Source organism: Rhipicephalus sanguineus, chromosome 10 (genome assembly GCF_013339695.2).
Source record: "Rhipicephalus sanguineus isolate Rsan-2018 chromosome 10, BIME_Rsan_1.4, whole genome shotgun sequence".
NCBI classification, from domain to species: domain Eukaryota; kingdom Metazoa; phylum Arthropoda; class Arachnida; order Ixodida; family Ixodidae; genus Rhipicephalus; species Rhipicephalus sanguineus.
Window position 1 is genome coordinate 71,536,403 of NC_051185.1, and position 130,534 is coordinate 71,666,936.

The 130,534-nt window shown below is 45.3% G+C and overlaps 4 protein-coding genes across 4 annotated transcripts in view; 3 read left to right on the forward strand and 1 right to left on the reverse strand.

Moving 5' to 3' along the window:
- Positions 1 to 253: 253 nt before the first annotated feature.
- Positions 254 to 19,031, forward strand: LOC119372119 (ankyrin repeat domain-containing protein 29). The gene is made up of 10 exons (XM_037642578.2): positions 254 to 711; positions 1,370 to 1,468; positions 3,603 to 3,701; positions 5,245 to 5,343; positions 7,561 to 7,659; positions 8,433 to 8,531; positions 10,044 to 10,139; positions 10,543 to 10,641; positions 12,342 to 15,685; positions 15,750 to 19,031. Exons 1-9 carry the CDS (start codon positions 544 to 546, stop codon positions 12,453 to 12,455), a joined length of 972 nt encoding a protein of 323 aa, XP_037498506.1. The 5' UTR covers positions 254 to 543; the 3' UTR covers positions 12,456 to 15,685; positions 15,750 to 19,031.
- Positions 19,032 to 22,351: 3,320 nt separating this feature from the next.
- Positions 22,352 to 30,997, reverse strand: LOC119372120 (non-structural maintenance of chromosomes element 1 homolog). The gene is made up of 5 exons (XM_037642583.2): positions 30,788 to 30,997; positions 29,421 to 29,632; positions 24,932 to 25,078; positions 23,943 to 24,059; positions 22,352 to 22,574 (listed from the first exon to the last, which is right to left on the reverse strand). The coding sequence occupies exons 1-5, from the start codon at positions 30,900 to 30,902 to the stop codon at positions 22,449 to 22,451; spliced, it is 717 nt and encodes a 238-aa protein (XP_037498511.1). The 5' UTR covers positions 30,903 to 30,997; the 3' UTR covers positions 22,352 to 22,448.
- A 318-nt stretch (positions 30,998 to 31,315) lies between these two features.
- On the forward strand, positions 31,316 to 75,022 carry LOC119372121 (probable lysosomal cobalamin transporter). The gene is made up of 13 exons (XM_037642584.2): positions 31,316 to 31,617; positions 36,418 to 36,658; positions 39,210 to 39,310; positions 41,641 to 41,708; positions 47,781 to 47,869; positions 50,504 to 50,577; positions 55,750 to 56,010; positions 56,468 to 56,532; positions 57,874 to 58,087; positions 63,511 to 63,654; positions 64,344 to 64,386; positions 70,666 to 70,769; positions 72,848 to 75,022. The coding sequence occupies exons 1-13, from the start codon at positions 31,558 to 31,560 to the stop codon at positions 72,959 to 72,961; spliced, it is 1,578 nt and encodes a 525-aa protein (XP_037498512.1). The 5' UTR covers positions 31,316 to 31,557; the 3' UTR covers positions 72,962 to 75,022.
- A 33,354-nt stretch (positions 75,023 to 108,376) lies between these two features.
- The window catches only part of LOC119372122 (cAMP-dependent protein kinase type II regulatory subunit), a 143,336-nt gene continuing 121,178 nt past the window's right edge, over positions 108,377 to 130,534 (forward strand). The window contains exon 1 of the mRNA XM_037642586.2: positions 108,377 to 108,855. Coding sequence (XP_037498514.1) covers positions 108,633 to 108,855 — 223 coding nt within the window. The 5' untranslated portion in view covers positions 108,377 to 108,632. The remainder of the gene's footprint in view (positions 108,856 to 130,534) is intronic.

The following is a 130,534-nucleotide window of genomic DNA, read 5'->3' on the forward strand; positions in this document are numbered from 1 at the left end:
CTCTTTGCCGTCAAGAACAGACTACCTGCTTCCTCTGAGCACGTACTGTTATTCCTAACCTCTACAGCTAGAAAAAACAAGAGCACGTCAATCATTTTGCTTCCGCAATTTGACTGGCGTCTCTCCCCACCGCGCCAACTCGCGTCCTTTCCCTCCGCTCCAAACAAAATGGCGGCGCCCTCGCTGTGACGTCACTTCTCTCGCGTCACTCTACGCAAAGCCACAGACGCCACTTCCGACGTGCTGGATTTCTTTCGCGCTTTGTGTCATCTACGCTGACGTTCGTCCCTGTATGTGGTCGCGCGAGCGAACGCAGGAAAGGACGGTGCTAAGTGACGGTCAATTGGAGATTGCAGTTCAAGCGTCACCGTGAAGTAGCCGTGGCCATGAGGTCGTGCCTGCGTGACGGCTGCACGTACTGCTATCACGACCGCACCACCACCACCACCGCGACATCACTCGTCGCGTCGTCACCGAACTGCCACCGCTAGATACCTGTGTTTTAACCCCTGCGAGGTGGACTCTCGCGAACGGCCATTTCCAATGAAGATGCCTTTCCAGGGCCTCGCGGGTACGAACTTCACGTACTTCTCTTTGCAGAAGGAGACGCCGTCGGCGCAACTGCTGCATTTGGCAGCCCTCCAGGGAAACTTGCCGCTCCTCGTGAGCGTGCTCGACAGCGGCAAAGTGTACGTGGACTGCAAGGATCAGGTGAGCTAATCCAATTCACGGCATCGTTAAACACCACTTCGAAAAAATTCTCACAAGCAGCGCACGCTCGCATAGCGAGCGTGTCAGTAGAGCCTGTTCAGTAGAGTTGCTTCGGTAGGCTGACGAATCGAGCGCCTGCCAGCTGTTGAAACTAAGGGGTTGGCAGCCCCGAGACAAGCTCAACGTGTACCTACTGACTCACGGCTAAAGCACTAGCTTCATCGCGACTATAACCAGAACGCGAAGCTCGTGACCTACGTCACTGAAAACCTAAACTTAGATGACCTTGTTGCACTGTACGCTCTGCTTTCGGAATTGGCAAACGGCACTGCAGACGTGTTCGCTGAATATTCTAACGTAGGAGGGGTGGACATCCAACGCGCGTTGACTTTCTTGTACCGCTGTGTAGCGCTCGTCCGGCGAGTTAACTTGTATCAACTGGCTCAGATGATGTTTTCACATCAGAAACTCCCATTTTTCAGCGTCGCAGCGTGCATTTTATTTAAGGCAGTCGTACTTTTGCCAATAATGGGTGCTACAGGCGTTGTCAGGCGGCGTTTACGCTGTCTGACACCGCGCTTGATCTCATGACACCCCAAGAGATCATGCGTTCATTTAGTTGCCGATTATTCAGTTCTGCCCTTTTCGTTCGTTACAGGAAGGAACGACAGCCTTGATTATAGCGTGCGCAAACAACAACTATGACTGTGCCAAAGAACTGCTCGAGCAAGGCGCGAATCCAGCAGCCAAGCGAGTTGTAAGTACATTATATCACACTATGACAATCTTTGAACTTAAGCAATTATGTAAGCTTCTGTTGTGCCTTGTCATGACCACCTCCATTGTCATCACTATGTGTCCCCCGAAACCTGCATCTCAACAAATGTTCGACCCATTGTAGCAGCTTAGTGACCCTAATGTAGTGCTGCTAAGCAATAGGGTGTGGGTTCGACTCCCGGCCACATTTCGTTAAGGACTTAACGCACTGCAAAAAAGACCCGTGTACTTCAGGTTTAGGTGCACGTTAAGAACCCCGGGTTGACAGAATTCCTCTGGAGCCCCTCGCTATGGCATCCCATGTGATTGTATTGCAATATTGGCGCATTAAACCCTGTATTATAATTTTTCAAAAGTAAAAGTCAGGTCTAGAGATCTCCAAGTGCCCTTTCCTTTGTGCCAGACTTCGTGATGTCACTGTTCAGCCGTCCATCTTTTTCTGAATGTAAGTGATAACCATCATTATTTATGTGAGGTGCTACTCTAATTGTCTTCCCGACAACCTTGCCAATGTTTGCGAACAGATTTAGAAACGTTCGGTATGCACAAGCTGGCTATATTGAGTGCACGGTCTGTTTTTGTTGGGAGCGTACAAGGAATTTAATACTTACAGGCCGACAGAGTTAGGCAGACTACAGCTGCTTGACAAGACAATCGAGATGCCACGAACAACTACAATGAATGCACGTCGCTTTTTTGTTTTACTTTTCTGCAAACAATGGCGAGACGGAACATCCTCCAATACGGTTTCGCCAGGTCGTGTTAGGCGGCTTTATTTATACCTCCCGTAAAAAGGCTCATTTGTGGCAGGAAACCTCGTAAGCCTTACTCCTGTGAAGAAAGCGAAATAACTTTGCTGTCATCTTTATCACTGCCTAGATAAGCTGCGGAGTGTCTCTTTACTGTTTTTCACATGATTTACTGTTATTTTAAGCCAACTCACTCCGGTAGCTTAGCAGGCAACGTGTCCCATTACTAACCTTGAGAGTGTGGGTTTGATTCCCAGTCATGGCGGCTGCATTTTGATGGGGGCGAAATGCAAGAACACGCATGTACTTAGATTTAGATGCACGTTAAAGAACTCCCGGTTGTCAAAATTGATCCAAAGTCCCCCTCTAGAACAACCTCATAAATATATCGTAGAACCTCGGAAATTATATATTAAACCATTCAAGCATGGATATTTTATGTTTGTGTAAAGGTATGACTCGGCACAATAAAAAGGTGGGAGAGTTTGTTTTGATTCATGACTTCAAAAGTCGCGATCAAAACGACATACTGAATAGAAGCACACAAAATGACGCGCTACTAGCAAATGACCTATTTATTCAAGAAAATAGTTCGGTACGATTCTTTCGTTGCTGCATACCTTTTGTGTTCTCGAGCAACTTAAGTGACTCGTTACCGCATTGGCTGCCACGGGACAACTGACATTTTTCGTGTACACAAATGAGAATTGGAGAAACATGCCAAATGAATTCTTTGAACCGAAGAGTTCTACTTGTGTTTGGCCATCCTTGCATGACCCATGCTGCATACTTGAGGCTTTTAAGCGAAGCATTTACGAGTTAGATTTAGGGTGGTGGCTTGGTTCACGAAAAACACCACGCTGGCCAGTGTGCAGTAATGCGGATATAAACAAATTTGGCCCTCGAAGGTGCACCAGTCGCATGCGTATTTGTATGCACCGTTTTCCAATATCTGGTGCCCTCTCGATCGTGGACTTGTTGGCGATCAGCCGTTTCTGGTGCAGCAATCTGATCTTTTATCCAGGTCACATGTCATTTCACGTTGCCACATTTCATTGTCAACTTTCACTGTTGCATTTCATTGTTTCACGCATGACTGTTGTAGCAATAGAAGTGCTGCACTGCTAAGCACGCTGGTATGGAGGAAGGAAGCAGTTAGGAGGGAGCATTGCGCAATGTGATAGAAAGAAAGAACCAAAGAAAGGAAAATAGTGGGTGAGGCACGCATACACCAAGCTTTGCTTGCTCCCATTTTCCAGGTAGGGGCAGGGCTCCTAATTTTTTTTATTGAAGTATCTATCCACTTGTTCCCTTGAGATGTCGTCTAGTTGACCCGCTTAAGAATTGCGCTACACATTCTTTCAGACTGGAACGACCGCTTTGTTCTTTGCGGCACAAGGGGGCTACTTGGACATTGCCAGGTTGCTCCTCGAACACAATGCCCCGGTAGATGCGGCTAGCGTGGTGAGTTTTGACACATCTGAACCGTTGCTCTCCTTGTCTACTCATCTGAGCAATGCACGTACTAGGCAATAAAATTCGAGTAGAACTTGTTCCTTGTTCGTTGGATGTATTTGGCCTTGTTCATTGGATGTATTTGGAATTATAGGTAGCACAAATAAGTTTAGGCACATTCACAAGGTACACAGGACAAGTGCCTGTCCTACGTACCAACTCTTGTAAAAGTGTCAATATATGTGCACTACTTATAGTACCAAGTACGACATTGAAAGGAGTTGTTTCCTTTTTTTTATATTTTGTTTCATTGATTCTTTCATACTTTCTTAAATGTGTATTCACAATTGGGGAGGGGTGCATCTGTGTCAGGTAAGGGAAGTCATTCCATGGAGCACACTCTTTGAGAGGGAAAAATGACAAAATCTGTTATGCTTTAGGATATCGCAAGTGCTGTTCAAGGGCTAGGCTATCGTAGAATAACAGGTAGCTGAGCTAATTGGTAGGTATTCATGGTAAAAAGACTGTACGTGGGTCACACGGGTCACTCTATTAACCAGTGAATAATGGGACATAAGGAGTCGCTGACTAGAGCCTCACAGTGTAATCTATCTTTACATTGTCGAGAGTGTGAATGCACGCTGAAATTCTCGATGAATGTGTGGTTTTATACTGGCACAGGAATGAAAAAAATGTGTATAATGGTGGTAGCGCATGCGTGAGCCAACTGTCGATTAACTTGCATAAAGAAAAAATCAAATTTCTGTGGAGTTATCTCTTGCACTGACCACCACACATGCTGTATTGATAGGTATTGCCTCTTGTGTGGGCTAAGCTTTTGTGTCTACCTTCTTTTCCACAGCTGTGTGCCTCTTCACTTGTTTGTTAGTAGTCGGTGTTTGTGGTGTCTTGACTTCTCTCTTGTGTTTGTGTTTGAACACCCAGTTTTTTTAACATGAGACTGTTGTCATATGCAAAAAACTAATCCAGAGTGTTAGTGATAGGTATTCAATGGCACTATTACATTGTAGACTGGCAATATTGGGCAGTAGTGCCTAGGGACAGTGAAGGAGGCTAGTGTTTTTATGTAGAATAACTGGTGGACGTCTCTAGTTGCCATACCAACATAGCTTGACACTTGCCATCTGCCAACTAACGCTCTTCACAGTTTCCTGCTGCAGTATGAAGAGTGTGTCGTAGCATGGAAGCACAAAGCACAGGATAGGGTTAATTGGAGAGACATGGGAGAGGCCTCAGCCCTGCAGTGGGTGTAGTCGGGCTGACGATTATGATGATACACTCAAACCTCATTATAACTAAGTTACATCTTACACGAAAATAACTGCGTTATATCCGAAAATTCGTTATAAACGTATATTCCTAACACTGTATGTATTGCAAGACTATTCTTCATTTACTTCGTTATAACCGATATTTCGTTATACCCGTGTTTGTTATATCGAGGTTTCAGTGTACTTCTTGGCTCTTGTGTGTGGGGGAGTTGCAAATTGAACTGTATCTTCACTGGACTTTTTTTTTTTTTTTTTTCAAGGATGGTGGCACGCCGCTGCTAGTTGCCTGTCAGTGCAACCACCTCGACGTCGTCGAAGAGCTAGTCAAAGCCGGAGCAAGTATACACACGCAAATGTCGGTACGTTCCCGCTCTGTCTGTCAGTCGTTCAACAATCGTACCACCTGCTTTAAAGGGACACCAAAGAGGAAAACGATTTTTTGTCGTATTAGTAAATTACAATTTCACGACATCGAAAGCAGCACTGTTACCGCAAGAAGATGCTTTTAAGCGAAAAAACACACAACAAGAAAATACAGGTGGCGACACCACCTTGAAGTTCCCACACCAGCTCCCTGTGACGTCATAGATTTTGACGACTGATTTTATCAGTAAGAACGGTTTAAATTGTGTTCTGAGGCACCCAGAGTGTGTTAACATATCAAGTTTCAGAGAATTTCATTGAACCAACGTGGCCAAAGTACTTGAAAAGAACTTGGAATTTGATATGTCGCAGGTGCTGAAGTTTCAGCTTGAAATTCAAAAATGAAACTCTGACCTTCATTTTCTCTTCGCCCAAAAAGGTGCGGCCTGTGGTCGTGCCATACGTGCATGACCTGTCCCACCACCTCGAAAAGGTGGCCAGGAAGTGCAGCCTTTCGGTTGTTTTTTTTGGCACCTGGCAAGCTTGCACGTATGTGCAGTCGTGTGAAAGGGGCTGCCAAGGCTAGCTGCACAATAAAGCACGCCACACTTTTCGTTGAATGCAAAGTAGGTGTGGTGTACAGGATCCCACTTACTTGTGGAATGTGCTACGTCAGTCAATTTGGCCGCTGCATTAATGAAAGGTTGAGAGAGCATTGCACTGCTGTCAATTCATTGGCTAAGAGGGGGGGGGGGGGGGGGGGGGGTCATTTGTCAGATCACTGCCACAGGTGTTTTTGCATGCCTGACTTTAAGGGTGACTGCACCCGTATCTTGCGCAGCTTTGCTGCTCGGCAAGCTCACGAAATCTATGAGGCTTACTGCATCAGTCTAGAAGCAGATAAATGGGTAAGCACACCTTCAAAAACATATTCAGCGCTAGCAGACAAGGACATAAGAGAGACGACACCACAGTGCGCTAAGTTCAACGACTTTATTTCCAGGAAACATCAACCTTATTCATCTATGCACAGTGGTGCCACATCAGTCCAATCATTTGCCAACCAGAAAGGCTGTCTCCTTATCTAACAGGTCAATGGATTGGGCACTAACACATGTGTCACTATTACGACAGATAGCTTCAGTAATCTCTTGCTCGTCTTTATCTCTGTGCTTCGCCAGAACAATGCGGGAATTGTACATTTGTGCGCAACCACATTCCTTACAATGGGCAGACAAGTGACCGTAATTATTGTTGTTTGTTACGTTTTAACCTGTGTTCTCGTAGGCACGCCTTCGCTGGCTTTTGCATGCCAAGGAAAAAGCCTATCTGAAGCGACACTGCAAGTATCTGTGTTAGCAACACCGTCTGAACCTCTTTGTGGGTTCTGCCCATGTTCGTACGTTTCCGTGGTTTTACATCAGTAAACTTTCAGTTGATGTCTAGTGCCCGTCCTGTTTATGTGCCTCTTCCTCCTGTGTTTGTTCCTTTGCGCTTGTTAAGATGCACAAGTTCTAAACTGAAGCTTTGATTTCCACTTTCACCTGTAATTATTAAACTGCTATTGTGAAATCACCTACAACAGAGTTCACAAACTTCATCAGTCCAAACTTATTTAAGGTTTTGCTTTAGTGTCCTGTTAAGGAAGGCGCTTCGGTGGAGATTTATTTATGCATTCTTCAAGAATGTGTAACTGCAACAAGATATAAGCAGGTGTGTTATCGGGCGATCCTGGATTTAGTGAATTGTTGCACGTAAACAAGCCAGTCTGAAACGTCTTTCACCAATGTCGGCTCGATACGAATACATGCTTGAAAGTGATACTGTGCTGGAATAGAGGTAGTTTTCTGTAGCATGCAACGTGGTCATAACTATATTTTGCCGTGATTACTGGTTCAGTGCATGATTATATTAGAATAATGATGAGGCTAATAATTACCTTCTTTATGGCACGTGCCACAGTCGTAGAATCAAAGCTAGTTGGTGCTCATGGCTTATCCTCATCAGTTTGTATTTCCTAATTGTGACTGTTACGATTTGAGAGTTGAATCAAATAGGGCAATGTACTTAATTCAGTTTTTAAAATAGTTTCAACAGTGTACTTAATTCAGTTTTTAAAATAGTTTTGAATATTTGAGCACCATCATTTTATCACTCGTCATTTGCTGCCTACCTGAAGCAAGAAAAATCACTGCAATGGCCTTTTCTTGCAGGACCGTGCCACGCCCCTTTTTGTTGCTGCTCAAAATGGACATTTGGATCTCGTTTCTCATCTCATCGCCCTCAACGCGGATATCAACATCAAGAGAACGGTACGTCCGACATTTTTCGTAATGGCCTTTAAGTTTGCATGTTTAATCTTTGGCAAGCGTTCTGTGGTCAGGGAAAATGCATTAAGGTGACTGTATGGAGTAAAAAGGAAATTCTCCTTTTGAATTATTGCGTGGTTGTGACCGATGCCTCTTGTTCCTTTGTGACACGGTGTCTTGATTTGGAGACTCTGCTTACTTTTGCCATTTCTGTGCACTGTTGGCAAGGAAGAGACCACAAACACTGAGCTAATGGTAAATTAAGCACTCTTGTTGCCCAGAGTTCATTTATATCACTTCTGGTTGAAATATTTTTATGCACACAATCGCTTTCGTGAAGGCAGTAGTGGGTTTAACGAGATGTTTTGACATTGGGTGTTTTGGCAAGAATTTCAAAATATTCTTTAACCTTTTTTAGGTATGCTCACTGCCAACAGGTAACTGTCACATGTAATTTGAGTGGGTAGTCGAATTCTGTGTGTGAAGAAACATAGCATGACTGGCTGTATAATAATTAGATAACTGCCTGCGAGGTAATTGCAACTAATTGCCATGAAATGCACCATAATCTATTCTAACACTCCCACTTGCTTTCAATTTGGTCTACAGATTCTTGGCATCAAATGATGTAAATTTTCACGCTTTTATAGACAGTCGATCATAAGGCATGTCGTGAAGGGAAAAGGGAGTATATATCTGCTTATTTGACAACCTTTGCCAGTAATACACCTAGCAGGTAATTTTTTTGTGAACGTTCAAACTTTCTTTTCCCTCAGGATGGTGCCACCGCGTTGTGGATCGCATCCCAAATGGGTCACACGGCAGTCGTTGCTGAACTGCTTGCGCATGGTGCTGAGGTCGACTCAACGCGGCATGTGAGTTGTGTCGATTTCATCGCTCTGATTCTGTACCGTTGTACAGGTTGCACAGTGGTGGTCTTTAACTGGCACTGAAGTGTTTGTTCATTTCCTTAGCATTGGGATGCCACTTGTTCAGAACACGATTTGGGGGGCCACGTACACTATTAGTATGGCCAACACAATCAGAGGCAAGAAATGACTTGCAGTGCAATTATACGGAGATTGGAGAGAAATGCAGTGTGAGCTGTGTTAGTAATGTACTGTTCTCTATAATACAAAAAAAAAAAAACTCTTGCTGTGAAAGGGTACTCAGTGAGCCAAAAAAGGCATGACACAGTCTTCTGCACCAGTCAAAGGAGTACTGACGCCTCTTTTCGAAGGCGAGTTTACTCTGCCATACAAATTTCCTGTATGCAGAGACGGCTCTGAGCAGGTGTGAAGCTCAGCAAATGCTGATAAGATATGTTATTTTGATATTAAAGTCAATTTTTCCATGGCGCACCTACCGACATCAATGCTAGCTTGACGTCAGGCTACAGTACAAATTCTGGTGACTTCACGCAGCAGTCTGGCTAGTTGTGATGACGTTAGCTACCAAGACTTCCAAGATGGCCGCTTGTGTGTCATCAAAACTTCCAAAATGGCCGCTTGTGCGACGCCAACGGAGCCACGGTGTGGAGCGGCCGTGGAAACGTCACTATATATTGTGCGAGCACGGGACGAGAAGCTCATACCGTGTTGTGACGTCAGGGTACAGTAAGAACCGAAACTAGCTTTTAAAAACATGCTGCAATTACTTTTTCATGGTGCACTCGCGCTTAGCGCTACCTTTTCTAGCCTCTTGAGGGCTTGACCTTTCATTTGACGCAAAAAAACGAAAACTGAACATATTCGTGTCAGTACTAGCGCATAAACCCAAAGCCATTGGCTTGTTTGAGCACTGTGAGCTGCATGGTGACCGCGGCCGCCACGGGATGGCGCCACGTGCCCATACGCTCGCTCAGGATTGCACTGAAAGTGAGCCACGCGTTCACACACACACAAAAAAAGAAAGTGTTCAAGTCCTTGACACGCGCTGACAAACAGATGTAGCTTCTTGCCCCTTTGTGATCTCCACCGCGCCACTTTGCGACGCGTACAAAAAGTAAGAAAAACGCAACACAGCGCTGTGTGTCATGTACACTGTTGTATTTCACACTTGAATAAATGTGTTACACTCAGGCTTATGTTTCACAGAGCAGTGCTTGAGATCTGCTCCGCCACGGTGGTCTAGTGGTTATGGCGCTCGACTGCTGACCCGAAGGTCGCGGGATCGAATCCCGGCCGCGGCGGCTGCATTTTCGATGGAGGCGAAAATGTTTGAGGCTCGTGTGCTTAGATTTAGGTGCGCATTAAAAGGACCCCAGGTGGTCGAAATTTCCGGAGCCCTCCACTACGGCGTCTCTCGTAATCATATTGTGGTTTTGGGACGTTAAACCCCAGATATTATTATTAGTGCTTGAGATCTTGCTCCTCTTTTCCTCGCAGGACGGCGCGACACCACTTTTCAAGGCTGCGCACAAAGGTTACGCGGGCCTCGTCGAGCTTCTCGTTAAGCGAGGTGCTTCGTTAGGCCTCCTGAGGGTATGTCGCACGTAAAACCTTGAGCTTCTGTGCCATCAGTTCGCATTTTTTTTTTACTTCTTCGTCTTCTTTGAATTTGTGATTCGTGAGTGAGTGACCAGGGAGAGGGGACTGTAATTGTCATTATAAAAATATAGAAGACTACATTGTTCAAGAGACATTAAAGTGAAACAATGAATCAGTTTGTATTGATAAATTCTTCTGGACTCCTCTTGCAACATGTTTTAATTGCTCTGCAAAAGCGCACTCACTTCTGCTTTCGTTGGCCAACAGGATGTGCTCTTACATCTACCAGAGCTCTGCAAAGCACAAAGACATCGTGTCTCTGCTGTGTCGAAATATGTTATTGCATACAGGCTGTAGCATCTTGGGGCAATTTTTTTTTGCTCTTTGTTTCTTTCAGAATGGTGAAAGTGCCCTTCACGCTGCAGCGTTATTTGACCACCTGAGTGTGATCAAACTGCTCTTAGCTGCGGGAGCGGACCCACAGTTGAGAAATCAGGCAAGTCTACTTCAAACGTTTAGCAGAACCGCAATCCACTGTGAAGCATCGTTTCACAATGCTTCACAGTGGATCGCGGCAGAAGCTATCATTCGTACATGGCATGGTGCAACGTATGCCCAGTAGGTTTAATATATATACCTCAAACAGTAGAGCAAAGGAAAATATACTCTGTAATGAAGTTATTTGGAAACGCACTTCACTGAAAGCTCGTTAATACAGGTGCCAGACTCGAGGGAAAACCTTGCCCTATGAAACCTCGTTAATAAGTACCTGCCACGAACGCGCCATAACTAGGCACTAAACGGTAATACACATTAACCACCTAGTAAAAATACCCATTTCCTGAAGTGCATCATCGCCACGAACAAAGAAATAAATACAGTGCCACAGCAAATATTGCCTAAAGTACCTACTACAAAGCCTTTTGTGTCTTGTTGCCAAAGTGCAGATAAGATTCTGGCACTCTCGCACAACTGTCCGATAGAGCGTGGTGGCGATGCCAAAGAGCATATCGAAACTATTACAGGGTCCGGAATACACAGCGACTGACATGGTGACAGAACAAACAGTGTCGGCTTTCTGCAATACATGTGTATGAATCTGTGCCACGCACTGGTACTAAGCGAAAAATGGCACAGTTTTATTGAAACATGGTACAGCTGCGTAGAGCCAATCATCTCCTGGCTAGTTGCGTGCAGCGCGTCGCCTACTCGGTTCACACCGTCAGTGCCGGGCCGCTTGCTGTACCATATGCACGCATTTATGACGCAGACCGCACATAGGTACGGCGAGTAGCTTGTTGGGTTAATGCAGCAATGACAAGCTTCCTGTAAGCACTGCACACTACACAATACTCTAGCAGTCCTGGCACCAGGCAGAGCGCCTTTTGGTTGTCGCCTAATGAAAGTGTGCTGTATGGTTACAACAGCACCACTCTTGCTGTATCGTACGCGTGTGTTTAGCGTGATAGCGCTAAGGTAGCATGGTTTCTAGCACCTACAGCCCATAACGCAAGCTGCTTTCGATTCTATGAAGCGGTGCACAAGTGGACACAGTCCCGTACAATGAGACAGCAGTGGTCGGTGACCAGCACGTTCAGGTTGTCGCCCATTAAAAGCATGCAGTAAGCTTTAAGTAGCACTATGCCGCGCACGTGTCTGAGCAGATAGCTGAAGACACATATTGTGATAAGGTTGTCGGTGATGAGTTACACCGGTGCATTCATCAGTGGCCGCCACCTCGCCTTTGTTCCTTCCCGATGATTACCCACAAAGGCATCATTGCAATCGTGTGGAAGTTGGAATTATTGATAAGCCGATCTCCACACTTCTCAAAGACTGAAATCTTTTTGCAGCTCATTGTGATGTCGGAAAGTTCAGCGGTGCTTGAAACTTTTACGACACAAAAAGTTACTGCGGTACACAAGGTGACCACTAATGGGTAGGCGTAGCACAAACCACTGCGGCTTAATTAAGGAGCCATCAAATGCATTAGGCTCTATGAGACTCGGTCGGAAATTCGTCGTGGCTACGTTTGAGCCATTAGTATGTTTAAAGCGGGTATGTATTAACAAGGTTTGACTGTACACCAAGAAACGCATCCTCACCTTTCTGTCAAGCAGTTCTAAATAAGTACACATTTCCAGAGCAACATGGTGGTTGCATCAGCGGTGTCAGCTAATTTCTTGCCGTTTGCAGGATGGAATGACCCCGCTCGACCTCGCTCTTGAGGCTTCCAACAGCCAGATCGTCGACTACCTGAGGCAGCACATTGCGACGCGGCGCCTTCCGGACTCGATGCGTGCCTCCTGACGAGGCGTTGCGCCCAGGCTGGAATGAAAGACCCTCGCGAACTGTGCCACAGGATTGTCTGTTTTGCCATCTTGCTCATCTTGCGTTGACCGTGGCAGCCCGCGAAAAGTGGGTTCCATCGATACGGTCACACTGCGTTACTTGTGCCATTGTCACAAACATACGTCTCCCCATGGGAAATCTTCAAGGCACTTCGAAGTCAGAGCTTTCCAGTGAAACCTGGTGCAGTCAGCTTGCTCCTGTTCGAGTGGGACATTACGAAGGAGCCTTGAAGCGAGGTTTATTGTTTGGCTGTACTTAAGGTTGCTTTTTCCACTAAACGGCAGACTGGATTGCAGGCCGATTGGTCACGTAATGCGAATGTGACACGCAGCCACCATTCGGCTGGCAAAAAAAATAGCGGAGAACAGTGTGCGTCTACAGAACTGTTCTTGTGTTGTGCATGTCAATAATTTGAACCCAGGTACCGAGCATGCAGTATTTTGCAGTTAGTAGTATTTCACGATCGAAGTTCTTGCCTACACTGGTCACTAAGCTACACTGAAATTATTCCCAGGGGCTCTTTTTATTGCTGGTTATGTATATTATGTACTGCTGTATTCGTTAACTCTAGGCTTGTGCGAATAGTAAATTTTAGGTTTGAAGCGAATACTAGTGATTTGGTTGAATAGTTTTGAATCACATTCGAGTAGTACATATCACATATTATAAAGAAAAATTAGCATATTTGTCATGACCCAACTAACCTGCACAATATTTTTCTAAAATTGAAACATGGCATGTGCAAATATAATTCTTTTTCGGTTCAAAGGGAAGTGGAGGCAACTTTGAATATAGTACCAGCATTTGACTTTCGTGTAGATTGCAAGTGATAACCTGTAAGATATGTTACATTTTAAAATTTAATTTACTTAGAGCATATAAGCCAATATAAGTAGCTCTTAAACTTTAAAAGTGATGAATCGATGTGAGAGTAATTTGTTCATTTAACTGCGAAGTGGGGCTTCGCGGCAGTGTGGATTTGCCCTGGAAAGGTGTATTCACGGTACAGCACCCCTGCACTGCAGTGAAACGACCTTTACAGGAGTTTGTATATGTCTATTTGTTCATTTCGAATACTTCGATATTTATAATAATGTAAATTCGTTTCGAAGCAAATTTGAATACTGTAATATTCGTTCGAATATTTGAACTGCTTGAATATTTGCACAAGCCTAGTTAACTCATATGGCAAGCAACTTTTACTGTTGCAACAAAAACAAACATGCAGCTGCCCCTGCTATCAGAAGCGTGATCGAGTAAAGGACAGCAAAATGAAATGTGCATTCGTGCTTGCACCAGTTTTGCAAAATTGGGGAGAAATTCACGAAATGTAGCAGGCTTTAAGTCGTCTTCAATCACTGTCATTGCTTTTATGAAGTTTTAGTGATGCAAATAATGGGCAAATGGCTTTTCCTGGTAAAATTCTATAAATGATGTCAGCTTATTTCAGTGGCACTGCCCCAAGAATTTATCCTATTGACAAAGTTGGCATGATGTATGTTAAAGGAAGCTGACACAAAAATTCTGAAGTTAAGATAACTTGAGTTAGATTCGGCCTGGACAAGCGCACGCCATCTACGATATATCAACAGCAAATATAGCCTAGAACATAATTAAAATCAACTTGAAAGTGTATGCTGCACAACTGAGCACATAACGGAGCATCTTGCGACATGGACGTCAACTTGAATTTAGCAATGTAATAAACAATGTTTGTCACTGTGCCCCTGCATGTTGCAGTTGTCAAAACTGCGCACGCATGGATGCATGGTTGCGTGTGGCGCACGCACCACTGTTTCATGTAAAGGGACCAGCTGTGTTTAGCAAAAAACCTCCATTGGCCCCGCATTTCTCGGTGCTCTCTGAAGTCGATACTTCGACTAGACACTACAGAAACTTATCCAAATACTAGTAGAACTCGCTGCTGGCATAGTGTGTTATGCAAGTAATCTATCATTTCAGGCTTGAGCAAATGAGGTTTTCAGCCTTGAGAAGTGGCTCAATAGCTACTTGATGCAACGGGAAAGATAGGATGCAAAATGTTTGTGTCAGTGCTCCTTTGAATACAGACACGAATGGTAATACCCAAAAGATACTAATAGCATAAAGAAAATTTTGAGCGAGTCATTATCATAATCACCCAATTAATTTTTGTTAAGCATATTCCAGTGCTGGTGTGTACATGATGTGGGCGAGACAGTCTCTTTGTTGAATAGCAACTGCATGTGATGGATTGTTTGGCACAGTACACTGAGCAGCATTGCAGAACTTTTTTTTGGTTAGAAACTATGTGCACTGTAAAAATAGTGTGCAAAGAGTTCACTGCAAGAGTGCTGATGTGTGTGTGTTTGTTCAACCAGTCAAATTGAAGCAAGGCTTTGTTCCTCGAACACGTGTCACCGTCTGAGGACAGTTTTGTTCAGCGAGCTGCTTGCCTCAAAACACAGTTTTGTTCGAAGGGCTGCTCACTTCTAATCGCTTGGCACGCTTTGTACATTGTGTGTAATCTTATGTCACTCACATTCTGTGGAATAACGTTTGCACGCTTATTTTATTTGACAAGGCTGTGAAACTATGCAGTTTTCTATTTTTAAACTATTGCTCTACAGCGAATATCTGGTTGACTCTCCTTGGAGCTCGCCGTGGCTGGCATTAGACTAGGCACGCGAGTGTTACGCACCGCAATGAAATGGAATCCACTGAAAAGAAAGAAACGGGGAAACTACTACAGGGGCACCTGAGCAGTTTTTGTGACCTGTAAATGCGTGAGCATTAATTGTCGCTCATTGTGGCACCTCAAGCATGTCGCACCCTCGATGATGAGTTGTGTTGAACCCGCACAGCGAGCTGTGGCAGCTGCAGCGCCATCTGGTGGATCTCCCACCAGGCAGAGCCCAACCATGTGCACAGCCATTCATTGCCGCCACCTGTTGTAACGGTTGCAAAGTGCAACAGTTGTGCCCGGTAACAGTTGCACAAGGTAACAGTTGCACAAGGTAACAGCTGCACAAGGTAACAGTTGCACGAGGTAACCATTACACAGTGCAACAGTAGCGCCATCTAGTGGATCTCCCGCCAGGCAGAGCCCAACCATGTGCACAGCCATTCATTGCTGCCACCTGTTGTAACGGTTGCAAAGTGCAACAGTTGTGCCCGGTAACAGTTGCACAAGGTAACAGCTGCACAAGGTAACAGCTGCACAAAATAACAGTTGCACAAAATAACAGTTGCACAACGTAACAGCTGCACAAGGTAACAGCTGCACAAGGTAACAGTTGCACGAGGTAACCATTACACAGTGCAACAGTGGCGTGGTGGTTAGTGCGCTTGCCTGCAAAGCTGCAACATTGCCAGTGGGGCGGAAGTTTGAATCCAATGTGGCCACTTATTTTTGTACTTGATATGAAGATGACACAACTTCTATGTTGATGACGTAAATTGCGCACCGTTTTTTTGCCACGGCTTTCTAATGACCATAGGTTGCACAATGAGCCAAGTAATGCTCTTGCATTAACGTAAAGGATTGAGTGACGGGCAAACTGAACAGCTATTGGATACTATGCATTGCTAGGTTCATCGGCGTATGGTGCTTATTGCAAAAGACGGTGCTCATATATTTCGTGGTTCCTTTTTCATCATGTTTTGTCCCACTTGCAAAAGAAATTCATGTGCAATTTTTGTCGATGTCCTGGAACAGCGCAACAGATGAAACAAGCAGCCGTCGCTTGTCCCAAATTTCGCGCTATTCCTTTTCCAAGTCATCACCATCCCAACTACTAGCTCTTATGCAGAATTTCACTTTTACTAGTGAACAGGTGCGAATTTGTACTGCTTTAGTAAAATACAAATATGTGTAGTTGCCAACGAATGTTGACCGGGCAAAGGTTCAACTAGTAAAACTGTACATTCTTCTCTGTTGAGCTGTGCCACTTCTAATTTTATGGATCACCTTGTCAGTATAACCTTGTCACTTTGGATCACCTTGTCAGAAGCGTAGGATTTTAGTTAAAGGGACACTAAATGCAAATATTAAGTCGACGTTGATTGTTGAAATAGCAATCCAGAAACCTCGTAGTGCTACTTTTGTGCCAAGGAAGTGGTTATTTTGAAATACAATCACGTTTTAGTAGTCCGCATCGCGTTAGCGCATTTCAAATCACCCGCCTGAAATCAGTCTTTCACACGTCACTGCTGCCATGCCCAACGTTGCCCGCCTTTACTGCGTGGCGGCGTGCACCATTCGGGCATCCGGCAACATCACATGCATGTGGCATTTTGTCGAACTTTCTGTCAGAGCGACTTTCACGAGTGTGCAAAACACATGCGGCAATACGTGATACCGAAACTACCACTGAGACGCGACCGCGTGAGCGAAGCAGGTCGCAGGGCGAAGCGCATTTCGGCGAAAACGGAACTTTTGAACCACGTGCGCCGTTCCACATGGCAACGCCAAAGGGGTTCTTTTTTCCATGAATCAAACAGAAACGAACAAGCAGCATTTTATTACGTCTCTTGATGCACGGAAGGTTATTTTTTTTATTGCAGCTAGTTTGATTATTCGTGATTAACTGTAGTCGGACTCTCTCACGTCATCGAGATCACTTCCAAAATGTCCCACTTGTGGCGCTCATCGTGTGATACATTTAGCTTAATTTCTCGGTAGGTAGGGCACTGCTGTTGAAAATATTGCCGTTTTAGACGTCATACATTGAGCTTTCACTCTGACATAAATTATTTGCCTTTAGTGTCCCTTTAAAGGCTGTATAGGCAGGCTCCCTGAGATTTGTTCTCTCTGCATATATTGTGTCTCGTAAGCTTTTGTAACTGACCATGCAGTCATAGACAATTTTAATGTGAACAGGTTAGGACTGACTAAAAACACGTTTGTTTTTGCCGGTAGGTTTAATGTTGGCATGATTACACCTTGCACACTCAGTGTGGTGCCCAAACCGTTGTCTGCAACTGCATGATTACCGATGTGCAATTGTGTTGTCGAGTTAACACTTGCGGAAGCTGTTTCACTTTGTCATTTCTTGTTCACGTTTCATTTTTTCATGACTGCACATATGAAAAACATGCTCGAGAGAGTTGTGGCCCATCTGTTAGGATACCCACGATTCTGTAGCTATGCTCGAACCTAATGGTTACACATACTGCAGAATGGTGGTGCAAAATAATACGCAAACATTGTACCAACCTTGTATGTTGCCCTTGAGCACAGATAAGGATTGAATTACATAAAAGTACTCCAGGCCTGGACGGAACACACAGCGCAGTCATTGTAAGCTGTAGGAGCGGCCTTCTAAGAGCTCGTCGTAAATGCTTTCAGGGTGGTTACTGCAAGTACTGATCGTAGAAAGATTTCTGAGGAACTCCATGTGGTCACATGCATCTGCACAAACATCGACAACGCCAAAGATGTGTTAAAGATGCCACAGGCGTTTCCTGTGGGCAACTTTCACATAGCGTTATTTTTTTTAAGCATAAACTTTCTTGTAATTTCACGTAAGTGGCATCGTATAGCATGCTGCTGCCAAATACACCGGCATTGCCTAAAGCAGTGCTGGTTGCATCCATAACATACGAAGCCCTGAATGTTCTTTCGTGCACCGAGGGCTGCGCGACATTTTCTCGTGTATTACACAGCTGTACGGCTGCATGTAATTAACTGTACATACGTCTCATGCACACCTACGGAAAAAATCTTGCCTTGCCACGCACTGTTCTCAGAGGGACTGTTGCATGCGACTCCCGCACGCGACTTATTTTTCTTGAACTGAGATCGAGCCTGGCATAGTTTCGTATGATTCTTTTCGTGCCTCACACTTAGAACTTCGAAGTGGTTTCATGCCGATTTTATCTAAAGTGGTAAAAGAAAAAATAGAGAAGTATTTGTTGAAGACTACAGTCATTATTTTGGCACATTGGATGGAACAGAACACCACCCCCCTGTTCTCTTCTAGTTTTGTACATTTCTCTATGACAAGTTTTCTCACTGTGTGCGAGTGTAAATGTGTATGTGTGTGTGTTCCATGTGCTTGTTTTAAGAAACGAGCCTTCCGCGAGGGGAACATGCCTCCCGATGAGGCAAATCGCAGTGCCACAATCCCCGCATGTTGTACAGATTGCAGCGTGCGTTATTTTTTAGAATGCCACCTGTGGAGATGTATCAAATTTGCAAATTTGTTTTATTGCTCTGTTGAGTGTGTTGTAAAATACCGTATACTAGTTGTACGTCACATGTTGTGTTAATTTAAGCCTGCCTATGTTTTTCTTGTTACGCGATGCTAGTTTCTATTTTGTTCACGAAGGAACTGGGTTGTGCTGTGAAGTTCTGGGAGCAAACATTGCGGCTTAAAGACTTGATACATGTATTGAGGTTGCTAAGCACCTGGAGCAGATGCGGCAGGCAATCCCGAATAATGACGGGCAATCTGCTGCTGTCACTAAAATGGAAAGTTTACAATCACTGCACACTGCGAGTTCTAACAAATGGGGTGAAACGTGGGGGATAACAAAGCAACTAGAGAAAAAGTTGAGGACCACGCAGCGTGCAAAGGAACGTAAAATGATAGGAGTAACATTAAGAAAAGGGTTGCAGATTACCTAGTTGACATCAAGCAAAAGAAACGGACCTGGGCTGGCCATGTAATGATGTAATGCGTAGAACAGATGACCAGTGGACAGTAACAGCAACAGTATGGTTACCAAGGGATGTGAAATGCAATAGAGGAGGCAGAGAGTTAGATGGAGTGATGCAGTTAGGGAATCCGCAGGCTTAAAATGGAATCCGCTTACACAAGATAGGGTAAATTGGAGATCTTTGGGAAAGGCCTTCATTCTGCAGTGGACAAAAAAATAGCCTGATAATGATGATGATGATGAAACACCTTCCGATAGTCCCATCTGAGTTGGCATGCCTGGTCACTTCATATAACTGTGGCATACCACACTGTGTTTTAATTAGATTTAGCTTGTCCAAAACTTTGACACTGCGTATGACCGGGTCACTGGAGTTAAGTGTGAGCAGTCTGGTTGATGGCGCCGCTCAACTAGACAGAGTAACTACTGCAGTAAGCAGCTGCATTCTGATTCGCTGCTTGCGTAAATTCTTTGCGGCAGTGTAGTAGCGGGCACATTGCTCTTGAATTCTTTTTTTCCAACGAGAACACTCAAGGGAATCAAGGACGTATCTGTAAGGCAGTGTGGTTAGAGAAAGTGTCAAAATACATCTCCACCAGTTCCCGGTAACCGGTATTCCACAAACACCATTTGCATATAGCGGACACGCTGAAAAGCTTATTGTCTGCATGTAGCTGAGGCAGCTGCAGAAGTATCGAGAGCATACTATAAAGATGGGGGAGGCAGATCTTGTCTTTGCTTATACCCTAATCCGAAGGACTTTTTAAGTAAAGCTGTGTATAAATCTTTCACGGAGTTTCCGTGCGATAGCGGCAACATTTTACGGGGTTGTCTTTATTGACAGTACAGAGCTGCGTTGTGTTAACCGTTGCCTAAGTTAGATGTGCCACGTATAAATAGCTTTCTGCTTAACCAATGGTACACTTGCACTCACATCTTGCGTTTTTGTTGCAAGTTTCGTTCAAACATTGTTTTCATGCATCATTTACATCAGTTGCAACATAGCAGACAGAGGAGATGGCACACAGGAACATGCATTAAGTGTAATGGCAAGTACAGGCATAGTGCTAATAGTGGATGTAAGTGGAACATTCAAGAAGGGATTGCACCAGATATGGCTAGGCATTTTCAAAGTCTTTATAAAGTCGGGTAGTAGCGAATGAAATCTTGAGGACTTCCAAAAGGTGTGAGCTCCACATTTAGTTATTTTTCTATGTGCAAACTGCTTGGATTTGAACACACTTTTAGAGGTTTATTGTCAACCGCGCCTTGAACACATGGTGTTGGCGAGTTCTTCGCCAAACAGCCTGAATTTAACGTTTGCCATTATCTAGCATGTACATAGTTGATGGAAATCTTTGCCATGCCATTTGGCATATTCATAGACGTACTTCCCCAGTTCTGTAGTTTCTTTACTAAAATACGTAGCAGTGATCTCGGAAGGCAGCTTTGAAACTTAACGTGTATGAAAATTTCAGGGGTGTGCGAATAGTGAAATTTAGAACCAAATTGAACACTATTTGAATATTTTGCAAATAGCAAGGCGGTCATTTTTTAAGCAGGCCTAGAATTCTACACTACAGTTCAAACAAACACTGATAAGCTTTAACAAAGTAACATTACCGTTTCATTTACACTCAAACCTCATTATAACAAAGTCGCATCTGACATGAAAATAAATTTTTTATATCCAAAAATTCATTATAAACGTATATTTGTAACGCTGTATCTATGACAAGACTATCCTTCGTTTGCTTCGTTATAACCAATAATTCGTTATATCCGTGTTTGTTATATAGAGGTTTAAGTGGTAATTGACAAAAGACACCACAATTATGTACACTATTGTAAGGTCGTATACAGTAGCGACAAGAGCCTTCGAGCTATTTTTTAACTGTAGGATGAATACAGCAGTTCAGTATTCGAGGTGGTACTTTTTCACTAGCTCTTAAATAACACTAAGACCTAGATGTTAAATAATGGTTCATGAGTGAACATCATGAATCTCACTATAATGATAGTGCATTGAGGACATTCATTTCGGCAACACTGGAGTTTAAAGCAAAAATTCCTTCATCTGGTGATGAGTAAAGCTTTGAAAGACCTGCAAATGTTTGAACTGCATGCATCTTAGCAATTCACTAATTAAAAAAAAAGAAAAATGATGCTTCACTTTTCCAACTTGTTGTTCACTTGGGGTTTTCTCGACAGTGCTGATTATCCTAAACGCATTAGAAAAACATTCAGTAATTCGAATCGAACACGTTATTCCATTCGTTATTCAAAATTTTCGAACATTCGCACACCCCTAGAAAATTGCAATGCTTAAATCAGACTCGGAGAAAAGAAACAAGATATAGCCAGCTGTCAAAAGAAAATTTTGATCTAAGGCCTCGCATATCTTACAAAGCCTTCCAAAAATTAACTATCATTTTTGTAAAATCAGCTACAATAAGCGTATTTTTTTAAACGCTCTGCCTTCATTAAGTCACGCTGTTTTAGTCAACCCTTAATGTTGATGTAAGGCCTCGCATATCTTACAAAGCCTACCAAAAATTAACTATCATTTTTGTAAAATCAGCTCCAATAAGCGTATTTTTTTAATCGCTCTGCCTTCATTAAGTCACGCTGTTTTAGTCAACCCTTAATGTTGATCTAAGGCCTCGCATATCGTACAAAGCCTACCAAAAATTAACTATCATTTTTGTAAAATCAGCTCCAATAAGCGTATTTTTTTAATCGCTCTGCCTTCATTAAGTCATGCTGTTTTAGTCAACCCTTACACTAAATTAACTAGCCTTCACGAATATGCTGTTGCCTTACTCAATGAGCAGCACGTGGCTGTGGTGTGTAAATATAACTACCCAGCATATTTTTGTCTCGCATGTCGATGCACTTAGTATTGCAACATAGACGTATTTCCAATGCATACTCTGACTGAATGTGCTACAGCACTGAAACTTATGGGCACTGCACTCTACTTTGGTCTTAGGACTAACGTTGATTGCAAGTTAACCAATCAACATCACTACGGGCCAGTGAATGCTTAGTGCACGAAATGATGTCAGAGCCTGATCACGAGTATATTTTTAATGATGTCGGCATTGCAAGAACCACAATGCCATGGGGCAGAATAAAACAGAAATTTCCATGCAGCCACTTTGAAAACAAAATGAGCACAGCCATTTCTTTCTTTGTCTCGTCATGTACAGTTTTACAGTTTACTGATGAAGGTTTATTAAATAAAAATGTACATCAATGTCAGGTCGTGTCTTTCGACTTCTTTCGGCATCATGACATTCGTCTCGTCTACCGTTCCCACGGTTCGTCGCAGCTTGGACAGCTTCCGGATGTCGTCGACCTCGACCGAAAGATCTGCGTCGCGCAGTGACTGTGCAGCTTGACAGGGCAGTTGGGATTTGGGCACAGCTGTCCCTGCAGAAAGAAGCGGAGATAATCCAGTGACACTTCTGAGAAGTTCCCCGAAGTGCGATAGTATTGCCTCGACAGTAGACGTAGCGCTGACTGAAAAATGCTTGTCTTGTTTTCGCAGCTATTTTGGACATGCATCAATCCAGTAATCGTAGTGGAGTCTAGTTAATACGTTTTGGAAAAAAGGCATACGACCCAAAGTACAGTAGACTCTTGTTAAACGGAACCTGAAGGGATAAGAAAAATGTGTCTCATTTAACGCGAGTTCCATTTACTGAGCAGTGACCACGGGCGCAGAACTGAAGTATGAAACCAATCGTGTTACAGCCAGTTGTTCCAATTAAGCAGCAATTCCGTTTACTGAGGGTCTACTTGTGTCGTGCAAGCCCGAACGTTATGCAAGCACACCAGTGTGGCAAAGTTCCCTGTACATGCCACTGGGTGGAGCTAGGCCTCCGCTATACCTGTTTCCTGCAACCAACCCGGCATGGCCATGCCAGTCATGTGACCCGTGCCTCACTGACCAATCACCCTTCTTCCCCCTCCATGAAACTGGCTGCAATAAACGCGGGAGAGCAGTTTCCCGTCAGCCTCATTGAAGCTCAGTCTACGAGTCGTCACTCTACGCGCCCTCCCGTCGCTCGGCCTCTTCGTCGGCCTGCCGCGGGGTTACGCCGCACTCCTGCCCTACACAACACATGGCGTCGATACAACACTACTGTTACTGAAAAACGTAGCAGTTACATTCGCAGGGCGAACCTTCATTAAAGATAGCAAAGTACTCTACTACGTAGCGCGCAAAGTAAAGCCCATGGTTTCATGGGTAGCAAAAATTGGAGTAAACAATTTGACTAACTAAAACATCACATGACGCCACCTAAAGACGTAAGAACGCAGTTCATTCAACGCTGATGATGACTAACTGCCACAACAGTTAGTGCAGTACTTGGCAAGAGGAACTGCAACAGCGCATTTTGAGTGCACATTCGCATTTTGGTCAGAAAAGTGGCTCAGTTGAATCACGAGCCAGCACTTGTAATTGCGTGCATAATGTGCGTACAATTCGTTGTTGCTTCCGCGCTGCATACAAGAACGACAAGCAACTGACGATTAATCAAAATTCGTGTGAGACCAGTTGCAAGAGCTGTGTACTACAGTCAAACCTCAATATAATAACTGGTTTTAACGAAGTAAACGAGGAAAGGCATTGCCACAAGAACAGTGTTACGAATCTATGTTTATAACGAAGCCAGTATTTCCATGTCAGATGGTTTCTGTTATAATAAGGTTCGGCTATACATCACACCACGTCTTGCGATGTGACCAATTACGGAAAATTCCAAGCGTGCGGAGAGAATGAGAGTAACTTGCCTTGATGCACATTTGCTTGCACACGTGGCATTGCGGAAGTGCATCACCAAGCTGCTCTCGAAGGTAGGGTTCCATTTCGAGGAGTGTCAATGGAGCCAAGGATACGTTGCCCTCCTCCTGACAAAACGAGACAACCCACGACATAACTTTCACGCAAGCATGTTTAGAAAACGCTTCAAAATTGAACGCAAGGCACTTGCGATCCTACCGCCATCCAACCAGGCTTTTACAGTCCCAACAAGCTTAGTTTTAAGAGAGATAGGTTGTTCATGCAACAGAAACTATATTCGGCTGCAACTTTCAAAGGCAGTGGCATTTTTAGATCAAAGGCGGATGCACACATGCCAGCACCAATGAGTGTCCGCTCTAAACATCACAAGCCAGATGTTCGGTGACCCCACCATCGAAGAACATGGTCTAGATTATCAGCGAGACTATTTTTTCAGTCGCAGAGGCAATCAGCGGTCGCTCTTCGGTCATCTGGGAGGGGGCCTCTCCTGTCTTTTCAGGTTATGTCTGACTACAGGTGGGACTATCAGTTGGATGGGCATAAGCGTGACAACCCAACGTATGTGCCAGTGGCGACGACAACGAAGCAGTGCGAGTGTTCTTTGTCCTCACGCTGGGCCAGGAACCCATGATCCCACGTCGTTACAATATAATACTGTTATTCAGCAGGCTGTTAGCCTTTCCAATTGCCTTGTTAATGTGAGATTGAATTTTTGTAATAGCCAGGCAAGAAGTCCGACTCAAAAGAATTTCTTTTTTCTACTTTTTAGCTCTGATGCACTGGAAGTAGCAGCCGAGTCATAACAAGGGTGAACCGTGAACTGTACAATGAAAGAATAAGTCGGTGATATAGCTGCACCTCTGGTAAGGCTTGCCTGTAACAGAAATTAGCTACGCCTGTTCTCATTCGCTATCATACAGAATGCGGTACCAGGTGTCAAAGTACTGTTGCCTTGAAAATAAAAAAAAAAAAGGCTTACTACAATCAGGCAGCCAAGCTTGACCATCCGATCAACAAGAGCTTCGGCTGTCCTTATCTGAAGGCCCGTGTCATTGTCTTCGTAGACAATGTTGAGCGCTGCTGTTGAGGTTACGCGCCCACAGTTGGACTCGGCAATCTTCAACACCTGCGAGAACAGGACGGGAGAGAGACAGCACTGTAGACAAATTCTGGAAAACCCAACTTACATGCATACAAAAAAATAAAGGCAGCTTTGCACTAGTGGTGCCAAGCCTGAAGGAAGTGAGGAGCTGGGCAGCCTTCTTTCTCTTTCTTTTTCTCTTTTTCAATTTTTTCTGTCTTTCCCTCTTTATTTCTATTTTTCTTCCTATTTTATCCCTTTCTTTCTCTCTCTTTCAGGATTCGTAGCGGTCCTTGAAACCCTGGAATTTTCAAATAGCATTTTCGAGGCCTTGAAAGCCCTTAAAACTATTTTGTAGGTCCTTAAATGTCCTTGAATTTTGTCCATACAGTTTTGTTGAGCCATTTTTTAGCAGTTGCATTTTGGATAGTTCCGTGCGAATAATCTAGCACACATTATAGTTGTCGAATTCGCTCTGACATTAATTTAAAATTCGAAAGTATTTTAAAAGAAACAATAGACATAGTCTACCGCATGTAACTGGACCGCAGTGCCGTGAAACCACCCTGTCAGGGAAAATCTGTACCAGCGTGAAGCCACACTTCTACACTTCAGTCACTTTTTTTATTAGCGTATTATATTGCCTAAGTATTAGAAATTTTAAAACTTATAAAGTACTTTTCCACACATAATTTGCATCCTGCTACTATTTGAATGCACTTAAAAAATTATTCGACACTAATTGCCATTCACTTTGAGCCTACAAAGTTGTATTCGCACGAGCCTACATTTTATTCGAGGGTTAATGACGATTTTATATTGTGGCAGTGGGGAACGAAGGGTGCCCGACCCCTTTGTAAATTTGTGAGTGTGTGCGCATATATACTCATCAGGTGAACGTCTTCATGGCCTAGTTGGTACATGCTATGTGACATAATTGCCCCTAAAATGACACAAAGTAAGTTGGAAGTGCTGCCCGTGTTTTCATGTTTGTGTTTCTTTCCTGCATTTTTGTGTTATATTAGTGGCAATTATGTCATCTATATATTCATATAAGTTAAAAATATTCTAAGGCTGGCGATGCACATTTTGTGTTTGTGGGTTAATGCCTGCTCATGCAACAGATCCATGTTGTGAGGTGAATGAACTTAAGCAAACTAGCAGAAGAATACTGAAACCTGTAGAAAACAGTGTAACACCATAAAACCTGCAATCAACAAAATATGAGCCAAGAAAGGAACTGTGAGAACTCCTTTAGTTAGCTATGAAGGGTGAAAAAGTGCCTGCTATGGCTTGTGTGCAATGAAAGGTTTGCTTCATGTTGTAAAAGATAGTGTTGTCTTTGTCTGTGATCTCGAGTGTTGTTTTAAGTCTTTGATAATTCTTCGTTAGGTGCTTGAAAGTCCTTAAAAACCTTAATATGTACTGATGGGCTAGTTGGTGAGCCATGATAATTAATGAAGCAGTGTACAAAAGGAAAAATTCACATACACATAAAATGACACAAACACAGCACTTGTGTTTGTGTCATTTTATGTGTGCGTGAATTTGTCCTTTTGTGTGCTGCTTCATCAAATACCTTAAAAACCCTTGAATATTTTCCCTCAAAGTTGCTATCAGCCCTGTCTTTCTATTTATCACTTGCTTCCTCTCTATTATGTTTTTGCCTGCGTTATGCCAAGCTACAAATAACACCCCCCATGCTTTCCTTGGCATTGCTGTCTGTTAGTTCTCATTAATATTGTGTCTAACAATGAAAAACAAGCCCTTAAAAGTCACCTTCTTTCCTTCATTCATAGCGAGGGTCTCATTCTGGTAGACTTGGTGCCTTCAGGTAGTATGCGAGGGATTATTGGTCAGCTGCCTGCTCGTAAATAGACCACGCGCTGCGTGACGCCAAAAAGGCAGAAAAAAAGTGTTCCACACTCGCCGTCATGGCTGCGATCGGCGCTGACTAACACTCCTAGGTTTAAATGTACATATATACCCCATAAAGTGGACGAGAGGATGACCGCCGCCATAGCTCAGTGGCAGAGCATCGGACGCGTTATTCGAAGGTCGCAGGTTCGGTCCCTGCCGGCGGCAAGTTATCTTTTCGTCCACTTTACTTTCTTCACATTTATATTTTAATTACTACAAATAACAGCCCCCATGCTTTCCTTGGCATTGCTGTCTGTTAGTTCTCATTAATATTGTGCCAAGCGACAGCAGCATACGACAGCCCGGGCCCCTAAAGTGCTCTGCACTTAAAAGGAAGGGGCGGCAGAAAGTTAGGTGGGCAGATGAGATTTTGCGGGGACAATGTGGCCGCAGCAAGCACACGATATATATATATATATATATATATATGTATCTCTCTCTCTCTCTCTCTCTATATATATATATATATATATGACGAAGGCCGGCCCACCAGCCAAAACGTTAATAAACCACATGTCCTACGTGAGCCCTTTTCACCCATCTATTGTACCAGACCCATCGATCTTCATACCCAAAGTATATATATATATATATATATATATATATATATCTAAAGCCCCTCGACTACCTCAGACAAATGAAAAACTTTCATGGTAATAAAACACTGAAGCTTGCATGAACGAAAACTGAAGGCTAGAGATAAGCGAATGAAGGTACCTTCATTCGAAACCCAATGAAACTCTATAAAAAAGATTTTAAAGAGCTTATGCTCCCATCATTAAAGCGCCACAGCCGAAGAGGACCAAGAGGAAAATAGAGGTAAGTGATGCACTGCGTAGCTAACCTCAGCTACACTTCAGAGATATTTTTATTGCGATAGCAACTATATGGACAGTCTCGGCTGGTTTTTGCCGCCGCTGTCATGCACCATATGTGCGTGTGTGTGTGTATATATATATATAATAACAGTCCCAAAGAAACATATTTCAGAAAAATGCTTCCGAAGCATGGAATCGCACCAGCGACTTCTCGCTCCGCAGCGTGTGGCACTAACCACTACGCCACAAAGCCCAGATCCTTCAGGTAGCTAATGGCGAGCGTTATATACACACCCTTTACTGCTGGCAGGACTCAGAGACGGCAGGCGCTTATAAGCGTTTCTTCATTACCAGCGAGATGGCGCGAGGAGCGCAACGGGCGCATTTAAAAGTTGTCGGCCAGCTCACTCGCTTCCTCTACTATTTGCGCAGGGAGAACCTTGCCCTTTCGCTGTCTGCTCGCGTGGTAGTTGCTGCCGGGGGCAGATGTTTCTGCAGCATAACAGCGCATTCATCACGGGCCGCTTTTCTTGCTATCGCATTCATTGCTTCGCCCTTGCGGCGAAACTGTGATTTTTTTTTAAATGTTCACATTGACAAAACACAACTGCTGAAATGTACGGGTGAGAAGATTAGAGAACTGAAATGTCCGCTTTTATTGCAATAGCAATTATATGGACACTCTCGGCGGGCTTTTTGCCATCGCCGTCATTTTCCGTATAAAGTCCAAATGGATAACATCGCCCCGCGCATTGTATGTTCTACGTGCGAGTAAGAGCGTGCAAGCGCTGGGGATCAACGCGGCTGAAGCAGAGATAAAACGTGCCAGCCATCTTCGTTGCACGAAGGGTGAATGCGATAATAACCCCCTCTCTGCAAGGCCTACCGTCGATGGCTCCTCAAACAGAGACGAAACGCCCTGCCTGTCTGTCGTCGGGCGAAGGAGCATGAAGGGAGCCGAGGGAGGGTCGAGGGTGTGGGGGGGACAATTCAGAGGAACCCAGGCATAACTGAGTTATGCCTGGGCTCATGGGGGTGCAGATTCATTTCAGTTACAGCATTTGCATTTCAATGGAGGCAAAAATATGAAAATGCCCGTGTAATGAGCGATAAATGCTTGCTAACTTCCAGGTGATAAAAATTAATCTGGAGTTGCCTACCGCAGCGAACCTCGTAATCACATCACAGTTTGGGCACGTATGCACCCCAGAATTTAACTCCATTTCACTCCAACTAAATTAGCTTAGCTCACAATAGCCATTAAGCAAGAGAATAAAGGGAACCGAGGGGCTCTATTTTTAAAACTACAACTGCATAAGCCGACAGCCAATGAAGCCAAGGAAAGTAGATGTTCAAGTTTATTGGAATGTACTTAATATGAGAACGTAACAGATCTACACCACCCTCAATTCACGTTCTTGCTTATTTTTGTACTGCATCGAACTACGGAAGTAACAGCCAACGCCTCTCTTTGCTCCGATGGTGGATATGGAAGATCGTTATGTTAACGGAGCAGGCCAACGGGCCACGTTTTTGTTTTTGCGCATTTACTTCTGCAATATGCCCAAATTGGAACGTAGCTGCAGCAGTCAGGAAGTGAACTCACAACATGATATGCAGAGCACCCAGGTGCCCCTTTTCGAACTCACCAATTTCTTGAAGAACTTCATCTCGTTTCCGGAGAACTTTGTGGCACACTTGGACAGGGCGTCGTCCCTGATGTTTACGAGAGCGTAGAAATGAGAGCCATCCTCTTCGCTCACGCCGCTTTTGATGCGCATGTGAAACGGGGACAGTCTGTTGTTGACGTCGGACACAAACTTGGCGAGCGCTTGCAGGTTTCCCGCTGGAATGCACGGAACTGAAAAGAAAAAGGAGAAAGGGCATCATTGTGACTGGAACAACAAAACTTTAGTCAAGGAAAAGAGTGCATTCGGTGCTTCACCGGGATGATTTGAAGAAAACTGGTATGTTTCCAGTGGTGCTGCATAGGACACACACACAGAGACACCGTCTGTCATTTGCATCTGTCCATAAGTTGTGCACAGTACAGCTGTACTAATGTTTTAGAGTTCTTGAAACCGACTAAACCAAATGGTATCACTAGCAACAATCTGAACCCATTCAGTGTTACACCTACATCCTGTTTCTTTCACAAAGTTAAGCGCTTATCTGTAATATTTGAGAGAGAATGTTAAATTATGATAGAGCAATAATATGGTAGGTAATGAAAATAATGGCGAGTACGTGCACATCTTGTGCCTGTTCACGCATCACTGTCAACACATGTGGCATCGCCCGTATACTGACCATTTCCAAAATTCAAAGCAACCTCAGCAATGGAATTGGGCACCTCACGTTTCACCAGATGGTTGGAACACAACGCACTAAGCAGCACCGACAACAGTTGCTGAATTTGTAGTGTAGTTTGCACGTGTTTGCTCAGCGCAGTTACATGACTTGTGCAACTGATGACTGTGAGAGGCTATCCCCATCTCGTTTTACTTTACACAGTGTCGATCTAGGGTAATAGTTTGTTTTTTTAATTTGGAAAATCTCGTTGCCCACTCAAGGCTGTTTTTCAATGAAAACCTAATGTTACTGACACTTAAATAAAATGGCAAACTGGGCGAGTTGATAACTGTTCATTCTAACATAAAGCATGAACGGAAAAAGACGGAGCAGGAATTGCGTATAAGCCGATTTTTTTTAATAAACCTTTCGGGGGTCAGTAAGCGCTCCTCCAGTTTGCTTGCTCCATGCTTGTCCGTACGCGCTTCACGTTAAAATGAACAGGCATCATCAAACATTTGGCAACATGGTGACGGCTCGGGCATCCATCGCAGTAAATGCCGAGCTGCAAGCCATCGCATCACGGAACGCATGGTGTGCTTTGAGAAAGGTGGATGCACGCCTCATGCGTCAACTGTTGGTTGAATAGGGTTCTCTGACAGCTCCACCGGTTGAGTTGAGCGGCAAACACCGTGCGCATCACAAGAGCGCGATCATTTCTTACCGTCGCATTTTGTTTGGCAATATCGGACCAATTCCTCGAATTCGGTCAGGGGCAATATCTTGCGTGACAGCACGATCTGGATAAAAGTACGGTGCAGGTCCCCGTGCACAGTCATAGCGACTTGTGGATGAAATGTGAAAGCTTGCTTCGAACGATCACGTTGACAGCAAATAACGCGCCATGCGCCCAAAAGCCCAAAAGCTGCTGTGAAAAGCGCTTGGATTGGCTAGTGGCTGTGGCTATCCTACGATGGGTTGCCAGCTTCGATAAGGTGATAGCGGCCATGATAGCAGCGTAGAAGGTTTCATAAATATAACATGACAGCCACACTCCTGGCTACCAACTACGCTACCAAATACGGCTTCCTGAACTTCACCATGGCCGTATCAAAGCTATTAAAAGCCTCCAAGACAGTTTCTGCTCATTACAAATCCCAAAAGTTTATCCTCCGAGATTGCCGCAACTTGCGGTTTATATCTCGAAGGCTATAAATAAAGGCCACGTGACATGTTGTGCCTCTGCGCCTCTGCGCCTTCTGTGTGATCGAAATCACGGTCAGAGGTTTCTGATAGCTGTTGTGGGCGAAACTTCGTGGTTCTCGTACTTATTCGCGTGGTCGCACACGCAGTAGCTTTGTTTACGAGGGGTGTCGCCCACCGGTGACTTAACCTGGCTTTCGCGAGAGCGTCCGAAGCTTTTGTGACTGTTGCTGAAGTGACTGTTCGTGGAGGGTCTGCTGCGCGTCCATCGGCGCTTTTGTGAAGACGCGCATGGCGATTCCCGATGATGTTCTATTGGCAGTGTGGGGACCATTCGGCGCTGCTTGCGTGGTGAGTGATTGACGTTTTGTCAACTGGTAAACAAACGACTCGTTGTCATTGAAGTGCACGACGCTTTGCAGTATGGCACTACGATTCCTCTTTGCGTCCCACTTATGGTTGTACACAACTGGGAGCGTGAACGTACCCAATATAGCTTCGTATTGTGCAGTTCATTGAAATATGTCTACCCATTATATGGACTGCTAGCTACATCGCATTTCACTGTCCACATTGCACCTATTTAAACACGAAAATAGGCAGCTGATACATGTAATGCCATTATCATTAGATGGACAGTGCGCGTACAGTTCAGGTGCGTATGGAGAGGAACACGATAACGAATCGATATTTTAAATGCCTATAATTTGTATACACGCCGAATTAGCTGCTAATCCAGCTATGTACGCCTTTAAATTAAATTCACGTAGTCTTTAATTAAAATAAATCTCATAGCCTGAAAAGCTAGACTAATTTATATGAATTGGCTTCAACAGTTAACTCTTGCGGCTCAGTGTCACATGCACCAACTATTTTAGATCCAAACTTCAGTTAACAGACTTGTCGATGGCTTCAATATACGCATTGTTCCTGATGACTTGCAGAATGTTTTATGCGATCGAAACCGGGGAGACATCGGGACACCGTCACAGCTTGTGTATTGCACCCCTCAGACCCCTACAATTAATGGTATAGATCTATAAGTGCACTTTTTGCCCACAGGTCATCAATGAGTGAAACAGGCTCTCCGTGTACTAGCCTCTTTCTTGAAAAATTTGAAGGACGCGGTGTTCCAGGACGTTGTATTAGTTTCCCGGTTTTCTGTGCCTTTGTGCAAAGTGATTTTACTTTTCCCGTGATTGTTTTAGTTCAAGTGTACATGCTATTCATGCCTTGTTTTCATAGGGATTGCTGTAGCATTTGTTGTTTCTTTCCACCCCTGTGAGAGCCCTAACTGAGCTGACAGTATGATAAAATAATAAAGGACTGCAGTGAATGTTCATCAGGCAATCTCTGAAGGCTGTGTGGCACTTGTTCCAGGACGCCATCCTTGAACAGTGGTACATTATCGAACCATGGCAAAACACTGCTAGGACACTTGGTGCAGCCGAGGTGCTTCTAACATTTTTTGGAACTGCAGGCCTTGAGACCTTATGAGAAGGCTTAGTGTGTGTCTGTGGACGTACAGTCATGGACAGTTTAAATAGGAACATATCAATGCCAACTAAAACAATCTTTCATTAGAAAATTTTAGTATCGCGGAAAGCAGCAAACTCGACAATTGAGCGTTAGCATTGCATGCTCCACGTAGCACATACGCAGAACATAAACTTTGCTGGAGCTCTTACATGCTTATGCTACTATCGGACTCTAGCATTCAATGCTAACAGGCACATCGGAAAACGTACGGTCGGTCAAAAAAGAATACGGATAGCGCGAGTGCGCGTCAAAATTACCGTCTAGTGGCGAGCCGTCTGCTGCCGAGAGCACAGCTGCGCCCAGCATTCACCAGAGCAGTGCTCTCGATAGCAGACGGCTAGTCACTAGACGGTCCAGACAGTAATTTTGGCACGCACTCGCGTGGTCAGTGTTCTTTTGTGGCCAACTGTACATAAAGTAACACGGTGGCACCTGTCGTAGTCGGAGCTGTCTACTTCGTATGTATCAAGTTGTCTGTCAGGACTGCTGAGCTCATCCAATGACTACCAATATGTGTATTTGCTTTGGAGTATGTGATGATGGTTAGTCAGCCACTTACTGGTGACAAAATAGCTCTTTTTTTAAGAAACATTCACGATTAGAGACTCGGAAGGCTTAACGAGAATCTCTGATCATGTTTGCCGTAGCCATTTCGAGATGGCACCACCGTCTGTATCTGGCTTTTTTGTTCATTCACTTCTTTCAAAGGGCACGGCCACAAGTTGGCCGAAATGTGTCATGATTTCCTCGACAAAATGGGAAATGTGATTGCATCGATTTGCTTTGTCAGTATTTAAGTGTTTTTAAAACACCAAGATGGTGCCATGTGCTTTTTGCATTATGATGAATGTTTCACTCACTTCTGCTATACCGAAAGACTACAGTTAGCGCCACGCAGTGCACTCTGTCCTAGGGTTAACATAAGCATATTTATGCTGTACTGAAACTCTCTATTTTTGTTTTTGCCAGTATGCTTTATGTTGGCATTATTTCACTTTGCACACTCGGTGGCAGGCTTGAACAATCTCTTGCACCTGCGTAATAGACCTCTCCCTGTTTGCAAACAGTGTGACGTCACTGGCAGTGTCCCGCCCCCAAGTCCCGCCTTCGGAGCAGGTGCTGGTTGGCAAGAAAGTTCCGCCGGCGGGATCTCTCTGCATAGCAGCGCTGCGTGTGTCTGCTTTACTTCGATAGAAGTTTTTGCAAATTGCTGTTTTCTGAACTCACAGCTGTTAGAAGGAAGAGTAACTGCCTGTAACGAACGATTCTGTTAGTTCAACATATGATTTGCTCGTCGGGGAAGACAGCCATAAAAAAATCTTATGCTCCTCGGAAGCGAATGTTGTACATTTTCACGGCGACTGGTGTTTGGAGAAATATTAGCATGGCATGGATTAGCATGGCATGAATTTCCGTCGCGAAATCTGCACTGCAGTTTTAGACGATGTACAGCATTGGCGGCTACTGTGCGCGAGGTCACGGATTCGATTCTCACTCACGGCGCAAAATTCTGATCAGAGATGAATCAAAGAAAAAAAAACGAAGGAAACACGCATTAGCCTGCGTTCGGTTAACAAATCCCCGTGAAAATTAAAGCGAAGTTATCCCCTACCGCGTTCCTCATAATCCACTGAGCAGTTTAGAGATGTTGAACACCAATAATTTAATTATAAATATTCTCTTGCGCGGTTACGTCGCTGTATCTGATGCCTACAACATGTTTCCATACTTGCTCCTCTCCTTTAGACTTGGTACACAAACTCGGAATGTCACTTCATAAATATCGAGCCGTAAAGATAAACTAACTAGAATATGACAAACAAGAATCTCCACTGCTTCCATTATGACGTATATCTCCAATAAAAGGCGATATGCGTATGGTTCTGGATATTCGCCGTGGTAAACCATACGTGCATGTTCCGCAATGCTAAAACACGCTGGTAGCTCATGCGTAGTCTCACCTTTCAGCACGGACACCATGCCCTTTCTTTTGTTTTTGTTTTTTTGTGTGTGCACGCAGCACAAACACTGAGATGTACGCACTCACAGATCATCGCGTCAAATAAAATGTCCAATCCCGATGTTCCGTCGACAACCGGTCACTGCAAATTGCCCTGTTAGAAACAACGCGTGCCGATGTTTTCGCAAACAAGATGCATCGTTATTCACACAACACACACCACACAATATTGTCAGTTTCAACGTCCGCAAATGTGATCCGATATCGTCGCTGCCTTTCAACGCACACTACACGCCACAGTAAACGTGGCACATTTTCGAAGACGATGCCGCTGTTCCTTGCACAAACCACCACAGTCCACGACACATTTATATGTTCTTTGACACATACCACAAATAATCTTGGAACCGAAAGATTCAGAAAAAGGTTCCAAAGAAAAAAAAAAAAACGTGCGCCAAACACCGTGCGACTGTACCACGCTGAGCCGGCAGCGGGAATGTTTTGCCAACCACCCGCGGTTGCACCTGCGCCGAGAGGTCACGTGACCTGACGCACGGGGAGTGAGTGACGTAGGCTGGTAGAGGTCTATTAGCGATGTGAGATTGTTCTGTGAAGTGTTTACTTGCGGAAGCCATTGAAATCTGTAATTTATTGTTCACATTTTATTCGTCTAGTTTCATTTGTCAACTGTAAATGCCATTACAATATTTTTCTCATCACACTATATGTCAAAACTTTTGAAGCATGAAAAGGGAATTTTTTTAAGAGCTCCTTTTTCTTTGTTAGACACAACCTTGATGAGAACCAACAGACAATCAAGCCAGGGAAAGTATAGGGGACATTATTTCTAGTGATGATGGTATAAATGTGAAGAAGTTAAAGTGTACGAAAAGACAACTTGCCGCCGGCGGGGACCGAACCTGCAACTTTCGAATAATGCGTCCGATGTTCTACCAATTGAGCAAAGACAGTGGTCATCCTCCCGTACACTTTGTCAGGTGTTTATGTGCATTTAAACCTAGGAGTTATCTTTTCATATAATTTGATGCCTTCACATTTACATCGCAATCGCTACAAATAACACCAGCTATACTTTCCTTGGCTTGATTGTCTGTTGGTTCTCATTAATGTTGTGTATAACAAAGAAAAACAAGCCCTTAAAATTCGCCTTCTTTCTATCATTCATGCGAGGGTCTTGTTCTGGCAGACTTCGTGCCTTCAGGTAGCATGCGAGGGATTATTGGTCAGCTGCCAGCTCGTAAAAAGATCACATGTTACATGATGCCAGCAGGCCGAAAAAAGTGTGTTCCACACTCGCCGTCATGGCTGCGAGTGGCGCTGATTAACACTACCAGGTTTAAATGCACAGATATACCCGATAATGTGAATGTGAAGCTGACCGCCACCGTAGCTCAATTGGTAGAGCATCGGGCGCGTTATCTGAAGGTTGCAGGTTCAGTCCTTGCCGGCGGAAAGTTGTCTTTTCGTTCACTTTAATTCCTTCACATTTATATCGTAATTGCTACAAGTAATGTCCCCTATGCTTTTCTTGGCTTGATTGTCGGTTGATTCTCATTAAACTTTCGAAGCATGCGATATGGACGGCTAGGTAAACACTGTTAGAAACGGCACCTGCCCCCTCCTGTGTGCAGCTGTGCCTCTGCGTGTCGTGGGTCTACCTGTGGCGGCTGAGCCTGCGGCGTGAGCGCGAACCTTTTGCCCTGGCATGTGGCGCCATCTCTGTAGCCGCCAGTTTGGCGGCAGCCGCGCTCGTGCCGGCAGACGTCTCCCTGGTGTCCGCCATGAAAGGGGACGATGGCACCTTCCAGCCATGGGCAGCCAACGAGTCCGACCGGAAGGTGTTGCAGTCCGAAGTCCAGCTCGCCTATTTCGGTTCGTGCAATGTTTTGGACCTTCTCTCCTTTCCAAGTCCAGGCTGCAGCTCAAACCTGCTTCCTGCTTTTGCATTGTCAATATTGGCTCTAGGCAGGCATACACAGGGACGGCATGAGGATTATTAAGGCGAGAGCCTTAGATGCCTCATCAAACGCATAAATTGACTGGCGTCGGCATCAGCCCAACACGAGTGATGTAAAAAATCATTATCATGTGATGATGCCACCATATCGACAAAATTTGCGACGTCATTGCAACATCACTATGACGTCACTTGATGACATCGTCACATGACATTGTCGCGTGGTTAGAGGTGTGTTGATCATGGAGACAGTGTAAAATTAGGTGATGTTCAGGAAGCTTGCAATGCCTCCGATTCTTGAGGCAACAAGAAAACCATGTTAAGTGCAGGAATATCTCGGAGAGGGCGGGGGAGGATCAGTACATTTATTGAGAAGGAAAAGAAGATGGCTTTCACCTTCCAGTCGTCTTAGGCAGATGCATAAGGTACCCTGGGAGTTTTTTTTTTGCTGGGGAGAACCTGCAACAAGCGAGTTCCTATGGAGGGGCAGGGAGGTGGGAAACTTATGCATTGTGTTTTGACTGTGTTTGTTCTTGGGGAGGGCAACTGGCACTGGCCTTGGGCATACATTTTTGTACACCACTCCAAATGCACAATTTAACATGCATCATGTTGCAACACACAATGCCCACACAACAAGGCGCACACAATGCATATAATCACAGAATCTTACAGGAGAAAGATGAAAGGTGGATGCATTAGTGATCTAACAGTCATCATCAGCCTATTTTTATGTCCCCTGCAGGACGAAGCGTTCAGGCGCTTTGCAAGTTTCACACAGCCGAGTTTACCTGAAAGGGAATGTGAATTAATCGCAGTGATGTCAGCTGTCTTAATATTATGAGCTGATGGAAATTTTCACGCGATTATGCATTAACTTATCAACGATGAGGCCTGTGTGCTGTTTGAGTGGTCGTCTAAGTGTGACCATGAACTGCGCGTTCTCTTACGAGAACGGATAACTGGGCTAGTTTGTGGGAACTCATGTTAAGGCAGGTAGCGCAAAGAGACACGGACACAAGTGAAGAATAGGTACACGGGACAAGCGCCAACTTCAAACTAAAGTTTATTTCCTGAATCCTCGCCTATTTATCATAGATCACAACACCACATTGTCACCATGGAAAGAACAACTGATACTGCTGCTTAACATGCGCATTCTCTGCTGTGTACCGTATCTAGTATCATACTATACATTGGAATTCTCTAATCATTCACACCCTCACACACCACTTCAGACTTCAGGTATGCTCTGCATGTCAGGCTGTAAAGATTGACTGAATGCTACCACTGAGTCACAAATTAAAACATTGCTTCTGTCTATCACCTATCACTTCTTAACTCAAACCTCGATATAACGAACACGGATATAACGAATTATCGGTTATAACGAAGCAAATAAAAAATAGCCTTTGCAACAGATACAGTGGTTCGAATATACACTAATAACGAATTTTCGGTTATAACGAAGTTATTTTCGTGTCGAATGCGACTGTTATAATGAGGTTTAAGTGTATATCTGTGTTAAGAGCAAGAGCCTCCTCAAGATGCAGTTTATCTGGCTTCACTTACAGTGCTTTTGGGCATCTACTTCACTTTCATCTTGCTGAGGAAATCCGCATAAAGCAAAAAAAAGTTCTGAGAAAGATGGAAGCCTGAAGTGATTAGAAGTCGTCAAAGGAGAAATGCTAATTGCTGTGAAGCACCAGGCGTGGTGACTTGGTGAGAACAGTGTTCTGCTAAGCATGAGGTCGTGGATACGATTACCGGCTGCCACAGCTGCACTGTAATGGAGGAAAAATGAAAAAACAAAATGTTCACATACTTATAGGTGCACATTGAACAACACCCGATGCGTTTCTAATGTATTGAAGCTGCAGAAATTAAAGGTAGAAAAGTGTGCAGTTTTACTGGGTTAATACTGGCGCCCAGTTGTCTGATGTGTCCACTTTTTCTGTCCTAATTTAGTTTCGGCAATACCGTTACATATAGAAGTGAACCCATACTAGCTGCTTTCAGAACTTGCATACTTGAAAAACCAGCGAAAAACGACTGAGAACACACAGAAGGACACAGGACAAGCTCTGTCTAACAACTGAAGTTTCGCGCTGGTTTTTCCAAGTATGTGTCGATTCCAACTTGCCCACCTTTCTACGTTACTGCAAATTTTTTCAGAACTTCTACGCCCTGTGTGATTGCAATTTTTTCATGAGGCCCCTCCACTCCCTTTCCAGTCTCTTGTAACGTGTTTCTTGCTTTGGTATGTTAATACAAAATCTTTGTCATTGTGTTTGTGAAAGTAGCATGTTATGTGGCTAGTTTCGTTATTAATTGTGTACGGGGCAGTGAGCAAGTCTGCACACTTTTCACTGCGGTGTCTAAAGCATGGGGACCTATGGGTAGTTTCACTTGGACTGATGTTATTGAATAGTTGCGTCTGGATGTTGTTCTGTACTGTGCTTGCAGTGCTGTACGGACTGCTGGTGTTGCTGGCGTTCGTGGTGCTGCCGTTTGCCTACTTCTTCTCTGAGGAGAAGGACGACACCCTCGACAGGACAGCCTGCTCGGTGGGTGTGAAAACGAGACAGTCACACTTGAAGCAGACTTACTCTTTGTGTTGTTCACCGCTGCATAGATAAAACACAGATGTAAACATGAACCACAGACATCAAAAGTTTTGTTCAGATAGGCACGTCATCTTATTGGCGATGACTGTGCATCTCATTAAAACGTAGTTGCAGTGAACCACTAGCCTCCATGGAGCCTGGTGTGTTCGCTGACTGTTCATGCCATTGCGGCTCTTTGTATGCATATCGGTTAGTACCCCACCATGGTTTCTTGGCACGTAAGGTGGCGCGCTGCTAAGCTCGAGGGCTTTGGTTTGATTCCTGGCCACGGTGGCTGCATTTCATTGGTGGCAATATGCAAAAAAACACCCGTGTGCTTAGGTTTAGGTGCATGAGAAAGAACACCAGATGGATGAAATTAATCTGAAGTCCCCCACTACAATGTGCCCTATAATTGTATGGTTTTGGCACATAAAATCCCAGAAGTTATTATTGTCAGTTAGTGCACCAGTACCCATCAAGTTGTGGTGTGGCCAATGCCAGGATGTGTTGTAGTGGGTACTTTAGGCAGCATTTCAAGTGGCATCGCATTTTTTTTTGGCTGGTAATGGCGGCACACGCTGGCAGTACTCAGCATTTACACTGAAACCTCAATATAACGAATTATCGGTTATAACGAAGTAAAATAAAAATATCCTTGGTAATAGATACAGTGGTTCGAATATACTCAAACCTCGATATAACGAACTCGGATATAACGAATTATCGGTTATAACGAAGTAAATAAAGAATAGCTTTGGTAATAGCTACAGTGGTTCGAATGTATGCTTATAACGAATTTTCGGATATAGCGAAGTTTTTTTCCTCTCACACACAACTGTTATAATGAGGTTTAAGTGTAGTTCACACATGTGTAATACTGGTCAACGCACAGTTATGCCGCATTCTCGTTAGTTACGTACTAACATGTTTTACTTTTGTGTGGTGAAGGGTACAGAGAACTAACTACCATGCAGTGAAGGATTTTACGTGTGGTGTTAGTTATGGAAAAGAGGACTGCCACGCTGTTTCGAGAACCGATAAGACCTCCCGGTCCAATATGCATGTTCCAGAAGGAGGGAAAAATCTATGATAGTTAAACTTTCACGCATTCTGTGTGCGTTTGGAGAAACAAATCAGTAAATTCCCACTCTTCACGTTCTCAGAAGACTTTACAAAATATGCTAAATTCTTAGATAAAACTCCAGGTAGGCACATTTTGTATATTAGCTCCAATATATTGAGCTAGTTTGTGATCCTTTTTGATTTCAGTGGAACTAGTTTTGGCTGTATCACTGTAACTTTGCCAGAGGAGGTGTACAAAGATGGGCAAGCTGGTCTCGATGTGCACATGTAAATGCTGGCATTTACTTGAAGTGGAACAAGCCATGCATTGAGACGTAGTAAAGACAAGAGACGCGGTGCTTTGTCAAGAGTCTTTGCTTCGTCATGTTACGCTGCTTGTTCTTCTTCATAATGCACCCGCCAGCCCATTTCGGTACCCTCCTGCTGACGTAATGCGTTGATAGAAAAAGAAAATAAGATGACTGCCAGCTTGGGCTCTCCATCCTTGCTACCTGTGTCCATGTTTGTGGACATGACTTTTTAAGGAAATTTCACTATGGCGAACTGCTCAGTGTCATTTAAAACTTGTGCCTCTGTTGCCCATAGTGTCCTTTATGCATACTCCACGAGTGAGGAGCTGTGGTCAACATTATTGGCTAGTGTGCAAGCAAAACAAACGGTGGTTAGCAGATCGCGGAGCACGCGGCTGCTTAGGCTTAACTGCTCAAAGTTTTGCAATGACTATTTTTTTGCATACAAAGTACTGTGAACAAGAGTTATGATAGTTGGTCAGGAATGATTTTAAGGATATCCGAAGCACTGCAAGTCAGAACTCGCATTTATCAGCGGTAGTTTTTGTCATATTTGCAGCTAAAATCCCCTTTTGTGGACACCCAATTTTTTTTTACCTTTTGAAAGTGAAATTTTCGTCGCACTGTTATTTTTTTCTTTTCCACTTGTGGAACCATGTGAAGTAAGGTTTTGCAAACTGCATCTCTTTTTCTTGCCTACATCTCTGTTCAGTAGTGAAGAGGTTAAACACATTGGTGGCATTACGTGCCAAAAACAGGTTCGGTTCCGGCTTGGTTTGGTTGAAGGGCGGACAAGCCGCATGAAAATGCTGTCGGATGTTATTACCATGGTCGGCTAAGAAATGCAGACACTCTACTGTCACATCGATGTTAATGTGGCTTGTGAAAGACCTGTCTGCACGTGTCTTCATGCAGCGGGCTATGTCAGCGTTGAAGTACACGGTCCTGTTCCTGTTGGTGGCTGGCGTGCTGCTCACTATTGGGTGAGTACCTTCTTCTTCAGTAGCTGTTGCCCTCACTGGACAGTTCGAAAGCTTTGCAATTAAAATGGGACAAATTTGTGGTTGTGTCATGAGGTTGCTCGCGTTACTTTGACAAGGGAAGTATTCACAGTACATTCAAGGACTCTCAGAATCGAGAGAAATTCTCTAGGCTTACACATCTGCCAGAAAGGCAGGACATGCTTCAGTGTGCCTTTGGTCAACCTGCTAAAAAAAGGATCTGGTTTTGTATGTAGATTCATGTGTTATTTCCAGCTGGAAATTATTTTTGCGAGAGGAGGTAGGAGGGGGTTTAACCAACCTTCATGCATGTTCATACGTTGTGTGTATGTGTGCATGTATATATACACATGCAAAATTGAAATATTTCAGGTTGTGGGGGGGTGGGGAGTTGACACCCCTAACCCCACGCCCCTGGCTACACCAATGATTTCTAAAGTACATCCCTTTGTTAGTACGAGTTCGTGCTTATCTGACTTGGTCTCATTTTAATCTCACAGTTTTGAAGAACTAAAGTATTATGCGCCAGCAAGCTCACCTCAGGTCCCTTCTTCCGCATATGTTCTTTTTAGCTGTTCACCTGTTCACAGATCATACCACAAAGCCTTTCTTGCAAATAAGCAAACACTCGCCAAAGTTGCAACAAAAAAAATACATTCGTTGCAACTTTGGCGAGTGGTTGTTTATTTGCAAGAAACGTGTGCCCCTCGCCAGACGGTGTTCCGTCAAACCCTGGACTGTACCACAAAGCCTACATTGTAGAGGCAAATATCTGCATAGAGGTCATCTAAAAGAGGTCATAGTAGTTGTGAAGTGCAGAGACCTATTGCAGTGTGCTTTAATCTAGTGTACTACTTTTTGTGTAATCTCGCCATTGTCACAATGTTGTGTGCAATATTGTAAGCACTGGTATAAATAAGAGCTCCCAAAGGGCAGGACAATGGGCAAATTCAAAGCAGTGGGTCTTGGGAGCTGTCACATGTTTTAACAAATTCAAACATACACTCAAACCTCGATATAACGAACTCGGATATAAGGAATTATCGGTTATAGCGAAGTAAATGAAGAATAGTCTTCTCACAGAAACAGTGTTACAAATAAACGTTTATAACGAATTTTCGGATATAACGAAGTTATTTTCGTGGCAGATGTGACTTTGTTATAGTGAGGTTCGAGTGTACAAGTGCATGTTGTAACTAGAGCTATTATTACGGAAAAGTTAAATTCAGACCAACTGTATCAGATACATACATTTAAAGCCAGTTTGTAAGGAAAATGGGAGAGCACTATACTGGCGTAGAGCACAACCCTGATGGCATTTTCCAATTTTTTTCTTCGGTATTTCTTACCATGGACGCCTTACATGAACATGATTCCCTGGTAGGGTGCCATATTCGTGTAAGGCACACAATTTCCTTACCAGGGAATTGTGTTTGTTTCATGGTAATCGGGGAGGAGCTAGCTACACCACACTGTGTAACTTTGAGTGACATTTTGTAAGGTACTAAATAGATGTCTGTGTAAGTTCAGTGGCTGTGTGCCTTACACGGGCTTACCAGGCATGTTGACTGCACTGCGAAGCTTAAAGGGGTCATGAACCAGCTCTTAGGCTCGGTGAGAAAACACATACTGCGGAAAGCAGACCCTGCTATGAACAGGAGTGTGTCCACCTAGTGGACTATCCATTTTGGCCGCCGCTGATTGGCTGGAGTTCGGCGAGCAGCGCGCCCCCTTTTTCAGATTCTTCTTCCGCAATGTCATTTTGACATCACGGAGCTTTCGCAACTCTTGACGCAAATGAGAGCGATGGTATGCACTTCAACGCAACGAATGCAGCCCCCAGAGATCCGCATTTGGCCGCACATCTCGGAGGCCATGCACAAACTCTGATCACGTTAGCCCTCAAATTTGGTTTAATGCGGCCACCCATCTGTGAAGGTTGGTACACCTTCCCTGTATCGTTCTCAAACATCTGGACACGTCCATATGCAAGTTCAAACTTGTCAAGTTTGTTTACATGTCGTGTCACTGTACATTTCATCCACTTTCTTTCTTCTTATACTGGGAATGTGCTGGTGGGTGACCACGTCAGCATGGTCAAGAGCACGGTGACGTCACGGCTCGCTGCTTTTTCGAGTAAGTGAATGCACTTCGCCGAAATGGACATGTCCACTGAGTGACCACATCAAGAATAGCTCCCCAGCTCAGCCAAATCTTGCAGTCGTGCACGGCAAGGAGAGTTTTGAAGTGGAGTACGAAGTTGCCATTTTCTCGAATGCCCTCTTTTCATACAGAGACATGGGTTCACTCTTATTCGGAGCTGGCAGCGCCTGCTGTTTGACATTGAACAACAGATAGCATGCTATTGGCCAATGGCCAACATAGATTAAGAGTAACGTATGAGTCAGGTGCGCATCTTGCCACAGTGTGCTGGCGCCGTGCTGCATGGTCTGCTAACATTACACTCAAACCTCATTATAACAGTCACATCTACCACGAAAATAGCTTCGTTATATCCGAAAATTTGTTATAAACGTTTATTTGTAACACTGTATCTATGACAAGACTATTCTTCATTTACTTCGTTATAATCGATAATTCGTTATACAGTCGACGTCCGATTTCCCGGACGGCCGAAATTCCGGACATGCCTGATTTCCCGGACTCATCTGTGGCACCGTCAAGTTCCCCATAGAGTCAATGTATTAAAAAGTCTGAAATTCCGGACGCTTATAGCCTTCGCCATCCGATTTCCCGGACTTTTTACTGTTAACCGCCGACCCAAAATCACCACCAACACCGCCATTTTGGTTGTTTTCATATCCTCGAACCCACCATACTCGCATCGCAGGTGTGGCCAGCAGCACCGCCGCACCGCGCCGCGGCTGCCGTAACCTCGAAACCGCACGTGTCAATCCGTTGCCAGCCGTAGCTTAGCCAAGCCAAACCTCACTGTGTTCGTTCACGTTTTGTTTTGTCAGCTCTGCCAGCTCTGCGGTCGTGTCTGCGGTTGATCGTTTGCTGCTGCGCGCTACCTTCAGTGATCACGTTTCCCGACCTTCAGCATCCACCGAGTTCCTAGCTGTTTCGTGCTGCGCTTTTCGTCGAGCGGATTCACCGTTTACAGCAATGGCACCGACTGCTCCTTCGTCTTCGTCCGCGCCTTCGAAGCGCACAAAGCCCCCTCGTGGGCTCACGATGGAGAAGAAAGCTGCCATCATTGAACAAGTCCAAAGCGGTCGGTTGCAGACAGAGGTGGGGAGGGAGTTCGGAATTTCGAAGCAAACTGTTTCGGACTTCATCAAAAACAAGGCGAAGATCTTGGAAGTGGCTGCCAAATCAACCAGGGTTGGAAAGAAGAATGCAAGTCAGGGTGTTTACCCACAGCTCGAGGAAGCGCTCTTCGTGTGGCTCAGTGCCATGATCGCTAAGAAAATCCCGGTGTCAGGCGACATCCTGAAGCAGAAGGCGGAGGTTTTCGCGCTTCAGATGAACGTGAAGGACTTCAAGTTCAGCGATAGATGGCTTTGCAATTTCAAGAGCCGCAATGACTTGAAGTTCAAGAAGATGTGCGGAGAAAGCGGCGCCGTGGACGATTCCCTTGTCGCCGAATATCAGGATGGAAAGCTGCAGTCCTTGCTTCAGCAGTTTCCACTTAATGATATTTTCAACTGCGACGAAACTGGACTGTTTTACAAGCTGCTACCAGAGAAAACGCTTGCATTTGCTGGTGACCCCTGCCATGACGGCAAGCACAGCAAGGAGTGGCTCACTGTCCTCGTTGGCAGCAACATGTCAGGCAGCGAGAAGCTTCCGTTACTAGTAATAGGCAAGCCGAAGCATCCAAGATGTTTCAAGGGGGCAGTAACTCTGCCTGTTCTCTATGAAGCTAACAAGAAGGCGTGGGTAACGCAGCAGCTATTCGAAGCGTACGTGCGCAAGCTGGACAGAAGGTTCGAGCAGCAAAATGGAAGAGTTCTGCTGTTTGTGGATAACTGCGCATGGCCACATCAAGGACCTAAAGGCTGTACAGATTGAATTTCTGCCGCCGAACACCACAGCAATCCTGCAGCCGATGGACCAAGGCGTGATTCGTAACTTGAAGCATCATTACAAATCACGCGTGCTCAGCCGCATGGTGCTCTGCTCCGACAGCGGGAAAAGCTACGCTGTTGACCTCAGGTCTGCCGTCGGCATGCTAGCGGAATCGTGGAAGGCGGTTACGCAAGAGACTCTGCGGAACTGTTTTCGCCACGCGGGCTTCACACTCGACGCCGAGACGGCCGTCTCGCCCCAAGTGGACAGCGCGTGTGACGAACTGCCATCCGCGGATGTTGCCTTCGACGATCTGCGCGCTGCCGGCGTGTCGATTCCAGCCGGGATAACCTTTGAGGGCTTCGCCGACGCTGACAAAGACCTCGAGTTATGTGCGGAGTTGACCGATGACGAAATCGTTCGTCAAGTTACGGAGGATTCCGACAAATCCGGCACCGAGAATGAAGAGCCAGCTCCTCCTACACAGCCAACGAGCTCGGAGTTGACGCGAGCACTGATGACACTGTCATTGGTGTACAGCGGCAACATGACGTTGACTGAAATTGAGGCAGACATGATCGCGGGCAAGCGGACCGTGCAAAAGAAAATAAGCGACTTCTTTAGTGCCGGCCACGTCTTATTTTTTTTTATAAACGGCTCTTTTCAGAGCCACCTAAATGATGCATTGGCTGAATTGCAATGGGAATCTTGTACTCCGGCCGTGACCCTCTCCGTCAGCGAAAAATACCTACCAAAAAGGTGCGTTTTCACGTGCATTCATTTTTCCAGACGTTTTCGCGGTCCCTTGAGGGTCCAGGAAATCGGACATCGACTGTATCCGAGTTCGTTATATCGAGGTTTGAGGTACATAGTATAGCCACACTCACGCACAGGAATCGCAAGGGGAGAGAGCAGTCATGTTTCATGATGCACACTCAAGGTCATGACATGCACTGACATAAATTCTTTCCCCTCTGCCATCCCTCCATGTGCAGCTTCTAGTGCACTCGTCGTGAAGAGAGAAGAGACAAAGCATGTAAAGTATGCAACAAATCCCTGTAACTGCACTAACTCTTGAAAATTCGAGGAATTTTTGTGGCAGTCAAGCTATGAGGCACTAAGCTTTGACATAGAGGTCATTCGATGATTAGTACTGGGAAAACTTGTTCAGGACCCCTTTAAAAGGCTGTATAGTGTCCAAAGCAGTGTCCGCACTCATGTTCGAGCACAAACATCTCGAGCGCAAACATCATCATGAAGAGGTGAGCGTATCATATTCGCGCAGTAGAAAGAAGAATACAGTGAGAGTGATGTTACTTTTCTCGATTAAGAGTTCGTAAACCAAGAGCATGTTAGTGACGTTTCAATGCAGGCGTTAAGAAAGGGAAAAGAGACAACCACCCGTTTGTAGCACGAAGCCACAAGGAAATCCATACGGATTTCTCAGAAAGAATGCCTCATAGTTGCCGAAAAATTCGTCCTGGTCCGGGGATCGAACCCGGGACCAACGCCTATCCGGGGCGGTCGCTCTATCAATTGGTAGAGCGACCGCCCCGGATAGGCGTTGGTCCCGGGTTCGATCCCCGGACCAGGACGAATTTTTCGGCAACTAAGAGGCATTCTTTCTGAGAAATCCGTATGGATTTCCTTGTGGCTTCGTGCTACAAACGGGTGGTTGTCTCTTTTCCCTTTCTTAACCCTTCCGCCACCTTGCGGGTTTCCGCAGAACTGATTTGCAATGCAGGCGTTATCTCCCTTAAAAGTACTCGAAGTTCAGCTCTTTGCCGAGTAAACGTTGGAGTGAGACTGCCATCCTTGTGTACATTTTTTTTTTCAGTTTGGTTCATTCTTGGCACATTTTTCTTGCAATCGCACTTAATCTCTTAAGATTCGGCCAGGACTTCCTTTTGCAGTAGCAAGATTTCTTGTATAGGCAAGGCATGTGTACATGTCACGTAAGCAGTGTAGATGCTGTCGCCGAAGTGTTGATTCAGTTTTGGTGACTGCATCGACGCGCAGGGCCGTGATTCCGTTGAGGCAGGCTCCCCCGAGCAACAGCACGGAGTGGGACAAGATACGTTTCCTGGTGGATGAACTGGCTGCCAGCCGTAAGTGTCTGTGTGATTGTGTTCCGTCTGTGTCTGAGTGAAGTGAGGCTTTACAATCCCAGCAGAGACCGAAATGGAGCAGTAGTGCCATGCCGTGTGCATCTTGTCGCATTGTTTTGACAGTGAAGAATAGGCACAATCTGAAGTGCAGATTAAGGACCATATTGTCACATGGTCGTGACGTCGACGAAGACAGCAGTCGGCATTTTCAAGATGAAACTGTTTATTTGGCTGAACTTGCGGCTGGGAAACGGAAAGTCAATTTACAGCAATACACACGGTATGCACTGATAGTGGCAAACAGAGCGTCGGCCGTCGATCAACTGACAAATGCTCAAGCGTGTTGGCTTTTATACAGGCGCTATCGAACTTTCCAGCAATATCGCTGGTGGCAGTGTTATCTCTCGACAAAGCTGGAACATTTGCGTGCGGTGCGCAATCTTAACGGAACGTTCTAAAACAATCGCGAAGCTTCTTACACATCGCGGCGCGGCCTGCGCAGCGCGTTGCCCACAGTCTTTGTGGGTGAAGCTTCAACTCATGAAAAATAAGACGCGCGGCAATATATAGGCACAATCTGAAGTGAAGATTAGGGAACATATCGTCTATAGAGTGAACTTGTGCCTGACAAAACAAAGAATACTCGCAGTACAACAATAGCGGCAATCTCAGCCGTCAAAAATTTTATCCATGTGTGAAACACTTCGGCTCTCTACGCAGCTGTCATCGTACATACTAGGGGTGTGATCATGTACACGTTCTAGAAATTAACAAACATGTTCACTGCATGCGATTAGTCGAAGTTCATGTAAACTTCGTGAAAGGGGGATGTACATGCCAACCTCGACCAATCGTGTGCAGAAAAAATGCTCGTTCATTTATGGAACGTGAATGAAATTGTGTTCCAGCGTAAGTTGCAGAATGTGCACAGCTATTTTTGTATTGCACGGAAAACTTGGTTAGTACCATCTGTAACATTATAAAATATGCCAATACGTAGACACGTGTTTTTTTGTAATTGGTAACACATATCATAATGTAGCACGTCGATAACATAATGTAACGTAGATAACGTAACAGTTTTACCCAGTCAAATCCAGTGACTGAAAAAATAAAAGTTATGCATGCCAGTGTGTTATTCTGCAAAAAATCTTGAAAACTCATTTGCATAAAAATACAGCCAAACATTATAATAAAAGGAAGTCACATCTAACATAAAAATAATGTTGTCATCCAAAAAGTCATTATAAGTGCATGTTTGTAGCACTAATAATGGCAAGCCTACACTCAAACCCCATTATAACAAAGTCACATCTCCCACGAAAATAACTTCTTTATATCCAAAAATTCGTTATAAATGTTTATTTGTAACACTGTAGCTATAACAAGACTATTCTTCATTTACCTTGCTATAACCGATAATTCGTTATATCCGTGTTCGTTATAATGAAGTTTGAGTGTGTTATGTACTTTTGTCTGATGATTTGTTACGCATGTATTCATTATATCGAGGCTGAACCGTGGGCACTGCCCTCAAGTGTTCTCTCAAAGTTTTTCGGTTCTGGCAGACAGATAGTCCTGCTGCATCTTTTCAGGCAGTTTTCTGGAAGAAACAGGAATTGCCTGCACGATAAACTGAAGTGCGCAGGTGTTTCGTACAGACCAAGATAGCAGGCAGACCCAAACTAAGAGACGAGAATGGTCTGGTGTATATTCAAAAGTATTCAGTGTGCAGATTCGTTCTAAGAGCTGTAGGCTGCAGTATTTTCTCTCTAACTAAGTGGCTGTGACATGCAGAACCCACTGAACGAAAGGTCACAAGACGGGATCCCAGCTGTGGCAACCACATTTCAATAAGGGGGAGGGGGGGCAAAAAAGAAATCTTATGTATTTAGATTTAGTAACACTTTAACAGGCTGTTATTCGCCGTAATTAATTCAAACGATTCTTACTACGCCATTTCTCATAACACGCCGGGCAGTTTTGAGTCACTAAACTTCACAACTAAATTTTGTTTTTTCTCTATAGGCAGTGTTTAAATTAGAGATTGCATATAACTTCAGTTTGGCACATTTAAAGGAACACTAAAGAAAGGGAAAAGCGATTTTTCTCGTACTAGTAAATTACTCTTTCACAATACCGAAACCACAACGCTTTCTGCGAGACGGCACCTGGTAAGCAAGGAAACTCGCAAAAAAGAAAATGTGGGTGGTGAAGCCACCTCGAAATTCTCGCACCGACTGCCATGGCGTCGTAGATTTTGACGGCGTCCATGGTGGCCTGCATAGTTCCTAATCGGTAAAAATGAAGTAGACAGCCCTCCGAGGGGGCCGTAGACCTAACGTACCAAGCTTCAGGAAGTTTCGTTGAGCCAATGTCGCCAAAATACGAAAAATACACGTTGAAATCCATGATGTCACACGTGAAGTTTTCGGCAGGAAATTTAAAGATGAACCTTTGACCTTGATTTTCTCTTCTAATAATAAACTTCTGATGGTGAAACTAGTGTCATTAGACTTTTAAGAGTACAATTTACCAATCTAAACACATTCATCGTTTCTCTTCGGTGTCCCCTTAATGTTAACAAACTGATATCTGAGTGGGTGTGTACTGTGTTCCTCCTGAATGATGCAGGTGGTGAGGACTCCCTCAGGTTCCTGCTGTCACTGTTTGTGCTGGTCGGCATGTTCCTGCTTATAGTCTACACGGTCAGTAATGTTTCACACTGCGCTACATTTTCATGCACGTATTGGCCTGGAAAGCCACTCAGCAAGCCACTCGGCAACTGCTGCAGTGTTTAGTGCGCATTGGTTGGTTTTGAGTACCGACACGAGGATTCAATTTGAAAGCTTTTATTTGTTAGAGACTGGTGGAATGTTGGCTTACGGTCTAGCTAGTAACTCCCGTCAACAAAAAAAGGAAGTGATGGTATAAATTATCAATTGTAATTTGGATGTGTACATTTGCACGACTGTTTTTCTTGGTCTTGCATTGTACTTGCACTGTTAATCTCTTACCTCGAAACGGAGTTTCGTGTATCCATCTGTCAGCATCTTATCTACATATTTCATTGACAACGCTGTTGCCGTTGTTGAATACTTGTTGTTGAATTATGTCGTCATCAGGTTGCCTCCTCAGTTTAGCTTCATGCTCGTGGACGTAGCAGACTTGGTTTATAAGCTCGTATCTACTGTTGTAAATATGTATTTAACAGAAGAGGACTCAAAGGGTTACTTGCACGTACAGTAAAACCTCGGTAATTTGTACTCGGTTAATTGGGAATCCCGGATAATTTGTATTATTTGCGCGGTCCCAAATTTTTACATGTAAATTTAACCGGATAATTGGTGCGGCCAGTCTGCGACTTCCCGGTTAATTGGCACACTTGGCCGCGACTTCCAAGATATGCAAAGGGTGTTGCGAATCTCGGAGGCTGTAACTAAAACATGCTTTTTTTTTTTTTTTTTGATGTACGGATCTCGAAGGCCATGTTTTTTTTTTACCGGAAATACGTCGTAGACGCCATGTTTTAGCAATTGCCAGGCGGCGATGCGTGCGGTTGCGATCATGATCATCATCATCTCAACAGCGATGTTAGCCACTCTAGCGAAGTGAATGTTTTGTGGAGTCTTTGTGCCATTTGGATGTCGGCTGGCGAGCATTGTGCGATTCGGTGCGACTGCTCCATTTGTCTCCTGTCTCCGCTTGAGTGTCTTCCCTGTGAATTAGTTGATTGAGGTGTGCTTGGAAGGAAGATGCCGAAGTACAAGAGCTTGTCCCTGCACGAAAAGGTGTGCTTAATTGAAGAGGCCAGCAAGTCGACGGCGTCGAAAACGGCTCTCGCCGAAAAGCACCACGTGCCTCTGTCAACGCTGTGCAACATCATCAAGAATAAGGAGAAAATTCTCGATGCTTACAGCAAGACGCACTCGTCAAAGCGTACACGAGTACGCCCGCCTACGTACGCCGACGTTGAAGCAGCTCTGATCGACTGGCTGCAGAAAGCCAACGCAGCACACCTTCCTGTGAATGGGACCATATTGCGTGAGAAGGCCAACCAGCTGGCACTGCAACTTGGACATTCTGAGTTTAAATGCAGCAATGGATGGTTTTGCCGATTTAAGGAGCGCAACAACCTGACATTCGTGACTGTTTGTGGCGAGAGTGGCAGCGCGGATCAGTCTGTTGTCGACGGCTGGAAGCAGCACACCTTGGCTCCACTACTCGCCAAGTACGAAGCAGCAGATGCTTACAACCTTGATGAAGCTGCTCTGTTCTACAAAATGTTGCCTACGAAGACGTTCGCTTTGAAGGAGGCAGACATTAAGGGGCGGAAACAGAACAAAGATAGAATCACTGTTTTGTTTGGTGCAAGCATGTGCGGTGAGCACAAGCTGCCACTGCTTGTTATTGGGAAGACGGAAAAGCCTCGTTGTTTCAAAAATGCACGACTGCCATCCAAGGATGACCTTGTCTATAAAAACAACAAGAAAGCTTGGATGACGGCTGCACTCTTTGAAGAATACGTGCGGCACCTTGACCGCAAGTTTGCGGCCGCAGGGCGCAGCGTTTTGTTCGTCGTCGATAATTGCCCAGCTCACGGCGACATTCAGAACCTGCAGGCAATCAGACTTTCAGTGCTGGGAACTACCGAACGCGTCAGTCACGCATGGAGGAATTTTTCTCCAAGTAGGCTGACTTGCCACAATAAAGGTGTGACTTCCGTACATCACGTTTTCTGGCTGATTTCTTTGATTTCGCGTTGTTTCGGATAATTGGGAATCCCGCTTAATTGGGATATTTTTCTCGGTCCCGAGGCCTTCGAATTAACGAGGTTTTACTGTATTAAAGTTGTTTGATTGTCACATATGTACAGAAGTTGTTTAAGCTAAAATTTTGGGGCAGCTCTTTGGTGTATGCTGACACAAATAGAACGAAAGAAGGGGAACTTTTTCGAGGGGCTTGTTTCTTAGTTAGACACAACTAGATGAATCCAAAAAACAGCTAAGCGAGGGAAAGTGTAGGGGCCATTAATTGTTGTCTTAACTGTAGTGTAGTAATAATAGTGCAATTTGAAATTAATCATAGTGTACGAAAAATCACCCTCTCCGTTGCTGGGATCCCACCGACCGAAAGGGTGATTTTTCGTCCACTTTGATTCATTTCAATTTACGTTATTATGTACTACACTACGGTTAACGACAACAATTTATGGCCTCTACACTTTCCCTGGCCTGATTGTCTGTTGTTTTATTTATTTTTGTCACAAGTAAGTGTGACATTGACATGATGTCGACACACACCGGGAAGTAAGATGGGTATCCCAAGTATGCTAAGAATGCTACCGTATTTACTCGAATGTAACGCGACCACGATTGTAACGCGAGGCGTGACTTTTCAGTGCCGAAAAAAAAAAAAAAAATACGAATGTAACGCGAGTAAAGCGGGGGGAAAAAAGTACCTTTATTTGCTGCACATGGTAGTGGCAAAGACATCCCAGTTTCTAAGTATAAAGTGAGTTTTGTTCATCCGTTGCTTTCATCGCCATCATCGCCGGTGGTCAAGCCCTCTTTGTCACTTTCTTCCTCCCAGATGAGGTCATCCTCCGTGCCATCCATATAGTTCGATATACAGCACTTTTTAAACGCGCAAACTATCATGTCGTGCGGCAGGCCGTACCAAGCGACGGACACCCACTCGGCAATTTTCGCGGCGCTAGGTCGCTTTATCCTACCCGTAGGTGTCAAAGCCCGATCTTCTCGCATCCATTCTCCGTACAGCTGCCGCATTCTATCCTTAAATGGTTTGTTCAGGCAGACGTCTAATGGCTGCAGCACGGACGTCATACCTCCGGGAATAACAGCGAGCTGCGTCTGAGTTTCCCGCATCAGCTTCTTCACTTCGGGCGTCAGGTGACCGCGAAATGAGTCGAGAACTGGGATAGAGGCGGGGTGGAGGAGCGCACCTGGCCGTCAGCACCACACAGTCTTGACCCAGTCAAGCATAAGCGGAGTGTCCATCCAGCCTTTTTCTTGGCAGCGGACAATCACATCCCTGGGGAACAGCTCCTTCGGGATGGTTTTGTGCCGGAAAATGATGTATGGCGGCAACTTGCGCCCATCCGCCAAGCAGGCTAGCATCACGGTTAGCCACGTCTTCTCGTTGCCTGTTGTCCTTATGCAAACTTGGGGGGCTGAGTTCCCGATTTCCTCAGCCATCAGTATTGCACTTCTTTTAAAGCGGGCTTCGTACTGAACTCGTCGCGCTGCCATTTGCTCGAGCCGAAGTCGCGAAAGCACAAAGGAAATGAATCGCCCGCAAAACACGTCGCGACAAACAATAGGATTGGATTGGATTGGATTCGATGTTGCCAGCGTGCATATGTTGCCAGCACAAGGTTGAAAGATCGCTAGGTTTGTCGTAGCCGTTTTAAGGAACCAGTGGGGCGGCACCGCCAAGGCACGATTTGAGGTGCTTCGATTATAACGCGGACCCCCAAATCACTTCAGAGAGATTATGAAAAAAACTCGGGTTACATTCGAGTAAATACGGTAATTTCAGTAACGGCTGGCTTGGCTGTTTGTCATGCCAGTGGTTGGCTTCTTTGACCGGGGTGCTAGTACAGTAAGGTCGGCTGCTTCGTAGTGACTATTTTGACCGCATCACTCTCGCATGGGGCAGAGTCATCTGCGCATGTTTAAACACAATTAGGGCTCTCTTGGCCGCTGAAAACACAGGAAAAATTTTAGTTGCAGTAATACTTGCAAAAAAAGAAGTAAAGAAAACTGCTTCACCAACGTGAGAACCAAACATGGGTTTTTCAAATCGCAAGCCCAGCTCTTTGCAAACGTGCCATGAGAAACCTGAAAAAGAAGCAAGGCTTTGCAGAGGTAAGTAGTGCAAGTTATGATGTTGCATACTGGAGATGCTTAGATGTCACATTGCGCTTTCGAGGGCTTGTTAAGATGCATCTTGGTGCAAGCTTCCGCGGTCAGTGGCCCAGTGATTACATCGCTTGGCTGCTGGCCCGAAAGACACGGTTTCAGTCCCAGACACGGCGGTCACATTTCGATGGAAGTGAAACGCTAGGGTCCGGTGTACTGTGCAATGTCAGTGCATGTTAAAGGGGACATGAACCACCCCTAGGGCTTGGTGAGAAAACACATCCTGCGGACGGCAGACACTGCTATGAACGCCTCAACCAAATCTTGCGTTCGTGCACAGCAAGGAGAGCTTACAAGCGGAGTGCGAAGTTGCCATTTTCTCGGGTGCCCTCTTTTCATACAGAGGCATGTCCTCACTCGTTTCGTAGCTGCCAGCGCCCGCTGTTTGACGTCGAACAGCGGGTAATATGCTATTGGCTGATAGCCGACATAAATCAAGTGCAGCGTTTGAATCAGAGGCATTTCTTGCCATGGGGCACCGCTACGTGCCGGCACAGTGCCCCACAGTCTGCTAACATTACCTAGTGGCCATACTAGCACGCACAGGAATCACAACTAGAGAGAGCGATTGCGTTTTATCACATGTGCTCAGGGTCATTATGCATGCTGACGTACCTCTTTCCCCCATGCCATCCCTTCCTGCTTAGCTTCCAGCATGCTAGTTGGGATGAGAGAAAAGAGAAAGCACTTAGAACACGCGACAAACTCCTGTAACTCCGCTCGTTCTTGACGGATTCGATAAATTTTTGCAGCAATGGATTCGTGAGGCAATAAACTGCGATACTGAGGTCATTCGATGATTACATGGAAAAGTGGTTCGTGACCCCCTTAAAAAAACTCGGGTCGTAAAAGTTTTCCGGAGCCCTCTACTACAGCGTCTCTAATAGCCTTAGGACGTTAAACCTCAGAAGCCAACTAACCAACGTCCCGGTTCAGGGCTTTGGGATGTCTGCGCTGCCCATGCGCCTGGTGCTGGGTGAGCGCAGCGCCGCCCGGGAGGTGGCCGACGTGGGCGAGCGGCGGCGCGCCCTCCGCACCCAGCTGGACTCCCTGGCTCGGCACGGAGGCGGCTCCAATCGGCAGCGCTCGGCCCGCCTCGAGGAGCAGCTACACAACCTGGACGAGCGTCAGCGCCGCCTGGAGGAGTTTCGCGGAAGCTGCTCCTACCGGCTGCGCTTCCTCATTCGGCCTCTGCAGGTGAGTATCCTCACGACAGTGTTCGCAAGCACTCTTTACCAACAAGCAATAGAGAAGTAAGTAAAGGCAGGGAGGTTAACCAGACGCACCTCCGGTTTGCTACCCTGCATTGGGGGAGAGGGATAAGGGGGCAAAGAGAGAGACAGATAAAAAGAGAGGGATGGACAGAATCAGAAGCACACTTGGGGGAGCACGTCAAGTCTACCGGCGGTCGCATAGATCTGTTGACTTTAGGTATTTCAGTAGCGCTTTTGTTGCTTTCTGCACCCTTGACAAGGTTGGTGGCATTGTGAATGTGGAGACTAATGAAGGTGTTGCACAAGCAGTGTGATTATGTTTAAACTCTTTCAATGCTTTACTGTGGTTCAACTTAAACGGAAGTTTCACTCATTTGACCGTGGTCAGTACCCACCATAATATACAGTGTCTGAACAGCACGTGGTGCATTTCTTTACAGATCGTGTTAGGAGTGGTGTTTGCTCTGCTGGGCTTGCTGCTTTGGACATCCCTTCTGCTCTCCAAGTGAGTACAGAACTTGTTAAAAAGGGAAAACATTGTCATAATGGATGTGTTCTCATGCTGAGTAATAACTGTCACGCCATTCAATTTTGTCTTTACAGAGTTTCCAAACTTTTGTCTGCATGGCTCAAAATTTGACATTGAGTGAGAATGGTGTTCTTGATCAGTTCCTATCTGGGATGTTATTTTGTTTTTCTTTCACCTGACTTGGTAAAGTCAGCTCCTCCAGCAGCCCTTGCTGTTCCTGTAGCAAAAGGGAGAGTTGGGCTAGTTGGTTTGCGTTCATATTGAGACAGCGCACAAGACACTGTACACAGAAAGACTTGACAACACGAGCGCTGTTGCTGTTCCTCCCACAGAGAATTTGCATAAATGCTCCATCCAATAGCACTCACTCATTTTCGTGATGTCAAGCCCTTCTGGAGAGTTTCAGATAGCTAACTAGTATCACCATAGAGAGATCCGTTTGTTTCGCAGGTTTTAGGACGGAAACTTGAACATCTCAGTAAATCTTGCCAGGGATTCTTACATAGCTACTCAACCAAACGTAATGTTTTTTGTAGTAACGACGAACCTTTAACTCTTAAAGGGACCATGACACCCAATTTTCGATCATAATCTGTGTTATGTGGATTGATCCTTGTGCATTCAGAAATAGGCTGGCGAAATTTCAGCGCATTTGGTCGAGCACTTAATTTATAATCGAATATCTTTACAAACACGCGAGCAGCCCGAGAGTCGGGCAACACTTGTGCACTCGCGAGCCGTGACGTAACCAACACCTAGCTGTGCAAGCGTCTGGATTGTGGCGAACGATATTGTTCCCTGGTCAGCTGCACGTGATATCGAGATATTTGAGCTTTCTTCAGCTTGGCACTGAAATTGAACGATTTGCAGCGGCTGAAAGTTTGGTAAAAGACTACGGCTCCGTTCCGTGCTGCACATGACGTCACACGCGCCATGGCGAAATGGCGGTCACCGCCGGTGGGCGGGGTTTACAGTCGGCGACTTCTTGGGCTTGTTTTGCACTGAAATATTCTTCTACGGCCCACTTTTGAAATCTGTATAGGTATAATAGACCCTCTACTTCTAGTTTTAGTGGAAAACCACAAATCTTTGGGCGACCGTGTCATGGCTCCTTTAATATGCATAGTATTTACATTATCCGGAAAAAAAAGTACTTTTGGTTCGAGCGAAAACCGGCTAGCACGACTGTCTCGCAGGCAAAGGGGAGGCAGGATTCTGTGGGTGGTGGTCACACTTTTCTGAAGTTCTAGCCAAGTCTGGCATCTCTTTGGACGTGGTGGACCGTGTCTCAGTGCAAACACTGGCGTTCCCACGCAGCGTGGACAAAGCGATGCACTCGCTGGGCTTTCGGATGGGCTACCTGCTGGACCACCCCGAACTTCCGAATCCGCTGGACATTACGCTCGTGTGGCTGCAGCGATGGGGCGCCTCCATTCTGGACTCGGCGCTCATACTGGCCCTGCTGTTGCTGCTCGTTGCCTGCTCCACGTATGGCTTGCAGCGCATTGGCATCTGGTGCCTCTTTCTCCAGGTGGGCTGGAAATCTCGCATGCCAGCAAGTTTAGTTGTACAGTCGAAACCCGCGATAACGAAATCCCGAGGGAACGAAATTCTCACCGCAACGAAATATTTTCGGAGCACCGGCGAACACCCGTAGGAGTCAATGCACTTCGTAACTCGCGACTACGAAAGATATTCATACCGCAGTCCCTCATTAACAAAATTTTCGAAACACGAGTGCGCAAATAATCTACTTTCGCAACATTACCTACATTCAAAAACGGCTGAAATACATTCATGCTACACTTAAATTGTGCAAAACTATCGCTACAGCGCATTTGAGAAGCAGCCACCATCATTGCTTACAAAAAAAAAAGATAAAGCTGGCGACAATGATGATGATGATGGTTTGCCGAAACACCTGCTCGTTATGGCGGACTAGGTAGCCAAATCCACATTCTTCATGGAGTTTCGTTCGTTGGCTTGGCTCTGTGCTTGGCTTTGTCAGCTTTGCGCGCACATGGTCGCGTGTGTGGAGCCATTGTTGGAACGTTTGGTTGGTCGCTTGGTGTAACGTGAACTGTGTGTTGCGATTGCTTCGTCCGATTTCGCTACCTGCGAAGATGCCGCCTCCAACAAAAAAAACGGAAGTTAATCACACTGGAAGATAAGGCTGCAATCATCAGTGAGGTGGAAAAGGGCAGGAAAAAAAAGGACATCGCCGAAGAATTCGGCGTTGCGTGCAGCTCGCTGTCCACGATTAGGCGCTGATCTGCGCTCATCCAGCGGAGCCGGAAGAAGGATCGCCTGTAGGCGCACTTGATGACGGTACTGGTGACAGCACAATGCCGCCGTCACTGACCAGTGCATGGGGCGAACTTTGTGCCGTGGCAAAACAGATTCCCAATCGAGAGCCATGACATCGCTGCATGGTAAGGCCCGCCAAAGCAAACTTGCTGACTTTTGGAAATAAAACGTGTTTTTTGTAAATTCCACGTCTTTTCTGCCGCATTCTCGCGCCAACGAAATTCCCGCAAGAGCGAAATTTTGAGCTTGCCCCGCCGATTTCGTTATTGCGGGTTTCAACTGTATACCTGAACGTAGTTGACTGTTTGAGAGATGCAATCAATGAAACCAGCAGATAAGCCAAGGAAAGCGTAGGGGAAATTATTTTGTTGTTTTGTAACTGTAGTGTAAAGATAACCTAAATTGAAAGGAATTCAAGCAGACAAAAAAGCAACCTTTCTATCAGTGGAATCTGAATCCACAACCTTCGAATTATGCGTCCCATTCTCTACCAATTGTGCTACAATGGAGGGTGCTCACTCATCCACTTTGCAGGGTATTCGTGTGCATGGGAATGTTAGCCAGTGCCACTTGTAGCCTGCAAGGCAGCGAGTGGCACATAATCCGAAGGTTGTGGGCATAGGTCGGCAAAAAATGTGGAGCTCACTCAGACTCACTCATGAAATATATTTTGCCCTTTGAGCTCACTCGGACTCAGACCCACCAAAAGTTTCCTCAGCCGGACTCACTCGGACTCAGACTCACTGAAATTTTTCTGAGCCGGACTCACTCGGACTCAAACTCACCAAAATATTACTCAACCGGACTCACTCAGACTTAGACTCACGGCTCTGAGTCTGAGTGAGTCGACTCATGAGTCCGTTAGCGTATAATTGGCTTTTTCTACCATGGTGTCAATGCTCTTTAACACCAATATCTCGCATAATTGGCACTCTACTTGGCGCCTTTTGATCTCGCGCCTTCAAATATGAGTTATGAGTGGTGGCAATCCAGTAAGGACATTCTTATTAAAAGAGGTGACTCACACGACATATTTTTATCAAGAACTTCCTGTGAAAGAGTTTGCGGGGGGATGTTAACCTGCCCCCCTCCCCCTCTTCTACGTAACTCACGTCTCTGATTAATAAATATAGAGCTGGTGTATGAACGCTAGTGCTTTGAAGTACAGTCGCCGACCGTTTATTCGGACGCCGAAAATTCGGACATGCTCGTTTATTCGGACACCTTCGCAGCACCGCCACTTGTCCCATTGAAGTAATGTAAACTCACGACCGAAAATTCGGACGCCCCACAGCCCGCCGTTCGATTTTTCGGACTCCGGCTGGCTGATAGAGTGCGACGTTGAACGCCATAACAAGCTGTCAGCAATGTTTACAATATTTTTACTAGGTTGCCAGCACTGAAATGTTGCACTGGCTATAACTGGAGGTCGTGCCAGTGTCAAAAATCCACGCAGAAGTTACCGATCTCGAAGGCTATGTTTGTTGGCTACACGTAACGGTTGTCTTTTGGCTTTAGCCAGTCACGTGTCCATTGAACGGCTACCACGGCCAAACAGCAGGCCAAGCCAAGCCAAGCTTGGAATCTGCTCAGTGCGGCGTTTGAGGCGAATGACAGCGCGTACGAGTACGTCGCGGATCCTAATTCGGACGAAGAGAGTACGACAAGATTACAGAAGCGCTGCAACATCAACTAGACCAACATCGTTTCCTTTTGGCGTGTGAGGGTTTGCGTTCTCATGTTTCTGTGGCTAGGCCTGATCTGCATCCCGAGCTTTGTGTCCTGCTCGTGCGAGGCCTGATCTGCTAAAATTGCTCCGACGCTGCCCGTTCCATGTGCGCCGTCGGAACTAAAGAAACGCGGCAACTACAAGGCCCTGACGATGGCGAAAAAAAAGCGGCGATTATTCGCCAGGTGGAAGTTGCTTGAGAGTTTTCGCCGAGTTGGGCGATGAGATCATCCGTCAGCTACTCGAACCAGCGCATGTGGACAGTGACTGCCGTGATGACGCACCTCCCACACCACAGCCATCAAATGCGGATTTAGCGTAGGCTGTTGCGGTGCTATTGACGACCCGCAGGGGTGGCCAAACATTGGCTGAAATACAGGCCGACTTGGTCGCGCGTAAGCGTACATGTGTACAGACGCGCACTAACAAGTTTTTTCCGGCTGCTGGGCCAATAAAAGTGCTTTTTTTTTGGTGAATCCTTTTTTTCGGACTCCCGATTATTCGGACTTTTCAGCGGTTCCCGCCGAGTCCGAATAAACGGTCGGCGACTGTACGTGCGAGTCAGCGGGAGTATAAACATGAGGAGACATAAGGGTAATAGTAATGCTGAAGCTGTGTAGACAGAACAATAGGTCGGCAAAAAAGTGTGGAGCTCACTCAGACTCACTCAACAAATATATCTTGCGCTTAGGGCTTACTCGGACTGAGACTCACCAAATATTTTTTTCTACCGGACTCACTCGGACTCAGATTCACTAAGATTTTTCTTAACCGGACTCACTCGGACTCAAGCTCATCAAAATATTACTCATGCGGACTCACTCAGACTCAGACTCACGGCTCGATCTGAGTCCGAGTGAGTCTGAGTGAGTCGACTCATGAGTGAGTTTGCCGACCTATGGTTGTGGGTTCGGATCCCATTGACAGGAAAGGTGCTTTTTCATCTGCTTTAATTCCTTTCCTTTCAATTTACGTCATCATTACACTACAGTTAAAAAACAAAATAATGTTCCCTCGAGTTTCCTCGGCCTAATTGTCTGTTTGTTTCATTAGTTGTATCCAACAAAGAAACAAGACCCTCAAACAATTGCCCTTCTTTCGTACATGTGAGAGACAGTCACTCAAAGATGGCTGCTGAAAAGTTTGTGCAAGGAACTAACAGTGAGGCAACAGCAAAAAAAAACATTGAATAGCTTTAGCCCTGTATGAAGCTTCGACGTTAAAAAAGGAATATATTCTTTGCTTGCCACATCCAAGCAAAATGTCACGTCAATATTTTAGAGCAGTGCTACTGTTCAGTGTACAATGCGTGCAGTAAGTGAACTGTCCCTGATTTCTTATACGAGAAAGTTCAACTTAGAGTTCCATTATGTGATGTTTCTGGCAGAACTGTAGTGCTTAGATGTCAGTTTTGCAAGTGGAATTTGAACGTTGTAGCTCATTTGGAACCTGCAGAGTTTAATCTTTAGTATAGAGATCCAAAGATTCCCAATAAAGAGTAGACAAAGCTGAAGTGGGAACTGTGAAAACCTGCAACATCGTAACAAGATGGTGTGGAAAGTTCAGAGGTGGTGTTTCCACCAATCTTTCATTTCTATGTTCTTTATTGCCTCCTAAAAGCCGTTTCTAGCAGTATGAATGACTTTCTTGGTATGTTAGACAGGTATTTTGTTTCAAAAAGGAAGGATTGCAAGAAAAAAAAAAAGAAAAAACCAGCATACAATAGAAAGAGACAACAACACATGCGCAACAGCTGCCCGACCTGCAAGTGTTAGGATAATGCAGCTGAAACAACTTTTTTTTTCTTTATTTCACATAATGAGTTAATATACCGGTGTTTTTGTTTTGAAAGGCCCCTCTATGAGTGTCGTAACTCTTGGGCCTCCAGACGAAACCAACCTTGTTAGCCACATTATCTTGAGTACAAAAACAGGCTGAAACCAGAGTTCCTAAACCATAGGAGTTGCGGAACTTAGGCTCCATGTATGTTGGCTTCATGTTGCTTCCATAGACTCCATGTTGCCTCCCATAGGCTCCACATATGAAAATCCTGACACACCATAGGCAAAATTGTGGAGGACTGCTGATTGTAGTGCCACCTGTACACATAAAAACAAACTAATAAATGGCATTTTGGTATGTTGCGTTGCGCAAGCCTGCAAGCGATGCCGCAGTGATGAAGAGAGCAGTGTTATTACGTTTGCAGCTTACATTTTGCTGATGATACTGCGACAGGACTCTTCGACCTTTCATGGAAGTACTCTTAATTCTTGCCGCAGCAACTCGTGCAGTGATGGCGAAGACTGCAGCAATTGTGGTGATGCAGTGCATTTTCTATCGTCACTTCCAGGTGGCATGTATGTTTGCTATCCTCCAGAAATTTGTCTGTGGGCCTGTCTGTATTTAGGAACAGAGTTTGGCAACTGGGGGGCTATTTTGTAAGCGTTCTATCACAGAACAGAGGCGGTCCGTTCTATCGGGCCACACGCGATTGGTGGAGGCTAGTTTGACAGTCAAGACGTGAGAATAAGCAAGAATGGTTATAAAACTGTCTTCGGCTCCGTTCTATCGATAGAACGGATACAAAACGGTCTACGGACGACTTGGATTGAATCATGATTTGATTCTCCAGCCCCAGCGCTTACATTTCGATCCAGTCCAAGTCATCCGGAGACCATTTTGTGTCCGTTCTATCGGAGACCATTGTATGGCAGTTCTTGCCTATTCTCACGTCTTGACCGTCAAACTAACCTCCACCAATCGCGTGTGGCCCGATAGAATGGACCGCCTCTGTTCTTTGACAGAGCACTTACAAAATAGCCCCTCTGGTAGGATTGAAGCACTCTGGCTAAAGCTTGTCTATGCTAAGCTGTGTATCGATCTCACGAGGAGCCGTATTATATACTTGTGCTGCGCAGATGTACCGCCTGCGGATGGGTCGGGCGCGGCCGCAGGCAGTTCTGCTTCTGTGCATGGCACTTGTGTTCGTCGCCCTGGCTCTCAACGTGCTGCTACATTCGGCTTGCCCGCAGTATGCAACCTACGGGTCTCAACGTTACCAGGTAAGTGACCCTGTTTTTTTCACCCAGTCACCGACTGCGTTGTGTCGAATATGCACTCTTGACGTCTTAACAACTGTACGAATTGTGACCAACTGTTCCTACGCAATTAACAATTGTTGAAGGTGTCGCAGAACATCTGAGAAGTGTAGCATCACACCAATCGTCAGACCATGTGAATTACGTAACAAGGGGAGGTTGAGAGCAGCCAACCCATCATCAGTATCACCAGGCACTGCATCAGCAAAGTCGGAAAAGCTAGAAAAATCAGTGTAGGGTAAAAAAACTCGTGTGACCTCTCCAGCTGCGATGATAATAATGATGGCTTTTGCCTTTGAGTTGTCTTAGGCGAATGCGCAAGGGACCCTGTGTTCACGTTTATTATCTGTTCTGGTGAAAAGCTTATTGCCCGACAGTCTGCCATGTTGCAGGCCGCAGGGATAGCCTATTTAGAGTTTCACCATTAATTAATTTTACAGCCTTTTGCATTTTTCAAGTAAAAAATGTGTCTCCCATGGTGCTTTACTGTCTATATTTGTTCATGTGTCTATCAAAAAATTTGAGTTGTTTGTTTTGCTGCTCCGTCTGTCTTCCTGCATCTTTGTTTTGTATGGCACTCTGCTACAAGAAAAAAAAAAAGTTCAGAGGTGAGACGCACTGTAATGACCATGCATTGTTGCTTTTCTTTGCAGGGCGTCAATGGCACACAGCCCTGTGATGCGCAGGCACTTCCAGGTAAGTAATATGCAGGATTCTCATCTGAGAGAAGAACTTTACTGTTGCTTCATTAAAAGGAACTATAGCAGCACAGACAGACAACTTTTCACGAGAGAGTACAGAGTAGCTACCTGCGTCAAGGTTCTTTTAGTAATCTTGTTAAGCTTGCCAGTGTATCGTTGATACAGTAGAACCCCGCTGATACGTTTTTGAAGGGACCGTAGGAAATAAACGTAAGAGACGGGAAACGTAAGAGACGAAAAGCAGGAAAAACGGCAAAATATTTAGTGGTACAGAATTTTATTTCAATTCTTACGAGCAGCACGAAAATTGGCGCGCTCAGCCGCGATCTAGTCGATGGCTAGAAACGCGGAGCTAAGGACGGCCTCATCCACAGAAATGTAATCAACGTATGTGATTTTTTTAACACCAACAGCTGTAGGCATGAAAGAACTAAGCACACGCAATCACGGGACGTGAAGTGCAATTCGCTCATCGTGAGTTCGCAGCTGATGGTTCATCGTCGCTGTCACTCTCGTGCTTTCAGTCTTCTACGTCCAGTGAAAAATCCTCGTCGTCAAGATGGTTTCTTTCAACATCACTGCTGAAAGCAATCTGAAGAATTTCCTCTACCAAAACGACTTCGACCACTCCGCGTCACCACGTTTACAATTAGAGAGACGTCTGGGCACGGAGAACATGTTGCTCTCAGACCGGTCAACAAGCAAATCGCTTGCAGTGTGCTGCCACCTATCAACAAACGTACAAAAGCAAGCGGCGCAGCGGTGGCTATGAAACCCAACACATTGGCGAAGGACGGCGTGGGAAGCGTTCGCTCCACGAAAGGCGTCGAGCAGACGCGTCCTCGAATGACTGAAACGTTGCTCGCACGATTCCTAACAGCGCTTTGCTGACAAAGGATAGAGGCCCTATTTTAATGTATCGCCAACTTGAGATCGCTCAGTTATACAAGAGCTCATCGCGAGCCCACGCGGCCTCCCGCGTACAGTGTTATGGGTCTCATGAACTACAAGAAACACTGACCAATGCTATATGCAAGTAAAACGGGTGAGCTTCAGCTGAATATGTCAGACGATAACATTTAACTAACCTACGTGGCTACAGAAAGCCTCGCGAAGCTCTGATCGTATGTGTACGCTGTGGGCTAGCATTGAAAGCGCGAGTTGCCACGTATTTTCACGAAACCTTCGCGTCTCGCAAGAACGAATCAGATTTCTCATGTCACGGAGGGCCCGGTTTGTTCACTGATGCAGGGAACATGCAAAATCGTAGTGTTCCTTTCTTGCCAACGCGTTAACACTGAGGCTAGCACAACCGAACAAGGGAGCTACTGCGTAGTGCTGCCATTTTGTCGTCTACTAACCCTCCTCAAGAGGACGCTCCTGAATTCTGCTTGGCGGCGTGACAGTCTATGGGCATTGCGAATAACGACCATATTTGGGTGCACTTACGATTTTCCTATGCTAACCATTGAAGCTGTGTCCACATATAGCGAACACTTTTCAAAGCCTCCTACTTTTACAACGAACACTTCAGACACGGTCGTGGTAAAAATATAGCGCATACGAAGAGAAAAAGAAGTTAGAACAGGCCTTCTAAAGCATGAGAGGGGCGAGCGCTCGCGCGTGCCCCGCTCCAGTTTACTCGCGACTAAGATCGGCGAGCGCCGCACGCAGATTTCAGACGCTGCGAACGAGGTCGCGCACTTTCCAGCTGTTTCTTCAGTGGCAGGATGGCAGTGAGGAAGAAAAAAATAGGAGGCACCATGAAGCCTTGCGGTCAGCTTTCGCACGGTAACCTTTCCTGACGCCGTTCTCTGCAGCTACGACTGCCTACGATGAACCAAACAATGCCTTGGAACGCAAGAAGGCATAAATGCAAGAAGAGATAACAGCGATAACTTTCCATCGCATATAGGTTCACTGCGTCCCTAAACTCGTCGACGCCACAATGTGCCACAAAATGTTGTTCGTCTTTTCGGTGACGGCAGAGACCGGTCGATCGGTGATTACGACTTCCCCGCGATTGCGGCGATGCCTTCGCGGATAAGCATCAGTAAAGAGCGAAGGCGAGGTGGCGGCCGTCGATGAACGTGCCATGATGCCTTATAGCCGACAACCTTATCACAGTCATCTGTAGATATCTGCTCGGTTGCGCGTGTGGCGTACGCCATACACTGCGGATTGACGGCGGTACGAGCGCGCCATGCTTAGCCATGCTGCCGTTCGCAAGTTCGCCACCGCCACGTCGTGCGAGACCGCTTTAGAGTGCGCGTCGCTTTGTAGAAATGAAAGTAGCTCGCTGTTGGTGAGCGGCGTGGGCACCGAGAAACGTCGATGCACTGACAGCGAGTGTATACTGCGTGTTTGTCTAGGTGACAACTGAAGTGCGCCGCACATCATAGTGCAGGGCCGCAAGAACATCGCAGAGACGTAGAGTGCGCGTTGCTTGGAAAATGCTTGTTTTCGCCGCGTTGAACGAAGAGGCTAGTCGCCGCACCCGTGCACGGTCTGGAGTGAAGCAAGCACGAAGAACGTACAAACGCGCGCATACGGCATACAGCAAGCGGCCCGGCAGTGACTCCGCGACCCGAGTAGGCGACGCGCTGCACGCAACTAGCCAGGGATGATAGGGTCCACGTCACGTGGCGGTACCGCGCTTCTGTGAAACGGTGTCAGTTCACAGCAAAGGCGGTGAATTCACTCGTGAGCACGCAGCGGGCGTCGCTTCACGACGCGAAAAGGCTTATAGCTTGTCACTGGGGGGGTTGTTAGCACTTTAATAAAAGTGCACAAAAAAAAAAGAACGGCTTGGCCTCTAAGCACACGTTTTTAAGGGCGAGTCCATATACAACGAACTACTGATATAGCGACCACTTTTCGCGACACTTTCGAGTTTGTTATAAGCGGGTTCGACTGTATTACAGGGTCCGGTATACGCAGTGATCGACATAGTGACAGAACGCACATACATTGGCTTTCCACGATACATGTGCGTGCATCTGTACCGCGATCTGCTCCTAAACGAAAACTGACGCAGTTCCAGCGAAACGCGGTACGGCTGTGTGGAGCCGATCGTCTCCTGGCTAGTTGTGTGCAGCGCGTCACCTTCTCAGCTCACGCCGTCACTGCCAGGCCGCTTGCTGTACTGCACGCGCGCATTTGTCGTGCGAGTGTTCTTCGTACCCACTTCGCTCCAGACTGTGCACAGATGCAGCGAGTAGCTCGTACGGTGGGATGACGAACTTCCTGCAAGCGATGTGCACTTCGCGACGCTCTAGTGGTCCTGGCAGTGTATGGAAGCGCGTTTGGGTGGTCGCCCAATAAAAGCGTGCAGTATAGTTACAACAGCGCTACGCTTGCTGTGCCGTACGCTTGCGTGGTAGCGTGTCAATGCAAAGAGGTTTCGCGTCGCCCGCGACCAGCAATGCTCAACTCCGCAACAGCGAGCTGCTTTTGTTTTTACAAAGCGGCGCGTGCTTGAACACGGCCCCGCACAGCAACGCGGCAGGGATCGGCGGCCCAGCGCGTGCAGGTTGTCGCCTATTAAAGGCGTGCAGTAGGCTTAAAGTAGTGCTGCGCCGCACGCGTGCCCGAGCAGATATCTGAAGATACCCATTGTGATAAGGTTGCCGGCGATAAGTCATGCTGGCGCGTTCGTCGGTGGCCGCCGCCTCACCTTCGTTCTTTCCCGATGCTTACCCGCAAAGGCTTCGCCGCAATCGCACGGAAGTCGGAATCAGTGATTGACCAATCTACGCACTTCTCGAAAAGACCGAAAACCTTTGGCGGCACATTATGGCGTCCGGAAGTTCAGCGTCGCAGCAAAATTTTATGCCACAAAATGTTATCGCGGTACACAGGGTACGCACTAACCGGTAGGCGTAGGATGAAGCACTACGGCTTAAGCGGTCAGCGAATGCATTAGGCTCTATGAGACTCAGTCGGGGATTCGTCGCAACTGCGTTTTAACCGTTAGTACGCTTAAAGCAGGTACGTATTAACGAGGTTTGACTGTACATTAAAGTGTAGTTGGGTGAAAATAAATGAAAGTTAAATTAAAAAAAACTATGCCCTGCCTACACCACCTAAGTATCGCAAGCCAAAATCGATAAATTAGATAAAAGAACAAAATGTACTAAAATTTCGATTGAAAAATAGAAAATAAAAAATAAAAAATTTTTACAGTTGGACATTGTTAAGTCTGTCTAGAAAACTCGTTCGTTGGTCATTCGGTTTTATATAACATGAAAACAACTTCATTATGCGTATCTGGTGTCTATTATAAGTGTATATTTTACGAACTGACACTGGTAAGAAAGCGCTTTATATTTATCTTGTTATACAGCCAACATCCGATTTTTTTAGGCTTCCTAGGGACCATGAAATCGTTTAAAGGGACACTAAAGGCAAATATTAAGTCGACGTTGATTGTTGAAATAGCGGTCCAGAAACCTTGTAGTGCTACTTTTATGCCAAGGAAGTGCTTATTTTGAAATAAAATCACGTTTTAGTGGTCCGCATCGCGTTAGCGCACTTCCAATCACCCGCCTGAAAGCGGTGTTTCTCACGTCACTGCTGCCGTGGCCAACGTTGCCCGCCTTTACAGTGCGGCAGTGTGCACTGGCGACATGCACCATTTGGGCATCCGGCAACATCACATGCATGCGGTATTTTGTCGAGCTTTCTGTCAGAGCGACTTTCACGAGCGTGCAAAACACATGCGGCAATACGTGATACCGAAACTACCACTGAGACGCGACCGCGTGAGCGAAGCAGGGCGCCGGGCGAAGCGCAGTTCGGCGAAAACGGAACCTTTGAACCACGCGCGCCGTTCCCCACGGCAACGCCAAAGAGGTTCTTTTTTCCATGAATCAAACGGAAACTAACAACCAGCATTTTATTACGTGTCTTGATGCACGGAAGGTTCTTTTTTTATTGCAGTTAGTTTGATTGCGAGTGATTAATTGTATTCAGACTCTCTCACGTCATCGGGATCACATTCAAAATGTCCCACTCGTGGCGCTCATCGTGTGATACATTTAGCTTAATTTCTCGGTAAGTAGGGCACTGCTGTTGATAATATTGCCGTTTTAGACGTTGTCATACATTGAGCTTTCACTCGGACATAAATTGCTATTTGCCTTTAGTGTCCCTTTAAGAAACCGGGCTGTTGGGAAAAATGAATTCATGCTTTATTACTTTGCTCAAGTGTTCATATCGCCACAGCCACCTCTGAAATAGCTTTCAAGGCCTGCCACTGCACTTATCGGGCATTTCGGTTATCGCACAGGCTGTTGTGAGTAAGTTCAGTAACTGCTGGAAGCCCCGCTTGACTGTGTGCCAACCGCCAGTTGTAAATTTGCGTTTTGTGACAGGCACCGCCAATACCAGCAAAGTACAGAAAAATTTCGGTTCTCTTGCACGTTTTGCTGTACCAAGGAGCTTTTCAAAACGGTGACACGGAATGTGCAAGACAATCATTGCTATAAAAGAAAAATGAATGTGTAAAAGTGGCATTTGAACACGGGCCTGCATGCTCCAAAGGCTAATATCTTAACCACGGCTCTTGCTACACACGCATGCTTGTGGAACGTGAATGCACATATCTGAACCATATGAGCGCATTATACGGGCGATACAAAAAGTGTTAAACGAGAACAATTGATATGAAGGCTTTGCTGTAATGTTTCATGGATGATAGAATCAAAGCACTCTGTAGTACAGCCGTGCAGGGCTGCATTTTCTGAGCCCGAGCCTGACGCTTAAGGGCTGCAAGCCTGGCTGGTCTGGCCCGATGTACAAAAACAAAAGCCCGTGCCTGGCCCAGTCCGGCCCGACATTATGAAGGTTTGCTGCAGAGACAGGATATCATTTTCCAATAATGTGGGATTTTATTCAGCACATTAAAATGAAACATAAGCAAACGTCACATGACACTCACTATATACACCGATTACAAGTTGTCATGTAAAAATAACAAGCTGCCCAATGAATCGGGCTTAAGTGAAGTGTGTTACCCAGAGCCCATGCACACCTCTACTCTGCAGGACAACGTGTAATGCCGACATCAAGCATTGCAGTTATCAGGAAAAATACCGACTTTGCAAAAATGTAATGTCGGACGCGCGTTCCAATGTTTCAATGTCGGCTGTCGACGATAGCTCTCAATCTTTTTTTACATCCCTGGAATGTGGAGTGCACGGCTTTCACAACATCCTTTGCAACCTGTGGCTGCCTTGGCATGTGAGGCCACATGACTCGATTTGACTTGCAGATGACTGTGTGATGAGCCGGGGAAGTGCCATGCTGGAGAGTTTCTTCTTCAGAGCATGGATCTTTGGTGCTGCCTTCTACTGGGCCACCTGGCTGTTCATTGGGGTGAGTTTATTTTTAGGGGGGATAATGAACAATTATGGCACTGACATGCAGGAATACCCTTTATGAACTGCAATAAAACGGAAAGGCGGGCTAGTTGGTTTGGCTGCATAATGATAATACTGCGCACGCAACACGAGGACACAGTTGATAGTCTGCGCTGGTCCTTGTGAACTTTTCGTCTGTGTCCTCGTGTTGCGTGCGCAGTATTATCATTATGCACCCTTTATGAAGTCCTGCATTTGCGCGCGTAAATATCTACGGCACCATTAGTCTCTGTGCTACAAGGAGTTCAGAAGCGAGTAATACACAAAAACTGAGAAAACCCTGCGCAGCGGGTATCCGAATGGACATGAATAAGCACAGGCTTTTTAGAAATTGTGCATGTGCATCTGCCAACGTTTTTGGCAGGCTAGAGCATGAGGTCGCGCTCTCGCCTCTAGGTCATGTCACAATGACCATATTGGGCATTGTGACAATGATGGCAATACATCAAGCAACAGCATGTCATTAGATGCTCATATAGTGAGGTATTTGTTGCAGAAGTGTAATTTTTGCAGCAGTACATCGTATTTTTCTAAATGTATGCAAATAGTGTGCATCTGGTTAAATTAAAAATTTCTTCGGGTAAATCGAGGCAACGAATTTGCATACAAATTGCGGATTGAGAGGAGCATTGGATTAACTACTGCAAATCACGCAGCAGATGTTATCTGCTACATGCATCCACTTAGAATCACACCTGTGCACGACAAGCCGGTCCCTTTCATAGCAGTATCACTTGGAACATTTTTGCTTGCATCGGTCTCTGTTTGTAGAGGCTACTGTGAGTGCTGCTGCCCCTTGTAATTTGAGCAGATACAAAAATGTTTAAAATATTTTCAAATGTTAAACTGTTCAGTTGAGCAGCAAAGACGATTGGATTAAGGATCGTAAAATAATGGTGCAAGAAACGACGGGCGAACACGCAGAGACAAACTAGCGCTGACTTCCAACATTTTTGCGCTGTTATTTTACAATCATGAACAATCAACTAGACCGATTTACTGCCATTGTGAAGATTGAATTAAACACAGTGGAAGGAATATTCTTGCAGTCAAGCGACAGATTATTAGAGCAACAGATTATTTTTTTAAAAGTGTATCGTCGTTAATGTTGCAATAATAGATTTGTCGGGAGCTCAGTTTAGCGGAGGCAAGAAATACAAGTGTTGACTGCTTGAATACAGAGTAGACTGAAATTTATTCGAAAGTAGAACAGTTTGCCGATTGGCTATGGATCTTAGTGTGTGGGGGGAGGGAGGAGGGGTGCCTTGATACTAAGACAAAGCAAGGTCCTAAGGTGAGAACACTGAGTTTGTGAGGAGCAGGAAGAATATCCCCATAAATCGTTAGAACTTATAAGAACTAATAGGTCTGTTGATAGGTACATGACACTTCGCGGAATGAGAGGAAAGAAGCGACGAACAATTGCTGTAGTTTCATTTCTGGAAGAGGAAATTAGGGACAATTTGTTGTGTTTGAGTTTTGCACCGAAACCTCATTGCATAAATTTCGGTGGGACATCATGGATTTCAGTCTCTTATTGGTATTTTCACCTCATTGGCTCAACAAAATTTCCTGAAACTTGCCGAGTTACTAAGGTAGCTGGCTGGGCTGACTGGATATTCATACCGATAATAAACAGCGCGAAAAAAAAACGGCAGGACAAAAAGCCAACACGGGACAAGCGGCAGTGGCATAGGCAGAAATTTTTTTAGGGAGGGGGAGGGGGGGGGGGAGGAGGCACCTGCCTGCTTGATCTGACATTGGGTCTGGGCAGATAAGTGGGGTTGAGTGTCATCTTGGGCTCTGTATCCCATGGGAAAAAAATTTTGGGGGCAAGGGCCCAGTACATTTTTTCTGGCCTAACTAGTGGGTTCTCACAAAAAAAAAAAAAAAAAGTGGCGCTTTTGGCCTTCAGTAAGGCTAATTTATTAATACAAGTGAAATATTTTTTTCTTTGCTATCTCTTTAAGTGAGAATGCAGAAACCAATAATATTGCACCCATTTTAACCACCTTGTCTCATGTTTGTGCTCAGAGCGTGGTCATCTCCTTCCTGGTGGTGGTGATTCGCGGACGGCAGTCGTCGGTGGAGGTGGACGCCGACGAATTTGAGGACGACGACGACGACGAGCCCCTCATTAGGGCCTGAAGGAAAATGACGTGCTGCTAGTCGAGGCCACTTGGAGCGCCATCACCACGTTTCGAGTCCGCCATTGGCCTTCTCCATCGACTCTTACTGAGAGGCATTGTTTACAACTTGTGGCCGATTACCGTGCATCAAAGCTAGTTTGTATATAGAGATTGATGCGTAGCATAGAGGCAACCTTTACGAGTTATGGCTGATTACCGTGCGTCAAAACTTGAGTGTATATAGCGATCGGCGCGTAGCATAGAGGCCACTTGCAAGAAAGCTTCACCTTAGCTGAGTTGATTATAAATGCGAGAGTGTGCATATCTGAGTGTGTATTATGGAAGCATTGTGGACAATGCCTGCAGGTCTGGCGATTGTTTCGCTTTATTATTGGCAGGTCTTGAATAGCACCTAAGCAGATGCTCCCGCCATGTTGTTAGGTGCACGTGTAACGTAAATCCCAGCATGCCATTTTGCCCGAGATATTTTAGCACCACGCAGGCGGCGGCAAATGTGGCCCCTTCGAAAAGGTCTTGCCGACGGAGCCACACCGGTTTGCAACGTTACAGGCCAATGCATCACTTTTGGTGAGTGTTAATCGTGGGATTCTTTTTCTCTTTATTTTGTTCTGGTGTTATAAATGTCTATTTTATTTTTTTCGTGTACATAAATTCGTATCTCAAGCAAAGCTTTGTGCAGCGAAAGCTCCACGTGTCACTGTCTGTAACTGGTCTTTTTACGCTGCCCATAATTTTTGTTGCAATTCTCCTTTAAAGTGTTGTTATGTGTGCTTGAAAGAGAGCTAACTATCTTTGTACCGGGCACACGCAGTCAGTAGATCTTAAAACATTTTTTAATGTTTTAGAAAAGGCGTCGTACTTTAGCTTCGCAGCTCTCTCTGCAGCATTGGTGGGGGGTCTCCGCTCCTGTTCACTCTAAGATTATATAATGAGCAATTGTAATGTGAAGTTCCATAGCATCTCGTTCTAGTGTTTCACTGAAACTTAGTTTGCCATATTCCCTGCGGCTAATGTTTGTCGTTTCTGAGATTGTACTATGATGGCTTATATTCTCCTGTAAAATCATTCGAGTGATTCTGTGTGTGTGTATTGTGAGAGATAAAGTTGTGCACAAACGAGTATTTATGAATCATGTATTGCATTGCATGCAGAAGCACAGAGTAGTACTATCGCTCACCTGTTACATCTTTTTAATTGCTGAGAAAACCATTTATAGAATAGTATTTAGTATTTATTATAGAATAGCAAAACTGCAAGAGTAGTCTCTTGCAGTTTTGCTGTATCTGCTGAAAGTTGTTGTACTAACTTAATTGCACGCATCATGGTTCAAAACCATGCTGCACTGTGAAAACCTTGCTGACATTGGTGCAGTACATTTTAGATGTACTACTGCATGATGTCTGGTAATTCGTTACAGGATGGTAGTGTTCATGGCATTGAGATTATACTTTAGTGGCACATTTCTTTCGCCTACCATGGGAACCTCGTGGAACACAAACATTTCTGGCGCATTGTTATTCAAAGAAGCATGTACCAGAAAAAAAAAAGGCTGTTTCTATTAGTGCCACAGCACCCAAACTGATCTCCAGTGTCTTGGTGTTTAGCAAACTGCATTGTGTACAAAAACAGGCCAAAAATTCACTAATTACCCACTGCAGCGTACATTTGCCACAGTAAATTCGCATGATGTTGCATGTATATTAATGGCAAATTGGGCTGATCATTGCAGAGTGCTTGGGCAATGCTTCAAGGGTGACGGAATACTGCAGCAAAAATTTACTGTGGTCTTAAGCATGCTCCAATGGTGGTTATGAAGGCAGACTGCTCGTCTACCTAATACCAATCTCTCACTGGCACTTTTGGCTGTGATAAGGGCCTATCCTGATTAGGCGTTATCCAGGTCAGGTGCTGCTGCACAGTTACTTTGAATCGTGATCAGGTCCACTCCTGATCAAGACGATCGCGATTTGACTGACATCTGCGCCAAACTCGATTCAGATTATAGTTTGAACTGCGTAGCAACGACTATTGCTGATTGCGGTCAAGAAATCCGGTCTCAGTCGGCCTGATTGCAGTGGAAAGTGCCTGTGTAGCATTGGTATAAGTGATTGCGAATAAGCTTTCTACCTGTGTCAAGTCATTTTTATCGCATGGCAAGAGTCGAACGTCCGTAACTGCTGTCACAAAACAAGATAGCCCTGCTGACAGTATTCAAGTGAGCCAGGAACAAGTGAAAGTTAAAGTTACAAGTCCCTGAAACTCAAGAAATGCTGTATACATACTTATAAACTGTGTGCCAATTGTACAATGCTGAATATGATGTGTTTTTAGATTGCTTGTTTTTTTGCCCTTGCACTGTGCTCAGTGTTGGAATGAAATGCAGATTAAAATAAAGTTGGACATCTCCACCACTGGTTTATTCTGTTACTCTGGTACAAAAAACTCTTAAATTATCCGCTCCCTTCCCCCCCCAGCCTTGTATTCATAAACGCCTCCCACATTGCGCTTCGCCTCGCGCTGTAGTTAGTGTACATTTCTCAGTGATGCATCTGGGCGATGGCCACCACTGCATGGAAAAACGATGGCGGTGAGTTCTGCAGCTTTACTACATAAGTTAGATTAGTGTGACATTTGACGCATTTCCAGCGCGTCACAGAAATGGCAAAAAACAAAAAACATGGAGACACTGAAAGAACAATAAGAATGGCTAAAACACTAGTTCTGTTATGCACTGGAAATGCATCTTCATCATTGTTTCCGCTAGCCCAGCTAACTGCTTTATGTAGTACATTAAGCTGCTGTGCCGGACGTGCAGCCGAAATCTGCATTGTACAGGTAAATGACCCGCTTGGTGGAGTTTAATCTTTTCGACGTCGGGTATTTTTGGGGTTTGACGTTACTTCCTGCATAGTGTCAAGCAAACACAGTGGTGTAGTTTTGGTCATGCAGAACCAAAAAACAATCTCCGAATCACGGGAAACATACTTTTCTTTCTCAGAAGGGCATGCAAGGCACAGCAGACATAAAAAAAAAAAAACGACCCTCTTGCAAGGTCTGAAAGGGGCTCTTGCGCTTACTGTGTTGGTAAATTTGCGGTTATCTGTGAGCCATCTTCTTTTTCTCATCAGTCGATGTGTTAATTTATCCTTGCCCCCTCAACCTCCCGAAAGCTTTCTGTGCCTAATTTGGTTTTGCACTGCCTCCAAGAGTATTAGAAGTGTTGCAAGCTTTCTGCACCTCGGCTGGGTATTGCAGTGCCTCCGAGATGTGCACACCTTTGACTATGCGATATGATATCATGTGATGGCGTCATAACGTGGCGTCATTTTTTTACGTTACGATGACGTCACAATGACGTCACAGACTTTTGCCATATGTGACGTCACATGATAGCATCATCAAGCCGTAGTCTCTGATCGCGTGACTTTATGCATCGTTCGTGCTGACGCCGACGGCCACTTCGCTCGTCTGATGGGGCATCTAAGGCTTTCCACCTCAACCACAACGATCAATTTCGTATCACTTTGCCGAAGCGTTTATACCAATTGCTGTTTATATTAATTTGTACTCATTATATCGCTCCAATTTTAATTTATGACATACTTTAACGTCCACATTATCATATGCAACCCTTATCTTAAAGGGACAGACAACCGCTCAGAACTCGAATTTAGAAAACCCCAATAATGAGAAGATTGTATATCGTAGTGGCTAAAAAGGAGCCTTGTTTTTCTCATTAGACGTGGATTTGTATTTTCATTTCTTCACTAATGTCATTTTTGGCGCCTCGCGAGGCAAAAAAGCGAAGAGGCATATGATGGCGATCACGTCACTAGCAGTGTCGAATACTGTACACTTTTTTTATTTTAATCTTTTCTAACCGAAAATGTGCCGATGCACCTTCATTTATAGAGAGCCAGTGGCGCCGCCTAATTGACGTATGATCCGATGCTTATGAATGGCAGCGTGTGTCCTCTGCGATTAGCTCTGACAACGAGCTAATCGCGGAGGCCACTGGCATTAAAGGGGTTAAAGGGATTTCACGTGATGACGAGCTTCGAGAAAACATTCTACCGCTCTTTCTTTTTATTAAAAAACGGTTGAAAATGGCAAAATGAAGGTGGTTAACCACGGTTGCACTCACTCCTGTGAAAGTAAAACGTTGAGCTTAATAAGTTTGCGAGCAGGGCTATCGGAATTGCTATCAATTCTCAGTGTTGCTAGAGGAGACAATCATACTTTTTTAGTGGCTTCTCAAATCGAAAAATTCCTTGTACGAATATCCACGCGCTTTTGGAACCAACCGCTGAAGCTAGGTTTAACCACTACTGATGGGGAGCTTTTCGTTGCGCCGTAAAAGAAATTGGTCAGGCCGGCCTTAGTGGTAGACTTAAAATTCGAAGAACGTATCGGCCCCGCCACGGTGGTCTAGTGGTTATGGCGCTCTTCTGCTGACCCGAAGGTCGCGGGATCGAATCCCGGCCGCGGCGGCTGCATGTTCGATGGAGGCGAAAATGTCTGAGGCCCGTGTACTTAGCTTTAGGTGCACGTTAAAGAACCCCAGGTGGTCGAAATTTCCGGAGGCCTCCACTACGGCGTCTCTCATAATCATATCGTGGTTTTGGGACGTTAAACCCCAGATATTATTATTATTAAGAACGTATCTTTTGGTAACGGGGCTGTTTAAGCCGAGTGTTCGTCCTTGACGCGAAAACAGAAATGGTCATCATCGTGAACCGCCACGCGCTCTCTTCGTCCTCTTCTGCTTCGCTCCCAGAACACGTGCGCCGATTTCTCCGGCGTGTCCTGTAATAACCCTGATGGGTGAGAGAACAATTAGTACAAAGAGAGAGAGAGAGAGAGAAATAGATAGAAAAATAAAGAAAGATAGAAAAATAACTAGAGAAATTCTTGCGAAAAAACATTTCTCACGAAGCGGCGGGGTTCGAACCCGCGCACATACGATCCGAAGGCGAGCGTCTTAACCACTCGGCTATCCAGGCTTTCTTTTTTTTTTCTTTTTTTGCTTTAATGCCTCTTTCCAGACACTATGTGCATTCATAGCATAGCCTTGTATAGTATCGTATAGCAAACGAGTGGGAAAGGAAAGTGAGGGCGAGGTGGAGAGATGTGAGGTTGAGGAAGGGAGAGAGTAAAGTATAGCATATAAAGAATGACAAAGAGCGAAGTACAGAGAAAGAAATGCATGAAGAGAGAATCAAATAAAGAGAGTTAGCCTGAATTCGCACCCCGTGGGTGCGAATTCAGGCTAAGTGCGAAGCCGGACACTTTCCGTGGTAGATGGTGCCGACGAAGCACAAGCTACTCTTATTGGCTGCAGTTCAATCGCCGCGGAGTGCAGCAAAATACGTCATAGCATCGGCCCTGTGTACTACACTCACCTGCGCTAATAGAGTCGAGTAGATTAGATCCTTGTATCTGCGGCATGCCCTCACACTGGTGGATAGGCCAAGAATCGGGTAGCGTTAACAGGAAATCCCTAAAATGTGAGCCATACATTTTCTCTTTTAAAATGATGAAAGAAATGGAAATTATATAAAATGCGAAAATATTGACAATACATAAATAGGAAAATGCGGATTTAAATAATGAAACGAAGAACTTGAACACAAAAATATAGATCAATTCGGAAAAAAGGAAAATCAGGAGTAAAGATTAATTCTACAGCCTCAATCTCTTTGAAGCTTTAAGTAACTTCTGCAAAGTATTGGTGACCTTCCGGTCGCTGTACACGAGGGAGAAAGCCCCTAAAATAAACTGTTTTGTACATTTAAACTTAATCTATGCAGGCGGAAGATTGAAAGTAATTTTGCGCAGGGTACATACATATCTTTTGCACGAAATGAGAAAATGCTTTGTTGTATTCTGGACTCCACAAAAACAACAATTAGGGGAAGATGCCAGATCAGCTGCGTGTAAATAAAAATTTACATATGGAATTTCACAACGTATCTATCGTGTGGGACTTGAATTGCGCGTGTTTGTCAGGCTTTGCTATTCCAGCTATGTTTTAATTGTCCTGAAATTCTAATGTGTTTGTTAGTGACTGTGTACAACAATCATCTAGCATGGTTTTCCTCCTTCATCTAGAAACCTTAATGAATGTAGATGCCGGTTAAGACACGAATAACGGGGCCATTCAAGGATGTCTTTGCCAGCGCATCCGCGATTTAGTTCAGAAACAGACCCTTTTGTTCTGGATCCCAAACTAATTGAATCTAATTTATATGCGGTGAAACCAATGATTTGAATGCACTCAAAACATGAGGGTCACCAGCTGGAGTGAGGGAGGAACATACCGATAGCGAATCCGTCACAATTACTGTGGAACTTGTTGATGGTGTTAGGTTTTGGAGAGCTGGAATAAGCGCTAAAAATTCTGCTAACAAGAGAGATACAGTATTTGGAACGCGAAGCGAAAAAGACAAATCTAGATAAGGAGATAAAATCCAAATTCCACGTTTTTCTTCATTTTGTGAAGCATCAGTCGCTATGACTGTCTTTATCAAGGTGAAGGCCTTAGATGCCTGATCAGACACGAAAATTGACTGTCGGCGGCGTCAACAGGAGTGATGCAAAAGATCATCATCGCGTGATGGACGTCATCGTGACGTAACTGACAGTCAGAATTTGTCACGTCATCATGACGCCACTGTGGCGCAATCATAACGTAACATCACATGACGACACACGATGGCGTGATGCCGTCACCAGATTACGTCATCGTGACGTAAGGGACAGTCGAAATATGTCACGTCATCATGACGTCACGATGGCGCAATCATGACGTCACATCACATGACACAATATGACGTCATCGCATGACATTGTCGCTTGGTCAAAAGTGGGCCGATCACGGAGGCAGTGCAAAAGCATGTGAGGTGCAGAAAGCTTGCAATGCCTCTAGCTGATCCTGGAGGCAATGCAAAACCATGTTAGGTGCAAAAATCTTTCGCAAGGGGGCGAGGGGGATCAACACATCGACTGAGAACAAAAAGAAGATGGCTTTCGCTTTTGAGCGAAAGCGAAAGCCCCCCCCCCCCTGAAAAAAATTCCTGGCTACGGGCCTGAGCTAACTATATATCTAAAACAGGTAGCAAGTGAGGGGGCCTAGCTTCCATATATAGGACTTTGATTGCTACAAATTTAAATAGACTTAAACATAGTCTCAAGGCTTGCCTCTCGAGGATAACGAGAGGATGAAGCTTATATGCAGGAGCGCCAGCTTATAATATGCGCCCAAATTCAAGAACAGCACGAACGTATATGCAGTCTACTCACAAGAACGTCTTTCTTCGCATACGTGATGGACTATTGCAAATCTCTCTTAACAGCCAACAACTCGAACACGCTTTGCTGCAATATATTCACTATGAGTGTTGCAGGACATAGACCGGTCACACCAATATATATATATATATATATATATAATATAGTTTGCATTCTCTACTTGTGGAATGTTGTCTGGGTGATCAGAAAGCGAAATGTCTATAGACCAGAACACAGCGAATTCCATGCGTAACGCCATATTAATTAACTTATTTACTTTAATTACTGTCGTAATTTATGCCTCTACGCATCTTACGATGCCTGCCACCACAGAAAAGATAATTATGAAGGCAGCGTGAAAATATGTCATTTTTTCTTTTTTTAAAGGATTTTCGGACACATCTCTTGAAACACCCTGTACACATATTGTGCAAGACTCTCGGGCGTCGCGTTTGAGCGTAACGTCGCGTAAAAGTGAACTTAAAATGTTATCGAGCAGTAACATGGACCCGGTGCAGGGCTTGCATCGAAACGCAGCCTAACGGAATGCGCGCATGCTGTTGTAGGGGCGGCAGGGCCAACACAGGGAAGATAAGTCACCGTTCCTCTTTCTTTCATAACAATGTACGGAACTAGTTGGTGGACGTTCGTGATTGCATTGATCTTATTGTGTCCTCTTTCTAGTCTCTAGTCTGCGAGCAATACTGCATCAGCTAAGGAGCATGGCTGAAGTACAGGATGTGACATAAATGTATCTCTGTAGACAAGTAGTCGTGGTTGCGTGACAGCCACATCATTTACGCTGCAGTGTGAAGAACGTAACAACGGGAAATTTCTGGCTTTTTGTACAACTTATGCAGGTGGAGCTAACTGTAACTGAAGCAGCAGAATCACAACGTTGACACTCAGACGGACAGAGGATGACGGGACAAAGCGCTACTTTCAACTCTTCAACCTTAAGTTGCCGTTAACCTGGGTACTTCTGAGTGTCTTCGTTGTGATGCTTTCAATCGGCGCATAATCAGAACTCTGACATGAACTATCTAGCCCCACTCATCGCTTTACTGAGACTAAGAAGTTTGCGGGGCTAACGTGGCCGGAGCATGCACACATCGGAGAAACGTGGGAGAAATATTGGAGAGGTCTTTGCCCTGCTTAGGGCGTAGTCAGGCTGATGATGCACGAAGCAGTGATATGTGGCACATCTATGTCGCTTCAATCCGCGAAACCAAACTCCATTGGCAAAAGCTAGAACTCTTAGCAAAATCTCAAAAACAGTGCTCCTGCTGTAAGTGACTCCCGAACCGCATTCTCTATCTGTTTGGATAAAAATGAGGGGAAATTGCTGCGAACGTATCAAGCCCGTAAACGCCGGTTTTTAAATTTTTAAGCTCTTGAAAAGTTTATGAAACATTCAAGAGCTTAAAGCTTTCCAAGAGCGTTTTTAATGTTCTTATCCTTCACACTACGTAGACTGGAATAGTGGCTCTTGCTGCTATTCAAAATACATTTCTGTGAAACTTGAAGAAGTTATTAATGCTGCAGGCAAAACTGCACATGAAGCAATCGATACGTTGCGTGCTAACGGCTACGCAAACTCGCCGCTCTATCTGTCGGACCTTATGGTTAGTGAGGAAGACAGCCTCTGTGTATGCCGGCCCGAGAGTTATAACTGAGAAGAACAATCGCTTGGGTAAGTTATGATGACGCGTGTCGAAAGCTTTTTTTTTTAGATCTGAGGTATATTAGCCACGAAACAATAGCATGCTTAATTTTCTTTATCGTTATCCCACATCATTGTATGAATCGTGATAGCGGGTGCGACGGCTTTCATTGCAAACAGGAAACCGAGGCATTTCTCGAAATATCGATTGCGCCATATTACTGACGGATGTGACACAGCGATCACCTCAATCTCGTGGTGTATACTGCAGAGTGCTTGATCACGGCGGCGGTTGCAGACAGAAAAAAAAAAAAACACCAAAGACACACATGGAGTATTACGATGTGTGATATCAGCTATACACAATGCTATACAAGGGGTCAGAACTGTACATGCCAGCACTGAATATGAACGAAAACGCATAAATGGCATCTGGAGTAAGCTCTTCTCGCAATGAATTCAGGAGAGGATAGAGGGGCGGACTCCTCGATATAATATGTATTTACCAAACATCGCCGAGAGCAGTCTGGTGCCAAGTTTGCAAATTAAGGCGAAAGCCTTATATTTCTCATGCAAACAGGTAATTAAACAGTGACTGTGAAACCCGTCGCTGCTTTGAAGGGCCGGGCACTGGGCCTAATATGTTGTGTAATGTTAACTGATCGTGGCAGATCATGTCCATTTGTCGCTCAAACAATTCTTAATTACCTGTCAAAAATTGGCCTGGTCGAAAAGCTTTAATGGTTGGCGATTTCACATAGCAAAGCCTTAACTTACCTGACACCCTCGTTGTAAATATTTCTATCAGGTTCACTTGCGCATTTCATTTCTTTTATATTCTTTCTTTTTATTATTATTTCCTCCCCTCTCTTCTTTAGTCTGTCAATGCCCATCCCTCCCTATGCAGAGTAGCATGCCAGTGGTATACAGACGCCGGCAAAAATCTCTGTTTTTCTAATAGAGTCTCTCTTTCTCTCATGCAAACGTAGTCAATTGAACGAAAAGCCGGCGCGGGATAAGTGAAGCAAAGAAGTTCACGGGACGTGTAGGGGGCGAAAGCCATAAAAAAAGCGAGTGAAGGCATGACTGTGCATATATATGATGATAATCAAAACAAATAAGGGTGCACTGAGTTAATTAGTGGAAGTTAATTAGTGCACGTTGGACGTTGATATAGCGTGCGCGGTAAAATAGCCACACCGGATGGCTCTCGCTATCCGGTGTGGCTGGATGTTGTCGTCTTCTAAGACGACTCGAAGGGTCTTAGGCGAATGCCTAAGACGACTCCAGCGAGTCCTAGGCGAATGCACAAAGAACCCTGTGAACTTTTAAATTTTTTAGTTAAGTACGAGCGAGGTCACTTGTAACGTGCTTATAAGCCCTGAAGGTTTTGTTTGTTAGTTGTTGAGGGTGTGATGTAAAAGCTTTTTCAAGGGCTTGAAGCTTCGCATTTTTTAAGTTCAATTACTGCATTCGGTCGCCTTGCAGTTTACGCACTCTGCGTTCTTGTTTACGCCATCGTTACGCAATATGTGCAAATGAATCAACTAAAAGGTGCGTTCTGTTCTGGTACCTTTTTATTTCCTCCTAGCTTCATCGTTGATTCATTATGTATTCTGCCTTTTACTTGGCCTTTGTGATTAATAACACGAGGCAATACTGTGCACTGTTTCAGGATGAATTATTATGCTTTATTTTTCGCTTAAGGAAGTCACTTTAATTTAGCGCGAAATAAAACGGACACAAATAAGTAACACACTACCGAACACCACGCGGTCTATATGGTACGCGCTAGTGTTCTGTATTTGTGTATGTTTCATTTTGCGATACAACGGCAAAATAAAGCTTTCCACTTATGTCCTAATTACCACACCACAGTTAGAAAGCTGTAACTAATGTTCCCTATGCTTTTCGCAGCATTGCAGTCTGTTGGCTTTATTAGTATGTGTCTAAAAAAGGGAACGAACCCCTTCATCCATTCCCGTTCTTTCATAATTTCCCAAGAGTGGTATGAGCTGTTGTTATCCTGGCACGAACAAGCAATATACGAACAACACAGGCACGTAGCAGTCACTGCTACATCGAACCTGTTCGCCCCCATGGATTCTAGGCGGACTTTCCACCCGGCAACGCACACACCAAAGACTTTGCTGTGCGCTGGCGTGTTAAAAGCACACATTTGCCCATTGTTTCAATCCTGTAAACACAGTACCCACAGGAGTGCACGCTGTCTAAAAAAAGAAGGTACAAAATAAAAACAAGCAAAATAGCTTCTATTGTACTTTGTATTATCCTTTGGGATGTACATGGTGCAATATTACCTTTGGGATGTACATGGTGCAAAGCAGTTCCTTGTTTAAGCGCAATATATAAAGGCCCTTCAGTCTCATAAAGTCACCTGAGCCGCCACAGCCGCCAACGATCACAAGAAGCAAGCCCTCTGTCTCATTGTTACGCGGGTGAGTTTGAAATTTCTTTAATTACTCATTGAATCCACAGGCAGGGCCAAGGAAAGGAAGCACCGTAAACAACTTGACGAGCCTGTCAGACACCATTACCATTGTACCCCTTAGCAGCAAATGGCAACTCGATCCATTCGCAATACTACAATAGCGTGAAAAAGTATAGGATAAGAGATAATAAGAGCGCTACATGCTCATTTAAAGAGGCTGAAGAGGACGTAGAACGTGTTTCTCTACATTGTAAAAATAAGGAGGGAGCCCGTAAGGAACTTTTGGAGAAACTGCGTGGGTTAGATATAGGGCCGCTATTATTAGAATAACTAATACCGATCCGCTAGTTTCTTAATATTTCCGCCTGCACCGCTGGATCTCCGCCTCGTTTCTGGCGCCGATGCAAGTATAGACATCTCCGGGAACTGCCGGGAATGGCGGCCTCAGTGGCGGCGGTCTCAAGGAAGCGTACTGCATGGGCTCCATAGTGCTGCGGACAGCGACGAAACCAGTGTCTGCTCGCTCAGCAGTGAGGAGTAACCCGATGACGACTTTCAGCTCGTACGAAGCCTTAAGGCGAAGCGAAAAAACACAAGGTCCCCCCTGTCTTCAGGCAAGTCAACCCTGAAGTCTACTCGGAAGACCGCAGTCGGTACGATTATTTTTGTACCAGAACTCGCTACCGACAACCTGAGACCGCTCAAGAGACAGTCGTTTGCTTCTCGAAGCGGCGGTGCCAAATAAAGTAAGGGACGTGAGAGTCAACTCACGACCGTTCATTTCAAGGCCGTTCATCCTGTACGACCGTTCATTACAAGGCCACGCCATTGCCACAAATGTATGAGGTTTGGACACGTGAGCGCCGTGTGTCAGAGCACGATCATTTGCTCGCGCTGCGCCGAACCACACGCTGCCGACTCCTGCGATGCCACGGTCCTCAAGTGCCGCAATCACCGCGGGTTCAAATGAGTGCCCCAAGAAACAGAAGGAAAGCGAGATCATGAGGCAGATGGTGCGAGACTGTTCGTCTCGTCGGGAAGCTGTTGCTGTCGTCAGAAAGCGACGCTCCCGACGCGGTAGAGGTTCAAGGAACTCTGTGAAGCGCAGTTCACAGGTGACACCTCTTCCTCTGCTTCCTAGACCAGACAGGCCCGAGTCGATTTCTGAGGACAAGACCGCACCAGAGCACACGGACACTGAAGCATGGCCGGAATTGCCAAAGCTGCAGCCAGAGCCACAGCCGGAACCACAGCCACAGCACAATCCACAGCGACTCGATCGCACCAGACATGACTGAGTCAACGACAGTGCTGGTTTCCCACGACTTGCCCGAGACAGACCAGGACATTGCTGCAATGCTTCGCTCTCTTCTGGACACCATACTCATGCTTTTGAATAATCTAGACCCTCCGACAGCCCGAACTGCCCTGCAACTACTGGAGGTTCTCGATACGATGTTTTCAGCGCTTCAATAATCATCCCGGCTCGCCCACGGCCCTCTCAAAGGCCGCAATTCCTCATTGGAGTGTCAGAGTGCTGATTTAATGTAGGTCAGAGAAGCTCCAGCCTGAGTGACTAACTGTACCCCTTTGCACGTGCAGTGCTCTCCTTCTCTCTCTCTCTCTTCCTGTTGCCCCTAAGGCTGCAAGCTGACCAGAGAGCGTTACATCATATCGAGCGCATGCACCGAGCCCCAGGCGGCAAAGCACTCGTTAATAGGCTGATTCGGCACCCGCTCTTTCGCATGGGGAAAATGGCGGCTTTGTTTGCTGGCAAAACCACCTCTGTGACAACATCAAAAGGGCACAGTAAATGCATCTTCCCCATTCACCTGTCAATTTCAGAAATACGCAAAAAGTGTGACCAACCTGTTTTGGCACTATTCCAATTAGCCCAGTTGCACTTATTTGAAGAATTTGGAGATTACGTTAAAGTATTTACGGACGCATCTGTACGCAGCGACGGCCTCGGCGCTTCTGCAGCTTTCTTTTGTCATTCGACAGACATCAGACGAGTGTTTAAAATACCTCACATATCTTCATAAGTGACTGCGGAACTAGCAGCGATTGATGTCGCCCTTAAGTACGTGCAAGAAGGATTGCCTACATCGAAAGTCGTCATCCTTACAGACTCTCGTGGTGCCCTTAGCAGACTCACTGGAATAGGCCGACAGCCCTATTCTATGCAGTATCGTAGAATCAGCCGACAAAATTCTCTCACGCGGGATGTCCCTAGCTGCCCAGTGGATACCTTCGCACGTGGGCATTGCTGGAAATGAAGAGGCTGATCGCCTCGCTTCATCTTGTTATCATGATGACTGTGACTGCCCGGAAATTTCCTCTATGATGGACAACGCTCGTCTGCTTATACGCCGCCACATCCTAAAGCAGCACCCAGACCAGCGTGTCGCGAGCGGATCGTTCGCTCCCCCGGTTTCGTGGTCGTGGCTTGCCTCGTCGTTCCAGAGCACTGTTATATAAACTATAGGAGTCGGCTCAGTATTGGTGCGCGAACGCTTATACCGTCAATGACGTGTGAACAGTCCGTTGTGTGCAGCTTGTGGCTCCTGTGAAACACTTGAGCATCTTACAATACACTGTCCCGCGTTTGCTACGCAGCGGGCTTTGCTGATTAAGGAATATACATTCCTCGGACTTAAATGCGCGACCATCGACGATTACCTCTTTCTGAGAGGTTGTGTATCTCGACGCGACCAGGCCCATCGAGCTCTGCTGACCTTTATGGACCACAGATCTGACCACCCGTTTATAAGCGTTTCTCTCTCTCTCTGTGTGTGCGTGTGCGTGTGTGCGTGCGTGTGCGCGCGCGCGTGCGTGCGTGCGTGCGTGCGTTTACCTATTTTTGTCCAAGTCTTCGTCAAACTTTTTTCTTCACTTTCCTATCTCCTTTCCTCTTTTTCTCCTCCTAACTTCCTTTCCTCTGTCTCTTCCCTGCTCCCGAAAGAGCAGGCAGGCGTTGTGCCCCTTCTGGTGGCAGTTGCCAGCTTGCTGTCTCCCTCTTTTCTCTGTGTCCTTGTGTATATATATATGCAAATCAAATAAATAAATAAATAAATAAATAATAAATAAATAAATAAATAAATAAATAAATAAATAAATAAATAAATAAATAAATTACTGACTAGTTTATCTTTCGTGTATTACACAGGTGCTATATTGCTTACAACACGACCGTAAACTGTACTGGCTGCGAAGATAGAAAAACTCACGTGAATTGGAAATATTAGTCCTGTATACGAGCACAGTATGTTTTCTTATCTCGAAAATAAAAACTTGCAAAAAGAGGCCCGACAAGTGAACTGCATTAAATCGGCCAACTGCATCTGTTAAATGTACAGATTTCGGAAAAACCCTTTGACATGTGTGCTTCGTTTCCTTTTCACTTTCGCTTGATTTTCTACCCGGCATAACATGATATTCTTCACCGCAGATTATTCGCTGTGAAGGCCTACGCCATCTTGGCTCTCCTCCTCCTGGGGCATTTGTGCCGTAAGTACAAACACTGTGTTTTACCTCCTCTTCTCCTTTACGCATGTTACCTTCTTTGCTGCCTTTCACTAACGTGGATGTTCCACGACAGATGCCAAATGGCAAGCAGGTTTCCAATTTTACCGTATACTTTGCGAAGCCCATCAGTAATCGTAATCTGCCCAATTGCCAACCTCAAAATTACTTGCTGTCGCATTATATAAATACGTTCCATATCTAGGACATTACTTTCATTATTTTTTAACATGTTTGTTTATTATTATAACTTATTCCCGAAAAGACGTCGTCGTCATGCTAGGTGACCTAATCTCTTTCGTTTATATTCAGGTTCATAGTCAAGGAGTGCGCTAGACTAAAATTACATATTGCAGTATGGCAATCATAGGGTTAAATTGAATAACTTGTAATTATTCGACATGCATAAAGATTACGTTACTTGTCTAAGTTTACCATTTATTTCCTTTGATTTGAAACGCTCAATTTCTTTGGAGATACTAGTTGTTTACACTGATCTGCGCTTGAGTCCGCGTGTGGGATTTGGGGAACACATTCGGAAAAAATACTCATGTCGCCGTTGTCTCTACCCCTTTAAGTGCGGAGAGTGCGTTGGACACACTGCATTGTTGGAACGCGAAAATACCATCTCAGTATCAAAATTACATGCAGCGCCCTCGCAAAGGCACTTCAACAGGTTTTCCGGTGCGACGAAAGTAGAGTGCGTTAATTTATAGAAATATTTGTTTGTTGCCGAATATTCCTTCTGTTATACAACGTCCTTACTGGATCAAAGCGTTAGACGCGTGATGATAGCATCTCTAGCAAACTATTTTCTTAATACTTAATAATTATGTTTTCATCATATCCTATACATGCTCACGAATGTCAGCTTGCCGGCGATATTTTTAGTATTCTTTCTCTCACTACACGTAACAGAAATTCAAGCAGCCACACTGATCAAGCCAGCAACGAGCACAGACGAAACCACGAAGCTGCTCACCGAGAAACTTTCCCATTCCATCACTGAACACCTAGCAGAACTCCTCGAGGCTCTCAAGGAAATCGACAGCACAGGCGACGAAACCGATGAGCAGATCTTTCCCATTAAATTATTTCCTATAGTTAAGCTCATTGTGAGCAGCGCTGTATCCGGAGCTGTTGGAGCCGGTGTGTCGATAGCCGCTCACAAAGGCTGAATACATCTTCCGCAACATCTTTCTCAATTCAATAAAATGTTGCATAGTTAACACCATGGCATAGCACGGCGTCGCAAGAACTTTATTATAGTCCAAAGAAACTACGTCCTGAGGGCAAAGCCCCAGGCTATGTTGGTGGCTTCGCCCACGTCGGCACCGGTAGGCCAAAGGCTTTCCCGATGGCGTGAGCTATCCGGACGGCCAGGAGTTGATCTTGGAGGACTTCACTGGTTATACGCCGACTCCAGTCCTCCTCACTGTTGAGATCCGAGGCCCCTTGGTCGGGGCACAGCCAGAACATATGATCAAGTAGACACGGAGTGTGTCCACAACGTTTGCATTCGGCGGGAAAGTCCCCGTCAGTTTTGTTAAGCACAAAGGGTGCGGGATAGGATTTGGTTTGGATCAATAGTAAGTGGCCTGTTTATATACCTCTGCAAGGAACCCTCGCGACACACCCGCCACGGTGGTCTAGTGGTTATAGTGCTCAACTGCTGACCCGAAGGTCGCGTAGGCGCAATTCGATGGAGGCGAGAATGCCTGAGGCCCGTGTACTTAGGTTTAGGCGCACGTTAAGGAACCCCAGGTGGTCGAAATTTCTGCAGCCCTCCATTACGGCTTCCCTCATAATCTTATCGTGGTTTTTGGAAGTTAACCCCTAATAATTATTAACACTCGCGCACGTACATGAAAGAGGGTTTTTTTTTGTTGTTGTTGTTGTTGTTCTGTGTGACAGTCAAACGCTTGCTATTCGCAGCAGAACTGAATTTGCAGTGAGAAAGCGTATTTGCATTTTGCACTACAGTCAAACCCGACTATCTCGATCAGAAGCTTTTTTCATTCAATCATAGGGGTCACAGTGCATTAGTGTGCCTTCCATTACCTTGTTTTCTTCTGAATTTTGCTTTTTGCATACGCTTTCTTGATTGCGCTCAGGTGTCCAAGGTGTGGTGGTTGTGCGCATAGGGTGCACGGCGCATGTCCTACCGGTATCTGGTTGCTATAAAGAGTGGAGTGACGCAATAAACCATGTCAGTTGAGAGTAGCGCTGTGTTCCGTCTTCTTTCTTGTGGTGTCGTTTTTTGCGCTAAAAAAGCAATATGGATTCTCACCAACTAGCCCGCCAATGCATTCTCTTCGACTATCTCGAACTCGGGTAAATCGAGTTATCCTTTATATCGAACCATTTTCGAACATGACAATGCTTTATGTAATTTCAGAGGAAAATGTACGGATACATCGAACAAAAGTAGCCGAAACACTTCATACATCGAAGAAAGTGCAGCGCGAAACGCCCCAGGGGGTTGGCTTTTCTCTCCCAAAGCGTTGGCCTTTTTTCGCGGAAGGGGGCTTTTCCGCATGCAGTTGGAAACGCTGCTGCGATTGCCTTCTTCAGCGACACAACCGCGTGTCAATGTTTACGAAATCCTTGAGTAAGCTATCCGCTCTATTCCTTCGATACACATCAGCCATGCATTATTGTCCCTCATCATTCCTCGTGAACAGCGAGGACGAATCACCGTTGTCCCCATCCCGCGAAACGTCCACCCCGATCATAACGAGGAGACGGGCCCGGGCAAAGGCTCTTCTAGAAAGGGCTCACGATCAGGCTGGGGACTGTTGCTTCGTCGGAGCGGCCCGGTATCCCGAGGGGAAGGCGTATGTGGCAGTGAGCATCAACCACGAGGGGATAAACACAAACTCGGCGACGGTCCGGACGACGGCAGCCGAAATAGCGGAGCAAGCTGCGATTGCGTTGGCCTTGCTGGACAACAGGAGGTCCACGATTTACAGCGACTCAAGATCGGCGATTAGAGCATTTTCCAAGGGCACCATCTCGGAACCGGCCTTGCGGATCCTCCGGGACAAGAACATCGAGCCACACACTCTCGTATGGTTCCCAGCTCACATGGGACAGATCGAGGGAGCCCCGCCCAATCTCAATGAATCGGCCCACATAGCTGCGCGAGTACTAGTAGACCGCGTAGCTACCGGAGGGCGCGCCGAGGTTTTGGAGAATCGGGACCCTCCCACCTCGTATAACGAAATCACCAAGCATTTTTACCTGGGGCGGAGACAGTACCCTCCACCACACAGAAAATTAAGCAGACCACAGGCTCTGACACTCAGGCTACTTCAGGTCGGGGCGTACCCTAACCCCGCGCTATTGCACAAGATTAATCCTGAAATACAGCCAACTAATGCATATTCATTATGCGCAGATATCGCTAATCTCGAACATATGCTATGGCGGTGCCCCGCGTTACACGGCGGCGAAGTCATCACGCCGTCAAAATGGAAAAATGCTATTACCAGCTCCGGACTCGAAGCACAACTATGGGCAGTCCAACGGGCCCGCGACGCAGCAGAGAGGCTTGGTCTTTCTGTTCCAACGTGGGAGCGGCCCGCAACGTGCTAGGGCGCGTTCCGAGGGACCGAAATAAAGTTTATTCATCCATCCATCCATCCATCCATCCATCCATCCATCCATCCATCCATCCATCCATCCATATATATAAAATTCCGTCCTCCAGCAACACCCTGAAACTTTCTACCTCGTACAAGCTTGCAAATACGCTCCAAGCGATAGCAATTTCGTTTCAGTTGATGATAAACCGGCATAATTTAGATTTTTTTCCCGAAGAAACTTTAACGCGCTTCCGAGTCTAATCACTCGCTGCTGTCCCGAAGGTCGCCGGTTCTCGTGGCGGTCGCCTTTCGATGGAGGCGAAATGCTAGAGACCCGTGTACTGTGCGATGTCAGTGCATATTAACGAACACGAGATGGTCTAAATTTCCGAAGCCCTCCATTACCGCGTGCCTCATAATCATATCGTGATTTTGGCGCGTAAAACCCAAGAAATTATTTTAGGGGCGAAGCTCCCCTTAGTCTAACCTTGTCACGTGTCCGTTGTCCGGCGTAACCACCTTTGCAAACTGCCCACTACTTCGTCTTTGCAAACATCCCACTACGACCCATCACCGATCCTTTGTAAACTGCCCACTACTTCGTCTTTGCAAACATCCCACTACGATCCATCACCGATCCATTACTTCACCGACCATAAAGCCGTTATAATGAAGGGGGAACGGAAGCCACGTCTAGCTACCACTTACGATTAATAAAATTTCTTGTATAAATATATACAGTGTTTGTCACGTCTTCGATGATGTACTGGGTTATCGCTTTGATTACTGCTGGGCGAAACCACTGAAGATTTCACGGTGTAACCATGATTGCTTCAGGAGCTTCGCCCAAGCTCTTCATCATTCACCCGTGGATATGCTGTGAATTTTTTTACTGGCCAAGTCTTCACCTACAAGTGAAACTATTATCTATAAGTATTATGTATAACTGAAACTCCGGAAGACGGCCATCCTAAAGAGGAAGGCGTTGCATATTAAATTATTTGTGGCGCAACTGAGACAAGCAAGGAAAAAAAGAGAAGACAGGATAGGACCACTGATCTCCACTAGGTTTGCTGGATCGCGCTTTGCTGCTGTAACGGCTAGAGTTACTGTATATACAGTAACTCTAGCCGTTACAGCAGGAAAGCGCCAAAAGGTAGCATATACAGTAACTCTAGTAACGGCGGGGCGCGCGCACGGCCATCGGAAGTTTAAGGGCCCGTCCCGGAAGTGGGTCGTCTGATGCGATTCTCAGCCGCCGACTAGATTAGCGTTCGTTTTGGCTTGTAGTTCACACCTCATTGCCTTTTTGAAGACATAATTTTCTTCCAGACCACAAATACTGTGCTACAGAAACATGCGACGCGAATATGAAGCAGAATTTAGCAGAGAAAAGGAAGGAAAAGGTCCCTTTGTCTTGGTATTAGCGCACAAGGCGCAGCTCAAATTGGATTCACGCTGGCGTACGGACACGACCGGTGTAAATATGCACGTCTTACAATAAATTAACAGTCGTAAACTCACTTAGCCGACAATAAACCAGCGCTCACGAAAAGACGATAAGCGATAACCACAGCGAATTCCATGCGTAGCGCCATACTGGCATCGCGCGTCGCGCCATCTATCGCGAACTCGACGAAGCAACGTCCCTGGACTGCTATGCCAGCAGACGCTACACAGAGCAAACACGGAACTCCCGAAACTCAGCCCGTCGGAGAGCGTGTCTCGCGTTTTTTCTAGCCTGGACATTTTCGCCGTTTTTATTAGAACATCAAGAACACCTTGCTCATGCAAGTCCACAATGTATACGCTATATATACGTGCTGAGCCTGAGCAGGCTACGGAAGCAACCTTGTCAGATACGTAGGCTGTTACATTTGTAAATAAAACGTCCCCGCTTTAGTACGCGTGAGTCGTAATTGCAGTGCAGCTCGCGAAAGAGTGAAACGATGCTTTGTTGCCGCATATTACAAGTTGCGCACAAAGTTTTGTGAAAACTCGCCATTTTAACATGTATCGCATAATAATTAGAGTAGGCTTTGCGGGTAGTTTCGCAGAATGTAATTTTTGTTCCACGAGCGCTCTTACAATAATGCGTCTTGCTCACAAAAGCGTGCTATCAGAGAGTATCACCTGCATTGACGTTCATCTATCCCTTTTGGAATCTATCTGCGCGATGATTTACACGCGAAACTATGCTACCCTTAGTTAAGCCGATGTTGAAATGGGCGGAATCGAGCTGTCTCTTATTAAATGTGTGCTGGGTAAATATGCTAAAAATTTAGCTGCTTGAGCTAGCGCTATGCCTGCGACGTAAAGGACACTGGCGCGAGTACTGTTTACTTACGTGCCAATATGGAATATCAAACACTGCAATGAAAGCACGAAATTCTGACCAGCTGTTGAGGAGCACCGTGCCATTTATTACCTTTTGAAGACGAAATCTCGAAGGCGTGGATGTCATCAAAAGCACTAAAGTTTAATACTACGTTGAAAGTGGCAAAGCATGCTGATTGCTTGTGCATGAAAGCGCTACCTTGCACTAGATTTTCGTCAAAGGAAACGCTCAAAGGTATGAAGTGCACCCCCACACAAAGCTCGCGCCTGCCTTCAACCCAGTTGCGTGTCACGCAAGTTAGGTTCGTAAAATGAAATAGATGGACATCACACAGAATACACGCAGTTAGTGTACTTACTCGCGCAGTTTCCCTCGGCTCCCAGTTTTTCTGCTTGAATCACAGTTATCCATTCGCGGCGAAGCTCAAAACACCTCGCCGGCGCTATTCCCGTGGCGCGTCGTGATCGCGCCGCAGGCAACGCTAAGCAACATCCTCCTGTTGCGCTGCTTGTTTTGGCATCCAAATACGACGCCGTAGTGCCCAGACGAGCTCTTATACGCTGAAGCGGCGTGAACGGGTACTTTTTCGCACTTTAAAATGAAAAAAAGTAGCCAAAATATAGGCAACTTGAGCCAAGGGCATTACAATTCAAAATCATAATTCCGGAGATTTCAGCATAAATTCTTGACTTTAGCAATCATTTCATGCATGATGACATAGTGTTGGCGCTGTTGAAAAAAATAAGTCTCTCTCCACGCGCCTTGCGTGACTTTTCTTGAAATGACTAGAAGTTGTGACAATAAAATTGAGTCTCCGGCATGAGTTACGGCATTGAAACATAAATGGAAGCCCTTTCGCAAAAATTTCTTCCGTGATGACGAATCCAGAGTCGCAGTCCGTACTAAGCCTAAGAAACGATAGAAGCAGTTCGTCGGATATCCAAGAAGGATTGTTTGTTGGGTGAGTTGGTACGACATTCTAAAGAGAGCACCAAAGAAAAAAAAAAACTAGACACAAAAGGCAAAAGCTGCAACAGAAGCGCTCACTAACAGCTGTTATTAGTGAGCGCTTGTGTTACCGCCTTTTCCTCTCGTGTCCGGGTTTTTCAGTGCTCACTTGAAATATACTATTTCTAATGTCGGTGAGTGCGCAGCGCCCTGGATGCGGAGCGCTTTCGATTCCTGTTCACGTGCAATTTCGGTTTAAAGCCACGTTCAGCAATGGGTGATCTGCAAAAACAGGCTCCATGCAACAGTTCCCGCTGAGTCCCGACCAGGCATCCAAAAGCATTGTTTAGTGTGCGCGACACCTGCTTGACTGGCAGGTTATACACGTGTAGTTTTTTTTATATTTATGTTATGATCGACCATTGAACCTTACGCCTGCTTAAGCCACAACGCCATCATTTTCATTAAAATTTATTATCCGCGCAATCAAAATGGAAAATTCAGTTTTTGGAGCAGGAAGTGGTTGCCATTTTTTGGCACCATACTCGAACACCAGTGGCTGCAACATCACCAGATATTGATAAATTTGCTCAAATCGAGGGACAAGAAAGTAGCCAAAAAGGAGCCAAGTAGCCAAGACGATTTTTCTGCCGCCACCGGCCTAAAAAAGTAGCCAATTTGGCGCAAAGTAGCCAAACCTGGCAACCCTGCGAGTCGCCAGCAGCCTGGGTGCGAGACAGGCGTGCCCTGGTGTATAGTCTTTCAAGGAAAATGTTTGTATAGAGCATTTGTTGTCATTTAGGTACAGATGCATATCGTCAAGCCAACTTTCTAGAACTGATAAGTATGCCTGCAATATTTGTATAGTTTGTGAATATCATCTGCCGATGAAAACATAGCAATGCCATCAGCATATACATAGCACATCTGTGTAAATCCTGTTGTCGTGGAATGGAAGTCAATAAAATAATAAATAAGACCGGGGAAAGGACTGCCCCTTGCGGAACACCTCTTGTTTGTGCGTACATAGAGGAAGAAATGCCGCTTTGGAAGCATTAAAACGTTCTATTTCGTAAGAATTCTGCAATCCATGCCTGAACATACTTTGGAAAGTTAAGGTTATGAAGCTCATTTACTAAAACTACGTGCTCAAGGCCAACGTCACTAGAACAAACTCAGTTTCAAAGCTCCGTATCCCCGCCAGCGGAGGAGGGTGGTCCGAACGGCTGTCGCGAGAACTAGCGGCGCTGCAGTCACGTCTTGCGTAGAGTCACTAGAAAAATTTCAGAGTGTCGCATCTGTTTTCCGCGCGCCGCTGCCGACGCGATTGGCTTACTCGCATCACGTGACCTCTCGCCGCCATATCCCTTCCAGGCGCTTTGGGTGCAGGCGCGCGCGGTCGGACATTTAGCAATACCACGGTCCCTAGAAGTACTTCCTCGCTTTTTTAAACGCGTCATGCACATGCCAGAGAGTAGCTCACCAGTGATCGAACGTTGCTAGTGAGCTACTCCGGGAATTTCGTATATTTTTGCATTCCGTGTGGGAAACATTAACGTCAAAGAGCGTCGTTGTACGTGGCTGCACAGTTGGCCGCGGAATGAGTTCGCCCCCTCGAAGAACACTCCTTTCTGCAGTGAACTACACAAACTTTGCTGGAAAAGCTCTCATGCAACAGGATACTTCACCTTTTCGGTTCGCTATGTTCAGCGATATTGAAAACTACATACTACATACCTATTTGCTCGGCTGTTTATATCTCGATCTCTTGAACAGATTGTGCATGCATTTCGAGTTATAAGCGTGTCACGCACGAGAGCGAAATCGAAGACTTATTAAAATAATAACTGTTTACTGTACACCTTGAAGGCAATTGTCGCATGATCATTTGCCACTGCGCAAAACTGAAGCGTGGAACTCTGTTGATAAACTTGGTATAAAGCCATGTTATTAAGCGTATTTTATTTTTTTTAATGTTGCTAATGCTGAGTTGCGCCGAGCGTACCCTTACAATACTGTTTAGTGGGGGAGAAATGGTCACAGCAAAAAAGAAAAAAAAAGATCGGCTTATCCTCCGACTTATTGAGGGAATCGATGTTATGCGAGCCCTAGATCTGTATACATACTGTGTTGCAGTAGCATGCGCGTTAAAAATTTTCGGGATGTGCTATTTCTGAATAACATAACATAAAGCACTGCGCCGAGGAAGTTTTAACAAGAGTGCATTACGAAAAAATAAAAGTTGAAATTAAAAGCAGTGCAGAAACCGAACCCTAGCTGTTTACGCGCTGGAAACGCCAAAAAAAAAAAAAAAACTTTGTTGGAACACAGCAAAATATTTGCAAATGCACTGTAACGTTGTCGATATTAAGGAGACAAAAAATAGGAAATGAAACAACTGAGTAGTGACGTCAATCATTTTTGATGGCCTATTTTCTACGTATCTGTTAGGAAATGACAACGTATTCCCAAATAAGATGCACCTTACCTGCCGCACGCCTATTCGCCTGTGCGTTCGTCCGCTGGCGTTCCGAACCGAGACAAATACTTCCCGCACAACTTCCACTTACCGTGCACACACCACTTCTATTATAGATAACACCCAGCTGAACAGCAAGCATGGTGCGCAAGTAAGGTATGCGTAAGCGATCAGTCGAAGGCAGTGCTGAATGTTCTCGAAGTTCGATAATGTTCTCGAATGCGCTATGAAGTGAACCTGAACACCGACTGCAAAGCTAGCGCAAACAGTCAACATTCACCAAGTGTCGAAGTAAAGAGCATCTCGTACGGTCATTACGCTAATGCAACTACACAGCTCCGGACCTTACAAACCACTGATCTCCACTAGGAGGAGCTGGATGGCGCATCGAGCACGCGGGCGTGAAGCCACCGGAAGCCGCCGTTTTTGTCCCGGAAAAGAGCTTTTCTCTTCTTTTTTTAAAGAAATACCTGCTTGTAGCACAGTAAACTGTACGAATCGACCGGAAAAGTCGTCAGGGAAGACATTTCACGCGTAAGTACCTCAAGGTTGCATTACTTTTTACGCATTTTGTACGTTGCAGCACTCCGCCGTATTCGGACGGTGTCGGCACGGCGTCTGTCATCTTTCGTGTGGCGTTCGTCGGCGTCTAAAGCGACGCGTAATCGCAGAGTTTGAAAAAATAAAAAATAAAAACGATCATAACAACAGCTGCCACCCGAGAATATTTGAATTGCGCGACTGAGACGCACAGAAGACGCCGGCTTCCGGGACAAAAAGGGCACCTTCCGGTGGCTTCACAAGCGCCCGCCTCGCAGAGCGGGGATGCGCCGTCCAGCCTTTTTAATGGAGGTCAGTGTTACGAACACGCCCGGCCGTGAAAACGAAAAGAGGCCGATGAAGCCACGAAGAGAGTTCGCGAGCACATGGCAACATTCGCCGCACGTTTCATTAGCTACACCGCTTACCGCGCAGTCGATTCATGACTCTCGATGACTCGAAATCACTTCTGATATCCTTTTGACGAAACACACACACACATGTTGCAGTTACGCCGAGCGTAAACACGGCATCGAGGCGAAAAGATCGGTCGCTTCTCAACACACGCTACCAACGCGCGCTCTGGTCCGGAAGGGAAATGGCCGCCGCCGCCCAATGTTGCCCGCGTGCAGCCTACCTTTGCGGTACTCGGAAATTTTCCAGTGACTCTAGTCTTGCGCCCACGACCTCCTCTATGGTCGTGCTTGCGCCACTATCGGCGCGTCGTCTGCTGCCACGGCGTAACGCGGCGGTCCACCGCGCAGTTGCTCGCGGCAACTGCGCGGCAACTTTCTAATTGTACTACACTCGCGGACAACTTTTCTTGGCAATGAAGCGAAGGCTACAGAGCCACAATGCACGTATCCTACCGCTAATGAATGTAGTCCCACAATTGCATCCGTGTTTTCTACGTGAGATATATAAAATACTCCTTCATTTTCCACATGTAGCTTTTTGAGACGGAACGCAACGCACACCAGCGATATATTTGTGTTTATTTTACTTTACACATTGTCACTGCGTTTTTGTGTGCGTGAAAAAGTCGCGCCTTTTACTCGTACCTTAGACGCTCAGCAGCGTTTGCGTCGAAATGCAACGCTAGCCACCACTTTCCACGGCGTTACGAGACGCGCGCAAACCGGACTATTTCGCGTAGCAGTACATGTGCAGACGCTCCGCCCCCGTAGCTTTGCCTTCATTGCCAAGAAAAGTCGTCCGCGAGTATAGTGGCAAACTCAAACATTTATCATTCTTCCAGTAGACGTTCGCGCATCTCATCTGCGGACTACTTAGGTGGATATGCATAAGGCCGTCTCCCCCGAGCATTTCTCCCCCGTCTGAATACCCCTTTAAACAGCTCCGCTCCTAAAAACGTTTGTTTTTTTTTTTCTGTGGTTATATGTTGAAGCGCCCACTTCAAGGAATGCTTTAGGGACAGCTGATCTCCCATGGTACAGTCATGGCCGCTCGAAAAAAGAAGGTGCATTTTTTTTTTAAATCGAGAGGCCAAACTTGGTAGAGCACACTGCTCAAAATTATCGAACATTTTTTTACAGTTGAGCTGTAAGTATAGCAACCTCTTTGATCGTGCGGCGTCCGTCCGCGTGCGTCCACGAATAGAGAAACAACCCAGGTGATATCCTCCGAGCGAGCGATATGATGTCACAGATAACCAAAGTTCGTGACGTCTTCATGACTTGGTCATGGCGTCACGTTATGACGTCATCAATTCACGTCGTCAATCGGTGAAAGGTCGGCCGATCCCGCAGGCAGCTGCATCCCTACGTGAGGTGCAGAAAGATTCAGTGGAGCGGTACGCGTTTCACACGTGTTTCGCCACGTAGGTGGAATCTAGACGCTGCGTTGGCGTGGTCATGTGAGAGAAAAGTATGGACTGACCGCCCATTGTGAGGACGTATAATATTTGATTATAATGACTGACCCGCCATGGTGGTGTAGCGGTTATGGTTCTCAACTGCTGACCTGCAGGTCGCGGGGCCGAATCCCGGCCGCGGCTGCCGTATTTTAGATGGAAGTGAAAATGCTTGAGGCTCGTGTACTTTGATTTAGGTGCTCGTTAAAGAACCCCAGGAGGTCGAAATATTTGGAGCCCTCCACTACGGCGTCTCTCATGATTATGCAGTGGTTTTGGGACGTTAAACCCCAACAATTATTATTATTATTATATAATGAAATGGTGGAATCACTTACCACATGATACTTCTGAAGCCAATATATCTATTGTAGAAGTGGAACGAAATGTTATTGTTATTATTTTTAGAAAATTTTAGCTTTGTCATGATGATTTCACGTGGCTTTCTTGTTGGTTTTTGTAATTTTCCTGTGTGACGCGCACTTCTACTATGGTCGAGTATATTCCCCAGCAGTGTAGCTCGGCCGTATTCTGGAATAATTCAGTAAGGAATTAAAGAAGACACACAGACCTCGTATTTTGAATTGCTCACGTAGTTCTTGTGTTCCTTGGGCCCTGCCTTGAGCAACGGGTTCATTGTGAAAATTCGCCGGCGTTCTGAAGATGGTAAAATAGCTGGCGTAACGCATTCTTATAGTCGCTCACCACTGGCGTAGCCAGGGTGGGGTGGGGTGGGGGTTCAAACCCCCGTAATTTGACCCCCCCCCCCACCGAAAAAAGTTTCTGGCGGCGACCCTGTCTCTCTTATGCCTGAAGCTCAATGATTCCAAGGATTCGTCTTGATAAAATATAGCATAAAATACACACACACGCACGCGCGCACACACATGCACGCACACACGTGCAAGCTCGAGCGATCGTGTCGGCCTGCATAAAAGCTCCACCATGAAAACGATATTGGAGAGCTATGCAAGCAGAGTTCATTCACAGCAGTGACAATCGTACGCAGGTGGTTCGATAGTAGTGCTTTATCAATGTAAGTGGTGTGATTATAGATTAAAGTGGACTCTGTACACGCATGTTACAACAATGGCAAGCATCCGGCTTAAAACGCAGGGCCAATCGACAGCGGCTGCTGTATGAACTGCGTGAACGCGACCGGTAAACGACGTTTCCTGCTGGCGCATGTGGTCTGTGGAACGGAAGTGTTTGACGAATGCGTGACAGCGGTGAGTTCCCGTTTGACAGCTGTGCACTTGCAGCGGAAGTAAGGGGCAATATTATTTCAGCCGTATTATCGGATCACCCTTGCACGTACATTCTATCAGATATAGGTCGCTTACGTTGACAATACGTTGGGTGAGCCAGAAAAAAACGTAAAAAAGTTATGGCAGCTTCGCATTAGTGGCGCCAAGCCTGAAGGAAGTGCGGAGCTGGGTGGCCTTCCTTGTATCTCTTTATTTTCTTTCTTTCTTTCTTTCTTTCTTTCTTTCTTTCTTTCTTTCTTTCTTTCTTTCTTTCTTTCTTTCTTTCTTTCTTTCTTTCTTTCTTTCTTTCTTTCTTTCTTTCTCTCTTTCTTTCAGCTTCTCTCTGTTTCTTGTATCTGTTGTTTTCGATTTCTTTATCTTCCTCGCTCTGTCTATCTTTATCTTTCTTTCTTCCTCTTCTTTCTCTCTGTTTTCTTGTTTCTCTTTATTCTTGCTTTTTCTGTCCTGGTCTCTGTGTTTTTCTGTTGTTTCTGTCTCTCTACATTTTTACGTCTCCATTCCCTTTATTTCTCTCTTTTAGATGCGAAGTATCTTAAGGGGGAGCTCAATCCGGTGGTGGTGGTGTGCGGCGTGACCACCCTTACTGCGCATACCCTCTCCACACACCTCCTCTCCACTTTCGCTCTCCCCTCCCCTTTCCACTCTTCCTCTGAAACGCGGGCTAGACATGCCGAAATTCTCTCCTGCGCAACGCCTCGATGAGCTCGAGCGCATGCGCGTCCCCTCCCCTTCTCCCTCCTCTCCCACGCTGCCCCCCCTCTCGCCCGCCTGTCGACCGCGTTCCCCGCTCGCCCTGTGAGAATTAACGGCCAGGCTAGATGGAAGATACGACGCGCGTAGCGTCCCTCTTCGTTCCACGACGCGAGGTCGGTAGCATGCCCAACGAACGCCAACGGAACGCGATCGTGCAAGTGCTCCGGCTTCGCATCGCTTCTATCGCTTTCTTTCGCTCTCTCTTTCTTTGACGTGTTTCACGCGCTCCACTTCGCCGAGCAGATTTTTCGTTTAACGCTCCCACCTGTTGCACTCGGTGGTGGGACTTGGCCAATTCCTGTGGCGCACACCCACCCGTGGTATTCTGCGGACACCAGAGTTTTACGGCCGGCTTGAATAGCTCCGCTGTTAAACCAAGAAGACTGACAGCGATGCCGATTTCAATGTAAAGATTGTACAGTAAAGATGGACGCGTTGTATTACTCTATAAGCACCAGCCTACAGCTAAGGCTGTGACGTTGCGCTATACTCAGCTTCAGGATGCGAATTCGATTCCCGGCAAACCCGGCCGCAATTATATGCGAGCGCAGGGCAAAAAACTCCCACAAGGCCAACATGAATCCAGAGTCTTCTACTACGACGTGCCTCAGAATCATATCGTTGTTCTAGCTCTTAAAACTGAACCGTAAGTGGGAGCAGCAAGCAAGCGATATATGTATATATATATATATATATATATATATATATATATATATATATATATATATATATATATATATATATATATATACACATACATACCCACAATCAACAATATCATCATCGTCCAGGGGCGTAGCCAAGGGGGGTTGGGGGGTTCAACCCCCCCACCCTTCCGAAATTTTTCAGTTTTTCTTGCATATATATACACGCACACATACATACGCACGAACATACATAAAGTATGGTTGAAGCCCCCCCCCCGAAAAAAATTTCTGGCTACGCCCCTGTCATCGTCATCATGAACAGCAACAACAGAAGGGTGTCTCGCCAGGCAAGTTAATTATTGTTCCATTCTTGAGGCCAGCCTAGTACTCTCGAGGGAGATTCGTATCACTGTACAATTAAGCATAGGAAAATGATTTTACTTGACTAACAAAACTAGCTATCAAAGTCGGCATACAGTTCTTATATAGAGACACACTGCGGCATTGTGTTAAAATTCCAGTAGCGTGGCAGAAAGAAGGTCGCTTCCTGGGGCATTCTGATGTTTCACAAGGCGGGCGATGAAACCATTATCGACGGTGCTGTCGCGCGTATTAAAATTACCTGAGAACGTACGATCTTTGTGGTGTGACACTGAAATTTCACCAGGATGTTCCAATGTATTTCTGCTATTTATAACCATAACAGGGGCGTTTCGGGGGGGGGGGGGGGGTAGGTTCACACCCCCCGAAATATTCAGTTTTGCTTGCGTATATACACGCGCACATACAAACGCACGCACGAACATACATTAAGTATGGTTGAACACCCCCCCCCCCTCGAAAAAAATTTCTGGCTACGCCCCTGGACCATAAGTCAATTTAGTAAGTTAGTTTTATTCGTAGGATGTATGTAATTAAGCAGCCACCGCCAAGAGATGGCGTCACGTGCGCATGTCCTCAAATCCTCATGCGTAGTGGGAACGATTCTTGAAGGCTATGCTTTTGAGGACGACATGCGCCGCAGACGGATGTACTTGGCTGTAGCGTCGTTCTTGAAACCATATTCAGTTATTGGCTGGAAAGCTCGTTCGCTCGAGCGCGCGGCGGTTAATTATTTGGAGGTGGTTTTGTATATCGCTCAGTCGCAGTTTCGGTACCAGAGAGCGCCCACTGAGGCGGGACCCAGAGTGGTTTTCGTGTAAACACAGCTGGCTACGTGAGCACACAAAACCGCGTGCACATGAGCACCGCATTGACAACTATTTTCAACGTAGGCGTCCTGGGTGCTGCTACAATCCTCTCGGGGGCGTTGTAAATATGCGTGACCCAGAGGCGTAGCCAAGGGGGGGTCTGGGGGGTTCAACCCCCCCCCCCCCCCCCAATTTTTTCAGCTTTGCTTGCGTATATATACACGCACACATACAAACGCACGCACGAACATACATAAAGTATGGTTGAACCCTCCCGAAAAAAATTTCTGGCTACGCCCCTGGCGTGACCCCTCGAAAATGAACTGCCGAGGCAAGGACATCAGCCTTTGTACGGAGACCTCTTTCCGTTGAAAAGGTCTGCTATAGAGAGCGCTCGCAAGGATCGTGGCAGCCAACACAAACTCGTGACGCAGGGTGCGGTTGGCTGTTTACACGAAAACCAAAGGCGCGTTTTGCGTGCAGTGGCGCGAATATGTTCTATAGGCTATATTGTCCGTTGATATTTCGCAGATGATGCGTGTTTGTGCGCACAAATCTATCCCACAAGTTATCTCGCCTTCGTGTCAAGGGAAATGTCAGGCATTAATGGAAACAACGTAAGTAAACAATTTTTGTACTCTGATCGGCAAAAAGCGCCCAATGTACAATGACATCAGAGGCGTAGCCAGGATTTTTTTCGAGGGAAGCGGGGGGGGGGGGGGGGTCATCTACCCTTTATGTATGTTCGTGCGTGTGTTTGTATGTGTGCAAAATTGAAAAAAATCACAGCATATCCACGGGATGAATGATGATGAGTGGGGCGAAGCTACGGAGGGAATCATCTGTAAACCGTGAAACTCTTCCGTGAAATGCGCCCAGTACATAATATAAAGAGTGTGAAACATCGTGTATATATTAAACATCAAACTTTTATTGTACTGTTGGTTTACGTGGTCCCTTCATTATCACTTGTGATCGGTGAAATGCAAGGAAGAAGTCCGCTCCCGAGCGAAAGAGCGCCAAGAGCGACCGCATTCCCCGCTCGCCCTGTGCGAATTAAAGGCAAGGCTAGAGGGAAGACAGGACGCGCGTTCCACGACGCGAGGTCGAGCATGCCCAACGAAAGCCAACGGAACGCGATCGTACAGGTGCTCCGGCTTCGCATCGCCTCATGGTTCCATTTAGCGTCCCAAAACCAAATATATTGCTCAAGGTGTGCCTTGCGTTTTTCGTAGAAATAATTTCTTTATCATGTACATTAAGACGGAAAGTTGAAAGCTCACTAGAGTGTATCGCCCGCAAAGTATGTCTTTTAGTGTGATTTAACTCTCGTACGGCAGGGTCCTCGCGCCGTTGCCGGTCCACCTCGCCCGTTGACGATCGGGCGAGGTGGCTACATACAACTACTACTACTACACTTTAAGAAAAACATCTGGCGTTCTTTCGTTCTGCTTTTACAAAACATCTGGCGTCTTTCGTTGGTTTATTTCATCAATCAACGGCGTTTTGAACAAAATTTTTATTGTTTAATCACGCACAGGAGAAATCTCACCAGGCACTACCTTGGAGGTAAACAATGGCTGCTAATGGGAATGAGAGACAGAAGTCGGCTTTTAGCTAACACTTACACTTCTACTTCTACTAACGTTTCCTACTGGAACATGCCAATGGCTGCTAATGGGGAATGAGAGACAGAAGAATTCGGCTTTTAGTTAACGCGCACGCTGCGAATTTTTTATTGTTCAACAACGCACAGGAGAAATCTCCCACCGGCACCACCTTGGAGGTCAAAGCGTAAGACTTGTTACGGACTACTACGATGACTACGAGGGACGAACGGGTGCCGCCTTAAGGAGCTTCGCCCCTAAAACTGTGGGGTTGGTGGGGTGGAACCCCCCAAACAGATTAAGCTAGAACACGCACTTGGCTTTAATTCTGGGGAGTGTAACGAAAACCGAAGGGGGCCTTTTTTTTTTCTAAATTGAATTTCAATATACTGCATTTTTGGAGACATGCCTTCACTTATGCCTATTTGGTTTGCGTTTGACGTCATTTTCAGCAATAATATTTGGCAGATTTGTTAAACTAGTGTGATGCAACACTCTGGGAAATTTTGGAAATTCTGACTCTTATAGACGCGGAGGGAAAAAAAATCCGAAATTAGAGCATTATTGAGCAATTTATTTGCGATTTTGTCCCCTAAAATATAGTCAACAAAACTGCAGGATAACAATATTTCAAGAAAAATTTTGAGACTCACAGGTACAATAGATTTTTTGGCAGGATCTCGTCAAAATCTCATTTTCGCGCAATTCGCAAAAAACGGTTCTGGTTCAGTGGAGACCCGAAATTTTTCGACTAAGGGAAACATTTTTTTTTTGCGAAACTAAGATTGGTTTGCAGGCCTTGGGCACTGGGACAGCAAAACATATATATACATATATATATATATATATATATATATATATAATATATATATATATATATATATATTATATATATATATATATATATATTTATTTATTTATTATTTATTTAACAATACTGCCAATCTCTTCAGAGATTATAGCAGGGAAGGCACATGAAAAATACGATATGTTTACACAGGATCATATATGGTTAAAATCACAAAAAAAGTCAGAATTACATACAAAATTATACATTATACATTGCGATAGAAGAACACACAATAAAATAATTTTAGTAACAAAATCATGGGCGAGATTATCGCCAAAAACAACTGCAAAAGGATAAGGTATGCATTTGTAAACATAGCGTAGGATCAGCAAGTACACATTACTGTTGATTACATTGTTCAAACAATTTTATGAACAACAAAATAATCGAAGAACATGTCACCTAAAATATTGCCTTCATATAAGCAGCAGAGAAGAACTATGTATTAGTAATATGACACAGACTCATCGCTTAGCGGGTTTACTGATGTTGTAATGTCGTTAGTGCTTTTTGTGAGGCAATCAATTCGGTTTCAATCGCAGTTGTAAACAATTTTATGGATGAATCGGTCGTTAGGGCAGGTTTCAGTAAGTTCCAATATTTAATGGTTAGAGGGAAAAATGAATATTTGAAGCAATTAGTGTTGGAAGAGTATTCGGCAAGAGTATGGGAATGCTTATGAATATATATGTATATATATATATATATATTTGTTTTTTTTTCGGTGAAATTAAAAGGGGTCGGCACCATGCACCGACATTCTTATCTGAACACACCCATTTGTGCTCGTATCCACCATATATGTATATCAGAAATAATCAATGGCAGAAATCAAACTCTATGTTCCTTTTAACAGCGTACATGACTGTACGGGGAAAATTAAGTAGTGATGCACACAAACCTGCTGTGTTTGGGCATATCCTTCACTTATTTGCGTATAATCCCAAAACAGAAAAAAAAGAAAGAAAAGAAGAGCGGAGGAAAACCTGAGATGGCGTAGTGTACCGTCGGGATTCCTTCGTAGTGGCTAAGCGCGCCGTATCGCAAGCAAGCAACGTTCGCTAAATCGGTGTGCATATGGGAGAAAACGTGAGCCGATGTTTAAACCAGATGAACAGTGCAATGAACAGTGCATAAGATGTCGCATAGGACACGTCACTGACGAGTTGAAGACGTCATAGTCCTGAGCAGAGGCCATGAGTACGTATGTTGTGCAAACCTGCACCGCCATACGGGATCTTCAAGGGAATAACGCTGTGAGCCCTTACCCAGGCTCACAGGCAGTAAACTCACTGATCTACTTATTTATTGTCATACGGCATTATTTTATTGAATGCTTTTGACTGAAGAAGCTGAGAACAGATAGTAAGAATAAAAACATTCATTAAAAAAAAATGTTATTTTGGCTCCCAGCGCGGAAGCCTTGTCCGCGAAACAAACTCTTGTTCGCAAAATAAGTTGACGTCTCCACTCCGAAGCATCTGCACTAATGCGCTGATATTTAACGAATAAATATTAATAAACATCTGCCAATCATCACATTCTTCGAGTATACTTCAAGTGGCAATAGGCAGTTTTTGAATAGGGTACGCAATGCTTTGCGTTAGCGTTTATTGCCACTGCGCAGGCGTCATACGCCATCCTCTTGGCAGGAGAGTACCCCAGTATAGGAGGGTACCCAAGGCTCTTGGGTACCCACGTTAGGTGACGAAAATAGCGTACCTACGCAACGAACGCTATCTTTACGTACCCTATTCTAATGCTGCCGATTTAGTGATTGCGCAGTACGGCCCGGTCAGGAGGCGAAATTAAAAAAAACAAACAAACAAAAAAAAACACTCGAGGTTTATTGATTATAAGTGTTTTCTCGGTCTGACAAGTGGCAGTTAACGGTAATGCCGCGTTTCCTACTTCCTTCAGAATTAACACAGCACGACGAAGCGCTGTAAAATGCTATGTATAACAAGGCCTCCTTTGGACGCATCTCAAGATTCCAGCTGTGTACCTACGTTGTGCAGTTGAAAGCATTTCTGCATCGGCAGCTGCGCAAGCACCTGCTTAATGTCGAACACCGGCGCCAGAACACGACGCCGTGAAACCAACAGAAAGAGAAATCACGCGCAGCCGAATCGTCACGGTGAGGTGATGAGTTATCCCATTGCCGGTCGGCGTGCTCTGCAGGAATAGCGCCATCTCTCCGTACACGCAACGGCATTATGCGATTTGTATCGGAACTTTAACACTTGCCTGACTGGCCGCCGGATTAAATTTGGAGCCAATTTTAGCAGCGCATCGCGCGCGCCTTTTTCTTTTTTCCAATTGGCCGACAGAGTTGGCCAATCACCTGGCGGCGGCATCGGCAGCGCCGCATGTAGCAGACGGCGCGCAGCGCTCGCTGTCGCTGCTTCATTAGCGGGCGCGAGGGGGAAAAAAGAAAGCGAAAAGGGGACCGGCGCTACAGCGGATCGTGTGCCTGCGCGCCGCTGTTTTGGAAGGCGAAAGTGCGTGTCCGACCTCCTCCCGTGTCCTCTGCTGTGCTCTTTTCTCGTGGTCGTGTTTTGGGTCGTGCTGACCCCCCCCGTGTGTGCAGTGGTGGTGCCCCTGCGCGGATGTACTGCTAAGAAAAGAAAAAGAGACAAAAATCAACGGCGCCAGAGCCATGAACCGTCCGCGCTACGACGTCCCGCCGGAGCTGACGAACCTGCTGCTCGAGTTCACGGTGAACGTGATGATCGAGCGGCCCAGCGACCTGGTGGAATACGCGGCGCGCTACTTCTCCGGTCTCCGGGACGAGAGACAGCGAAGCGCATCTTCGGGTCGCCCGCCGGCGATCGCCGAGAACGACGAGGCCATCTACAGCGACGACGAGGAGCCCATGCCCAGTGAGTAGTAGGGGCGCTGTTGTAAAGCCCCGCGGCTCCCAGGCCCTAGGCCTAACCGGCGGCCGGCTTCCCCGGAAGCCCAGCGCGCGACCCGACCCCCGAAAGTAGTACGGCAGCGTGCGCGGCGCGCCCACCTCGCTCGGGTTCCGAGGCCTCGCTGTCTCTACCGCTCTCGGTTTCGGAAACGGTTTTTCTCGCGCTCTCGTCTCCGGGGGTGCTCGCGCGCGCATAGCGAGATCACGGTTTGTATGGGGAGCCACTTGTAGCTTGCTGCCGGCGCCTGTCGGCTTCGCCTACGGGCCGCCGACTCACCGGCGCGTGTAAAAAAAAGCAGCCCGCGCTGCGGAGTTGTATACCGCGACGCTCCATTGCACGCTGACAAAACCCTTCCTGCGAGGCTTTGCTTGCGTAAGGTATCTGAGCTCGCGCGGCGCTCAGGGTCGGGGATCGTAGCGCGTGTGCACACCCGGGTCCGGGTGTCAGCGCTCGTTGAATAACACGCGACTGCTACGAACGGATGTATCGTTTATACGGGTTGACTAGTAGATGTCTGCCTACGTACACGATCGTGTTTTTCGGCTTTGGACGAACCTCGGGCCTTCATTATGCGCTGGCGCGGCGTGTGATCTTGCACAACACCTGCCGTCTCCGCCGAGATTTCGAGGACATAATGGTTAGCATCCATCATTCGTGATTAGCTTGTGGAACACAGCCACGTCGTGTCGGCTTCATACAACGTCGCTTCGTTTTAGACATCCGAGTGTATCTTCATACCTCTTACACTTCGTACATATACATGTTCACTTTTTCAGATGCCACCTTACAATGTCGTATCGTTTTAAAGATGACGACGTCATCATCATGCCTTACGTGTCATACATGTATGTTCTCTTTTCCCGATGACATCACACGTGTTGAATTTGGTGAGGCATGGTAAAGAGATAACCTTCCCAAGGCCCGAAAGAGTGTACTGCCTTCAATGCGACAGCTTATGCGCGACATCCTTCAGAAGTTACCACTGCTGTCTTCAGGCCATAAGAGATAACGATTGTTTAGGCAGTACCTTCAGCTACCACAGCTTCTGATCATTGAATAGCAGCAATTTTTTATTTGTGCTTTGCAGTACTCGAAAGGACAATGTCCCATCTGCACGTTTTTCCTTTCTGCGGTATGACACTTCAAAGAAATAGATGCATATATTCACTTGTACATACTCTACTACATCAATTTCACATGTAATAGGATGAAATCTAGCCTGTGCGAAGATTGGAAAACACTAGCAAGATATTTCGATTAAGTGCTAAAGTACGTCTCGAAATGGCAGACTTTGCATCTCTGCCATTCTCGCAATATGACGCAGAGTGAACTTTGCATACGTTAATTGTGTTCCAGTGTTGCTGCGTACCATAAAATTTATTGAAAAATAAACGCACATGCCAAACATATTTCCTAGGTCCGCGCTTCGTTGTCGTAGCACTTGTTATGATGGAAATGAAGCGCACAGGTGTACCGTGGTATAACGATGTGTTCCCCCTTTCTCTACTGAAGTCTGAGCTGTTCTTGGTGAACAAGGGCTGTAGGTAATTACTCAGGCTGTTGTGACAGTTTCCGCCACCTTTCCTATGGTTAACAGCTGCAGGGCTCTCGTTTAACGCTAATGGATGGCATGTAAAACTTTATATGCAGGTTTTCCTTTAAGTCTGCTGTTAACATAGTTAAAAAAAATACTTTATTGTTGTGATGTATGTAATCATTCTTCGATACAGCTGCCCGAATGTATTACCTTCTGCGTTGGCATGCAAAAAAATGCAAATGCCTTTCATGTTCTCTGCGAATGAAATTTGCATGACTATAAGTTTCCTCCATGTCTGCGCTGTTCACCGTCATGAAAGCACAGAATTTACTTGGCTTTTTACATTTCAGAGACTAACGAGAGCTACATTTGTAAAGTGCGATAAAATAAGAAGGCAGTGTTCACAAACTCCTGGCTGTCTCTGTAAGGTCGGACAAACCTGCAACCAGTAACAGGTGTCCTATCTCGCGTATGAGTGTGTAACAGTGACAGGAAAGAGGTTAAAAAGGAAGTGTTGGTCTCGACACAATCACAGATGATTCACCCGCTTCCGTGACAACTGTTGTGTACAAGCTGTTCCCAGTTTCGTTTGTAGGAGTACTCGCTACGCACTGTTTAACGAATGCTCTGCTTGCACGATACAACGTTGCACAGGATGTGTTGCTACCGTATCACTTTCCAGTAGTTGCAATAATTTCATGTAACGGAGTACTGTGTGTTTTGCGAAGTTTCTTGCACTTGATCTTAGTACAGTTATGCTTCGACGCAGTCTGTCTCTTAAGAACTTGTTAACTCTTTATTACTTTTGCATAGGTGTAGTGATGATGCAAAATTCCTATCCACGAGGTATTGAATGAAATTTTTACGAAATTTTGCTTTGCAGCTAATTTTGCAGTTACATCATGATTCAGTCAATCTCACTGCATTGTTTTCTGTTGCTGGTAAAGATGGGCATGTCTTGCAGAACTCGAAGTCCAATTCAATTACCTTTTTTTCGGCCTACACACTTGCATACAAGAAAAGGAAAAAAAAAAAATTTACCATAGAAGAAGTCTCCTAGTTTCTGGCACTGATGCACTTGTGAGTGCACAATAATTGTTTTGATCAGCTACCATAATTGGACGAAGTTAAATGAGTGATCAGTCCCAGCTGTATGCCACACTCACTGATCTACGCATCTGCTGTTACGCTTTTCAAGTGAAAATTTCCATGACTTTTATAGTGAACAGTTTCAACAATACAACTGATCCGAGTGCAGATGAAATAAACATTTTGCTTTTTGACAAATTGCCAACGACACTTTGTGGCTGGTCACATATTGTAGCTTGTTTCACGGAAGTCTGCACATTTCTCTGAAAGCTGTATCTCTCACTGTCCCCTGCTTTTTCAAATGGCGTCGAATTTTTGATATTGCTGATCGCTTCTGGAATCGCCCTGCATTTGTTCAGTGCAATTGTGCCACTGCAGCATGTGCTTGCACGAAGTGATTTCATTGGTTAACTTCTCACTTGAAAAGCCTCTCATACCTCTTTGTCATTCGTGTATAATCATATACAAGTAAAGCATAAACAGGAGATATGCGCACCTATGAAAACAAGAACAAAGCAATCTGTTTTAGTTAGCGTTAACATCAAGTTTTAATTGCCTATGGCTGTTGTATCTAAAAAAAAGAATGATGTCAGTAACAAATTTATTGTTGCGGGTGTTTTTTTTTTGTTGCTGTTCTGAAACGATTTGTGTGGTTGATAAAATGATGGCTGGCATTGCATTCATGGCATCACATTGTCAGAAATAAAAATTGTCTCGAGATAGTTTGTTGGTTGACGACCAACAAGCAAATGACCACACATGCTGTATGTCACAATTGCTGGCTATTTCTGGTGTTATTTATGGCATGTTGAACCGTGTGTTATGATTGTTGAGCACAGAACGCTTGCTATGAAGGAATTGAGTTTGTCTGAGAAGCTGTCATAGATTGATGCAGGTGTTTTGCAATTGTTCAGCATGCAACTCTTCCTGTAAAATACGTAGTACATTTTGGATATACCTAATGTAAAGCAGAGTACTTGCTGTGTATAAAGGTTTTATGTCATTGGCTGATGTGTCACGTCCTGTTGGACTGGTCATGATCAGTGATGAGTCAGCGATTGTGCTGCTTATGTATTGTTCAGTTGTGAACTGCCCTTAATTGCGCAACTCTTTAATACCTTTTGGTACATTTCATTAAACATTTAGAAACTGTTTCCTTTGGAATGTAGAATGCTTCATGTAAGGATACATAGTGAAGGTTAGGAAACTAGTGTGGCAGTTTAAAACCAAGGCTGTTTGTTTGTAAACATTGTTGGGCACGACTTTTACACCATGTATACTTTGATTTATTTTTTGCGTTCTGAGAAAAAAAAAGTCAGGCATAAACGATGTGGATGTGACAGAGGTGGAAAGCGCAACACAAATGCCAGTTCACATTGCTCTCATGCCTGCATTTTTTACTTTAGATTTTCGAAAATTAAAGTAAAAAATATTTGATTTAAAAAATTTCCTACCAGCTTGCCTAAAGGCTTGTTTCGGACAAATGTATCTGCTGCTAATGAATCTGAAGTTTACCGACGTTTACATTTCACGGTACTGTTTTCTTCCAATCTTGACGTTGTTCCCAGGAGGCAATCCTTCGAACTGTCTATGATCCGGGGAAGACGCATGCGCTGACGTATGAATATGACAACAATGCTTCATTACGGCTCTGTACTTGCGCGTCCACAAACAAAAGCCCCAGACAGTCTCTCTCTCTGCTCATTCACTGCCTTACTGACTTGTGTTGATGATTAATCCCAGCCAAGCAGGACAATGCTCAATCAAAGTTCGTTTTGTTCAGTACGAGACAAGCTGCTGCCTTCTATGAAATGTAAGGTTGGCAGCGAAAGTGGCATTCCGTTAAGTCAAGGTCCATTGTTCCTGTTATTTTCGCTTGGATGCAATTTAGCATGTGACGCTTTGCAGATGTATAAGCATGTATTATCATTGCTATATATGGTGGCCGTCTACATGTCATTTTGTCCAAGCGATGATCCTTGGGGGCTTCCCGACACTACTGTGCTGTTCCCAGTAATGGCCGCTTTGTTATTGTTGGCTGGAAACTGAACCTTGTGACCTTGACTTCTATTGCGATGGCGCCAAAAGAAAATTCTGCACTTACTGACACTGCTTTTCAATCAACCTCTTCAAGAAGATCGTGAATTGCTTCATCTGCATTGTTTCATAAAGCATTTCGCATCCTTGCTGACCACAGTCTCAAGCACACTTTGTGTTTTAATGATGTAAAATTGGCAGATAAACACATCAAACACATTGTTATGAGAGAAAGGGGGTACTGCAAAGATGTGGAATGTAGTTATGATAACAGTCAGCTAACATTCCTAGTTAGTGAGTAGTAGCAATAGCTAGCTGATAGCTAAGGTAACTGAGTCTCAGTTAGCATCTATAGGTGTATAACTTCTAAAAGTTTGTGCATAAGCAAGCAAACGAAGCTGTATTCTAGAATAATGGGGACCTAAATATGCGATCTTGTCGTGAAATCAATTGAAAACAAAGGCGTAATTGCTGAATGCTCTTTCCAAGTATAAAAAAAATCGATGCAATCCACTTACAAGAGCCGTTGCAAGTTGCTGTGACTGAACGACTGCATCGCGAGACATTTACACCAAACTCGGTCTCACAATAGAAAGAATCTTCCGAATATAAAAAAAAAATCGATGCAATCCGCTTACAAGAGCCGTTGCAAGTTGCTGTGACTGAACGACTGCATCGCGAGACATTTACACCAAACTCGGTCTCACAATAGAAAGAATCTTCCGAGTATAAAAAAAAATCGATGCAATCCGCTTACAAGAGCCGTTGCAAGTTGCTGTGACTGAACGACTGCATCGCGAGACATTTACACCAAACTCGGTCTCACAATAGAAAGAATAGGTGGTTAGATACCATCTAACCACCGCAGGTGGTTAGATACCGCACGTGTTTTCACCAAAGTATGTAGATGTCCTTTTGATGCATAGTCATAGTTTACGCCCTCAACAATGGTAGACACCAATTAATATGAGTGTTGGAAGGGTATTCGACACCATTATATTATATAAATGCTTAATCTGTTCATCTTCAAAAGAACTTAAAGAGTCTGTTTACATGCAGGTGGTTTTTCAATGGGCCAAAGGCCAAAGTGGCTATCGTAACCCACTTAATTTCTTTGCTGTAGCATATTTTGGCATTTTATTGTGCGTGAACCTTTTGTCCTTTCTCTGGCATTATCGCTGCACTTCTCACTGGCTTTCAATAGTAGCAAACTTCCAAGAAGTTGATGTGGATTTGCTTTTTCATCTTCACACTTCGCGCGTATTGATGCAGTGTCCTACATTGCTACCCACTGATTTCTGTATACACTGTAACACAACACTTGGTGTTTCTTTTTACATAAGATACAAGTTTGACCCATGTTTTTTCCACTGCTGATGAGCCTTTTGTGGCCCGAGAAGCGGCTCACTCTCCACTTAGCACGGTCAGCACTCTCTGGCAGCATTTAAGGTGGAGGGAACCATGACATCTCGCCTGTCTGGTTGCGCCAGTGTTTCTGTAACAACATAAAGCAAAGTCTAATCATGGCGTCTGGTCACGGTGTCGATAAACACGGTAATACTTTTGTGAATTGTGTAATAAGCGCAAGCTTCCGTGAAATCTTGAATACTAATGAGGTGTTCGCCTTGATGTGAACGACCCTGTACGCACCATATAAACTTGTGTAAGGGTGACACCCACCAACTGGCAGCCCAAAAGTAAAAAAAAAACAAAGAAACAAAAAACTATCTGACCGAGAATGAAGATTGTCTAAATGAAATTCCGACAGACGTGTTCCATGTAGCGACACATCCCAGTCGCTTAACTTAAGGTAACTGTCATGAGCTTTAAAAACAGCACGGTTCTCCAACGTCGTAGATAGCCTTGAAGATGGATTAATCGACACATGTGCTGGCGAACTGAGCGTAAGCAGCACTGGCAGCAATAGTGAATATGAGGAGCCAGTTGTGTGCCGTGCATGAATGAATGGATACATAATGAAAAGGATAGTGTTTGCTTTTGCAGTGGGGGGGACATCACACTGTGTTATGGATTTCATACCTGTCTGAAAAATGGGCCAATTGTCCCAGTCCCATGTAAAGGGCCGCACCTTGTAGAAATCGTAAAAAAAAGATGCACTCCTTATGTGAGTCCATGAGGTATGTGTTAATGGAAGAAACAGAATCATTCACCTTTACACTAAGCTTACGGTATCTTGAGGAATCAATTTGATTGTTAGCGTTTCAACATGTTGCTTAGGACGGTCTACCGGTCTTCTCTATAAACTGTGGAGTACATTCCTGTTTCGATCGGATTGGCCAATATATTTATTGCGCAGGAACGAGCATCAAGAAAATGAAACTGTCATTTACCAAGTCAGATAATGCCATAAACCCACTTGAGCCAATTTTGCTGTCAGACTAATTACTTTGAGAAAGCTGCCTTGAATTCCTTTTTAAAGTGTGGTCTCACTTTCATATTGTACATTTCTTTTTGTTTCCGTAAAATTGTAAATTATGCCACTTGTTATGCTTTTTTAGGTGCTCTTTAGATCTGTTGCCGTGTTTTCGTTGTCTCCCAGAAATTCTAGCGACATTTCAAAATGTTCAGCGGACACACCAAATGAATCTTTCTTTTCTCTTGCTTGTAAACTGACTGTACTCCCATCTATTGCGTTGTGCTGGAAGGGGCCCTGCAACTTCTCCAGGCATTTGTCGAATGGCTTCATTAAAAGAGCTTATTGCCTCACGAATCGACTGCCACAAAAAATTTAAAAATCCTTCAAGTACGAGCGTAGTTATAGGGATTTGTCGCACACTTCAGGCGCTTTCTTCCTCCTTTCGTACCAGCGAGCGTGCTGAAAGCTATGCAAGGAGGTTAATGACAAGGGGTCAAGAAGATGTGTCTCTTAGTCGGCACCATGACCTTGGACACTTTCTTTTCTTTCTTTCTTCGAATGTGCAGCTTACTTTAAGTGTGATTGCCAGTGCGTGCGCGGCCACGTGGCGGCATCCCGTGACGACCACGGTAACTGTGCAGCTCACGATGCTCAAATCAGCCAACGGCCACTGGCCTTATGGCGTGGTCATTTGGGTTTATGGCATCATTTTTCGAGAGAAGAGGGAACAATTTCAAGCTGACTTTGAAAATTAACTAAATTCCAGGCCACGTGGTGTGCTATAATGTTCGGCTCGCGTGTTCTCTGGAACCTTGACTACCAATTGGCAGCGTTTTCTGACCATGCTGAAAAAGTGTTGCAGAGCACCTTTAAGATGATTCTGTTTGCCGCTTTCTGTTTTCCATCAGATGTGCTTGCAGGCATTTTGTTATTTTGCCTACAATCTGCATCGATACCTAGCGAGGAATGGGGGGGGGGTTCTCGGTTGTTGAATCGTGCAATGAATGAGGTGTGTTGCGCGGCTGTCGTCTTGTTCGCAGAAGGAAAGGTGCGAGCTGCGCACCCACAGCCCAAACCCAGGCCACCGAGCAGCCACAGCGACCCATTGATCCGCTCCGCCAACGGCTCGACGCCTCGACCGGGATCGTGAAGGACTACATGGCGGCCATGACCGGCGTTCGGTCTCATGAGACCCACCGTTCACCTGCGTGCTTGTATTGACTGATACGGCATTGCTCTGAGCTTAATTGTGACAATTTCAGACTGGTAAAAACATGAGTGCCCTTTCTGTCTGCTTGAATGTTTTGTTTAAAAGAGGTCTCTCTTGAGGTTGTCCTGAGATACGCATGAGTGATGAAAGACATTGTACTGTGTAAATGTAGTTCTGTTTCATGGCGTATATTGTTTGCTTCAAACGATTAAAGTAGTTTGTTGTTGAACTGTGAGCTTGGATGTTTTGTGTAAAACTCTGCAACAGCAATCCTTTGGGGCAACTCTTTGTCGCGACGACAATCGTAGTTATGTCATCCTTGCGCCTCCCTTCTTGAAAACTGTACATTACTACGTCATTACAGTGACATCACAACTATAATGATAGTGAACTAAAGTATATAGTGATGGGTACTATATGTCCACGAATAATCACAAGCGTTGCCCTGAGCTCGTTCACAAACTTCACCCTGGGAACAATGTGAATGTTGTGTCTTCCTTGTTTCATGTAAAAAGTGAGAAGTAACAGGCAAAAATGAAAAAAAAAACACCAATACTACGGGATAATGCTGAGAAACATCACGGAGGCACAGTGGCACTTTTTGAAAAGAGTAAAAAAAATAGCCCTCAATGACTTGACAATGCCGCTACAAACACCTACTGCAAATATTATTCTGATGCATGTAGCCAATAATGTTGAGTTGGGTTGATTTATTTTTGCCACAAACATTCCTGCATAGCCAAAATGTACATAAGGGGAAGTGTATTCTGGCACAAAACTCGCATTTGAATTAATGAACAAGCCCATAAAGACGGCCGAAAGTACCAGTTTAGCAATGTTTGCATAGCACAGATGGTATTTCACAAAACATGGCCTACATAAGACATGTAAAATATGTACAGTGATCACAGAATGAAAAGCGTCAATTGAAGGATAAGTAATGGCCATACTTTTGTTTTCACCATCTTCGGGTCGTGTCACATCAGCATAACGCTAGCTGATAATGTTGACTCATCAGCGCCAACATCACCTTTAGTGGGCGAATTTGTAGCGCCAAAATGTAGTTATCTCCAGGAATACCGCATACCAGTTGTTGTACAAATCGAGTTCTGTTCCATGATTATTGCACAAGTTAATAACATTCTGGAATTACTAAAGAAAGGAAGAAAAATGAAGCTCTACAGAGGAAAAAAATCGGACATTTTACGCATTATAAAAAAATGCTCACACTCTCCTGTGGCTCTTGAGGCCTCCTCTATTTTGCCCCTGTCAGTGACTTCATCCATACGTGTGACAGCACATCGATACCAGCCATTTGGCATTTGTTTACGAGTGCTAGTTACTGTTGGGTGCAAGAGCTCACCCATGCTTGCACATGCCTCCAATCTGTTAAGCAAATGAGGAAGCCATCGCCATCGCATCCTCTCATTGTTACATTGCCACCCTCATGTATTGTCGCAAAAATAGGAAAGCAAGTACACATGTACAGCGCATATTGTAGATGTTTATAAATGTTCACAGCATCTTATCTACAGATAAATTTGGGATTATATCACTCAAAAGGTGCCATATTCAATCAAACTTGGTTTTCAGGTGTTTAAAAATAAAAACTTTCAGAGCTGCTCAAAGCAGATAGTTATTCTCGCTGCAGTGGTTGTGACTGTACACAGCACAATGATCTTGTCTTGGGAACACTGAACAATGATAATAAGCTCTTTCTTTTTTTTTTGAAGAATACATGTCGGGTTCCTTGGGCAGTAGTGGTACCTTGACTGTGTTCTTGCGAACATTTTTAACTCCTTCGTACAGAAAAAAGGAAAAGGAAAGAAAGGAAGAGAAATTGGAGCAAATTTTTGCAAGTGGGACTCGATCTTGTGTGTGCGAAACATTAGCTACTAGCCACTAGAAATCATCACTAGTCAACACTGCACCTACAGTAATTGACACTACTACGCTATTGAGTGTTGGTGAATTATGCACCAAGGGGCTTCCTAATCCTCATCCAAGTCCATAATGGCTTCCCACTAGAGCTTGCTTTCAATATTAATCTAGTTTTTATAACATCTTGATTATACTAGTCATATGTATTGATTTTACAGTTTACAGTCCTGCTTTGCATTACTAGTCGTATTGTTTTGCTAATGTTATTCTTGAAGTCTATGGATTTTTGGAGGACGTAAAAGCTACTTCTGAAAGCTCACTATACTTGTGTGCCCTACATTAAAAGTAGTGCTGCTATACTTGTTTTTTTTGGGAAGGGGGGTTCATTATTTGGTGCACCTAATTTATTTTCTAATTAGCCATGGTGCTAAGTTGGTTTAAGACTACTGCTGAATCTGGGAAGTTCTATATTCCCTCTTAAATTTGTAAACTACAGCCTACAGGTCCACTGTCTGTACAGTAGCGCTGTGCTATCTAGATCTTGCACAGTAAGCTCTTTTGAGGTTTACGCATTGCTGAAGAATTACTGGTGTGCATTTGTCATGCCTGTTGCTCGATGTGTAGGCAATGTGTAGTACACAGGTACTGGCTGTACTTTGCAGTTTTGAATACGTGTCATCATTGGTGGTAGCCTGATAACAGTAAGTTCACTGTATGCATGCTCAGTCTTCTCTGTCAAAGCTACTCAGCATGGTAAATGTACAGTATGGTGCAATCTTAAAGGGAACGCCTAATCGGGATTCCACCATTAGCCAAGTGAGATATGTGATATGGCCTGCAAAATTCGTTAACATGTGGACGTTTGCCTGATGTGTCTAGTTGGTTGCTTTCATTCAACAGAGTTAAAGAAATATTGCAGTCACAGTGCATTCATTACTGGTGTGCGTGTTCCCTTTTAGAGTGGACTGCGCTGTACAGCAAGAAACTGAAGCCTAAGTAACGACCCGATTGCAAATCTTTGAAAGTTGGGTGCTCAACGACTGTTAAAATGGTGATCGGTATTTTGAGAGTGGTAAAGTGCAGCTAATGGCGTTCTCGTGAAAAAGAAACCAATTCTGTCTACACTACACAGTAGAACTGTTTGTAAAGATTCTCTTACACCTTGTTGCGGATGGTTGCAGAGTTTGCATAACTTGTTGGAAAAATTGCGCTACTGTCCTTTGGAAATTGCTCATTTGTTCAAAAATGCTGTGGTAAAACACTGGGCAGGTCCGGTGAACTTTTATTCGGTGTTTTTGAAAGTGCTAATATATGTCATGGCCTCCCAAATCCTGCGGGGAGTGCCCCTTTCAGCCGTTTGTCATTGTCGTCGGGTGTTCCACATTTGATGTCTGTCAGCATGAGCTTTTCAACCTGGCTGATGTTATGTACAGTAGCAATCTTAATTGAAAAGTGGTTCGAAATTGTTATTTCCTTTCTTAGTCTTAGTACTCAGCTGTTTATGATACATTGTCTTGATAGCACCTGGTTGGCACACCCCTTTCTACATTAACAGAACAAGTCACAGATGTGGAGCCACCAGTGAGGCAACATTGAGTGCCACTGAGAATGAGACAAAAACCATTCCTAGTTCTCCTTGTTGCATGCATAGATATCCTGAATTTGACTTGCTGATTGTCGCACTGTTAACGACATGCTGCATTCTTGGCAACAGTGTTGATCTGTTACACAGGCTAGGGCTGTGCGGGTCACTTACGAGTGATTAAGGAGTTCTTTCATGATGCACTGAGTGTCCAGTCTGTGATTTGTACCAAGCGTTGACCGATTAATCACTGATGTCTTGATGAGTGGTTGTTGTTGGAGGTCTAGTTGAACACTTTAGCGTGTTGTTGGCATAGTTTCCGACAGAAATTACTGAATGAAACTGTGGTGCTGCCTTAGGGAACTGGGGTGCTCCCATGGAAATGAATGTTAATACATGGATTTGTTTGATCTCCACGCTTGTGGCATCAAAGGTTGTGTCTTTATTCACTGGGTTTCATCTTCATTACTCTATATGTCTAAGCAGTCTTGTTTACCTTATTAGAGAAGGCAGCAAGCTTATGATCCACATGTGCTCATTAATTGGTAATCATTGCACTTATAGCCCAACATTTTTCTGAAAATAATCGATTTTCAGAATGACAAGTGCTTGATTCCAGAAAGGCAAGTTTATAGGCAAGTTCACGTACTAACAATCCTATATGTGGCTGTAGAGCTAAAAGCATAGCTATTTAGCCATGCTTTTTTTTTTCTTTAGTCATGCATGCAGCTTCCATAGGCACTAGTTATTTTTGGAGGAATCTTTGTCAGGACTTCAGTAGACTTCGGACTGTTAGTTTCAGGCAGTCTATACATTTAGCGACTGGCATTGGATTGAACCAACGACCTGGTGAATTAATTCCTGCATTTAATAACTCTATGCTGCTTTGCCATGCCACGTACCATACCCAAAAGTTCTCTCTGAAAATTCTCACATCCTTAATGTCACTATTATAGCTTTAATAAGGTTCCCTTCTTGCAAATAAATGACCATGTGTTTTATTTTACCTTTTTGGTGAAGAGTGCTTGTTTGTTGAACTATGTAAGAGTTGATTGTTTAGCGGCATGTTCAAATTTCAAATCCTACATTGTTATGGAACAGCCAGTGTCACAGTTTACCAACGAGGAAATCTTTCATTTATATTGTAGAAAATACTTGCTCCAAAACGATGAAAAGCTGGTATGTAGTTAGCCTTATCTGACCACTGACAACACCCTGAACTCTTTTACAGCGAAAGCTGTTATGAGATCATTTCACCGGCCGTTTTTGGCGCCGTAGTTGTCCGCCGCCGCCGCCGGTGTCCGTAACCAGTATCGTTCGAAATAAGAAGATGGAACGAGGTTCGAACCTGGGCCCTCTGCGTGGGAGCCCAGTATTCAACCTCTGAGCCATGCCCGTGCTTGAAACTGCTTTGCAAAAAGGTCCTATACAGGCTTCATGTCGGGAAGGAACCATATTAGCATATGCAATATAGCGTGGCAGAAGAGTAAAGTAAGCACCAAGCGTCACACAACGCGAATTCTGTAACCAGGCGTCACACAATGCGAATTGCGCAACGAGTAGGTTGTTGAATGCTTCCAACCCATTACAAAGGGCTCTGCCATAATTCTTCATCGTCATCAGGGACAGCATCAGCAAAGTGCGCATGCCTGCATGCGTTTAGCAGGTACCAACGCTCTCCGTAGAATGACGAAAAATGGCACAGTGCCTGCTGCCCTACTTCTGAAAAATTACAATGCTTTATAGCGTAGTGGGTTCCTTGCAAGTGCACTTGTATTGGTTGCCAAGGAAGCCCATAAGCGCATGATCCACTTCCTCGGGATCTCAGTAAAATTCGTCGCCTCCCCCTCCCCGTCTCTCTCCCACGTCAACGTATGTTATACAGCATGACGGGAGAGGGAAATAGCGACCGGGCGTCACCCAATGCAAATTACGTAACTGGTGGGCCGTTTAAAGATTCCAACCCATTACAAAGGGCTGAGCCATAATTCTTCATTGTCATCAGTCGTCGCGTCAACAAAGTACACATAATGCCTTACAGACGTGTAGCTGGTGCTTCGCTTCTCCGCAGAATGACGAATAATTGCTTAGTAGGTGCTTCCCAACTTCACAAAAATTGTGATTTATGGCGTAGTGGGTACCCTTCTAGTCTACTTGTATTGTAGCCCCAAGCGGGCTCTAGAAACGCCGCTCTTCCAGCTTTCGCTGTGACTGTGCTGCGGTTTCAGCGCAGGCCTGGCGTTTTTTTGCATTTTTACGTTTAATATTGACGTCATGTTTTCGTATTTGGCTTTGGTTTTCGATGCTCTTGGATTGATTGATGACGGAAGCTGCATCAACGTACCATTACTTGCACCTTGAGACAACATTGAAATCTGCTCGTTTAACATGAAATAATTTTTTTATTGTGCTGATGTGTTGTTTAATGAATTGAACATGCCACTAAGTGATGAAAGGAAAAGAAAGCACTCTAGCGTATTTCAGCCGTAGGGGCTTCTCCAAGTGTTGCAATGCTAGAAAGGCTTATGTACTTACGAATAACCACAGGTGGTCGGAATCAATCAGTGTTGTACCTTTATGAAGACAAGATTGTCGTCTCCTTCATGTGTGAGACCCCAGAATTCGAGAGCTGTGTTGATGTCGAACACTGCTCAGATGTGCTTCAGCTTTCCGCCAGCTCTGAGAGTGAAAGTGTTGAGGGCCCTTACAGGTTAGACCCTTCTTGATTGGCCATAGTTATTTCTTACTGTAAGTTACGAAAAGGGGCGGAGCTTTGGAGCACATTACTGGAGAGAGCTAGTTTCGTCACGCTATTGGAGAGAGTTTTATGAAATGAGATTTAACAAGCAGCAAATTTTGGTTAATTGCAAAAGGCATGTTCAAGGACACTTTTGTACTTTGAAGACTAGGTAATTGTTGTGTAGCGATAGTTTTCTTGTAAAAGCTTTGTTTTCCAGGACTGACGTCACTAGTTTTGGTTGTACGAGTGTGAACGCAGTGTAACGGAAAACGTGAGTTAGCTGTATACGTTCGCGAAGCAGGCGCCGATCCAGTTTTTTTTTTCCATGGTGGCGACTGATGATGATGGCAATTTGATTGCACGTACAGGTGCTTACTATCGATAATAATGCATAACGAATTCATAGCCTAGCTCCTGTTCAGGTGCTGCGGACACTGACTGTTGCTTCCCAGCTCACACCCACGCCTTGGTGCTTGACTGACTTGGCACACTATTGCGTGGACTCGGAACACGACACAGACGCACAGCAATAATGAAACTAACACAGTGTTTAATGGGGTTTACCAAAACATTAATTTTGGCCCAGGGAAGCTCCAGAAGAAAAAAAAAAAGACACTGTATAATTCGACGTTTCGTTATCCGTGCGACTTTCGAGACGTCGAAATAAAAGGGTCACTGAAGTGAAACAATGAATCGGTTTAGACTGATCAATATTGCTCTGAAAATTCTAACATCGTTAATTTCACCATTAAATTTACTGAAACTTGGTACGTTAAGTATATGGCCCCCTCAGAATTAGTGTACTTCATTTCTACCGATGAGGAACTACGTAGGCCCTAGAATACGCCGTCCAAATCTATGAAGTCATGGCGACTGGTGCGGGATTTTCAAGGCGGCGTCGTCACCCGCATTTTTCTTTTTTGCGCGTTTTCTCGCTCACCACGTACGCGTCTTCTCACGGCAAGCGTGGTGATTTTGGTATTGCGAAGGAGTAATTTTATAATACGTGAAAGATGAGCTTTCTCTTTAGTGTCCCTTTAAAGGGCCCCTAAACAACTCCGAGTTCAAAGACGAGAGAGTAGTTCGTCTCTCTCCTTCACCACTCTTCCTACAGGTGCTATCTCCTCCTCGCCAATCATAATATAGATGGCTTGCACTGACGTCACTGAAACAGCCACGTTAGAGCACCAACATGGTGGGACGCGAACTTAGTGACGTCATGCAGAGAGGCCCAATAACGTTCCAGCAACGTCGTTATCACACTGAAGCAGTTTGATCGCTGCGTGATTATACTGTCTTGACGTCATCTAAGCCGCCATGTTGGAGTCATGTCGTGCGTCCATGACCTCACGTGCGAGTTAACGCCAAGGAAGTATGGTCCCTGCTTCTCGGTCCCTGCCGGCGGCAAGTTATCTTTTCGTCCACTTTACTTTCCTCACATTTATATCCTAATTACTACAAATAACGCCCCCTTATACTTTCCTTGGCACTATTGTCTGTCAGTTCTCATTAATGTTGTGTTTAACAAGGAAAAACGAGCCCTTAAAGGCCAACTCCGGCGATTTTTTGGCCATGTCAAAGTAATGGTGCTTTTATGTTCCTGAGACGCTCCTGTTACAGGCCCGATAGCAGAAATACTCGGCAAATTGGAGAATAATTTTAAATAAGCAAAAAAGCGCAACACCGAAACCGAAACCCAACCGAGTGTACTGCCTACGTATGACGTAGACGTTGTTACGAACGAACCGGAAGTCCTGCAAGGCTTGCCGGTCACGCCGGCGCGGAGTATGAAAACTGTGACAGCCGGGACGACCAGCGAAGCGCCGGCCAAACCAACGCTGTCTGTCGGCTTGTGCACACCAGACGCTCGCTGTAGCGGCCGAAGTTAGCGGTGCCCTCGGCTGCGTCACTTCCGCCGCCTTCCCAATACTGACGTCACAGACGCAATGTTGCCAATAATTGTGGGAAGCCAGGAGGGCGTTTGCAGACAATCTTTCATTTGCAAACAATCTGCGCATGTCTCAAGCCTGTAATTTGGCATAAATGACGGAAACGTGCAAAGGAACGTACCCAGCGAATTTCATTGAGATCCATCGACCTCGAAAAATCGCCGGAGTTGGCCTTTAAAAGTCACCTGCTTTCGTTACTTACCACCAAGCCTCTTTTTAAGTCGGAGACCACTTTTTCTGCCTAAAGCCTGTGCGGGTGCTATATCACCCTCGGTAAAGGCGACTGCCGTAACTTGGGCGCGGCCGCTGTGTTTGGAACGCACGTGCTTGGCGTAAGTGGACACGTTCGTCCAAGGTCAGGAATGCGCTGGCGCTGTAACCCGAGTTTGGCGCGGTGGCGCCGGCATCGCCGCCGCGAATTTAGGCCGGCACATAGAAACGGCAGTGAGTGTCTTTTGGGGTGTGGCAGCGCGCGCGGATGGGCGTCTCGTCGCGGTGGGTCCGGGGACGGTACCGCGGCTCGCGGCCCTCGGACCCTCGTGGTGAGTCGTGCATCTGCGGCGCCGCATTTGTATTGTAATATGTTGTATTATTGTATGTTATATTGTATTGTATGTATTATACTGTCTTGAGTGTGTCATATGTTTCCCAGTATTCATTGTCAGCGCATAAGTTCAGCGTGTTACTTATTTACTAATTCGGCCGGCGAGCTCGCCATATATATTTAAAGAAGTGTTAATAAACCCCCACGTTTTTGTTGCCCGACCGCGTGAACTGTCTCCGTGTGTTCCGAGGGCGGCGGCGGTTTATCGCCCCAAACCCCACAAGCCTTCCCAGGCAGCACAGCACATTGGTCCAATATTGTTTATACGTTGGCAAACGATGGTCCAATGATGGCCCATACAAACCACTATAAAACCAATGTTGGCAAGCCAGCCTACAAGGATGCCAATAATGGTCCATCTTTGCCAGCCATAGGCGTACCGCCACCCGCATTTTGCTTTTGCGCATTTTCTCGCTTACTAAGCGTCTTCTCGCAGCAAGCGTGGTGTTTTTGGTATCGTGAAAGAGTAGTTTACTAAATGTTTTCTTTCTTCCATGACTCTAATTTTATTTCCTTGGTGTTAGTCTGCCCTGTTTATGTGCACTGTTTAATAGCCTGTCACTTTGTCTTTCTCATTGTCATTTTGGTTATTCATTATGATCAGCACAGTCTGCTGTAAACGCGCCGAAGTGTACATTTTGGGGGGCCGGAGCTAGTCAAGCTGCCCGTCAGCTTTTTCTCCCTGCCTCCCTCATCTTATGCTTGATGAAAAATAAAGGACCTATTATTATTATTATTAATACGAGAAACATCGTTTTGCTCTTTAGTGTCCATTTAAAAAGTTTTCCTCGATTTCCTGGATCCGGCGAGTGCGTGCTGCTTTTTCAACCCTGATCTCGTAATCTGAGGCGGGCATGGTTATGCTCGATATGCGCACGGCATATCCGAAATGTCATGCGCCTGTCGTCAAATGCACTATAAACACGCTTATTGTAGAAGCGACCTTCCCGTTGTTCCCAGCTGTCCATCATGCGTAGTCGAGAGAAGAGTTGACATCTGGTTCACCGTCTGGAGTAATGGGTCTGCGCTGTCTGAAGAGCACTTCTTGTTCTTCTTTTTTTTTTTTTTTGCTGTCCTCACACTCGACGGCTTGCAAGAAAAGCTGGTTTTGTATGTGGTATAAACACGTATGCATACAAAAACTCACGCATACATATTAAGGGGTAGGACCCTCCTGCGCCCTGAAGTAATATCTGCCACTCGCGGATCTTCTCATTGAAAAAAAAAGTTTTTTTCATTCTATCTGGCAACGGCCTGGATACATGCGTGCAGTAGTAGTAGTAGTAGTAGTAGTAGTAGTTTAGTCCAGGGTTCGACGGAACACCGTCTGGCGAGGGGCATACATTTCTTGCGAATAAACAAACACTCTCCAAAGTTGCAACGAAAAAAGAGTTTATGACGTTTCGAGACCACTATACTTGTCTCTTGTTCACATATACAAGCGTAAGAATCTACTACACATATAAAGGCACGGCCCAACTTCTTACGCTTGTATGTGAACAAGAGATCCGTAGTGGTCTCGAAACGTCTTAAATTCTTTTTTCGTTGCAACTTTGACGAGTGTTTGCTTATTCGTGAGAAAAGTAGTAGTCGTAGTAGCGGAAAGTTTATATCGACAACAGTATTATCTGCGTGGTTCAATCTCATTTTGACTTACTTCCGCTGCTCGTGGCCTGTGGGAACAGCCGTCGCCATATCTCAGTGGTAACGCGCGAGCTATTCAGATCTTCGACAAGCACAATCAGGACTTCTATTATCCGCAGCTCGCACGAAACTTGACGCACAGAACTGTAAACACACCTCGGTTTTGAATTCCGAAAAAAGCGGACTCGTCACCCGACACGCGCGCTTCCTGCCTCAGCCCGGCGAGACACTCGAGCCCGTCGCTGACGTCACTGCCACTTGTGCTTCCGGTTTTCTTTCACGCGAGGACCTTCTGTTAGCGTTAAACGAAACCTGACCGTAATGAGGCAACCGTATCCCGCGCGGAAACGAGCGCTTGTTTCGTTGCATCCGGTTCGTTAGGCTGGTCTGTCAATTTGCGTTGAATTATGGTTTTAGGAAAAAAAATGGAACGCGATAAGGCGCGCACTTGATGCGCGGTGCGCGGCTTACGCTGACGTCATCGCGCCTATGGCGCTAAATGAAAAAAAAAAAGAAAACATTTGCAGGGAGAAAAGTCGAGCTGCGGTTTTGTCCGAGCTAATTAGCTCACTTTTACTACCGCACCGAGGCGGAATATTTTTCTTCTTTTTTTTTGTAATGCTTGAGTGACACGGATGGTTTTTCAGGTTACGTATTTATTTTTTTCTATTGATTGATTGATTGATTGATTGATTGATTGATTGATTGATTGATTGATTGATTGATTGATTGACTGGATTCGTCGGCTGTGCTTTTTAAGCCAACATTCGGTTGTTCACCTGGGTGCCGAATGGAATAGGCACACAACTTTTTTTTTTTTTGGTTTTCATTGATAGTGAAATTGAAATAAACGTCAATCATTTTAGATTGAACGAACGCAAGCGAGAGAGATGAAGTTGGACACAACAAGCGCTTTGGATGATCTAATGCGCTTGTTGATACGCCGACACGAGCAAACCGTAACAACTAGGCCAGTTATCGACATTGACAAAGGTGAATCAAATGTCAATTAACACCTGGGAAACTAAGTCTCACCATGTAGAACCAGTGGCGATGTCTAGACGACCGAAGGAGGACAATATAATGTAGCGATGCAGTCGACTTGGAGCGTGAAAGTAATTTAATGAGGGTCTCGTGAATGCATAGGCATTCGCTTGCATGTGGCCTCCTCAGCGTTCTAAACTTACTGTTACAGTTGTCGCTGTTGGAAACACGAAATATATGAACAAAGAAAGGCGAAACAATGTGACGGTCAACAGAAATTGGAATTAAAGGGCACAGCCCCCGCATGCTGGTGTTTGAGGGCAGGCGGTGACAAGCACTGGCGTAGTCAGGGGGGGGGGGGGTTGCCTTCCCCTCCCAGAAATTTTTCAATTTTGTATGTGTATCTTTACACACACAAACCAAACACACGCACGAACTTGAAGGGTGTTGAGTCCTCCTCCCCTCCCCCTCCCCCCTCCAATCCCTCAAAAAAATGTCTGGCTACGCCCCTGGTGACAAGAGCACACTGAGATAATTAGCAGACATACCGTAATTTCGTACCGTAATTTCGAAATCGTCGTACACGGTTGAGAAAGCGCGTTCATATCTCTGTACGTTCCTCTTTGACTCGACAAGTGTTCGGTCAGCGATGACACGAGCGCTTCGTTACAGCTCAGTACGGGAAGTCTGGGGGAGGTTCGTCCTCGGAAAGAATAATAATAAAAAAAAGACGTAAGAGTAAGAAGAAAGGTTTAGCGCGTTACAAGTGTCCTTACGACGGCAGCATTCGTTTACCCGCGCTCTGCGTGGGATCACTATGGAAGCAGCAGTCGGGAGACTCGCTGTCGTTGACAGGTACGTGCTCAGTCGTTGACGCAAGGACCCAGCGCCCTTGGATGAGCCTGTGCAGCGGCGATACGGCCCCGTACGTCTTAGCCGTAGTCCCACTAAATGCGTGCAGCGCGGCGAACCCCTTCGCCGTGCCGTCACAGACTGAAAAGAGCGAGAAAATATAATATAGTGAGAATCGTGTTACATAACTGTACAGAGTGCATCTAAAGACTCTCAAAAGGCATGTCGGCATCACGCAACTGCTCTGCTCAATGTCTCTTTTTATTTATTTATTATTTTCTTTTCGCGAGACGTGGTGCAACGGACGTCGCATACTGCACGCGCGCTTCTGCAGATGGCGCCGAGTTAAGGTTAGCAGCCAACTTGCCGCCTGGAGGAAACGCCCCGTGAAATGGAACAAAAGGAGGAGGTATGCGTTCGAAGCTGAAAGCGATCAACGGCGGGCGAACGAGGGAATTATCGCTTGCGTATAGAGGCGCCTATCTCTGCACCGCTTAAACGTTTCGACTGGTAGTTTGTGCCGCCTCCTGATGTAGACTACACTTGACAACGCTTCTTACTCGATGGAGTACCTCATTACAAAGTCGTCAGGGAGTCTTTCTTTCTTTTCTGACGAAGTTCTCTTGATGCACAAGACCTTGTTGCGGGGAGAGTTGGTGTAGACTTGACGGCATCTTGATATTAGAGTAAAAGGGACGAACACATAAGGGAGGACAGGACAAGCGCTTGTCCTGTCGTCTCATGTGTTTGTCCGTTTTAGCGCTAAAATCAACGATGTTCTTTAAGGCAAGTCGTCAAGTTGTCCAGGTCGACGAGGGATCTTGTCCGACAAGGTTAGTTCGTAAGTCTCAAGTTCCTAACTAGTCGAACGAAGGTGAACGAACTTCCGAATGCAGTTGAGTCGATAAGGGTATGTATTATGACGAAGCCTATCTATAAGCGGTGCTGTCTGACGAAGTCTCTTGACGAAGCCAAGTCGATAGGGCTTCATGTACAAATATGTCCATCACCCTTCTGACGAATTCCCTAAAGATTATTCGACGTGAGTCGAAGCCAATCACGAGTCTTGAAGGTTCTGACGAGTTCGCTGGCGGCAAGTCTATGCAATAGTCTGATTGAGTCACCTGAACGGTGCTGCCTGAAGAAGCCCACTGACT

Coding starts and splice junctions, on each gene's coding strand:
- LOC119372119 (XM_037642578.2), top strand. CDS start 544: ATGAAGATGCCTTTCCAGGGCCTCGCGGGTACGAACTTCACGTACTTC. Junction 712..1,369: donor ACGTGGACTGCAAGGATCAG/GTGAGCTAATCC, acceptor CGTTCGTTACAG/GAAGGAACGACAGCCTTGAT. Junction 7,660..8,432: donor ATATCAACATCAAGAGAACG/GTACGTCCGACA, acceptor CTTTTCCCTCAG/GATGGTGCCACCGCGTTGTG.
- LOC119372120 (XM_037642583.2), bottom strand. CDS start 30,902: ATGACTGTGCACGGGGACCTGCACCGTACTTTTATCCAGATCGTGCTG. Junction 29,633..30,787: donor TTGCCAAACAAAATGCGACG/GTAAGAAATGAT, acceptor TTTTCTTTTCAG/TTCCGTGCATTCCAGCGGGA. Junction 24,060..24,931: donor AGCTTGGCTGCCTGATTGTA/GTAAGCCTTTTT, acceptor TCGTTTTGTCAG/GAGGAGGGCAACGTATCCTT.
- LOC119372121 (XM_037642584.2), top strand. CDS start 31,558: ATGGCGATTCCCGATGATGTTCTATTGGCAGTGTGGGGACCATTCGGC. Junction 58,088..63,510: donor TCTGGTGCCTCTTTCTCCAG/GTGGGCTGGAAA, acceptor TGTGCTGCGCAG/ATGTACCGCCTGCGGATGGG. Junction 63,655..64,343: donor ACGGGTCTCAACGTTACCAG/GTAAGTGACCCT, acceptor TTTTCTTTGCAG/GGCGTCAATGGCACACAGCC.